At 40.4% G+C, this 144,179-nt stretch overlaps 1 protein-coding gene across 1 annotated transcript; it reads right to left on the reverse strand.

The window, feature by feature from the left end:
* Positions 1–3,240: 3,240 nt before the first annotated feature.
* On the reverse strand, positions 3,241–78,575 carry FSHR (follicle stimulating hormone receptor). Its single transcript, XM_056487031.1, is given in 12 exon segments — positions 3,241–5,414; positions 11,134–11,319; positions 15,981–16,055; positions 16,169–16,237; positions 19,807–19,884; positions 22,069–22,140; positions 29,008–29,082; positions 29,473–29,547; positions 50,347–50,418; positions 78,316–78,493; positions 78,496–78,533; positions 78,535–78,575. Coding segments are annotated over 12 exon segments (2,187 nt in total). The 3' UTR covers positions 3,241–4,186.
* Positions 78,576–144,179: the final 65,604 nt, after the last annotated feature.

Genomic DNA, 144,179 nt, shown 5'->3' on the forward strand with positions numbered 1-144,179 from the left:
GAATATTTTAAAGCAACAATGCCCAGATTTTCAAATATGTGCTTGTAGCCAAGTACTTAGACAAAAGCTCTCACTGAAGAAGAGTGTGTATGTGCAATTCCCATTTGCATACACAATGGGAGATTGCATATGCTCACATTAAAGATGCAAATCTGTGAGGAGGTTTGTATGTGCTTACTTGACCATTTGAACCAGACCTACCTTTCTTTTCTGTTCTTTCATTCAGGGAGGGGAGGGATGGTTAAATTATTCCTTGAGGATAAATAATTTCGCATTATTAACTCTTCTTAACAACAAAGCTGAATAAATTAAATGTAAGATTATCTGCTGTGTTCTCAGTGGAATGATTAGGAGGGAATCTACAGGAAAGAAATGTGGTCAAATGATTTGAAGACTTGCTAAATGGGATGCAAATTTCATCTTGAATTTTTAACAAGCTCAAACACAGACCTGCCTTCTAATGAGCAAACTCTGCTTGGCATATCTGTGCAACCCCCAGAGCAAAGTTGCAAAGAAAATGAATCATGCATGGCTCATTTTCTCTATCAAGTCAAGTTTTTGTTTTGGCACTTTTGACCTGGTGCTCCTGGTGCTCCTATTACCTTTACCTATGGTAGCAATTTTCATGATGCTGCCCTTGGTCTGCCAAGTGGAATTGGCCCCATTTCTCATTTCCCATCACAATACCTGATGAATGTTTCTTGGGGAGGTCAGGTTCGTGTTCTCCTCAAGGTACATGCCTGAAGGAATGATGCTTCCATCAAAAAGATCAAGAAGTTGCTTTTTATGTCCTCACTGCCAGTACAGTCTCTTTGTGTCACTCTGGTGATGGCACCATATGGGCAAAGAGAATAATAAATCTTTGACTCAGCATTTTTGGGGGCTTGGTGAAGACTAAAATGCAATGAATGGCCACAATGAATGGCAATTCTACCCATAATAGACCAATCCCCAGGTTTTTCTTGTGAATCAGAGCTAGACTTTGATTCAGTTTCCTTGTTACCTTTGGACTGTCTCCCCTGCTCACAAGAGTACATGTGAACACACAGACACATGCTTATTTGTCTGAGCAAAACACTAAACAAAAGAGAATTACAAGCCCTGGCTTTAAAATTGAGGGGAAAAAAATTAGAATTCATCACAGAAGAAGAGCTGTTCATATGAACTAAAGAGGAATAATCTGCCTGAATTCCATAAATGGTTAATATCTTATTCTGAAAGAAATATGGGTTAATACAAGAGATTTGTTAAAACAAAGACAGGTCAGTCTTTCTGTGTTATTTGCTGAAGAGGTTTCAAGAACACCTTTCTGTACTTTGTTAGCTCTCCAGGAGGGTTTTCTCTGCAGAGTCTCTCATCTGTAGGTCACAGTGGGGGCTGCACTGCATAAATGGAGCTCTCCAGATAAGCAGCAACATTTATTGCATTCTTTGTCAACATATCTCTGGCTGCACGCTTGTTCTCAAGGCACTCTGTTTTGATATTGGCTTTATTAAAATAGATTTCAGAAAAGGAAATGTAAAATAGTTTAGAGATTGCAGCATAAACATGTTGTTCAAGAGCTGAGGAAATCCACACCAAACACCATGTACATTACAAGCATGGACAAAATGCATCTTGAGTTTCTTTTTTCCCCTTATACTGCTTTCTTCAAATAAAACCACTTAAAAATGATACTAAAAGACCAATATCTCATACAGGGAATGGCACAGGTCCCACAGTGTCCCTCACAATTTGGAGGGACAAAATTAAAATCAAAAGAATAGCTAAAGCCAAGGAGATCTAAGGACTAAGGAGATGGAGAATTTTGTCTTGGTAACTTGCACAGTCAATCTCTCAGCTTTGGAGCTGCCACACGTCCTCCATAAGGCAAGGTGTCCAGTTTTGCAGCTGTAAGTATCAACTCATGTGTCCTCTGGAGGAAAACCCATGGCTCAGTCCCTTGGGTCCTGGTTCTGACTCGCTACGAGACACAACCCTGCAAGGTCTCTTTACAGAGATGTCAATTAGAAAAACATATTTTACTGTATCCTGTATTTTACTGTCCACTTACAAATGTCTGGGCAATGGGTTTGCATGAATTAGATGGTCTGGATCAAGTTCATGTGCCTGATGTATCTGTGACAGGATTAATAGACTGGCTTCTACTATGCCTGTGCTTTCCTGAGCTGCCAGGTCTCATTCCTGCTAAATGGACAGAGCTCAGGCAAAAAAAGTGTGACATGACACACTGCAAGAATTTTCCCTATTTATCATCAAAAGTGGGGTAGTGGGGTAGAACATCCTTCATTTTTAGCCAAATAATGGATCCAGGACCCTTTTAAAAACATAACTAGATTATTTGTCATTTTGGAACATCATCATTCAGTCAGTTCCACCGGGATGGGTTTTAATGGCTGCACACCAGCACATTGTATATGATATAAAGCATTTGTGAAAAAAAATGATTCCTCTGAGTAGTCAGATGATCTTCCCAGAGATGAAGTGTCTTTCCCACTTTTCTCTTTCATTCTTCCTTTTCCTGGATCTTGGAGGGAGTGTTACTTGTGTTGAGTAATGAAATTTCCCCCGCCAAAACACACTGTCTTTGATCTCCCCTGTCTTATGCACTAGGGAGCTGATAGTTCTTCCCTGGCAAGGACTGAATGAATAATCACCTCCTGTTGTTATTCACATAAGATTCAGATGCTGAAATGTGAAGCTGATGACAGGGGAAATTATGGATAGAAGCATCCAGATTTGCTACTGAAATTTTATGAGCTGTAGGTAGGAGACATTCAAAGCACATCACATTTAACCATGAAGACTCCAAGCTTTTATAATTTCATGGGGCAGAACTGTGAGTTGTTTGTGAGATGGGAATGAAGCCCAGACTGCTCCCCTGGTGGTTTCTTAATGCCCACATATCTGCACACAGACACATAATCAGCATGAGAAAACCCTACCCATCCATGAATCTTTGTTGCAATTTGGAATGATGAACCATGCAAAAATCAGATATTCAAATCATGCAAAAAGTCTGTACATTCATTGAGATGTTAGTGAAAACCTCTGTGAAATCTTGATTTTTTTTTTTTGTTGTTGTTTTTTCAACATATGCAGCTTATGATATATTTCAGGTCTTCCAATCTAGACCAGCCTGTAATAATGTGAGTGCTAAGGATTTTTTTTTTTTTTTTTTTTTTTTTTTTTTTTTTTGGGCAAAGGGAAAAAGAAATTCTAAAAGGATTATATAAAATTTAGGATTTCACATGGACTTTTGTGCAGGGATTTAAAAGCCACATCTAGATCCATTGTTTGTTGTGCAGCCCAGGCAGTATAATACATAAATGCTGTCAAATGGCAAACCTGCCTCCCATGTCTTGATGGAGCAGCCCATTGGCCCATGCTGGCATATCCAAGGCTCCCAGACACACAAATGAATTCAACTTTAAAAAACACCCTTTTTATTATGAAGGGTTTCTCTTGCCCTCATTCTTGCTCTTTCTTACCTTGAAAACAAGCCCTGTACAAAACCAACTCTTTGGTGCAAGCTCAGACAAAACAGGTTTCTGTGAGCCTGCCAATCTAAACTAACACAAACACCACCTTGTGCAGAGTAAGGCAGCTACACAGTGTGGAACAGCAAAGATCCAGAATAGCTGGAGATGCCTCCTGCCTCCCTGCTGGGCTCAACAGAAATGGAAACATCATGAGATATTCTCATTCTGAGCAAGCCTGTGCTGGAGGAGGGCTTAAATTGGCCTTCTGTCTTCTGTAACCCCAGGAGATAAAATAAATGAAAAGAATCTAATTATCTGTATTGTTATAACACAACTCACAGGAAAAGAAATTAATTCTACATATTTTTTGAAACTGTATTTAACAACTACTTAATTCTCGATAAGCAACTAACATGTCCCTAGAATGAAGGGAATCTCTGCCTGCGTGGTGGGAGATACCAGTTTATGATCTCATTCATTTCTTGAGACAGTTCTACACAAACAATTTGGCACTTTGTTCTTCAAGAACCAGTGAAAATGATATATCGTCTCTGATGGTTGTTCATTGAACAAAATAGGAAAGCAGAAATAATTTTTTTTTCTCATAAAGCATAAGTTTGCATATTATGCTGAAGTCATTATTCAGATTCACATACTTGCAAGTGATTAGCACACTGCCTCAGACACAAATTTATGCAAGGGTTTCAGTTCAAGTGATTCAGGGGAACCAAAGAATAAATATTGCCCTCAGTGTTTTTTGACGCAGGAGGGCAGTGGCCATTTCTTGTGTGGAAAGTATGAGCAGATGAGGAGATCTCTGTTCTGTAAATCTGGGCCTGCATTTCACAGCACCCAAACTTGCTCAAGAGAATGAAGAAATCCCTGCGGAAAGTCTTCGTGAAAATGGCGTAGAGAAAAGGGTTAGCGCAGGAGTTGATGGGGTAAAACAGAACCAGGAGGATCTTGGAGTTGGACACGGTGATGAGAGGAACCTTGAGCGAGGCTGATATGGCGAAGAAGGAGATGGGGGCCATGCAGAGGAAGTCGGTGAAGATCAGCACGGCCATGCGCTTGGCGACCTTGGCGTCGCTGTTGGAAGAGACGACGTTGGGGTTCCGCACGGTGAAGTAGATGCAGGTGTAGCAGACGCAGATGACGACAAACGCGAGCACGTTCAGCACCAAGAGAAACACGACGTAAGCCTGGGCGAACGCTGTTTCTATGTCCATGGGCAGGCAGATGCTGACCTTCATGTAGCTGCTGACCCCCAGGACGGGGAGGAGCGCAGCCGTGAAGGCGAACGCCCAGCCGAAGGCCATGACGGGCACGGCGTGGCGCAGGCGCAGCTTGCGGTGCAGCTGCATGGCGTAGGTGATGGTGTGCCAGCGCTCCAGCGTGATCACCGTCAGCGTGTACACCGACAGCTCGCTGGCGAACACCGTGAAGAACCCCGCGGCGTTGCACCCTGCGCCCGTCTGCCACTCGATGGCGTGGTTGTAGTACCGGCTTCGGGTCTGGATGTCCACGGAGGCGATGGACAGCAGGTAGATCCCTATGCAGAGGTCTGCGAAGGCAAGGTTGCACATGAGGAAGCGAGGGACGGTGAGCTTGTACTGGCTGCTTATTAAAATAATGAGGACAACGGTGTTCCCGGTAATTGCCAAAATGCTGATGAACCATATCAGGACTCTCAGAATGTTGTATCCCATGATGTCTTCACATGGGTTGAAAGCATCAGGTTTAGGAGAGCAGGCTACGTTAACTACTTCATTGCATAAACCGTAGTCAAATTCATTCTCTGCCGGGTCGAATCCTATGCCGTAGTTGGAAATATCATCTTCAGCTGCAGACCTTCTCCGTAGGATTTTGCCAGGCTTCTCCTCAAAGTCCTGCTTTACCTGAGATATGCTACATATGGGATGTAATTCTGTCCTGAAATTGTAAAAAGAGTAGAGTTGGAAGCTAAAAGACACAGTGTGAGGCAAAGAACAAACACAAATCATCCAGTTTCCAATAACAGCTCAGTTTTACTGGTTAGCTGATTATATAAATTACCCTGGAGCCTGAAATTAATAGTGTGTCTGGTCCCTATTTATAAAATATTATGAAAACAAGTAAATGACTCTCAAACATCATAAACTGCATGGTAAAGGAGAACCTAACACTCACGATGCAGTTATCCACCTGGATAACACACTCTGTAAGAAGCCTCCCTCATTTGAAACAAATTTCTCACCTAAGCTGTCACTGACAAGCTGATTTGTGCATGAAGGAAATGCATGACAATGGACACCAATGTAAGACTGAGCTTTGAGCAATGAGTCAAGTCAGCTGTGCTCATGAGGAGTCTGTATAACCACAATAATGCTACTGTCTCTTAGAGTTATCCCCAAATTCCCTTTCTCCTAAAGGTTTTGCTACCACTATCTTGTAACTCTGTCAGGGTACATAACTCCATTTTGCTGCTCATTTTTAGTACCTCATATCGTATTAGTGACTAGCCAGTAACACAAGTAAATAGCAAAAATAAATACATGCAGCATTCCAAACAATCTCTAGACAACAGATGCTAACAGGAACACAAGGCACAGCAGACCATTCTGCTTAAAAACTGTTTTTAAAAGGAAGTGAATTAAAAATCAAGTGAAGTGAAGCAAAACCAAACCAAACCAAACCAAACCAAACCAAACCAAACCAAATGGAATGTTTTAATGGAAAGAGTGATTGCTTTATTTTCTGTGAGGAAGTATTTTTTTAATTTTTAAAGAATTCTTAGTATCACAGGTAAATACTAGCATTTTTTATAATTTTGTGTTTGCCTTTCTTTTGTGGAGTATTAGCTCTGTGCCCTTCTCCATGCCTAGACCTACAGAAGAAACAAATATTTTGGCTGAGATGATAGAAAGATGACCAGGTCCAATAAATGAAGTAAAAACATTAAATATACTGTGAGTTTTTACAGCAGCTCTTTGGCTGCCTTAGAATTTGGCTGTCCCATGAACTTGCATCCACGGTTTTGGATGCAGACCTAACCTGAGTTACTGAATGAAACAACTGACATTTTATTGCAAAACCAATGCAGTTCAGCTCTGCCTACATTCAGCTACAACCCAGACTGCAGTCTAGGTGTGTAATTTCTAAGGCAGGACCTCAGCTTATCTCCCATCCTGACTCAGAAACCAGTTGAGAGAAGAGCTCTCTGGGCAAGTAAAGTTAAAATTTTGAACAACTGGTAGCAGTCAAAAGGGAGAATTCTTCTTTGTAACCTAATTCTACCCTTTGACTTTCTGCACTCACTACATCTTTGGAAAATTGAGTTTAGAGGGTCTGCAAGAAAGGAAAACTAATGAAGGTCCAGCAGCAGAAGGTGAGAAATATTTCCTATGAGATTCTGAACATCCTCTACTATTATCAATATTTTTTATCTTGCCTGTCAGCTGAGTTGGAAAACTGATTTTCTGTGAGGTCAAATATGCACTATGAAGGTCACAACAGCAATAAGAAGGCATTACATTTTGCTCTCCTGTGTTCTACTCGCATAAGGATGAGTGAAGGGTCCAGAGTATTGATCAATACATCAACAGTTCTCTGGCTGAAAGCAAATATAGGCTTCCAAGGAGCAATAACAGGAGAAAAAGTCCCTGGTGTTTCAGTGCAACAGGCACTTGGGGGCACTGAAAGCCACAGCAATTGGTGGTTCTTTGAAAATGAACTGAGGGAAGTGTTTGTAGCCAATCATTTCTCAGCATGAGGCAAAAATAAGCTTTTTCTAAAATTTGGGAGGCACTACCTGGACCTAAATAGCAAGAGGGCTATGTAAGGACAGCTAAATATTTCTGATTATTGCAATTCATTAATTCTTACCTTATTTTTACAGCCTTTTGCTGGCTCCCTGTACTAGAAGCAGGTAAGATAAAACTCCCACGGGAGGGAGCAGCCATCCTCTGATATTAACTCCTTGTCATATCTTTGCCTGGTGTTTGTCACCCTTTGGGCTGTGCAGTGCACTCAGAGCAGCAAGTTAAAACATTATTTGCAAAGGGATGTGTGGGTCCTTTCTTCTTCTTGAAATTGTGGGTGCCGTAACACAGGTAATTTATTCCCTCTCTTTGTAACTTTTCTTACTGTTTAACATTGTTTTGCTCAGGTAAATTAGAAAAATAAACTGGAGAAAGGGCAACTTAGAGAACAAAATTGAAATTGTCAGAGTGCTCTGGCAAAAATAAACAATAATTACTACCTTTGTACAAGTTGTTAAGCTATTTATGTGTCTCATCTGGCTCTGGTGGCAACAAGATCTTGTGTGCTGAGAAACATGCTCAGCAAATAAATAGTCTTGACCTGTGTTCTGAAATAAGTCCTATCTCAAACCAATGATCCTCACCAAAAAGTGCCATTGAGTGAGTTGTGAGGAACTGATAGTATGTTCTTGTGAGACGAGGCCCAAACACCATTCCTGATGCTGGCACATATTTTGAAAAAGTAGGATTTCAAGTGACAGCTCCTCCAAAGAATAATGATCAAGTGTAAGGAAAGAGTCATATCAATGCCATTCTTTCAGGCAGAAGGTGATCTTTATGTCAAAGAAAGCCAAAATCTTGCTGAAGTTCATAATGGTCTGTGTCAAGCTGAGGGTTTTAACACGTGGCTTTTGCCCTATCCACACTTCAAGGATATTATTTTCCAGCCACAGAAAAACGTGAGGGGGACTTCAACAACCTGTACTAGACTTCTCTTAAGAATGCAGCTTACCTTCTCTTAGGCCAGTACCACAATATTCAAACTACAGATCAATATTTAGCATGTAGTCCTTATTGGAATGAGAGAAAGCATCAAATCTGTCTTATGTTTTAATGTGTGTGTCAGACTGGCAGAGCTCTGCCACTTTTGTGGCGTGTGGCATCCTCCAGAACTTAGAAAGCACTGTTGCTGTAACAGGCTTAAGCTTTCCATTATCACAACAGCACCTGTTTGCTGCTGCAAAGAGTTTTTGGAGAGGTGATTGAGTATGATCCACTATGGTAACTTATTTTACCTAGGGTTTTGAGTGCTGAAAAAGTCTCAAAAAAGGAAAATCAAACATGAATGGGCAGCCAGGAAGGGGATGCACATCCCTCTCTTAATTCCTTCCCAGAGCTCCCAGAGCTGTGATCCTTAGAAATGCCCTTCTGGGGGTGATGAGGCATCCTTTTTATACTCCCTGGACTACCTGGAAGCATTCTGTGAGCCAAATGGCCACAAGGAATGACTGTCTCCTGTGAGGGTGCACTACAAGCCAGGTCACAGCAGAATTCCCACCACAACAAGCAATGCCTGCTGCTCTGAGCCAAGCACAGCTCTCACCAAAGAAATATTACACATGGTGTGATCAAGCACTATGCAAACTATTAATACTCTTAAACAGCCTGAGCAGCCTTCAGTGTACAGGCAGCCTGTGCCAGCTGTCACAAGAACTGCTTTGAAATGAAAGAGGGTGTAGCTACTGTATGTGTGACTAATCTCTGCTGAAGTGTATGGCAATGCTTTCAGTCTCCAAACCAAACACATGCATCCACTTTCCTTAATCTGGAGAGAGGATCTCAGTTTCACACCAATTTCAGTACAAGAGACATCACTGTATGAAAGAAATGACAATTTTTAATTATGTTAAAAAGAAACTGACAGGAAGGGTTCATCCAAATAATAGGTGCTCATAATTTTGCATTTATGCTTAATGTTTGGTAGAAAATATATCTGGTAACTATCAAAGATATGGATAAATATGTTCAATTTTGTTCTGTTGACCAGGGTGGTGCTGTTGTGATCAGACTTGCTCCAGAAACAGCCCCACCATGGCATGGTGTTCCAGCCCAGCCTGGAACATCCACACTGGGGCTTTGTGAGCTCTTCACAGATTTTTTTGGCATTTCTTTGCAAAATTGCACTTACCCAGGCTATGGAAAGCGCTGTGTTATGTTCTCCTTGCCTTCTTGCTAACCAGAGAAAGGCTTCCAAAAGTGGGGCTATACTAAGGGGAAATGAGTGCTGTGGACTCCAATTCTGTGTAGCAAGTGTGTGGCATGGAAGATTTTCAAAACCCAAGTGAGGGGACTAGATACTGAGAGCTTACCATAGGGTCAGGACTCTTTCCTCCAGTAGCTTTCCTTCAATAGCAACTCTAACTTTTTTTTTTTTTTTTAAGAGTCCAGCTGCCTAACTTAATAATTGAATTCTGGGATTTGGGTCCTGATTGGGCCCAAGTAGCCCAGAAGCCAAGTGATTTCAAAAATAGGAATCACAGTGATATCAGTGTTCCTTTGCAGGTCCAGAACTAAACATGCTTTCACTGGACTCATTGGAAAATAGCACTTTGCCACCAGTTCTGGAAGGACTGGACCCATTTCTGCTTAGAAGCCACCAGGCACTGTGTCTGTGTGAGACTGCACAAGTGTGTGAAAACACTGCCTGCTGATCAACTGTTCTAGTGGAAACTCAGCATTTTGGATCAAAAATGGGTGATAGGGGATGGATTCTGTCAGATACTTCTGTTATCACTACAGTCTCCACCATCACACTTGCACTCTTTACACAGTTTTGTAAACACATGTAGATGATATTTATTAGCTATCAGCAAACTCAGCTCTCTTCCCTTGTCTGGTGACAATACAATGCTAAAAGTAAAACAAATGGCTATTAAAGGTATTAAAACAGAAGCAACTAACTGTTTATGCTTTCTCTATATGGTTTTACTTTTCTTTGAAGTTTTATGCCACTTCTGAAGATGATGTCTTGAAATGTAACAATGATTCATAATTTCATAATTTTTTTTCTGCCATCACAAAGTCCAAGTCTTTCAGGACATCCAGTAAAGGGAGAATTTCAAACAATAACAAAGGTTTCTGAAGGTACCAGTTCCTCATGTTTTCCAGTGGGACTGGTTCAGGAGGTTCATTAACTACATAAATATGAACATTTTCAAGACTGCTTGACTGAAGTGAAAATACTTCATGAGGATCACTGATACCTAAAGTCTCACTGCAACTTGCTAATAGAAAATTAAAAATAGTATGAAAAATTACCTTTGGATCTAAAAAGACACCTTAGACTCCCACCCTGCTCTGTTGATTTGTGTGAAATGGATCTGCTCAGAAAACACGTCCCAAAATGCTGTGAGTATGAACTCAACAAACAGTGTATCTGTGATGCTGGCTGGACAGTGCTCCAGCACCAATAGGGCTTTCTGAAAGAAGAGTTTGGGATCACTCAGTGGTCCTGCTGCTCTCCTGGAGTGATGAACAAGTGTTGACCAGTGTCTCTGCAAACACAGCCTTCCCCCTAGTTACCTTCTGAAAAAGTTATCAGATGTTTTCTGTTTAATGTCTTCGCTGTGGCTCCAGGCTGGTCCCAGTGAAAGGTGGATTTATGACAAGTGAGGGCAGAGCTGTGTCTGGGGAAAGTGCTGATGCTATCAAAATTTAATAATTCCCTGCAATGGAGAGGCAGTGCACTGTGTAGCATGCATAAACCTGTAGGTGTTGTGTACTCATTTATTTACATCCTTTTACCTACCTGCACTGAAGAGACCTTTTCAATCCACATTTTGAGGAATTTTATTTAATTCACTATCAACTGCTGAAAAGCACCAAAAAGAAAAACAAATTTGATCACTTACTTTTGTCTTTTCCAGTTTGTAAATGCACAGCAATGGCTAGGATAGGTGAAGTTTGCCTCAATCAAAGATCTAAATTTGCTTAAGTCAGGAAGCTTTTTTAAATTGTATGTAGACCTTGCTCTTAGCTTCTTAATGTGTTCTAATCCATGACTTGGCAGGAAACTGATTTTCGTGCTGGAAATATCCCTTTAAGAAAACATATGAAAATCTTGGTAAAAAGCAAATTTACTTCTGCTCAACAATGGATTTATGTTTTAGACTGTCCTACTCATTCTCAGAGTAGTGACTGGAAACAGATCAGCTGGAAATCTACACTGAAAAGATGATCCAGTGCTAAATTGGTTGATCCTCCAGCAAAATGAGCTAATTTCCATTGCAAACAACAATCAAGTGATGTTAGTCTGTGAGAACAAAATAAAAAAATCCTGTAATGTTCTGGATAAAAACTAGCAGGCATATAAACTATTACTGCCATATGATGCTGGGTTTAATAAATACCCAGTAACTGCAGCAATCATCCCAGAATACTGTTAAAGGATGAAAAAAAGGCTGAGGAAATCACAATACAAGTTTTTTACATGAACATCACATCGTGGGAAGGCTGCTGTGGAAAAAGCAATAAAACACAAAGAGAAGCTCACATGTGGGTACAGATGTGAGGACAGGTTGGGCATATCAGATTTTGTACTCATTAGGAAGAAAAACAGATTAAAGAGAGACAGGGGTGGCATTGTTCAGACTGTTAGGAACAAAAAAAATCCCAACAAAACCTTCTCAGAGGTTTAGAAAACAAATACAGCACAGACTGAAGGAAAGAAGGGGCAGGATTGCAGGAGGTTAGGAGAGATGTGTGTGTGTGGAAGGCAATTGCTGTGAGACAGGCTGTCAGAGGCAGCCATGGAATCAGCAGCCATGAATGCACTGAAGAGAGCATTAGAGGGGCTTTTAAAAGCAAACATGTTCTACCAACACTTAATCTTGACTTGTGCTATGCAAGTGAGGAAAGTGATGAAGGACCAGGGGTGCTCCATCTCCAGGCTAAGAGATGCTTGGGAGTCCATTCCCATAGATTGTAACAGCTGGAGCAAAACATCTCCACATTTCCCCTACTGGGACACAAACCCTGTTCCTCAGACCAACAGCCTGAGATCAACTCCTTATTCTGAAAAGCAAAAGAAAAAGTGAACTGCACAAAATCACCCTTCCTTCTTTAAGCCCTGTGCTCTCACAGCCTGAGACTGATCCAGGATGCAGTGTTTGCTGAGGCTGTTCTGCTCTTTATTCTCCAAGAAAAGAAAAGATTTCTCCCTAATCCAGGAATTGGACTGGCAATATTTGCAGTTTTCTCCCATGTCCTCTTGAAGGTGCAGTTTCCAATTCATCTTTGACATGTTATTTGATCTCTATCACCCAACATGCACAGATTGTTTTTATCATCACGTTAATAAAGGAGAGTGGAGCTGTGTGAGGCAGAGACCAGGTTTTAGCAGCATGTAATAAAGTTTAGACAATTGCTATGTACCTCACACACATTTGCACCTCTGTTTTCTGGTCTGGAAAGCAAAATTAATACCAGGAAAGCCTTAGAAATTCATAGGCAAATGATAAAGCTTGTAAAATTGGTAAAGATGATCTTTGTGTCCCACAATCAAGGCTTCACATCAGGCTCTGAAGGAATGTGCTCCCTTCAACAACTGGGCAATGGGCTGTGGCAGCAGAGGAGCAAACCCAAACCCCACTCTGCAGCTCCAGCTGGGGACTGGAACTTTTACTGGGAGACATACTGGAGTATTCCAAAGTGCAGTGAACTTCTGCAAGGCAGGCTGAGAGAAGCCACACCTCTGCCAGAAGAGGTCCTGAGGTCCTGGGCCTGTTTCTACAGGAGCTGAACCCAGCAGGGGATGAGAGATTTTAGGCTATTGGTTTCTACCTTGGCCCCTTGAAGAGGCAATTAGGCTGCAATGAGGAGCCTCAATTCTCACTTGTGCTGACTACTGCCCTCAGTGCTCTGCCTAATGGAAACTGTCACCCAGAGAATATGCTCATGAGTCAAAAACTAAACAGCAGGTTTCTGCTTAAATCCACAGGCAGCATCACTCATGGCATCATTAAGAGAATGTGTAACTTCACAGCTCTGAACAGGAGCACAGAAAATGTTTTCTTCTTTGGCTTGTTAGCTAAAAAGCATTACTGTGTCCAAATTGGTTTTACACTGCGTGGAAATAAACAAATATGAATAGGAACAGCACTAAAAAATATCTAAAAGTTTACTGAATCTCATCATCTCTAAAAAGTTTCAAAGATATTAAATATTTTTCCCACAAAAATTTTTTTCTTCTTCCTTAAGAAACTTTTCTTTTTATGCAAATTATCAAACATAAAGTGCCTTGCATACCCCTGTGGGGTTTTTTTCAATGTCTGTGAGGGATAGCTATGGATACACCACTGACAAGCCCTGAAAAGCAAAGACTGAGTTATCCTCACACACACCTCAGCACAGAGGTTCTTTGGGATGCTGTTCTCTAGTGAGAGGCTTGATGAATTAAATAAACCTGATGAACAAGATTATAAAGTGGCAGTAGGAAGTCAAACCAGAAGGCATCAGCAACTGAAATACATGTTCTTGTGTTATTTTTGCTTGGCTGTGAGACATCAACCTTGGCAGCAGCCAGTGCAGGAACAGCAAAATGAATCTACCTTCTCTTCCAATCACTTCCCTTTCCCACTGGGAGTCTCTGTTGGATTAGCAAAAATACTGACCAGCTGATGAGGTCTGAAAGGCACCTACAGAAATGGCAAAAAAAAAAAAAAAAATCTCCTGGAGCAGAAATCAGAGCAGGGTAGGCGGATTGGGGAGAACTGGAGCTCTCCTGCATATGTGGGATTTCCAAGGAAGACAAATTGCAGAGGTGGGAAGGGCCACAGCCATAGCTCACCCTGCATTGAGCCAGGACACAGCCAGAGCACTAAGGACACCAGCAAGGGCTGGTGCAAGCCACTGCAGGTCTGAGAGCAGCTCCAGACAGTTAAATGAAATAATGCAGCTGAAAATTGAAGCTATGAAACTCCAAGTTGGGAACAGAGTGCATATCTGTATAGAAGTAATATGTATACTTGTGGGCTTTATTAGATATTTGAATTATTGGCCTGCTGTCAATGCTAAAAATCCTTTAACTCAAAATTTGATGTCTTTCCCAAAGAGAGATTCTAATTCAGCCAAGAGCTGTAAGTCTGACAGAGAAATTAATTTATGAAACTCTGTAGCCTGAACAAGGCCTATGATTGGTGCTGTCTATTTGTGTTTCTGTTTCTTTCACATTACTTTAATATGATGAATTATAAACTAGAAGTTGGCATTAATTGACTCTCTAACACAGGTTCAGGAAGATCAAGAGTTAAACCACCTTGGTGTTCATTCTGTTAAAACACTGCAGTCTGCAACATGGATTTGATTGCAACAACAGCAAAAATATGATTTGTCCCAGCAAAGATAAGATTATGGGTCAATCATTTCCACAAGTGAAAGCACATCCCTGGTGTACACTACAGTGATGGATGAATAAGAAGGCTCTTCTTTCATGATCTCATCCAGGATAAAAAGGTAATTTCCCATCCTCGGAATAGTGGATGTATTGGTAATGGAACAGAAAACTTTTTACACAAATAACTCAGTGTTAGATGGTGAACTATCAAATGAATCTCAACTACAGGCAAATCAATTTGATAAACCTCCAGAATATGATTGTATCAAGTATAGCTTGAAAAGAAAATGCATTTACTTTTTGCTACAGGAAACAATGATTTCCCAAAGAAACATGTTGACATTACTGATGAAAAGATGCTCTAGTGTCAGTATTTTTTTTTTTTTTAAAGATGCTTTGAAGAAACAATAGAAGTGGAGCAGAATGCAGTAAACCCAGCTCTTTGTATCACAGGTGCACTGACCATCACACAGTGGAAAATGAGACCTTCAGAAGAGTTCTGGACTCAATTTTTTCTCCCCCTTTTTCAGATTTGGAACAACACTAGCATCTGTGTGAAATCTTCCAACAGCTCCAATGACCCCTCTCACTCGTTCAGGGTGACTTTTAGACCTCTGGACAACCAGGGCAAGATGCAAAGAGAGGAAGGTTTGGATGAATCAGTGAGACAAAAAAGAATCCCACATCTCTCTTGCAGCCCTTACATGTGGTAGCTTGTGCTCAGAAACACAGGCAGGCTGTGTAAACTCATTTACTTTTGGACCTTATGGCAAACTGTGGCTTGAGGTAATGGTGGCTGAGACCCATGAGCATCCTACTGCTGAATTTTCTACTGCTGAGTTCTCAATCCCCAGCTCATCACCCACCACAGACATCCTGCAGTAGCTCTGTGGGATGCATCTCATACCTATCCCACTCCCCATCCTCGCAGGATGGAACTTTTGCTTCAGAATGAAGCTGCACAGATGCAGGGGCAGGTCTTCAGTGGCAAGTCATTCAGATTTCAGCACTAAGAACCACTCACCCGGTCTTGATTCTGCTCAAACAGAAAAAAAAAGCAGTTTTTTCTAGAGGAAAAATCAAGGCAGAATGACTTGTCTCCTGTACAGTTTAATAAACATGGAGAGGAACCTGGATCTAAATCTCTCACCCTCAGTTCTCTGAAAAACTTGAGGACAAAGTGAAAATAAAGTTCTAGACTGAAATTTCAGTTATGGCTTCCTTTTCTTTTTATTCAGAACTAGACTCTGGTCTTGAACTCCAAGGTTTGCAAGATGTTGAAATCCAGACTGGCATTAATATGTTCTTCTCTGACCTTTTATAATGAGTCAATAACGAGAAAAATGTTACCCAAAAACTACTTACAAAACAACAGGTCCATTGGCTCCCTGGAAGACCTCATTTGGTAATTTTTCTAGGTTGTGATTATCACTTAGATTTCTGAAAAACATGATATTTTATGATGAAACAATCTGAGACAAAACAAAACAAAAAAATCTTGCAGAAGTTACTATCTCCATTTTTCAGAATTGCAAAAAGCCAGAAATAGTTACAGCTCATCCAGGTATGTTCCATTAAATGCATGATTCTCAATGTCCTGAATTCCATTTTTATTGAGCCATCTGCAATAGAGAAAAGGAAAAGAGAGTGGTGTTCTTGTTTATGCTTCATGACCAAAATGCATGCAATTCAAAACAGGGAATCTCAAACAAATAAAATTATGAAATGGACAATGAAATGGTGAAATTCTGCAAATTCTAGCCTGCAAGATCTCTGTAGCTGGAGGAAGGCTTTGGAGGGGAAGGCATGAATAGGGTGGATGAGTGCTCCCATGAGAGATGGCAGCTGGAATAAGTTCCTGGAGCAAGGGCAGAGCTGGTGAAGATGCTGGCACTGCTCATGGCAGTGGGAAGGCAGCAGAGGAGCCAGGCAGACCAGGGTCTTTCTGTTGGTGCTGTCAGTGCCACTCAGTTTTACTCTTTGCAAGATGCTTCTGAGATGCTGGGCCACGGCTTCATCTTTGCAGGTATCAGGGCAAAAATGCTGCTGTGTGCCATGGCTCACATCCACAGCCAGGCAGGCAGAAGAAGGGGGCTGAAGGTCACTGAGCCAGGCAGGAGGGGGCAGAACTGCCCAGAAAGCAGGTGATTTCCCCTACACTGCTGCCCTGACAAACTACCCTCCCTGTCTGCCCTGCTGGCCAGCCCCACCTCCCCAGGCTCCTTGCCCCAGGAGGGGACCACAGGTAGTGAGCCTGGCAATTGAAGCCCCTGGGGCTCTCTGCCAAGCTTTTACTCTGGGGCATTACCTGATTAATGTTTAACGACCTTTCCTCTGTCCCTTTGCAGTCCCAAAAATTTACATCCAGGCCAGTTATATTTATCATCTTTACGGTGCCATCTCTCCCCTCGCCTTAAACGTCACTTCACAGCTCACACCCTCTCACACAGGCCATGACAGGGCTGATGGATGGCAGAAATGGCCTGATTTAATTAAACTGTCAGCAAACCTGGACTCTCTTCTAATGCAGTCTGAAAGCTGAGCATGCAAGTGACCCACTTATCTGAGGTCTGAGGTGGTGAGCTAAGGTCAGCATGGAAATCAGTCATGGGTCTGGCTGAAAGGATTGCTCTTTTGACCATGACAGGCAGATGCACATAGCTGTGTGTCTGTAGTGTCTGTCAGGCTGGATCAGGAGAACTGTCACCCTCCCCTTCACTTGCCAGCACTATTAGACATGAGTGAGCAGGCACGGAGGAGAGACAGGTCCCTGCTCACAGCATTTGAAACATTTATTATATTACATTGATCTGATAAATTTGGAGCTGCCAGGCTGATAGATATGTTTTTAATCACACTATTAGCACTTACTGCACTCTCTCACTGAACATGATGTTAATGCAATGAGATACTAAGGTTGTAAAACAGAGTCACTGTAGCCATACAGTGTGGACTGTATACTCCTGTCACCTGGCTAATAGCATCTGAGTAGTAAAAAGGGCAAAAAAATATTACCTAAAACCCAAGACCTCATTACAGTACACATATATAAATTCCAGTTGATGCAAATTCTCCCCTCACTTCAACCAGCCTCCTTATTGACTCCACTAACTCTTGCATTAGCAAGGTGACAATGGAGGTGGAGATACAGAGCTTGGACATGGGAGCTTTTCCTTATCATTTCATGGCTAAAGCAGATTTTTAAAACTCCAAAATTCATCCAGTGCAGAGGTCACTGGCCCTGAGGTGCCATTTACACCTATTCCAGATCTGGAAAGATCTGCCTTAGAGCCTAAGTTGTATACAGGCCTGGAAGCAAGGTGAATTTCTTCCATAAATTTCTAGCACTTCATTACCAAATGTCTCCTCAGTTCCCAGCCCACCTGTGCTGATCCCACGCATAGTGTAAGACCAGATGCAATCCAAATTACTGGTGGAAATATGCTTGGAGCCTGCCACAGCTAAGACTATTAAAATGGTTTCTCCCTAGAATGTGGGGGTTCAGTGGGTCCTGGATGATTTTAATAATTTTGATATGCCTGCTTTCACTAAATGATGTTGCTGTGAGTCTGTTGAATTGCTGGGACTTCAGTTTCATATGGAAAAATGGCAAATTTGTGCCTAAAATGACCTAAGTTTATCCCAGCACAAGGAAAGCCTCATAGGGATCTCAAAGGGCACGTGCAGAGCCTCTGTCCTAAATTGCTCCAGGGAGAACTAGAGCAAAGCCAGGACAGTGAGTGACCAGGGTGCTGGAGGGCAGGTCTGCTCACACAGCTCCTGCTGCTCCTGCACACACTGGTGGGTCAGGGAGCCTGTGACCATGGGGAGCTGCACGAGGAAGGGCAAAGCTGCTGGAAGTGGATGTGATCCCCCCCACCAGGACAACTTTGCCAGCAACCAGTCCCTAGAGAGGTATCCTTCAATACCCAGGCAATAACCATATCACAGAATCATGGAAAGGTTTGGGCTGGAAGGGACCTTAAAGACCACCCAGTTTCAAACCCCCTGCCATGGACAGCAACACCTTCCATTAGAGCAGCCAGCAGAAAGCTCCATCCAGCCTGGCCTTTGGCACTTCCACAGATGGGCAGCACAACTTCTCTGGGCAACCTCTTCCACTGCCTCACCCCCTCACAGTAAAGAATTTCCTCCTGATATAAGCAATGAAACATTTTGGGGACAGAGGGGGAAGTCAACTTCAAGCTGATCAAGTGGCACAAAGAGGTCAAAACACAGCAAAACTCTGGGATATTTAGCTCACCCTTTGGTGGTATCATGAAAATAAACACAGTATTTGTTGTGCAGTGCTTTGGAAATATATACTTGAGAGAAGTCTGCATGTATGTGTGTGTGTGTGTGTTTAAAACTTGAAGAAGAGAGAGGTTGTGCATAACTGATAGGGAAAAGGGAGAGATAAAGCTAAATGACTTGTTACTGGCCTCTCTTTATTATTGATGATCTGACCTTGCTCCCCCCCAGATTGACATGAGCTCATCAGTCAATTCAAACCTTGCTTTTCTCTCCCAGTGTGCCAGGTAAACCACACAAACATGGTGGGGAATTTTTTTTTCCCAGTCTGGCCACTGGCTAAGTGAAAGGAAGGCAGCTTGTTAGCAAGCAAACAGTATGTTTGATACATAGAGAGAAAGGATCAAAGAAGCCAGCTAGTTCATTAAAATACATGACTGCTCAAATCAAATGTAGTCATCTAACCATGCATCTCCAAACTGCATTGTGAACCCACCCATACCAATGCACTTACACTGGGTATAAATAAACCACATTTCCACAACATCTTCATACATTCTGCCCAAGTAATAAATGTCTTTGAGTGATGTGTCTGACTGTAAATATTTATGAGTAGTGCCATCCTTCTGAACACAATTTGTATCACAGGGAACTGTAGCTGCAGGTGTTTAACCCTGGCATTGGTAATTACTAAATTGGCTTTCTGATGTGCTTCTAAAATAAAGAGCAGGACGAGAACACAACAAACAATCCCAAAAACATTCATCAGTTTCATGGCAGGAAAACAGAATACAGAGATCTCACAGGCAAGGAGAAATGTAAAATCTCAAATTGAATTTGGAAGTGTGTGAAAAAGTGCCCAACTCCTGGTATCCTTGACCCTGTTCTGGAAAAGAAATGAGCTAACAAGGAGAATAATGAGTTTGCTATGTCTACTCACAGAATCACACTCTCAGAACTCAGGCCCATGAATGAATTTCTTTCTATTGTACGTATATTGATATTGTCTTGAATATCTCTGAAAAATAAAATACAATAGAAATGACACTTTTTTGTACTTCTGTAAGCCTTTCAATACAATATGCTGCTTCCAACACAGTATTTTTCCCTTATATTCAATCTGAGGAAGTACTACAGACACAGGGTAATAACCAAAGTTTCCAAGACATTTTTTTTCCTGCAGAGCACAAACCTTCCTGATAAAAAAAGGCTGGAGCAAAACATTTCCAACACCCCCATACTTTCCTCCCAAATAGGCTGAAGACATTAAAATGCATAAAAGCTCGGGTCTATCACCCTGAGGTGGATGAAATAGCTCCTGCAGCAAACATACTCCCCAGAAAATGCAATTGGAGGGGCTGCGAGGCTACCCCTTCTCCCAGCCTCCCAGCCAGAAGGAGGAAAGCCATTAGCCTTTTTGGCCTGGTTCAGCAGGGTCCCTGCCAGCCCATGAATCATTCCCCAGCTGATGTCAACAGGGTTGCTTATAAGCTTTGTATGTGCTTAAGAACTTAAATGCAGGACCCCTGTCAGTGCAGTTTGTAGAACGGACAAGTAGAAATTTCCGTCTTTCCTCAGTTGTGACTGATACAAAGGAAAAAAAAGAGGAAAATTCTGCTGCTGGCTCAATATAGGCCTCAAAGAAGTTAAATAGTGTTGCTCATAATTTAGACTGGGGATATGGCTGTTTCCATGCTGTTTCTGTTGGAAAGCACAGAACAAAATTAATTATCTGCTAAGCTTGAAATTAAGCGAGGTTCCAAAATTATCTCGTGCTGGCAGCCCCATACAGCCACAACTCTGCACTGAGTGACACACAGAGGCTTCATTCACAAACTGGAGGCAGCAGAGGCAGGAATAGGGAGGGAACACAGCACCCATGCAAGTGTATTCCTCTACTGAAGATCTCCCCTTTATAAATTTTAAGACCTGTCTTTGGGACTTAAATATTTGGCACAACTGAGGCCAAGGGGAATTTTGTTACTGACCTCAGAGAGACCAAGGTTTGAACTGAGGTCTAGTTTGGGATTCAATCAGTATCAAGGTCTTTTTATTGTTACAGGGAAGTGAGGATTTGCACCTAAAGAATTAAAAGCTCCTGCTGGTGCAGGACACAGTAATTCCTGTCTAGTTAAGACTGATGATAAACACAAAGGTGTTTATCTGTAGTGCCATAGCTGTTGCATTTCCTCAATGGTTTTGAGGAACAATGAACTGAAGTTCTCAGAATTACCTATGTCAAATGTATTCCTGAAATAGTTTTCTTATCTTATATGTCTGTATGCTATATTCAGGCATCCCCCTCTATGTTTTCTATGCATTTTTATTGATATTAATGGCTATTACTAAGAGAGCCATTAATAATTGCAGGATTAATGTTTCTGCAGGTTGCAATCTTCTAATCAAAGATCTGAAGATGCAGAACTTTGTGTGTGAATTAACAGTGAATCTTGTCCAAAAGAATACTTTCAGTTATGCTAGGAACTGATTGAGAAACATATGTCAAAATATTTTTCAGTGGAAAAGAAACCAAGTTTTTCTGATATGCATTTTTTTAATAGAAGAAGTGCTTTAGAAAATTAACAGCCTGCTTTCACAAAAAATTTTGCACAAATATTTTTTTCCTTGCTGGCATTGGAATTTTCCATAGCAAAAAAAATTTTCATTCTCTGGACAGTTTTACTGCTAGGGGAAAACAGAAAAAGGTAGATAATTCTCTGAGTTTGGTGGTTTTCTTGTGGAGTATTTTGGGGGTTTTTAGTTATTTTTTGTTCTTTTTCTTTACTCTTTGATGTGGCCACTTCTGATGGTACTCAGCTCTGAGATCAGTGACTCTTCCCATGCAGGTCAGAAAATTTTCACCAGGTGGCAACAAATTTCTGCTGCCACTATCCTGGTTTGGATTTCAACTTCTGAAAGAGGAGTCAAAGGCTGTTACCTGTCCCCTGGGCCACCCAGACATGTGCTCACACTGCAGTTAAAGAAGAGTGGTCTGCAAAGATCAAATGCTTTGTAGAAGGGAGACCTGGAGAGAACTGAGCCCTTCTGAGCCACATTATCATCAGTGCCTGCAAAATTATAATTAACACACCACTGTGGAGCTAATAAATGAACACATGGTGAATCATGTCTTGAGAGGCTTTGCTGGAGCAGAAGAACACCCAAAAGCAAACAAAAGTGAAAAGCAAACTTTCAAACTTACAGCAAAACTTTCTGGAAAGAGTGAATCTTGTGGACAGCAGGTAAAAACCGAAGGCCAGTGTTTGATATTAACCTAAGGGGAAGAGAAGATGAAGATTGAACTGTCTGACCCTGGAAAGAAGGCAGCAATTAATGAAGAAGAAAGAACATTAGACTTAAAATGGTAGCCACAAAAGGCAGAGTTTAGCCACAAAAGTGGGGTTTCCCAGAAGGAAACTTGGCACTGCAATTTAAAAAGGTTCTTTGCCAAAGCTGAATTCTGCCCCACAGAGGCAGAGGGAGAAACCCTACCTTGAATGATAACACAGTCCTTCCTGATGATCTCAGTAAATTGTCCATATTAATTTCCCAACAATATCCTGAGAAATCAACTACACTGACATGGGATAGTTATTTTCATAGTAGATGTTTTAAGACAAAAGTATCTACTATAACAGAGGACACACTAATTCCATTAATTGATGCAATTAGGAGAGAATTAGAATATTTTACTCCCCAGCATCTTTGATAGTGAGGAGCCAAAACCATGGGAACATTTCAGCAGTTTGTGCAGCTGGGAATGAACCCAAGCCTCTGTCCTTAAATAACTCCTTAAATATCTCCCTCCTGCCACTGCACTGGCCATCACTGGCCTCTGCACAGTGGTTCCTGTCCCTGAAACACCACCCCAGAACTGCTGACTCTGAAGGAAACCCCTGTGCTCACAGCCAGGGAGATCAAGGTGTCCACAGAGATGGACCACACCTGGTTTAGACACATTTTGTTATCCAGAGCAGTAGCAAGGACAGGAAAAATGTGATGTTGCCATGCAGCAGGAGATGACTGGTGGCTGCTGATGGATGGAAGGAGGGCTGAGTGTTGGACTGGACTGGCCTCTGAATAATTGGGAGCTTTTTCCAGACACCAAAAAGTCTCATGTTTACCCAACCAAACAAAGAGAAAATCTGAATTCTTGAAAGTTTGCTTATATCTTTGTGTTTTTAATACGTGAGATGGTACAGAAAGTAACCTTTCACTGAGAATATTGGTTTCTTGGAACATAGGTTTTTTTAATCCTGGCACTTAGAACAATATTCATTTATTATTAGATATGACTTTTTCTTCTTCTTTTTTTTTTATTTTTTTTATTTTTTTTTTTAAACAGAATCATTCCTGAACAGCTGAATTGTGATCAAAGGACTGGTTGAGATTGGAAAAAGGTAACATTGTTCACATAATGTTTTTTTATGAACCTAGATTATTTCAGGAGACTTGCAGTCTTTCAGGTTTCATAATTTGAACTGAAGCTGAATGCCTCCATGTGACAACCAAATCCTACATTTGGGAACTCAGGGTGACACGTAAGTCCATAAAAAAGTCATTCACTTGCATAAGTACTGCTCTGAGCTCCCTGAGATGGTATCTGGCTATCCTCAGATGCTGAAAAGCCAACTTTGATCTGTCTCATCTTGTAACAGAAAGAAATACTTCACATGCACGAAAAAATTAAAGTAGTATTAGTGAATATTCAAGAAGCCAATTTGGGAAAGTTGCTGAAATATCAAGACTGTTTCGTCTCAGAATTCAGTGGTCTGACATTGCATTAACTTAAAAATAACAGCTGTCACATGTGGCAAAGAAAGCTCTACAAAAATGCCTTTGAAAAACTATTACATGTAGTTAAATAGGAAGCATGATTAATGAAGCAAGTGGATTACACAAGGCCCTTGTTACTTAAAATATTTCTGCACTTACACTTTGTAAAAGAACTTTGCTGGAAAAAGTTAGAAGCAATAGGAGTAGAACCTGAAACTCCCCCTTAAATTATTTTAAAACACACTCTCTAAATTACTGGAGATATACAGGGCTTTAGTGGAAAGCTGCCTTTAATTTTAAATGATTCATATGCTAAAAATCCAGGCAATCCTCTTTTACCAGCCCCTTTTAAACTAAAATGATGGCACACATTTCCTTTAGCAGGAACATGAAGGAGGAGACTGCTGCCAAGTAGTGCATGGTGACTACAGGACACAGGAGACATAAGAAGCTTTTCTTTCTACAGTCCTTTCCCAAGAAAATCTCAGTCCTCATGGAGCAGCAATGAAAGGTGACAGGACTCTAACATCAGCTATTCAAATACTACTCCCAGCATATCAAAATTCCACATTGGTTATCAGGGCTTTCGCCACACACATGAGAAAAAAACATTCCTGATGCCTTGAGTTAGTTCTGATCTTTCCAGCAATTCCAAAGTGTTCAGGGCTCAATTTTCACTGGTGTCAACTGAGCAGCATGAGTTGAAGAGGAAAGCATCTTTGACAAATCATTACATACTGAAGTAAATCTACAGGTGGTACAAGGCACTGATTGCACACAGGCACAGAATGGTGTTTAGGAGCAGGAGAGGATGTTCTTTTAATTAAGTGCAGAAAAAGAACTGAAAAAAATATTTAGCTAGTCTGCAGCTTAGATCTTCCCTATCTTTTTATTCCACCAGCCAATCTCCAGAGGCGTTTAAGTGGATAATCTTTTTAGAATGTAGATAATCCAATTTACTGAATATCTTTCCTGCAGGACAGCTTTGTCAATATATTTACCATACAATGTATACATCCTTAGCAGTCTCACTTTAAACAAGTGTCCTCTTTAATCTGTGTTATAACTGAGTTCCCCCTTGCCATACATAAACAGCTTGGTGGGAACCTTTTCTTCAGATGGCTGATGGCTGCATTCCAAGGTATTAATTGTCTTTCTGAAAAGGCTTACTGGAGTCAGCACTTAAAAAAAGAGAGCATCACAATCAGTGGAGAGAAAAAAAGAAAAAAAATCAGAAACTAATTCCTGGAAGATTCTGGCTGCTTATCTCCAGATTTAGCAACATGCCTGCTCTTCTTCGTGCCAAATTGTAGGAGCTATTCTGACAAATCTGGGAATGCAGTTTACCTCATCAATTTACTGTGGGTATTTGCTAAATTGCAAACTCAAGGTAGGCAGAGATAAACACAGCTTCACTCAGGGAGCATTATCTTTGTGTCCCTTAATCACACTGGTTACTTGATGGTGTGTGTGAGCCTGATTCCAGCAAGACATTTCTCTGCTTCATATATCCCAGGCTTCTTAAATCTGCAGCCCCCATTCCTGGGGGAATGTGTTCCTCACTTTCCTTAACTGTGAGGCTGCCATGCCAAAGGAAGGAGTGGACCATCACTTCTTTTAACCTAAAAGCCAACTTCAAGAAAAGGGACAGTAATTCTGTGGGGCTGCTGCACCTGCAGCAAATGCAGATTTGGGTTTAGGAAGCACTAGGCAGGTACAAGCAGCTGCAAGACTTTGGATGTGGGCTCTGCTCCTCCTGCAGGCAAAACCCATGGGTTTGGGACCTGCATTTCCCTTCCCCTCCAACAATTCAGCTGTATATCCTCAAAATTACTCTGAAAGGGGTGTTACATTCAAATATTTGTATTTTAAGCTGAGATTGCTTAATGCAGGACATTGACACCCCTCAAAAATGAACCAAAGGACATAGATTACATATGAGAACTAATGTGGGAAAGAAAATGAGTTTGAAAAGCCACCACTACATTATTAAAGAGACTATGCCACAGGTCTCCCTAATGAGAGCCAGATAAATAATCTTATAATGAAAAGGTCAGTAAGTTACCATTTTAAAGCAGTCTGTCTCTCTGGCACACACCCAAGAAGACCAATTAGTAATTCTCTTCAATGCTTCTGAGAGACTGGTGAGAAAGTTAAGGTTGCCTGTTTCTAGCAGATTTAGGCTATTCAGCACTGGGTTTTTCCAGCATTTTCCTCTCTTTGTCTTTTTGCCATACAGGTAATGATGATGGAGGAGACAAAGGGAGTGGGCTGAGGAAGAAATGTATCTGTCTCCAAGCTGACAGAGATAAAAGCATACTAATATTAAACAGCTGGTGGCCATAATGAGCCCATGAAACTGAGGAGGGGACTGAAAAGGCTAGCAAGAGCTCCTTGCCTGCCCAGAAACCTAAATAAACATAAATGACCTAGTGGCTGTACAACTGTTTGTAGAAACACAGAGAAAGCCTTGCAAACAATGTGTTGCAAAGGTCATTAAACTAATGGGCTGTAGTACCTGGGCTCAATTTTGAGCATTGAGAATGAATAATTTTATTTTTTTTTCTGTGTTTTCTAAGTGAAAACCACCAGTAAATATGATTATTTTTCTGAAAGATTTTCTGCATTGTGTTTTAAGAGTTCTGCTACAGCCACAGAACTGTGTAAGGATTCAGAGCATGTGTCTTGTACTCTGCCAGACTGTGCCCATAGCTGGGAGCTTCAGAAGAGCCACAATGATCCAGGGATGGACAGGTACCCAAATCCTTGTGCTTTGAGATGCTGGTTGCAGCTTGGTCTCTCTGTATCTCTTTACACAGTCAGAACCACCTAATCTGTTATGTGACAAGATATTGACAAAACCATGTGCTATTCCTTCCTAACTTACAGAAATTAATGTGAAAATTAGGCAGTGATGTGCACGTTTACAAGTTTCCAGGTTTTACAAGTTTCCTTTCATGGCCTTAAAATTTTTATCATTTCTGCAATAGCTGTTCCACACAGATGCTTTACCCTTCTATGAATTATTTTAAACTATAGTCCCACAGTTACAACCTTTTGCTTGTGTATTGTATAAATAACTCTGAACAACCACCACAAAACCCCCCCTAACTGAACTGAAATAAAGGCACAGAGGGGATGCAGCATAAATTCATTACACCAAAGGTGGATTTTATGAACATAAATTAGAGAAAAGCTTTGGCACAAGGATGAACGTGAATAAAACTAGAGGAAATCTTCTAGTCACCAAATCATTGAGTTTCTGGAAAAGCCTCTCCTGGAAAATGGAGGAAAGCAGGGAACAGTGAAGAGCATCAAGAATGTCAATAAATTAATGGGATATATGGAGTGGATCTGGGAAGAAACAGGATACAGCAGCTGGAGTATTCTCTAGATCTCCATGCTCACAGGAGGAAAAACCTTAAAAAAATTCAAAATGCAGTTTTGTCTGATATCAACTAGCAAGTAAAAGTAGCTGAAGAGGACAGGGGAATGGTCTGGTAGACAAGCAATCCCCTGCATTTTCAATCTGTTGCTTCTATAGGGCACAGGATTGTTGCTGCAGCTGAGTTTTTACATAGATGGAATCTCTGAATGTTTGAGTCAACATCCATGGGAGTGTGGAATGACAAGTGCTCAGAAAAGGCAACATCCACTAGTGCCTAGAGAAAAACTTTCACTATTTCAGGTATTTAAAGTGTGAATTTACCTTCACCTATGATTTCTGTGTCCCATATTTAAACAATCACTGAAATTAGTGAGTTCTGTATTGTGTCCACATTTCTTTTCCTATTTTGTGTGAGATAAATGTGCTCTCATTCTTTCTACCCATATGTACATCCAACAACTGTACTCCCCATGGCAGCTTGTTCTGGGGATTTTATACAGGATAAACAAATGCTGTGGTTTTGTTCTTAGGTGGCCAAAGTCACTGCTGAATGACTCAGGCTTGAAAGTGGAGGAACAGGCACATGATTTCTCCTCATGACAAGGCAGACTTAGAACTTTTATTTCCCTACTGTTAAGAGAAAATCTGTTTCAGTTATGCAAACACAAAAGTTAAAGTCTACCAAGGTGCCTGATGAATTAGATAAAGTGGGAATCAGTCAAAATACTGGGAAGAGCAAAAATCCTACTCCAAACCTAGCCATATATTCCAGTTCAATGAGGGTTTAAACTAAAATGGCTTCTGGAGTGCTAAATACACCTTATCTCCTAAAGTCCAATCTTAATTCTCAAATCTTAAGGTACAAATTCAAAGCAATACCCCTAGGCATTTTTGAGCCCAGAAGCTGTCAGATACTAGTGATTTTCAGAGACTTTAAACACTCCTTGGCTTACTGGGAGCTATGCTTATCAGACCACTGGCCTGATTTCACGAAATCTCTAACCAGACCATTAAATGCTTACCTTTATGCAGTGAAATGTAGAAACCATGACCAGGCTTCTTGCATGAGTAAGGAAAACAGAGCCTCTGGTATGAGTAAGGTTCCTTGTGTCAGTCAGGAAAATCAGATGGGGTTTATGTGCTCAGGTGGATGGACATAACAAAAGTTAAGTTGGTAGCTCTGGGTGAATGAACTGCTCACCAAAGGGCACCATCTGAGCTGTATAAACTGTGACCATTCAAACAAACTAGTTTTTAATGGTGTTCATTTGACTTCATTGGAGTTCTAAAGCAGAGGAAAGATTATTACTCATGTTAAAACCATGCACTAAAAGCTGTGCAAATGTATCTGAGTAACCAGCTTACTTCAGGGATGCATTCAGTTACCACTGAATTTTGATGGCAGCTCCACACAAGCAGGTGTGGCAACCACAGTGGTGCAAATGACATCCTTGATGAGGGTGGCTGAGGAAATAAAGCTGTACCATACATCAATATGTTTGGTTTTTGGAGATCTAATAATCTCACCTTTATGAAGACCATGGCTATAACACTACCTTGGTTAAAGAAAAAAATTTGAATTCTTAACACCATGTATGTGACATATAACAGAAAGCAGCACCTGCTATGGTGGCAGATGAGAGATTTTTTTTTCCCTAAGCTCCCAGGAGGAACTTCAACCTACATTTGTTTCTGTGGAAGTAAGAAAGGTCCAGCTCCTCTTCTCATCACTCATTTTCAACCTGTTGCTTAGAAAGGATTGAGGAACTTGTGTGTGGGTCTCCTCTGGGAAGTTTTTATCTTCAGCTTTTCTGAGGACTGTGCAGGCATGAAAATGTGTATTGATAATGTGCAACTGGCAATGAGGGGAGGGAATCATCCTGTCTCATCACCCAAAATGCTCAGCACACCCTGGACAGATACACAGGTGTGCAATTCAAAGTGACTCTAGGACTTGTAAAGAGCAAAAGATCTTACAAATATCTGAGGCTTGGAAGGTGTTGGAAGGCATCTTTATCCATGTACACGAGGTTGTTGGCTTTCTCAATCCTTCTGCAAAGACCAAATGAAACATCAGAGAAAAATATATCAATATATTGATCTTAAAATTGTTTTTGTCCCACGATGTGGTGGAACAATATGCTGAGCTTTTCCTTTTGACAGTACAATATCTGGATGATTTCAGGGAGCAGCCTACCATAGACAGGCAGACCCCACCACCTTTTGATCCTGGCAGTGATCTGAGGATAAATTTTCTCCTGAGCAGGTAAAGAAAGGGACAGCTAGATAAGAAGATGGAAAAGACAAAGGGAGATTTCAAATGCTCCTACAATGCTACAAATTCTTCAGTGCTTACCTGAACCAAACTGCAAAACCTTTGATACTTGCCTATAATGAATCTTTATAATTGTCTCCTTTGCATTTAGATTGCTCATTACTTACATTTCATGTAGTTTGGGAAGGTTGGAAAACACATTTGCTTCTATGACCTCCAAGGCATCGTTCTGTGAGATCTCTCTGAAAAATAATTTAGAAGTCAAGATATTTCAAGTCATGGTGAAGCAGAAAATGGAGTCACAAGAAATTTCTTCTCAGATTACTGATGAATTTTAAAAACAAGGAAACACTGGTGAGTACTTCTGTGGCAAGCAATACAACAGTCAGCAGCAGAGATCTGAGGCTGGAGTTTGTATCTGCAGCATCAGCCCTGCATGTCCTGCTGTGCATTAGAAGTCAGGGTCTATCCATCATGGGCTCCTGGGCTTCTGACATTACTAATTACTGACAGAAATTTAATAAAACCTCTTAACTCAGCCAAGAAAAGAGGGGGTGAAGGTGACTGGAAACAATGACAGCTAAAAAGCTCCCAAGAAATATGATGCAAATTCAGCAACAGGACACTGCTGTCTTGCCCCAGTGGGAAGCACAGAGATCAAAATTAAGCCACCAGCAGATGTGCCCTTGTTAACTGGAGACCACAGAAGTGAAGAAGTCTTCCACACCTTGGAGCAAACCCTATTTGGCATGGTCTGTGCACAGTTAATGCCCACTTACAGCCAGAGAACTGCAGAATGTAAATGGCCAGAATGCACCTCCTGCCAATCCAGAGCACATATTTCTGTGCTTCTGTGGGATGGCAAAGACAGGGCTCAGGCTCTGGTGTAATTCAGAGCTCAGGAATTCTCCTGGTGAATCCAGTGGGCATTACTGCAGCATCCCCTGTCCCAGTCACATCACTCATCCTGGCACTGACCAGGAAGGTCGAGGTAAAGACAGCCATGCCAAAAGATTCCTCACTGCCATTTTTTTTTCTGAAACGGTGCCAAAACGTTATTTTCTGAGGCTGAGGTCAGTTTTGGGAAGTAAAATTTGTAATACAGCTGTAATTCAGTGATAGTGTCATGGTCTATTGCTTTTTAATCATAATGTAACTCTGCACATCTTTGGAATGAAACCTTGGACAAATAGGTTGCAAACTGACACTTGTTCCTGGATATCTTGTTCTTTTGAAATTATGATAGTTGAAAATAGGTTCAAATAGGCCTGAGGTAAAACAAGACATTGTAATGTAAGGTGCACAGTCAAAAAATAATCACAAAAATTAACCAGCAAAATATAATGTATTCCACTCTCTTCTAAGTAACAGCTGAACCATACCTGACAGATTAGCTGCCCATTTAAGACAAACAAAAGCCTTGTAAAAGAAGATATGCTTTTCACCTGACCTTTTCAGTTTAAAAAAAAAAGCCTTAGTGGCTTAATATTTTTTAGTTTAATAAGAAGTTTTCCCTCAAGTTTCCTCAAGTTTTTTATGGAAGAAATCCAGCTCTGCTCCAGGAGCTCTAAACTGTCTGGAGAATAAGAAAATAAAAGTACATGAGAACTGACAATAGGTGCCTGGTGCATTAAGGACTGGGTTTGTTTAGCAGTGCTGAACCACCAGCTCACATGTGAGTGTGTTCCTCTTTATTACTTAATTTTCAGCAGCAACAAAATGTTTCAGCTGAGACAGGGATTCTTTCATGCCATGTGAAATACAGCCATTGCAAAGGATGCTTCAAAGACTTTTGATAATCTTCCTGTTTTCTGTAAGAATAATTACCAGGCATAAGTAAAAATATCCAAAAGAACAGAATAGAATAGAATAGAATAGAATAGAATAGAATAGAATAGAATAGAATAGAATAGAATAGAATAGAATAGAATAGAATAGAATAGAATAGAATAGAATAGAATAGAATAGAATAGAATAGAATCAAACACTGCCTATGAAGTATTTATATGACAGTATAAAATTCACTTGCCTAACTACAGTCTCAAAGATTTAACAACATGGGTGGTGTCTCACACTTTTAAGGTTTGGTTTGGTTTGGTTTTCCTCGTGTTCTTTTTGGTGGAAAAAAAGAAAATCTTCAGAAAAAGCAACACATTTAATACCAACAAATACATTTGGGCAGAAGATAGTTCATGCCATGAAGAGGTTCAGGGAAAAAATGTTGCAGATGTGCTGGCCTTACACAGGAAAAAAAGGGTTATTAAGAAACCATAGCACAGTCCTCACCCAGCAGATAGTGTTGCTGAGGGTAATAATTTTTTATGATCCAATCTGCTATCTAACTTTGGAACAACTTGGATGACACAGCTTTTTTCACAGATTGCTTAAAAATGAATGCTTCTGCATCAGAGGAGTGTTTTGGCTTCCCAGGAGTGTGGTAGGTTGTTGGCTTTGTTTTGATTCAAGAAATGGAAGACACAGATCTGATTAAGGTAGGGCACAAGCAGGCCATGGCACTCTGGAGGGCTTGGAGAATGCACGGTGAAGGAAAGGAATGAGGAGAGGAATCTCTGAACTGTTTTTGCAAGATTAGGTTTCTAAAATAGTAAGTTTTTTAGAGATTAAGTTTTAAACAGAATTAAATAACACCTGTGTGAGGGGCCTTTCAGAGATGTGGGGAACGACCTGGCTTTCATTCTAACATTCCCATTCACTAACAAAGGTGACAGTCTTTTTTTAATTTTATTTTTAACAGGTAATGAAAATACAGACATATATAAATATGTCCATGTACAATGACTTTCTTTTGTCTCCCAGCTGAAGAAAACCCCTTTTGCAGCTGTTGAGGTTATGAGCACCTCAAGATCAGTATAAAGAACAGAAGGGAAAATTGTCAGTGGCAAAAGGCAGCAACCCTTCTGGTGCTGGGCTGCATCCTCAGTGTTCAGGGCATTGCAGTGGTGAGGGAGAAGACCCTCTGTCCCTTGCAATGAGCTATATCCTCTGCTACACTCTCTCCAGGAACTGTGTTGGTCATGACCTTACTTATCATTGCTCTTTGCAGATGAATCCCAGTTTTGGGCTGCACATAAACCTGACAGGGATGTTGTTCAGGTGAGAAGGATAAATAAAATAAAACCATTCTGTTTAGGAGATAAGTCACACGCTGTGAACAATGGGCAGCACTAATCTGGGGTTTGGTTGCATAAGTTGTGTGGACTATTTATTCATACCTAGCAAAAACTGCACACCTGCTCCTGGAAATCCCAAACAACACTGTCTTGGATACAGGTATCCATGGCATTAAAAGTGCAAACCACTGCTGCTGACATCAAACAACCAACTCAGCAGACTCAGATCCTCTGTAGAGAAGAGCAAATAATACCTGAGGCAGCAGCTACAAAGAGAAAAAAAGGGATTTCTGTCTAGTGTTTGTGCAAGTGATTTGTCTTACAGTATAAATACACACAAACAGATGATTGCTCATAATGCAGATCTGATTATATGTCATCAGGAGAGGAGATGGGGCTGTTATTATGTTATTTGTTTGGAATTGATGACACCATTAGTGCTACTGGTAGCTGTGGCAGGAAACCCAGCTGGCAATCCCAGCACCACTTCTGAAACAGACAAGCCTTGGAATAGATGGTGTGCAAAACTGTCAGGGCCAATTTCTTAAAAAAACCCCAAACATCCAAACCACCCAGTGGTTGCAAAGTGCTTAGGCATCTGCCTGAGCTTAGTTTTCACTGCATGCAGAGTTGTACTGAAATCAACAGTGATCCTTGAAAGCATAAATTGTTTACTCAAATACAAAATGAAAGATAAAAAAGCATCCAGTAAATGCATTTTCCAAAGGCACAAAGTACAACTGTTTTTATTTTTCTGCAAAAACAATGTAAGACTCTAAGATGTGACATCACATGATTAAGGGATTTCCTCTAATTTGCCACTAAAGCAGCAAGCTGGAATAGATATTATCCATTCCCCAGCAGCTGAGTGCAGGGTATCATTTCCACATGTGGCAGTCAGAGCCCATGCTAGAAGAGAGAGAGGTGGAAATTAATTTAATCTGCCTGCAAAGCTGCCCTTAGGCAAAGCCAGGGGTACAATTTCATGACATCTGTGGCAGAGCCCAGTGTGATCCACAGGAAGGATTCCTCTTCAAACCAGCTGCACTCAGAGTGCAACCAGTAAAAATCAAGATACACTGAAATGGCCTTTTAAACAACTCTGTTAGCAAGGGACTTAGAGCTCATGGCAGTTTCTTTGTAGTCTACTAAAGGAAAAGTCTCTTAGACTAACCAGAGTCTTGCAGACAAAAACAAGACTGTATTAAACTCACAGACTAATGAACTTGGGGCCAGGTGGTCTCATAGTTCAAAATAATGAAAGAATAATAGACTGGAAATTTATGTCTTTTATGATAGGAATTCCTTTCAGGATCAGAGTGGAGCACACAGGGATAGGGTAAAGGGTAATTTCTTATCCTGCTTGGAAATATGGCTGTTTTTAAAAAGTGTGTATTTATATATATGTGCCTATATACAGATACAGAAGGTTACTAGAGAGTAAGTTGTGTAAAAGAACATACACAAGGCAGAAGAGCAGCTTGGACCAGCATAGCCCCTTGCACAATATCCCAGGGATATGGGATTTTGAGCATGAAAACCTTGTAATTCCAGCAGCAGGAATGACAGAGATAAACTGCTGCCCACCTGGTGGGCTTGGCTGTCTGATGGCCACAGTAGATGTGGGATTTAGGGATTTCTGCATTTCCTCTCCCCATGGTGGACTAGCAGAGGGGCTGTCTTGTCTGTCAAGGCTTCTCTGGTCCTTGATGGGTGTGTGCACCTGCTCACAGGTGTGGCACATGTTGTGCAGAAGGGATTTACCCCTTTCCAGGCACACAGCCCTACTCTGTGGCCCTGGTGGTGACTCCTGCAGCCTTCCTTAAATTCCCTTCCAGAGCAGGTACACCCACAGGCTGCTCTGTTCACCTTGTGTTTCCTGTGATAAATTATAATTGAGTCTTTACAGGCTATTATCCTTTGCCTTTGATGCAGTTTTTTTTTGTGGCACAGCTATCCATGAATGTTTTCCTTTCACTCTATATGTACCTGCAATCAGCAGTAACACTGGAGGTTTAAGGCACTGATTCCCAGAGAAGGTGGCCTCACTGTGCTCTCTGTACTGCTACAAATCAACAGCATTGTGTTCATTTAAGGGAAAAGAGAAGGGAAAAAAGACTAGCAACACTCATTTCCCCCCACTTTCTACAAATATAAATACTCTTTAGAGCAATTTTCCAGGTCAGTTTTACTCAGTGGTTTGACTGATGCCACAATTTCTGTCAAGCTTCAGAAGTAAATGTGGTGTTGCCCAGGCAATCCTGCCCAGCATTCACTGGGTGAGCCCCCATGGGATGTGTCTGAACTGAAATATTAAACACCTGGCTACCTCTGTCTCTTCTGCCTCTCTGTCATGGATGGAGTGGCTCTTATTTCTTCAGCCTGATCAGAAGCAAGCTGGTCTAAAATCTACTTTTGAAAACTTCCCTCTGAAGTGTCAGCAAAATGCTACTACATTGATTTAAGCAGGTTACAAAAGAAAAGCCATTTTTCTTAAAAATATTAGAGACTTCTGACCTTTAAAAAATAGATAGTTGACACTTTCTCCTGTCACTTTTCCTTGTGAACATGAAAAGCTTGTCTCCCTACTATGATTTATTGAACACCAGGGAGTTACAGGGTAATATCTCTTAGCAGATATTGATGTTTCAGAAATGAAATCAAGGACTGACTCTTCTCATCATCTCTTTACTTTGCTGAAGATACACACACGTGTTATACTGGCCTTCCTAAATAAGTGGAAAGTCCATTTAACCAACTACACACTAATAGCAACTCCACATTTAGAGCCAGATAGTGAATGTATCAGTGTTTGAGGGAAATTATCAAGAGGTGCCAATGCTGTGCCTTCCTGTCTTCTCCAAAGGGCATGAAACCATGTTCTCAAACAAATCCCTGCAGGCATAGGAAAAAAATGCAAATTTCTGCATGGCAGACAGAAGCAAAGGGGATTTTATTTCTCTTGGTGCTTTAGCACCATGCCAGCAATCCAGATGAAAGTCTGTGGAGAGTTTGGTTGCATCAAATTAATTGTCCATGTAATGGTTTTAAATTGGTCTCTCTAATCTGAAAAAGCACATGATTAGTCTGCAGAATTGGGACTGATAACAAGCAGATCCAACAGACAAAGCTACATCATTACATGAATTGATTTTATAATCAGTACAGTTTGTGGGGATAGATATCTGCTTATACTCCAACACTAAAGGAATGTATTATACTCCTTTTAGTTTTATTGCCAGCAATGCTGAAAATGCGTGAAACTTTGTAGGGTCCAACAAAAAAAAGGGTGTTTTGAGGAAATGGCAGCTTCCCACAGAAATCTGGCTGCACACAGGCAGCCCAGAGAGATGGGGCACAGAACTCAGTGCCCTCCAGCCCCTGGGGCAGACATATCTGCAGCCCACAGCTTCAAGTATTACTAAATTTTGTCACTGACTGTGAAAGCTTGCAGGGAAGACAGAAAAATGTGTGTAAAATAGAAACACCCACTCAGACAATGGCACTTTTTCCCCTCAGGCATGATGGGCTCCAGAGGATGCTGAGACCATGCTGGCTGAGTTCAGGTGGGGAAGGGACCTCATCTTTCAGAGATGCTGATATTCCTAAATTGGAACTCCTTCCATGGGAATGGGAAAGCAGCATTTATTGCCACTTATCTTTTATTACTCCTCTCTTGGCTTTAGCAGCCAGCTAAATAATTTATTAAGATGACCTGGGCAGATGAAGAAATTATATTTGAGACAATCATTCAGGAGAGCAGCAAATGAGGAAGTGCAGCAAATAATTTCTGGGAAAATCAATAGGCAGACTGTCTTGGACTAGGAGAACATGTGGCTTCCAGAACCCAAAGTCTAGTGACAGCCTTTCCAAAGAGATCATGCTGAAGCAGATGCTCCCAGATTCTTCAGCAGACAGTTTTGAAATGCTTTAAGGAAGCACACATTCACTGGAGTCCTCTGGAGGACAGTTCATTAGTAATTAAAATACATAACAGAAACAGGAATATCCAGAATAACAAGTGCCTCAGATAGGCACAATTAAACATTTTAGCTGAGAGAGGAAATTCTAAAAAAACCAAAAAAAATCATTCTTACTCCTCAATTTTTGCATTAAAAATCATCTCAGAACACTGAGTATCATTCACTAGAGCAAATCACATAGTACATACACCCACTTCAGTGAAAATAAATCTCTGTGACTTTTGACCCATCATAAGAAAAATATTAGCATTGCCTAATGTTAAGCCCAATTATGAATATAGACATCATCTAACAGCTGCCAGCACCATTTACTACATCTTTCAAATGTTCTCCTGAAAGGATATAGGTTTCTCTTATTCAGTGTTAAGAGTTCTCTCAGCAAAATATTCTTCTCCAGCATAGAGATTTCCTTGTCTCTTTACTATTTGCATTCATTCTTCCCTTCCACAAAAGCTACTTACTATTCTTATGTTTTGTGTCTCACTGAAGCCTTGACCCTACAAACTCTTATCCTTGAGCTCTGGCACCAGGCTCATCTAAGACAGTACTACATAAATGTTTGCATGATTACTTATAGCCTAACCAAGGAAAATTATATGGTTTTATGCTTCCAAAATGAAATCCAAACCTCTGCCTTGCAACAGACTGCCAGAGAAAGTACATGCACCACCAAGAAGCTGCTAAATCAAAAGCTTTATAACAAGTGTGCAACAAGACTTATTTATCTAATTATGACACCATCATGAGCAGAAAAAGTTACCCTTAACCCAAAATCTGCAGGTTCTGTGTTGGAGGATGCAGAGATGACATGCAGACATGGGAATTACACACAATCCCTAACCCTTCTGCCATTGGCAGCAAAAAGAACCTGAATAAAATACCTAGAGTCTTATTTTACAAATAACAGAAGAGCTGTCCACTATGAAGCCTTGGAAAAGCATATGCTTCCACCTGAGTTACAGCCCTTATCAGCAAACACTGCAAGGCTGCATGCAGATAAGAAAGCCCTAACAGGGGGAAGATGTCATAAAACTTGGGCCAGAATTCACTATAATAATGTGTCTCTGTATTTGTGTGAGTATACACACAAAATTCCAATAAAAGCACTAAAAATAATAAACCCATGGCCACAGGATGGCTCTTACTCACTGGAGGGAGGCAGCAGCTGCCTTTCTTCACATCTCACCCCATTTACAAGGAGGCTGCTGCCAACCCCTGCTCTGTAACCCACTCTGGAGAAGCACCAAGCAAACAAAGGCTTCCTGCTCTTGAGGGGCTTCCACAAGGAAATCCTCAGCCCTCTGATGGGCAGCCCTTGGGAAGAACCATTCCATAGGAATGAGGCAAAAGCCTTGAGAGCCCAGAGGCAATTCTTGGCCACTTGGGAACGACCTGTTCCCCCTGTGTCAGAGTATTTTGATCTGCTGGGAACCCTTCTCCTCCCCACTGTCCTGGGCATAGAAGGAAGTTGGACCTGGAGATGATGCAAAAAGCCTTATTAGAATTAGCTCTTCCTTCTTCATCAAGAGAAAAGAGGAATCTTCCCCCCTAGCCACAGCACTACAGAAGGAGGCTGAAAAAGAAATGTGGCTAGAATAAAGAATAAATCATGTTTTCCTTAGAAGCTGCTGTGTCTATTCCTTTGCTGAACAGTATTACATATACTTATATTTTTTTCTGTCTCACTTCCTGTATTGATGTAAATAAAATGGAACTTTCAGTGTTTTCACAGCATGCAAGCCTGGCAAAGCCTTTTTGTATTTCCAGTAAAACCCTTTGAGAAAATGCTACTGATAAGGGGAAAAAATAATTCCTGAAGAGATCTCAAACCACAAAAATTACAATTTGGAAAAGTCATGCTTATGAAAAACATTTAAAAAATAAATAAAATTTAATCCGTCATTTCTGACAAGTATCATTGCTTTAGTTGAGACTAAAGAAGATTTCAGACTCTGCAGCAGAAGGAATGAAAAGCCATTGGTTTTAATAGTGGATCTGTATTTACATTAACATTCTATATTTTAGAGGAGTGCATATTTTCCTGCAATTTTGAATAAATGTTTTCTCTAGAAAGCACACAGCTCAATACACAGAGCACAGAAGCACACAGACTTAAAAGCAATCCTTTGACAGTAAATTAGCTCAGATTTAAAGGAATGTTTTTTGCATGTTAAATACTGAATTAAAACTAAAAGAAAAATGATATCCTGCTTCTTTTTTCACCAGATGGGGGAAAAAGCATGCATTTTGAATTATTTTAACAGCAAAATGAAGAAACAAATATAACATAATATTACAGAACGTGATCAGAATTCCCTCTGTAAGATGCTTTGTCTTGAAATTACTCAAATTAGGACCAGATCCCTGGACAGAAGGGCATTTTACTTCCATGTAGAAAGATACAGCAAACAGAAAACAACCAGCACACACCACGTTCTTCTATACAAAGGTAACATTAAACTCTTTCCATCAGTTCCAAGGTGCAGTGTGGCTCTGGCTAAGAGATTCCCCAAGTGAATCCCTTGTGCTCCAAGTGAATGCCATTTGTGAGGACAGACTATGCAGCAGATTAAGTATGTGGGGGTTTTAATTTTTGTCTTTGCCCTGGGGGCTCAATTACTGAAATAATGCAATTGGTACTTCAAAATGGCAGGGTCAGGACAGTGGCACCTATTTAACTTCAGGACTGCACAAAGCCCCACATCAAATGATCCAGATTTAGTTGATCCTCACCAATTCAAACATACTTGTGTATTTTGATTTTTTTGGTGTGTTTTTTTTTTTTGTGTGTGTGTTTGTTTGTTGTTGTTATTTGTCCTTTTTCAACTGGCAGACACTTCTAATCAATTTCATAGCTTACTTTCAGTTAAATGAATGAACATCTGTGAGCATGCAAGTCCCAAGAAGCCAGACAGAGAATATTTATCCATGAGACCTGTTTAAAGAGATTAATGCTACAAAATTACTCCACTTCTGCTCACATTTTTCTCTGTGTGGTGCTAAAGTCAATTTAAGTCACTTTCATCTACTGAGGACTGAGAGGGGAAGAGGAACTCCCCTGGAGTTCAAGTTATGACCTGAACTCAGGACACAACTCTCTCCCATCTATTCCTGTGACAAAATGTGATATATTTTGGCTCATCATTCAGAGTCTAGAAGGGTAGCACCAGGATGCATGCTCTTATATCCTCCTCCTTAAAGATGTGCAGATGGAGACCTGCTAGGAGAGCTCAGATTTGTCAGTGACATGATTGCTTAGGAAGGTGCCAAAGGAGAAGAAGGAAGGCTCCCATTAAAAAGGGAGAATGCAGCTGATTTTATCTTTATTTAGCTAAAAGTGAGGTAAAAAGACTTTATTGATGTGGATGGCAAAAAATCTTCCATTTATCCACAGAGGAGGCACAGCACAGCCAAAGCAATCAAACCTTCCCACAGTGCCCCACAAAGGAGTGTGGACACCCACTGAGACCCCATTTCAAAATCTGGCCAAAAGAGGCTGCTGCTGCTGACAACCAGCTGTGGCAGCCTTAGCTTGCAATGAATCACCATCTCCTGAGGGCACAGGCTGAGATCACCCTCTCCTGGAATGCGAGCCATCAGCCTACCCATGTGAAAATAAAACATTCATCACACACATGCAGACTGGATATGAACAAATGACCCAGAAATCTGGGGGTTCCAAGTCCTATTACCCTCTGTCTGAGCCATTCTTCTGTCACATTACACTTGTTGTGACATATTTTGTGTGGGCTGCTGGGTGGGGGGTGGAGAACAACCCAAAGCCTACTTTGTCTTTTAGTCCTAAAATTATGTATAACTCCTTCAACATACAAATAAAAGAGAAAAGCTACCACGAAAGAAGAAAATGTGGTAGCAAGGGAAAAACTTCCTTGTTGCATATTAGGTCTTCATTTGAATTCCAGCATACATCTGAATGAATTATATTTTTTAATTTGTTTAACTATGCTAATAGTCACCATGCACTAGTGGTTTTAGCAGTATTTTCTCTTTATGTGTAAGACTCAAGAATTGCCATAGCAACTCGCTTCCTAATTAGCCTTCAGTTACTAACAATCAATACCATTAGACAAGGTCAGTGCTGGAGTAAGAGCTGCAGTAAGCTCTACAGATTTTTAAAAAGGCTACTGAGAGTGAATAACAGCAAGAAGAGGAAGAGAGGGCTCCTGGATGGTCTTCCTTAAGGAATGGTGGTCTCCCCCAGGGAAGATTGCTCTGCCATTCCTCACTCTCCTGAGAACCAAAGGAGTCGTGCAACTGAGAGCTTTGCCACTTGAGTGCAGAGAGCTTTCAGCTTCCTGCCAGCAGTTTCACAAAATACAGGGAATAGAGGCATCTTCACATGTGCAGATAAAAGGGCATTTACTGTCACATTGCTGGGACTGATGTTGACTGCACAACACCAAAATCAAGAACAAATTCATCCCAGATTTTTATCAATATGAAATCAATCTCCCTGTGTGAGAAAGGTGCCCAAAACCTGGAGACTGTCCAGTTCACAGGAAGGTGCTGCCTGGGAGTTAAGCCAGTGCAGTGCTTAGCTGAGATCCCATTAGGAGACCCTCCCTCTGGAGACCTGAGTGATTGCCCACTGCTGACACAATTCCCCCTTCATTTTTACAGCCTGTTTCAGCTGTTAACATGTTATCTGTTACCCTGAAAGCACAGTGCCTGGCAGCACAGTAGGATGGAAATATAATGTGCTATTCAGAGCTACTCTAGGTCCTGGGAATACAAAACAGGATCCTTGATACTGACAGATGAAGGCTTGTGAAAAGCCACTTTACTTGTTAGTGTGTTTAGGTCTCTGCTACCAAGAAACACAGGCAAAATCAAGCTTATTTTTAAATAAACAGTTTGTGTTGTCAATTATGCCTGGGCACATGGCTGTCGCAGATGAACTGAAATCCATTTACTTTTCTCTGCAGAAGCTCATTGCCTCTTGGCTCTGTCCTCTGTTCCTCCCTGGAGGTTATTCCTCTGCTGCAAATGTGCCCCCAGCCTCAGCCCATAGCACTGGGTCCCCCAGCACAGGGTCAGGATCAGGGAATGGAGGAGCCAGGATGTGGCAGGTGGTGAAAATGCAATGACAAAAGAGTCTGGACAGTGCTGTGTGAGGGCATCTCAAGTCATGAGTTTTGAGGCAGTATGTCTTGACCTTCCTCTGCACAGGATGTCTCAAAGAAGGATGAAAGGGCTTTAAGCTCAAAAAGGGCAGCTTTTATTAGAATATCAACTAGGATAATTAACTTTAAAGCAGAAAAACCTTACAGGATATTGGAAGAGAACTGAGAAGATTTAAATGCTCCCTACATCCAGTGATCCTTGGAGGTTTGGAGTTCACAGAATCATAGAATAGTCCAGGCTGGAAGGGACTTTTCAAGGCCATCCAGTCCACCTTCAGAGACAGAAAACTAGTAGACCAGGTTGCCAGAGAGCAGAATAATCTGACCTTGAATGTTGCCAGGGATGGCTCATCCACCACTGCTCTGGGCAACACATTCCAGTGGCTCAGCACCCAAACAGTAAAAAGCTTCTTCCTTATATGTAATCTAAACCAACCCCCTTTTGGTTTAAACCCCTTGTCCTGTTGCAACAGGCCCTCTTGGAAAGTCTGTCCCCCCCTTTTGAGCAGTCCATCTCTAAACACTGAAGGGCCAAGTTCCTCAATGGCTTGTTCCTGGTGGCAGCAAGCTGTGCTCAGACCTCCTGTAAATCCTGCCCATGACTCCTGGGGCTGCTCCCTGCTCTCCAGGGCAGACCTTGGGTGACACATATCCATCTCTCACTCTCCCAGCATTTGCAGCCCCCCAAAGCTGCAAAGCCCCTTTATCCCACAAAGGAAATACCCAACACTCCATCCTCCAGGGAGCCCTTGCTGCTGCCAGCTCTCCTAAAGAGCCTCATCTAATTGGAAACAGAAATTATAAATAAGCATGTTCTTTTCACTGTGCTGTGCTCACCCCTTCTCACAGCTCAAATGGGAAAAGCATAAATCTTAAAAATCCAGCACAAGAAGCCTTAAAAATGTGGGGAAAAAAGATGAAAAACATCACTGTGAAAACCTAATTGCAAATAAAAGATAAGATTGACAAAGGGATTAGGCATGTCTAATGAGCACCTTCACTTCATAATTACACTAGAAAGAATAAACATTTCCAGATAAAGATGTAAATCTTTGTGCTCTTGAGCAGAAAAGCAAGACAGAAGTAAACAATGCTTCCAAATAACAAAAACTGATTTAATTCTGTCCCCAGATGAAATTCTGCATTATTCCTGCTTTTAGTGAAGAAACTTGTAAGCACAAGACAAAATGGAGAGATCATTCCTGGTGTTTGTGCTGAGAAACCTCCTATTTATTCTGTTCAGAGGAGGAAGCACCCTATGAGGTGGACAAAAAAATTCTCCATGTGAATGAGCTATCCCATAGCTGCTCCAGAAATGTTCTCTTGGACATCCTCCTTCAGAAAGTGACATCAGCAGCTCTCAGAGGTGAATTCTGAAATGGGAAAGTCAAAAGCCTGTCCCTGTCCCCAGCTCCCAGCCTTCTCCTGACTACTCTGGGAAAGTTACAGACACCAAGAGTTGCTTTCTGCATTTCTCTCACAACCATTTGTAATTTCCATCTGTGGTGTTGGCTCCCCCAGCATTCAGAATATTTTCTGGCTCAGTATCTGTCTACCATTCTAAATCCTAGCAATTTAAATGTTTCCCAGACTACTCTCTATGCATATACCAGCACACATTTAAGTATTTAAATACATATATTCTGTCATGTGGTGAATTGTTTAGTCACAAAAGATACACCACACTTACTTATTTTTAAAAAATGGTATACATATATGGAAGTCTTCATTCAAACCAGATTTCTGCCCTAGAAATCAAAACAAATATTCACAGTGTTTTGTGAGCAAATTGTTCTTGGCTTGGTCACAAAACAATGGGCAAAATTAATCTCTGTTTTTACACCTGGGATGAATTAGGGCCAGCAGAGCCTTTGATAGAAAAATCAAAATGCAGCTCACTAATAATGATAAAATGCTCAGTTGCCTCTCCACTGAGAAAAGAAGCCATCAAACTAATGATTAAATCCACATCAATCATTTGGCACAATAAAAATAAAGGCTATGAATATAATGTTGTCAGAGAATCAACATCTCCTGCTTAGAAAATAAATGTCTTGACTTCATCTCAACATTTGTTTTCCATAAATGCTGAGGGTTATATCAGCATTTGTACAGCAATGGGAAACACTCCTTCATTGCAACATGTCAATTCCAGAAGCATTATTCCTAAAATAAGCAGAAGAGCTGGATAAAATTAATATGGGACGGTGTTCCTGAAATCCTCCTGAAATTGAATTGTCATTTCCAAGCTGGTGCCAGACCTCTTCTTTCTACAAACAATATTTAGTTGTGGCAACAATAAATATTGAGGCAAATCCCATTTAGAGCAAACTGGGCACATTTCAAGGAGGTCACACCTTTTGCATTCACTCACTGGTACAGTTACAATACATTCATCAAGATTAATAGGAAAAAATCCTATAAAAACCTTTTTTATAGTTAGAAAATACCTACTTTTTTCTTTTTTTCTTAAAAAACCCTAATTTTGTATTTACAGTTCTGTTTTCAAGTCAGTACCTTTTAATTCTGAATTCTATTGAGACTTTTGGGAGTCAACCTGTAACTAACACACAAAGGGGAACATTTTTTGCAAATTATTTAGGGATATTAGAATGAATATACTGATTTTATCAAGAAAAATATAATTATTTAATTCAGGTCAATATCCTGGCACATCACATGAGAAAAAGCCATATATTTTGTCATGTTTGATGATGTATGAATTATATTTGATAATGAAAATGTAACTAGAACTGGCAATTCTGAGTTCTTAGTCCCATGGTATATGCAAGTAAATTTGATAAATGTACCACTCAGCCACCTTAAGAATTATGTTAATTAGTAAATATGCATTTTTATATTTACAAAGTCACTTAGATAGTAATTTATTCTACCTTGAAAGCACATGAATCTCATAACAAAATACAACTTGAAAGTTCCTTTATTTCCAAATAGAGCGAATCTTCTGGAGGAAAGAGATGAAAACTGAAGAAGTGACAGATTTTGGGGAAAAATTTTTGATTTTGCCAGCATCCATCCTTCCCTCTTGGAAGAAAAATCCCACCCAGAAGCACCTGAGATGAATGCCAAAAAGCAGAAAGCAGACATAGCAGCCTCCTCAGCATGCAGTGAACATACCCACGGGAGACAAGAAGAAAGATTATGGGATTAATTCTGCACCACAGGATGGCCATCAGTTCTGAGGCTCCTTGCTAGGTTTGCCAGTCACAATAATCAGCTTCATGCCTCCAATGCAAGGACTGCAGTGGGGCTGCCTTGCAAAACTTAATGATCCAGAGGAAGGGAATATTTCTGTGTGATGCTGGACCTCCAGCACGTCTGGCACAGCCTCTTGCTCTGGTGATGGCAGGGGAAGCCCAGCACAGTGTCTAAGAGCAGGGCAAGCCAACTGAGGAACAATCTTACTAACTGAGAAAAAAAACCCTGATAATTCAGAACACTTTCACCTTTTTTTTTTTTTTTTTTTTAAATCACCGGGCTAAGACCTTCTTTGAGAACTGTGCATTTCACCCTCAAATCTCATCTTGGATGAATGAGAGGCTACTTGAGAGCCTACATTTATAGAAGCAAAAAGGCTATCTTAATTTAGGATGCACTTAGTTTTATCTGTTTGGTTAGCATGGAGGAAGGCAGAACACTGGATAAAAGTTTCCTCCTAAAAGAGAATGGGAACTCACACAAGCATTTGCCCACATTTCATGTTTTATGAATTCAGGTAATCTGAACAGTATGTCACTGGAGACAGGTATTAAAGCATTTAGCATACATTCAGACAAGTTGGTTCCCTTTTTTTCCATCTCTCTGTCTAGACAGCTGTAAAACAGGGACCTGAAATGATGTGCAAGATGATTCTCCCATTAAATACTTCAGTCTTTAATGTGGGCTTCACACCAATGCAGTTAACAAATAAAGATTCTGCTAACAGTTCATTACCACAAAGCTCATTCTTGCTCAACAAAAGCAAGTAATGACAAAATGCATTTTCTTTCTAAATTTATTTTATCAAAGAAAGCAAGCATCAAGATACTAAACCACATAGAAAGAATTATGAGATACTTCTTTCTTGTGCTCTGATGTGTTTAAATTAAAATATGCAAATATTAGCGTGTTTTTCTGGGACTTCTTGAATAGAAAATTTAGAAAATGTTGATTAATTGATTTTACATTTCCTAACTCCTTTTTCTAAGGATTTTTACTTTATTTTTAATTTTGTTCCACCCAAGCATTAGCAAAAGACTGAGATCAGATTATCTTTCCCTGAAATGTAGAAAAACTGTAATTAAATCTCTGCTCTTTGACATCGGCCATAACTGACACGGATAATAAATTTTTCCTTCAGTTTTTGTACTTGTGCAAGGGATGACAACAGTAACTGCAAGTGGAAGATCTCTTCCACAGATAAGCTTTGTCAGGGAAAAGCAGAATACCAAGTGATGATGCAGCAAAAGGTTTATGGATTATAATAATGCCACCCTGTCTTCCTTCACTGCTTATTGTGTCTAGAACACAAGGCATAGCTTGCACAGAGCTGCAGGGATTGCACATTTCTTCTTTGGGATAACAGGTTGAATTTTGAATCCCTTTTCCTATGCTGGTTACTTTGCCTTCCCATTTTTGAACAGTAGTTCTCTGTTCCCTGAGAGAAAATGCATAGACTAATTTAAATGCATTAAGTAGCACACTTATTTTGACAGCCTGGCCTTAAGATGCAGAAAGTTACACAGAAGTTCCTATAATGTAAATTAGAATTTAATATCCATAGAGTTGCATGTTGAGAATATATCCTGGAGTATTTGCTACCAAAGGATGACTTTTACCTTATTCAGTATGTATTTTGGTACACAGAATGATCTGTGTACCACTTCCACCTTAGGGATGTAAATAAATACTTTTATAAGCACGCTGTATTTAACATATATCACAGAAGATCCTGAAAATCCACATTTTTCTACTTGCAAAAAAATAAATAGCAGGTTAATCCAAGTGATGCAATGAAAGGTGGAAAGCAACTCCTGCCTAGATATAATTTCCAAGTGTTTTGGCTACACTGAATCATAACCATTTCCTCAAAATAGCTTTAATAAACTTATTTAAGCCCAGCCTTTTGCATATCAAATGAGGCAGCACACGATACAAGAAAAACTGGAGAAGCTGTGAAATGCTGAACAGCTTTCTTGGTAGCAGAAGACACAGGCTGCTCATCCTTAGGTGATCCTGCAATTCCTGCCTCCTCCCTTCCCTCCCAAGTCTTTGGGCTCTACACTGAAAAACGTCAGAGATTCATGAGCAGGGGTTTAGAGAAGCTCATTTTAGGAGAACATGGGAGGGGTTAGCCACTTGCTAGCCCAGGCTACTGCTGAAGAGGGTTGAATTTGCCAGGTTGTTGCAACTTGCTAAAGAAAGTGAAGTCTTTGCATTGACGCCAAATTTTCTAGGTGAGACTTACAACTAAGCCAAGATTTGTGGTCCTTCCCCAGCCACAGAAAGAGACACAACCCTTGATTAAAAATTCTGTCTTCTGGTCTCCCTTGTCCACAAGTAACTCCTCTGAGTTTTTGTAAAAAGTACCCAGTGTGATCTGAATGAGCCAAAGTGTGACTCACCTTTTAGCCTACAGGGGCAAACAGGAGAGATTTTAGCACCATCCATCAGGTTGGTTGTTGTTTATGGAATAAGCTGGTGCTTGTGTAACTAGCTCACAGAGCAGCAGTGCTTGTCCTTAGGAACTATCACTGGATCCACAGTCTCAACAAAGAGAAAATCCTGAATGCACTAAGTAATTGAGTAAATACATGATTCAGGGCTATTTTTCTCTGCAAATTTGTGAGGAAGCAAGCAGAAGATAGATGCTGTCTTCCATGGACAGGGAACTTTTGTTTCCAGGAGTGTCAGCTCTGGTGGATTCCCACAACCCTAAAAACTTCAGCTTTCCATGCTCCCCAAGCTCATCAAGCTCTGTTATCCATACCATGGTTCATGCTCTTAAAATGGGACTTTGCCAGTATCTGTTAAAAAATGTCTCCCTCCAATTACTCCAAAATAAAACCAGGGCAAATAATGGTGGTTTTTTTCCCTCTGTGACATCTTTTAGTTCAAGAAGTACTTCATCCTCACAGCTGAGTTGCCTTAGGCTGCACACAGGATGGGTTTGAGAGCAAATGATGAACCAAAGCATTATGTTTTAGCTTAAACCCTTCAAAAAGAACAAATAACTGATGATGAATTTTCAAGGGGATTGTGCCTCAGGGTGCAGACATGAAGCCTCTTTTGCTTGCACAGGGTAACACAATCAGACCAAACTTCCTATAAATGTGATGCCCAAATCAGGCCTTGTTGGACCAAGATTCACAAATCCATCTTGTAATAAAAGCAGAAAACTCAGTAACAGAAAAAGAGAGACTTAGTGTTGCTTCTGACTGTCTCTACTCCAAATTAATCTCTTTCTGTGCAGGTTGAGGATGACATAGCTGCTGCAGAGCATGTCAGATGGATTTTGCCAGGTATGTGCCTGCACAGGACTGCTTTTTCATTTAGTAACTGGAGCTTTAACAACAAGTTACCATCTTTCCACTGGATTCCACAGGAAAACCAGACCTTTCCACATCATCCCTGGACCTTCAGAGGAAAACTGCACCTTCTACAGGAGCACTGCTTCAGCTGACCCACATCTGCCACTGCAGGAGGATGCAGCCACCATTTAATGGGACTGCTTCCAACACCCTGACTGACTGACAGGGTGTCAGGTTGTATTGTGACTCTGTCAGGGTTGGGATTGTTCTTTGTAATACTGTATTTCTATTTTAATTTTCCTAGTTAAGAACTGTTATTCCTAATTCCCATATCTTTGCCTGAGAGACCCTTAATTTCAAAATTATTATAATAATTTGGAGGAAGGGGGTTTACATTCTCCATTTCAAAGAGAAGCTTCTGCCTTTATTGGCAGACACGTGTCCTTCAAACCAGGACACCTGTTCTCAGAAACACACTTAGGAATGATGCATTAATGATGAAAATCACGAGTACAGCTAAGCTGGACTGCAGAAGATACTGTTTTTCTTCAGTAGCACATTCAGGAAATATTGTCTCTCTTCATTTTTAGCCTACTCAGTTCTAGGGGAGCACACACATACACTACATTGAAGTGTCTCATTTGTATACATCAGGCCATCCACATTTTACCATATGGAGGTATCACATCATTAATAGCTGTTTTCCTTAAATAGCCTACAGTTTGCTTAATCTTTCTTTCTGTGCATGATCTTGCAAGAGTAAAAAGGCTTTCATACAAAGGCTGTGTTTTTATATGCAAATCTATTATTTGCTTACCCACTTTTTTTTTATCCCTGCTTTATAATGAATTTCTGATGAATGTTTTATGGGTTAGGTTTAGGATTTGTAAGCTATCTCAAATTTTATCTGTTTGCTATATTATCTGCAAATACCACAGTTTTGTTGATGTTGATTGATCTCATTTACATATTCATCACACTTTCATTTTCAAGGATGTTTTGCTATAAACTGACTGTCCCCATTTCTCCTTCATGTAATACTATAGATGGATGTATTTTCAAATTGAGCCCATTTTCATGTATATTTTTAGGTTAACAATAAATCACCACTTAGAAACATCCCATTCAATGCCTTCATACACATCTGACATATGGTTTCTGAGTAATTAAAGATAACAGAAGCAGTTCACAATGAACTTTTCAACCCTCTTCACAATCCAAGGTGCTCAATGATTTTCCATAGGGACCAGGCTAAAAGGAGCTCTCACCACCTTCCTGCTAAATCCCTTATTCATCCAAGAATAAGAGGGAGAAGGATAGAAATGATGCAGAGAAATGTCCTTTGGTGTTTTCCCATTACACACACAGCACTGAAGAAGATACTGCATTTTAAGTACATTTCCCCACTCCTATTCAGACTGCTCTTGGGTGAGCAGCCTGTTTGTGATCCTCTCCTATCAGGGTGCAAGTGCTGTTCTGTTTCTAAGCAAAATGTGGTTTGCCCCTACATGAAATATTTCAGAAAACCCATACACGAGGCAGAATAGTTCAGGTTGGACAGTGAGGGTTATAATTTCTGGTGCAAGCAGCAGCTAAGCCATAGATTTTCTGTTGTTAAAGAGAGGTAGGGAACACATTACTAAGGGTTTTCCCTTCCAGTGGTGGAGCTGCAATACCTCCACAACAGTGTGCTAATGAATGTAAGATACATCTGTTCATCAAAGGTGCTCACAGTTGTATCTCCAGGCTGATCACTAAAATTCACAGAAATTAGCTGCTTACACTCCAAACAGTACTAAGATTTTTGGATCTATCACCCTAAGAAACTTCTCTCACACTTCCTGCCAGCTGCCTCTGAACTTGCACAAAACAATCCTATTTATTCCCAAGTGAAAAGAGAATTGGCTGACCAGGAATTAGCATAACAGGAGGTCTTTCCTCTGTTCAATTCCAAAACTCACAAAATAATCTGCTTCCTATGGCACTGTATTTATTTACTGTAATGACACTCCATGCTCAACCAGCCCTTTGACTGAAGACTGTCTGATTCCTGATATGAAAATGTATTTATGACAACATTTTTCTGGAAGGTGTCAATGAAAAAGCAGTCTATTTTTTCTTACAACAGAAAGATAAAATGATATGAAGCTCAGTGACAGGGACTTGCTCACAGTCTGTAAAAGGAGCTGCAATCAGAAAGTGCTGCTTGGAGTAAAATAGTTGTTTCCTAGTAAATATTGACAAAATACGTACATTTTCTCTAGGTCAACAAGTCCTGCAAAAGCTCCTTTGGGAATGACTCTCATCTTGGTGAGGACAAATCTCCTGAAAATAGAGAAAATGGGGTGATTATTCACTATTCCCAACACAGGACTGTGCAGTAGCCTTGCCAGCACAGGAGAAGCCTTTCTCACAGGCACAGGGATGGTCTCTGGGCTGAAGGCTTTGGCATCTAAATACAGCTGTAATATCCAAAATTACAGCACAGCACTGGGGCTCCTCAGGGGAAAAAAACATCCCTCAGTAGTTGCTGTTTCTTGTTTGCTTCAGGAAGAAATCCAGACTTGCAGCTTCTCTGTTTGCTGAGAGGGAGCAGCATCTTCCTCCTCTCAACTGCTCCTGGGAGTGATGCTCAAGCACAGGATGAGGCACCCTGTGGAGCCAGACTGGGATCAGGTGCTTACTCAAGGCTGTAAAATGGCCCATCCATGCTCATGCAGGAAAATTCCTTAACCTGCTGCAGAGATAATTTAAGGAGTCAGCTACTGTCTCCCATCATTGCAACTTTAATAACTTTATGGCTTCTCACAGTCTCTCTTCTAATTAGTTCATAATGTGCCACAAATTTGGGCTTTGGAATAGTCAATCACACATTCACCAGGACAACATTTTTACCATTTTTTAAAGGTCACAGAATATGCTTTATGAAGAAAACCCATTTGAAATACCATGTAAGCCTTTTTGTTAACCTGGAGTCATATCCTTTAATTGCAATAAACAAAAAGGACTAGAAGACTTCTAATGGCACTTAGCAAATGATATATGGGGTTTCTACTGCTCCTCAGAGAAATAAGGTGTTATCTGCATGATTGTTTTCTTTCACACATTTAATCATTGATAAGAGTCTTGCATGAACAAATGCATACATTAACATGACCTGCTCATCACAAGACATCAGATAACATTGGTTGCATTGAGAGACAGCTGTTAAAAAGTACCTTCTCTTATTTTATAAAAACCCACTTACCCAAGTTACATATACAAACATGTTACATACATACAGCACACCCTGTGATTCAGTTTCTCAGTCTATTTTTCCATGGAAATGGAGATTAATTTTTTTCTGTGTTATCATGGAAGTCTTTTTTCCAGTGAACATATCTACCAGACCACCCCTAATTTTCATAATATCAGAACTGGCCATGCATGGCTGTTTGGGATCACCTTTCAGCTCATATGCTGTCTCATTGTAAGGTCTGCAGGAGGACAGAAATGGAAACTCAGCCTGCTATTACCTGCTGTGCAGTCCTGCAAATTTTAACATAATACCTCAAAACTAGAGACTTACTTCCTTACCATTCACATAAAGTATTCATGCAATCCTCATCTATGTTTTATTTCAGATGATTAGCTGAGAATTTTCATGGGAAATTACCAGGTTTTAATCAAAATTTTAGGGGAAAAACTAATATTCTGTCAGAGTACCAATGTGACAAGTTCACATTTTAAAACTGTACATCTTTAACAGAATCTACCCCCTCATGAGTTAATATTTACTTAAGCAAGACAAAGTCAATGCACACCTCACCTGGTTCTGGAGATGTCACTGTGATTACACCAGGAGTGAACTTGGTTCCACACTTTTTTTTAAACATTGAACTTTATGGTATTCTCAGCTGTGAAAGACGATGAAGTCAACTTGGTATTTCATTATTCTCGTACTATCGTTAACGTAAATCAGAAAAAGCTTCAACACACTGTCACACAAGAATTACAGTATTGAGATCATTATGCAAATGTTAGAAGGATAAAAGAGCTTCCAGAAAAGGCCTAACCTGGATTAGGCAATTTGTAAAACCTGACTGAAAAGAGGGCTGGTGTAATGCATGCAAAGCTGTGGCTGTGCTTCAGAGTGGATGGGTACAATGGATCCTTGCAGAACACCCAGCAGGCTTAGTGCTACAAAGCTGAACCATCAGGAAACCCTTTAACTTTGATCTGCTTTGAAATCTCTCTCAAACTCTGCTTTGTAGAAATGCACGCCTAATTTCTGAGCCCTAGAAAAAAGGGCTTTGTCTGGAAAGCCACCTATCCCTTTTTTATGTCAGTGTGCTAAAATGAATCCTCTCTGTGCAGCACAGGCCATCAGGACATTTGCAATTTTTAATTAAGCACTGGCCTATGCCGTGCTTCACCACAACAAGAAATTGCAGTCTGATACAGAAAGTAATGAAAAGAGGGAAATTTCATTCATGGGTTACTGATATGAGAAAAGCCACATCTGCATAGAACTAAAAATCAGACCTTGAATTTCTTTGTTGAAGACCCTGGTATCCTGTGTTAATAAGGTGCCAGAATTCAGGATCCAAGTGTCTAATGCCCTGAAGCAGTTAAAACAGAATTGAAGTTTAATAGCTGAAATCTCATATTCCACTTAAAAAAAAAAATAAAAAAATTGTTTTTAAACATCTCTGAGTAAGCTATATAAAGTCAGACTTATAGGCATAACTAAAAGTGAAAATTAGAATCAGTTACTCATTGAATTATCAACTGTATAATGAATCTATTATAACTAGCCAAATTCTCTACTGTCTATAAATCTCACCAATTAGTCTCCAAGAATCAATCTGTACTTGACATGAGATACTGGCTGTTCAGTACCAACTCTTTCTGAGGTACATGGGGAAAATAAATGGAAAGCACTTCTAGGTTTTGTTTCTGGCACTATTTTAGGGTCAAATAAATGGATACAGCCCACCTTTGCTAAAGCATGTTTCATGTCAAGAGAAGCAAGTAAAGAAAGGCTTCCTTTAAAAATGTGTACTTAAGAGAGAGATTCAATATTTGGTCCTAAAAATTTATGTTGGCACTTGGGTACCAGCAAGGAAAGTACTGAAAGGCCTAAACATTCAGTGAACAGTGTGGAATTGAAACCCAGAGCAGGTGTCCAACACAAGGCATGAGAAAGTCCTAGAAAGGACTCCAGGGTTGGAGCCACCAAAAACTTAAGAAATGACACAGCAGGGAGCATGGAAAAAGGAAACAAGCCCCAGATGGTCACATGGTTATCCTGCATTTTGTGAAGACAATGTAGCTGGAAATAGAAAAATGGCAATATTAATTACTGTTATTCACTATGTAAAAGGACAGATTTAAGTCTGGCCCATTGCTTCAATACATGCCCTGATGTCCAGAAAAGGTTTCTAAATCCTGACTTAAATCTCTGTTGAAAGTGATTTTTGAAGAGTTTTTTGGTAGGGACTGAATCTCTCTGCTCCAGTTTTACAATCACACTCATACTTTTTGTGTTTCTCTGGACTGAACATGCAAAATTCCCACATCCTTTTTCCATTTCTCACTTTTGTTTTACATATCTCTTTCTTATATAATATTTTTGTTTGTCCCATGAATGGGTGTGAATAAACTCCTCTAAAACTTAAAGCTTGACCTGTCAGGATGAAGACAGAGATATCTCCTGTAGATTTGTTTATTTACATAGGAACATCTAAACCTGACGTTTAAAACAGTGGCATCTTGGTTAGTATGAAGCCACTGACACAGATGACTTGTACTTTATACCACTATGAAGAACAAACAATAAAAATGCATCTTGTCTCTCTATGGCTGTGTCCAGTATCACAGAAATATCAGTGACAAATTAATCTCAAAGCCTATAGGGGACATGATGCAAAGAACAGAAATTAGCAAGTACTGCTAAAATGTTCCTGAATAACCCTCTAACATTTCCAGTTATGACAAGATTTATTGATCTTTTCTTAAAATAGAGTCTTCTCTGGCTGAAGTAGTTCAGACAGGCAGAGTATAAGACATGAAGGAAAAAAAATCTTCAGAAAAATTAATGTTCTCTCATCCAGCCCCACACGATTCCAGTGATAGAAAGGAGATTGACCTCATCATGAAAGGATGGAGAACTGGATATCATTATTCAAATATCTGATGCTCAAGGTAAGGGTGATTAAAAAGACTTGTAAAATTAGAAGACAAAAAAAGTGGACCTATACAGGTCATTTCTGCTAACTGTCTCTGAAAAAAGTGCAAATAAAACCTGTGAAGTAAAGCCACTGTAACCTCACTGTGTTGGTGAGGTTAGCCATTTGTGTTCAGAATGATGTATTTTACACATTCATCTAATGAATTCTCAGACCTTGGTCCCACAGGATTTTCTTGAACAATTAATAAGGTGCTCTTTGGCATAAATTTTCCACCAGAACTTGCTCCCACACTGCTTTGGTGCCCCCTCCTCCCAGCCCCCTTCCTTGGCAAAGGCATCCCCCTGCCACTGGCAATAACCTTGCACAACAAAGAACTGCACTGATTATCAGAAATTAGACTGGCTGAAAAAAAAAAATAAAAGATTCTGCATCATAAAGCCTGGCTGAATGTAGGTCTTTCAAAACACTCGTTAAAACCCATTTCTTAGAGCTACTTAAGTCACACACAGTTAATCAGAAAAGTCTGTGCATTGTAGAATTATCTTCCCTGCCTCATGTAAATTACAGATTCTTGATGTTAAAATGAACTATAGCAAGCAGATACCATAAACTTTATAACTTAAAGACCAAAAGGAAATAAAATAAAAAGCCAAAAAGACTCAGTGACCATAATGCTAAATCACCAACTTTGGTTCCAAAGGAATAAATGTGATAGGATTTTGAAGAACATTTTCACTTTAATCTCCTAGCTAATGGACTGATGCTATCACCTTCTAATCCTCTGCAGCAATGTGCATTTTGTCAAACAAAGATCTACAGTGAAAATTAATTTACTCTCTGTAAATCTTTTTGGTTGTTTCTTTGTTGTTTCTTTCTTTTTGCTTCTTGCTTTGGAGATGTGCCGGAGGTTCCAGCACAAGCAACAGATGAATTTTTGCTTTATATCAGGGGAAGATTCTATGGTTCTATGACCTATTTAATGTGCTCTTGATTAAATGCACAAACCAACAAGATCCTGCATCCTGGTGAGGTTCTTTTTTCCCATTTTTGCTTGATTAGTCCATACAACACTGAAGGACTATTTTGCTTTTCATGCTGTGAGATAAAAAAATACTGCAGACCTCATCTCAGATGGTGTAAACCAATTGATCTGTGTCACTTTGGCCCTAAACTTCTGTCCTAATTCTCACTAGAATGAATCATGAGATTCCTTAAAGCTAAATGTGATTTAATTTAAATTTATGAAGAACATTTGTAGGCCTCCAGCTCACTGAAATGGGTCATAGGGCTTCACTGTGACTAGGGTCTGGTTCTAGTGAACATCTCACTGGGAAGGGGCATATGCAGATGTATGTGAACATTAAAGTATTTCTCCTGCTCAGTTGCCTAGGTGGAAAATCTCTGGAATCTATTCAGTAGGTTGTAGGTGCTTTCAGAAGAAGCAATGCTTTCCCTTTCCCAACAGCAGGAGTACAAAAGTCATAAACTGGATGCTAAAACATCAGGCTTCAAAAACCACCAAGCTAAATGCAAAAAGCTTGGGTTTATTTGCTTTTGGGTTTTAAAGTCTTTAGAGAGCATGCACATCTTGCTGCTAAGCTATTTTCAACACTCACAAGGCTTTAATTTAAGAATGGGGATAGATTTGTATTAGTCACCTCAGTTCCATGGGATCTTGAAGGAGGGACTTTGTAAGGCTGAGTAAAGCAGGATCATGAGGAACAGCACAAGCAGTGCCAAAAAACCATCTCCCACCATCCTGTTGTCTCATCTTTTCAGAGAGATATGGTATTATTTTGAGAGGAAACCAAAGCCAAGCTGAATATTTTTCTGATAATGACAGATTCCTTTCAAAGAGTGGACCCTAAAAGCGCAGGCTATCCCACTCGAATAAGGGAGGATGAGCTTTACAATTCATTTGTTCAACTGAGACATGATCCATGGATCTGTGTGTCTGAGAGCTCCTACTTCACACACATGTAAATGGATTTATGAGAGAAAGACCTTAATTCCTTGCTAACATGCACAATCTGGATTGAAGCATCTGATCACTGCATCCACCTAATGTGCTTTAGTCAGCTGCTCGTCCCTTTCAAATGCTTGAGGAAGAAGTTATCTAGACAGTGCAGCTGGTTTAATTCCTCTTGTGGGATAATAAAAGCTGGTAAAGGTGAGCATTCCAAGGAAAATCTAGGCAATGCTCATTTCATGAAGAAGACAAAAAATGTAAGGTTAATCTGGGAGGGAAGGCTGCTTGGGAATCTTCAGGTGGTGAGTTATGTAAAGACAATCTGTGAGAAAGAAATTATGTTGGTTTGTGAGCTATTAAATAAAGCATTGTACAGTCAAAGTAAATACAATTAGAACTGTGATGATGAAGTTATTAGTGATGTCCATCTGCTTTGCAGGTCTGAATCTAAAAGGCAATAAGTGCAGCAGCTGATGAAAAATCACTCCTTACTCTTTATCAGTGGCCTCCCATAAAAATCAATTTCCTTTTCTTTTTGGAATTAGATTAAAAGGATAATTAATGGTACTGATTGCATCCCTATTCTAAATTTAGTTAACACTTACCCAGTTTAATAATGCCCCCCAGCCACAGAAAGCTGCAGGGAAGCATTTTGAGATCACACCCCCAGTGCCATGTAAGTTTTTCACTTGCAGAGTGGCCACAACACCATGGCAGGGATAACAACATGCCTGTTTCCCCGGCAGAGCTGTGATGCTGCTCCCACAGGCACACAGCAAATTTGCTGTGGGATTTGTTTTTCCCCGAGGACCTTGCTTGGGTCAGCTAATTAATTACACACAGTGCCCGTAGGCAGCTAACAGCTGATAAGGAGAGATAAGGAAACAGAAAACTATTGAGAAAAGAACAAAAAACAACAAAACAACCAAGCATCTCAAAGACTGTAAAAGTGGTCAAACAATGGGCTTGTAAAGCTTACTCTCCCTCCTCCCTGAGGTAGTTTTCCAAAGCCATGGCATGTTTAGTCTCAGCCCTGATAGCCTTTTCATTTCTGGACAAAGCACACTCTGTGCTCAGCAGCACTGCTGCATCCCCCAGCAGATAGCTTCCTTCTGAGGTCACACGTGCAGCCAGCTAAAAATAAAGCTCCAAGGTGCTTTTAAATAGCTCTGCTCGAATAGGGTGGGAGGAAACTGGATGATAAAAAAAAAGACAGGATGGCAAAACTCCCAATTAGAAAAAGGAATGCAACACCAAGACTTTTAGTCATTCTGAGATATTTAATGGTCTACACTTACTGTGGTTATTTCAGTGTGTTTAGGTTGGGTTGATTTACACTGAGGCACAAGAGTTGTGATTATTCAGACCAGCTCCCTGTGTGTGTTAAATGATTTTGTAAAGTCCCTGACAATCAAGTTTGTTGAAGATTTAGATGTAAGTAGCAGTAGTGCACAAGATATGTCCCAGGCAAAGCAATGCAGTCTTGGCAGAGAGGATCTTTTCCCTGCTTTAAGCTCACCCAGAGCTGTAGTAAAGCAAAGCTGAAGCTCTGATTCCTCTCAGCACATACACACACAGAGAACAAGGGTTTGCTGCCCAGCACAAATTGCAACAAACAAGTCCTCTTCAGGCCTCTGAGCAGCTATGTTCACATCTGGGAAGGGTTTAACTGCTTGGGATGAGTTACCACAAAAAAGACCAGCAGTAAGCTTGGCAGCACAGCTAAAATTGCTTCTATTAATGTCAAAGGCATGCTGTGAAAAGTGCTCTGTGCAAGATGAGTAACACAAGTGAATGAAGTTAGCCCATCTTGGTTACAGAGAGCCAGGATGATTGCTTTATTTTTACAAATAGCTATACTTTTATTAGTATTGATTATCCTGCAAGACACTATGCTACTTTTAGACAAGCACTTCCTTCTCATCACAGCTTACTCACAGGGGCCTTTGAGAAATGTCCAGCATGTGATGAATGTACAGCTTCCTTAAACCCTGACCTTGATACCTGCAACCATCCCTATGGTGAGGAGAAGCCATTGAAAATTCATTCACTCCAAGCACATTCTTGGTGCTACATCTATTTATATTAATATCTCTGCATAATTTCCTAACAAAAGCAGCACTGTACAAGCACTGGCTAGTTTGTTCTTCCAAAAGCAATGTTTTACTTTGTGTTCTTTCCCATGGGCAACTTGTCAAGGCAAATACAGTTATGGAAAATGTCCACAGTCCAATCAGATGGGAAGCTTTTAGGTATTGTCTTCACAACTTTCTTCTATTCTTTTGATTCAGTGCAGGAATAACCATCCTGCTCACATACAGCCAGTCACTTAGACTCTTCCTATCCCAAGAATGTGTCAAAAAAGATCTTACTGGATAGCAAAACACCAGATAACTTAGCTGTGTCACTTTATCTTGATAACTTCATTAGAAACAGCTGGAGTGCTTTTTATCTCCTTTCTCATCCATATCTTCATAGGCACTTTACCTGTGCTGCTTAATGGGACACAGATGAAGTATCCCAGAATATTAATGAAAGAAAAAGAAAGACACTCACTGTTACATTCCCTACTTAGCACACAGTCTAATAAGTAACAGGGTCCCCACTAAATATTTGGATTAATTTGGATACATGAAAAGGCTTGTTTGAAGTTGTAATGAGATATCAGATACTCCCAATGCCAGAGCAGTCAGAAACCATTTAAGAAACAGCACTTGGAGGCTCGACTGTACTCCTCTTTCCTATCTGAATACAAGCTTTGCAAAAGTAAATATTCTCTCTGCTATCTACTACGTGCTGCATTTTCCAAGGAGCAGTGTGAGTGTCAAACACAACTGACTCAACTGGAATTCTTGGGAAAACAGCCTCTCTGGAAAGAAAGCTCCCAGAGGCAAACAGCACCTACTCTGCTCTGCCAGACTTGTGCTAACAGAGTTATCCTGAAATACAGAAATGAGCTGGGTCTGTGCCACATGCCCCTGCTTCTCCAGCACCACGGCAAGTGGAGAATTTACATCTTTTTAACTAGTGGAAGCACACATTTAAATTTTAAATGCTTAAGTTTTGAAATAACATTAAAAGTGACAAAGTGGAAAAAATCCCCAACTTTGGTCACTCCAGCACCATGCAAAAAAAAAAGGAAATCTCCTCTGGGCATGCCTTTCTCTAATCTGAATGTCTCTGCTGACTCCTGAACTGCTGCTGCATGTGAAAGTGGGTGAACCACAAACACACACTGAGAATGGGAGCACCCATGAGATTAAAGTGAGCAACAGGTCCCTGTAATTGTAAAAGAGCTCACAGTCCTCACACTTTAAATGCAATTTATACATTTTATTCAAATCCTGTAAACGTTCCTGTTCACTGCCATTGCTCACCACACACTCCCATATCACTGGTCCTTTTTCCATGGGAGCCACAGAGCTCCCATGCCAAGAACTTTTCTCAGTTCATCTCTTGGAGGTTGCTGGGGGAAATCAGCTACAGGTGCCTAGAGTCTTCCAATATTGTCCTGCACTCTACCAAGAGCATCTCTTCTCCCTCATGGTCTTTTTCTGTTATTGAGGTGTCTTCCCCATAGACATTACCAATTTGATAAAGAATCAAAAAGCAAGGAATTCACCTTCTCCTTGTACAAAACCAAATAAATAATCACATTTCCTACTATTTTAGCAGGAATTACCATGCCATTCCAAGAAGCTGAATTTATCTATCTACCTTCCATTAGGCATGGATTTATTTTCACACATTAAAATGATGCTCCTGACTAAATGCAGCATGGCAGCTAGTGTGCCACTATCCTTAAAAATACTAACTGTACTATTCCTTTAAGACTGACAGGTCTCTTCTCAGTGATACACAGGACAAAGCCTGCACTGTTGTCAAGCATGGACCTTTATTGGATTTGAAAGTGAGCAGTATTGTTTCAGAAAGAGGCCACCTTGACCACACTGGCAGCTGAAATGCTAGGTTGTGTTTGGAATGAAGATGTGCTTCGTGCTTTCACCTTCAGAGTGCTTCTCAAACATGAACCCTCCATGGAGCACTTAAAAATAATAAACATACATGGTCCTCCTAAAAAGGGTGATAGAAGAGTGAAATAGAGATGGGAGAAACTTGACCTGTTCATGGCACAGCTGCAGATTACGGAAGACCTCTAAGAGAGAGTTTAGCAGTTATGCCAAGGAAAATATATTCTTTTCAACATCTAACCTCAGTGGATGAGCCTTCTGCCCCCTTCCTACACACCCTTCCATCATATTTCTTGATTTGACTGCGACATCAGCTCTCTAAATGACTGTGATAGGCATCTCCTTGCACAAAACTGGGTAAAAAAAGGCATGTGGATGTGGCACTTGCTGATACTATTTAATGCTTTCAGCACCTCTTTCAGCCTCCCATTTCATTGCACAGAATTGGCTCCACAAGACACTACCAAAAATAAATGTGACAAGAACGCTTCAGCATTCCTTAATAATGAAAATATTAAAAGAATGTTTCTGCTTGCCACAAATTCTTTTCCCAGGTCATTTTGATAATCTTTGTAAAATCAGGCAAGTTGAACTGCCAGTGCAAAATCTCAAGTTGTCCCTTACTCTTCTCCCAGGCCCTCTTTGGGAGGTGGACTAGAAGGCAAGTTGAGGCTCATAATCCTCTAAATGCTTAAGGGTTTTGTGTCACTCGTTTTGTCACTCCTTTTCTAAAACCTTCCTCTCCCTTTTCTACTGTAAAAACAGAGGTTGCAGTTCTGATCCCTTCCATCTCAAAAAGGGTATTTGAGATTGGGAAGGGTAAAGAGGGAGGGCACTAATGCTGATCAAAGACATGATATGACTTTTGTAAGAGGAATAACCAATTTGACTCTGATTTTTTGGCATGGAAAGCTTAAAGGGATGCTAGAGGTCCACAGAAGTCCTGGAGAAGGTGGGCAAGGACTGATTCTTCAACACAAATTTCAGGTAACCCCATGGGCTGGAATTATTTGGAGGCTGGAGGAGTATTGTGTTAATGTATCTTGAATGCTTGTCTGATTCTCAAGCTAACCTTAACAGATCTAAGACTCCCTGTGGTGCACAGGATACTTGATTCACTTACAGCCATAGCTGATCTTGCAGGGAGAGAGCAGGCAAAGGATGGGGTCCCTTCCTACAGAAGGGAAAACTCACCATGATCTGCCTTTGCTGGGCTGTAACCCTGCCTGGAGACCTGGGGAAGAGCATGGCCTGAGCTGGAGCTGATGGGTCAAATTTGAGTTGCTGACCCCTTGCAGAGGATGCTCTCTGGGCTCTATGACATCACTGTGAAGGCTTGGGGCAAGATCATGTTGTAAACAAGCTGCAGGGATTTTCTTTCTTACTGTATCTGAACAACTGTGGTTTTGTCTAAATGTTGGTTGTAGCAAGTATCCCATCAATAATCTACCTGTGGCTCTCAAGTCAAAACAAAGATACCTTCTTAATACACTACAGAAGGCATTTCTAACCTGGAAAGAAATATCCAGCACCACTGACTTCATTTTGCTGTGCCCATATTGATTCTGAAGTAAAGCACAGTGTTTTCAAGCTGGACCAAGGCTTCAGAGGATATTACTCTATATTACCTTGTGCCTGTTTCCTTCATGACAATATCAAGGCTTATGTTTTGCCTGATTGATCCCAGCTGATAGTCCTGACATACTGCAAAAGAAATTGCAGGCTTTAGATTGTGAGAATGACCAAGCAGACCTCAGCATAAATTAGGAACTGGCTATGAGGTTTTTTTTTTTTTTTCCTGTGGAAAGAATACATTGCAGCAGCAAACACTGAAAGATGCAGTAGGCACAATATGCAATCCCTGCACAAGCAGGACACTCAGAGAGCTTTGAACCAGCCAAATAACTGGGAGGTTAAGGATTTAAATAATTGTGTTTAACTGGGGGAAAGAAGGCCTAATAGCATCACTTACAAAATGCACTGACAGTAAACAAAATATCACTAGGTCACTAAATGCTGATCTTTGCCCAGAAACTCAAAGCCAGCTTGGTGCTGAAAAGTGTCTTTCTCCTTCAGGTTCCTCTTTTAATCTGGATAATAAGATTCATCTTCATCTGATATATCTAAGTCTGAATAAAGGTAATTATCCCCTGGAAGTCCAGGAAAAGATTTCCTCTGCTGGCCCTAAATTTAGGAACATGGTGACTCCCATGAATGGCAAGACTGAGTGCATTTAAGTACATACTTTTTTTTTCTAGCATAAAAGTAGTGCTTTGATTTAAGACAACAGAGAACAATATAGAGTGGGCCACCTTCTGAACAAAACCCGCATAAAAAAGAATCAGGTAAACTTTTCTGAGTTCACTTCATATATCAGAAAAAGGAATCTAAACTGCCCTGCTTGCACTGGAGGTGTGAAACAATATGCCTTTTTTCTCAGAGAGAAACAGAGGACCAAAAAAAAATGAAACACAGAACAGAACTCTGCTTGAAAACAAAGTGAAAATAAATCAGCAGTGAATGGATTAGCTTCAGATCAGACTGCCTGGAGCAGCCTGATCTGGAACAGCAGAGCACTCAGGGCTTGTGTTTTTTAAATTAGTTTTAATAAATAGAATCAATAGCTCAAATCATGAAGAAGAACAAAAGCACAGATCAAATCGATCAAGGCTGTAGCTTATCATTATAAGCCAAGGGGTGTCTTCTCTTGTCTGGATGTGATAAGGTGGCAAAAGAATCCACTTGCAGCCTTTCAGTATCTCTCCCAGAACAGCTGTACAGCTGTACACAGAGCTGGATACTGAAAATACTCCAGGTTATCCAAACATAAACACAGACTCCCTTTCCTTTTCCCTGGAAGGAAAAAAACAAACCCAAAAGAATAAATAAAACCCCAGAAATAATATTTTTTTTCTTTTTTTTTTTTTTTTTTTTTTCTTTTTTTCCCTGAAGAAAAATGCAGAATTTTACAGTGAGGACAGAACTAAATAGATTAGCATGCAAGCACCAAGTATGCTGCATTATATACAGGATTTAATTCTCAGGTGAAGAGATGCTAGGTCAGATCACTGGAAAAGTGTCTTTCCACAGAGCAGGTCAGGTAAGGGTGTTGGAGAACACTCAGAAGGTCTCTCTAACCCCATGCTCAGCCAAGGGTTATCCACTGGAGGGGAGCAAGGGAGGTGTTATTAACTTCAATCAGGCTTTGGGAAATGGGAGGGGATAGGTGCACACAGGCACCTCCTTTTCCCCTTCATGCTTTTTGTTTGTTTAGTTGGATTCTTTTTTCCAAAGGGACTTTGTTCTGAGAAGCTGCAGTGTCTTACTAATGGGAGGACCTGGTCACTGAGGAGCTCCCCTTTCATCACAGGGATTTTACCCTGAACACTCCAGCATCAGCTCTGAAGAGTAAGTGCCAGACAGAAAATTAAAGCACTTAAAACCCCCCAGCCCCTCCTTTTCCCCTCTCCAGTAAAACTTTTTGTTAAATTCAAGCCAAGTACAAACTACCAGTCCTGAATTTATTTTATTAAATACAGTAAAACTGATGAGGATTTTGACACACTCTGGGAGAACACCCTAGATGTGTCAGAGCAATGCAAGGTACTGATAACCTCTGCTAATTCCCATTCATCCTCAGTTTGAAAAGCTGGCATCAGTTATGTGGGCTTTGTGCTCATATAGAGCACATAAGAGTCTTTGTCATTGTTGTAGTTGAATTATAGATAAACAGCAGAAGAGGAATAGTAATCTTGTAATAATAGAATATATGACAGGTGTACCACTGAAAGTCATTCACATGCTCCAGTAGTGAGCATGGTTCAAAGTCTATCTGGAATAGACTTCCATCTTGCTAATAAATATTCAGAGACTTTCTAGTCTTCAAGGACGTAATATTGAACATCTGACAGAAAATTCAGTGTAGATCCATAAACATTTTTGATTATATTTCGATCTGAAGTAGATTCCTTAATGTTTATAGCAAGCAGTGCCTTTGCCAGAAGACACAGAACTTTCCTGGGCAAAGTACCCAGTGGTTAACTTCAAGTCCAACAAAATAAACAAAATACCAATTATGATTCAAGTGTAGTGTAGTTTATTTTGTGTTCAGTGAGGAAGAGTTGATTTTTCCCAGCAGTGTCACTTACACTGCAATGATTATTGCACATAAGACAACTTAAGAAAATGATGGAAAAACAAATTAGATGGGCTGCAGATCGTTGGCTTATCTCAACTGCTCACCTTGAAGAGAGAATTAGGGAAACGTAAGATACAGTACTGGATGTCAGGGTGCTAGAAACCTCTGCTCTCCTTCCACCTCCTTGATGTCTCATATTAAAATTAAAAAAAAAAAAGCAAACCAACATTTCCAGCAGGGATGAAACAGCACATCTCACCAGTGTGAGGGTGTCTGCTAAATTAAAAACAATGATAACTTGCTGTGACAGAAGGTAATTAAGGGATATAAGTCGTATAAGAACTTGGCTATTTCTAATGCTCTCATTTTATTCTAAACATCCATTCATGAGATACATGAGAAAAACATTGCCAGGACTCCTTGGCTTCTGTTAGCTGGCCCTTCAGTGCTGATGGCCAAGTGCTAAAGCAATGCAGTTAAAGACTGCATTATGACACAATCTAATGGAAATCAATAGGAATTCTTCCACTGATTTTTCAATACCTACTGGACAGACAATTTACTGCATGCAGAAACCTGAATAATGGGAACAGAGGTTAACCCATCAGTGGTGCAGTGATAATCTCTTCATGCTGAGATGGAGTTGTCCCAGTCAGAGTTTCTAACAAAGAAATGAGTTGGCCTCACATTCTTCTCCGGCGACATCCACAATCAGCCACCGTTCCGTACATTAAGTGCTGCACATCTTATCTAGCTGATAGAATTTGCTGCAAGATGCTTGGTTAACCATGTTTGGTTTAGCTTAAGGGCAAGCAAAAATGACAGTCAGCATCAAGCACTAAACCTGAAATGTCCCTGCAAAGTTTCACACTTACCCTTCCAGAATCATTATGTGTTCCCTCAGATTTATTTCAAATGTCTGCATCATTATTCTACTCCAATTGCAGCTTCCCTGCAGAACCTTCTTTTTCCATGTTTTACATGGCAAAAAATCTTTTAAGTTTCAAAGACAAGTTGGCCTTGCAAAGAAATGTGAGAATGCATGGATTTTGTAGCTGATTACTTTGTCAAGAAAATCTGCTGCTAATTTATACCCCTTGACCTGTCGGGTGAGATTCAGTGCTTGTTATTTCAGCCCTTTTGATTATTTCACCTCAATCGCCAACCACTTTTTTTTTTTTTTTTTTTTTTTTTTCATATGACATTCATATCTGTTCTTGCAAATAGATAGAGTTCAGAGTAGGTATGATCACAGTCATTCTCTCTCACTTTCTCAGATTAAGGAATGCTTCTGGCAATGAGAAAATGAATATTTGTTTTGAGTTTGACAGTTGTAAAGGATGTTTATTTCCAAGGGCTTTGTTTATAAGGCTGCAGTGTTTAAAAGAATATTCTCTGTTGCTTTTGGACTCCTTCTCCAGTCCCTTCCCCAGCTCCACTGCCCTTCTCTGCAGTCTCTCCACCCCCTCAATGTTTTCCTGTAGTGAGGGCCCAGAACTGGACACAGCACTCCTGGTGTGGCCTCAACAATGCTAAGTACAGGGGGACAATCATTGCCCTGTTCTTGACACCACATTATCCTTGACACAGGCCAGGATGCTATTGGCTTTCTTGGCCCCCTGGGCACACAATGGCTCATGTTCAGGGCTGCCAACCAGCACCCCCAGTTCCTTTTCTGCTGGGCAGTTTCCCAGCCACTCTGCCCCCAGTCTGCAGCTCTGCACGGGATTGTTGTGGTCTAAGAGCAGGAAGAGCACTTGGTCTTGCTGAACCTCACAGCTCTGGTCTCAGCCCATCTGTCCTGCCTGTACAGATCCCTCTGCAGAGCTTCCTGCCTCCAGCAGATCAACCCTCCCACCCAGCTTGGTGTCATCTGTGCTCAAGGATGCTCTCCATACCCTCATCATCAGGAAAGATATCCAACAGGACTGGCCCCAATATTGAGCCCTGGGAGGACACCTCCAGGCACCTACTGGATGCATCACTGTTCATCACCACTGCCTAGGTCTGGCCATCCAGCCAGTTCTTACTGATTCCTCACTTATCCTGTACGTGCTCACATGTGAGTGCTTGTGATCACACTCAAGATGATCTGTTCCATAACCTTCCCTGGCACTGAGAACAGCTGACAGGCCTGTAGTTTCCTGGGAGCTCCTTCCAGCCCTTCTTGTGGATGGATGTGATATGCTGTGCAACCTCCAGTTGTCTGGGACTTCCCTGGTTTAAGCAGGACTGATGGCAAATGAGGGAAAGTGGCTTGGTGAGCCCTTCCACCAGCTCCCTTGGTGCTTTTGGGTGAATCAAACCTGGTGCCATAGGCTTGTGAGTTTCTAGGTGGCCCAGCACATAACTAATTACATACTCCTGGATTAGAGGGGCTCTATTTTCTCCCCACCCCTGTTTATGAGGTCACAGGGCTGGTTACCCTGAGGAAAACTGGTCTTACTGTAAAAGAGGCAAAAAAGAAATTAAGCATCACAGCCTCTTCTTCATCCTATATAGCAAGCATTGAAAATATAGAAAGCCACAACCAAAATATTTTCTGCCTTTGTATGCTTTTTGATTTTCCTATCTCCTTCACTCAAGGGTAATCTTCCAAGGCACACAGATGTTTTGGCTGATTTTCCTTTATCTGGCAGCAGTAGCCTCTCAGTGAGTACTGCTATTTCAGCATGGAGATAGCAGGGAATGATTAGTGATTGGTTTGACACTGTTTTCTTTCTGGACAGTATTTTACATCACCACTTCTCAATAAGATCAGCAAGGGCAAAGACCATTCAGATGACCATGCAAGCTAAGCATACCTTGGAAAGCATGCTCCTAGGCACGCTGGCAGGGGAAACATGGGCAGTAGCTTCTGCTAAGCAGCTGCTGAAATACAGATACTGAGGCTGGAAAAGACCTTCCTCTAAAAGGAACTCAAAGCCACAGAAACTCCAACACTGGTGCTATAGTTGATGTTGAAGGTGAAATTTAGACCTCCACATAGCCTGGGTGAACTTTTTCCTTCTTTGGGCCATTTTAAGAAAACAGTTAGCATCTCACTGAAGCCAAGGCTTCTGGGACTTTTGGGCTTCTAGGATGGAGAGCCATCCTGAACCACTTGAGTTCAGACTAACAAAACTATGTTGCTATGCAACATAGGCTGAAGCCCAAAGCTGTTCATAAAAGTAGGATACCAGCATGTGGTGTTTTATGGAAATCTATAAACTCCTTTATACAATGGACATTGTAAAGATGTACTCTAGCTGGCAAGTTAGGCTGATAAAAATAGCAGTCTGCCACCCCACCAGATCAGAGGTTAAGAAGCTCTCTGTGGAATGCAGAAAATCTTCAAGGAGACGCAAGCAGGGACTTGTGAGGCACCCCTTGCCTCATTGCCTATTTTAGCTGATAACCACCGTGTGCACTCAGCCTGGAGGACACTAAAGAGATGAATCCACACCTAGAACCAAGGCTGGCTCCTGGCAGCCTGACACAGAGGGAGAAAAAAAAGCAAAGTCTTCCAAAGCCTTGAACAAAGTCTCCCTGATTTCCAGTGCCGCCAGAACGTCTCTTCCAGACAGTGCCCACGCCTCTGACAGACAAACAAAATGGAAAGCCTGAGCTGAGGCTGGTCTGCAGCCCTGAGGCTACCAGCTACCAGACCAGGGCACCAGCACATCCAAGGGCAAGCACTCCTCAGTGGGAACTGCATGGAGACTGCTGGCTCCATGTCCAGTGCTCTGTTGAGCTCTGGATGGACATGCTCCAATTTCTAGGGTAAGGTGTTCAAAACCCAACGTGATTTCTGGCAGTGTGCTCATCCACACAGACGTAACACAGCAAAAACCTGTAGAGAAATGGATACTGTAAATGTATATTTAAAAAAATTCCTGTAGACGCAATGTTCATGCATTTGTGAAGCTCTTTAGCTAAGGAGAAACACAGAGAGCAATTAAACTCATAAAAGGGTGAAAACCTTCCAATTAGTGCTCCATAGGCAGCCCTACTGACCATAACAGAGCCAACAGTAAGCCATAATTGAAATTCTCACAAAAATCTCCACCTCAGCTGTCTTTAAATTACTGACTGTAACACCACTGTGAAATGCTTCTCTTCTAATACAGTGACAGAAACTGATACAATAAAAGTGCAGAGATGAAGAAAGTGGAAAAGGTGATGATGCAGATGTACCAAGTCAATAAAAATGCATTTGAGGGAAAAAACCCTGAAACTTTACGCCTCACTTGACATTAAAAAATAGTAGAGTTATAACTTTCTCTGCAGAGAAGTAGTTATTAGAAAGAAATACCAATAAGCAAGAGGTAATTTTTTTTTTTTGTTTGCTATTTGAAAAAGGGAAACATTTTGCCATAGGAGAACAGTCTGGTGAATAAGGTAGGTTAAACCCTCTACTCTTGGGAAATTGCTCATCTCTTGCAACCCATGGCTTTGCTATTACTGTAATGGATAAAAATACATTTTCATACTTACCAGGAATGTTGTGAAATCTGTTAATATTTATAGAAAGCCTTGTGAGCCCTAAGACAGTCTTATCAATTCCACATGACCCATGAAAACAATTAAAATCTCCTTTAATCATTTAAAATAAATGTAATTTTTTTTTAGCCTATTTCATTTGTGCTTTCAAAAATGCCCACTTTATTTTTCCCCACAGTGGTTTCCTGTCTACTTGCAATAGCACAAAGTCCTGAATCTGCAAATATGTGCAGACAGGTACTTTTGCACCTGTGATTTGTCCCACTGGGAAGCAGTGGAGCTGCCTGGGCAAGCAATTAGGATGTGTATGAATGCCTGTGGAATCAGACCTTGGATTTTCCCTCACAGGGGCCACTAATGCTGATTTCAAAGGACTGGAGAATGAGGTCTGGGCTTCATCTGCCATGGCAACAATTTACTGCAGATAGGAAATTACAGCTCGTGGGATTCGGATACAGCGAGTATTTCCCAAACCAGCAATTCCACCTAGACAGAATTATTCTGCCAAGGCATTTCTTGGTCTGCTGTCGTTTTCTAGCACAGTCTGTGCTTCTTTTATGACTCTTCACTTACCAAAAAATGAAAAGTAAAAATTTCCATAGCAGTGCTGTTGGCCAAAGAAAACTTTGGGGACAAGAGAAGATTTTTAGCATCCACCCACTGTCTTTCCATGGGTTTATAGCCCCTCTACTTATACCTTGCTTGTTCAGAGATCTATGTGTGTCTATAAAAATTCCTGCTGGGAGGCTGGACTCCAAGGAAAGACTCTTCAGAATTGATTGCTTCCCAGTAGTTATCAAGAAGAAAAAAAAATGGATTTGGCTGATCTGTGCTCCTTTTTTTTAAAAAATAAAAGCTGTAGAGAGACTGGAGACGCCAGAGAAAGCAGCACAGGTGGTGTTTCCACTGCTGGAGACAGATGTGCTCTCTTACCTCAGTGATTGTCTGTGGCTTTCACAGGCATGAATGTTTCCCTTCCAGGGAAAATACCTATTGGGCTACCAAAGGCAATAGCCTAATGAGTTTATACCATGTGATGGTACAAGTGAAAAAAAGAAATCAGAGCTTAGCCTGAAGGTAAGCACTGAAATCCAAACCTCTCAAAGCCAAGTGTAGGCAGGACTGTTACACCAGAGATTATTTCTAAGCACAAGACACAGCACAGAACATGAAACCATCAAGAGGCTTTCAAAGGTGTCTTCAAAAGAAAACCATTATAATTCTTAATCTGGCTATGTGACAATCCTTTTCAGTGAAGAAAACCAACCTCAGATAATCACATATCACTTCTTCCCATCCCATGCTCCTGGTTTTGGGAAAAAAAGACAGGCAGAGGGTCCCTCCTTCCATTACTACTCTCTCACCTTAGCCTGGGCCCTTTCAGGAGTTACAGCTACAGATCCATGTTACTGTTTTCCAATCTCATCCTCTTTGCCCAGAGCCAAACTGGTGGAGGAAGAAGTTAAACACAGACACCCTGTGCACATACACAGGTGTGTGGACACACTTCTTGGGTAGGATCTAGTTCTGGGGTAAGAGGAAGGGAAGATGTCTTTGTAAGTATCCCATGCTATCCCAAAGTTCTATGTTTAGAGCATAAATACAGGACACCAGAAACTCTCCAGAAAACAAGCACTACCTTCTTTTCCAAGCTTCACACAGTCCATCAAGTTTGTCATTGCGTGCTACTATTTCAAATTAAAAAAAAAACAACTTCTGATCTTCATTTGAAAGTATATTCCTCCTTTCTCCACACTCAAACAAAAGATGAATCAAACACTGAAAACTTGGAAATTTTCCCCACTGCATATTTAGGCACATGGTGTTTTTGGAAAATCACTGAAGATTCACAGATTCCCGACTAATAAATATTTACAAATCAATTCCAATTAACTGGCTGTATTTGGGCAAGGATTCATATCAGAGAGTACATCCTCATGTATGTGGATATGGGGAAGCATTATGCCAATAGGATCATTCTCAGAATCATTGACAAAACAGAATTTCCAGGCAAATATGTTAAAATGCTGACTAGTAATAGCACTCTTGAATAGATAAGAGAGTGAGCAGAGCTGAAAGCTTCAGCCTGCAGCTCACCTAGTGGGTAGATGCTTAAAATTGAGGCTGTCTTGTCTACAGGAAGATCTGAGTATGCTATGTTTAAGGATACAGCATTATTTAGTTAGTCCAGGCAAAGAGGGAGGCTCAATATATTTATGAAAAGCAAGGATTTATACAGCTGGGTTGGGTTGGAGGCTGTTTTTGTTTCACTCAGACACATATCTCCCTCTGCATATAATAACAGTCTGTAAATTCTCTTTTAGCTACCCAGGAGCAAATGATTGTAGGTGGCTTGATAAGGTAATGGGAGATAAAAAGCATCCCTACCTTCCAGGCTGAGCTTCTACAAGACTTAAAGATAGTTGGAGGAAAACATTGAGCAAAAGTAAACAAACCCCAAGCTTTTCTGACCCTAGACCCTCAAGATCAAAGAAATTACACCCAAGTAAAAGGCAGAAATTGGACTCCTTATTATAGTGTATGTGAGACAATTAGAAGAAATAATTTTCTATACTCTTACATGAAATCCATGCTTGGTCTGACCTATAATTTGAAATAAGCTTCATTTTAATGACTTAAATTTCACTGCTAATAAGAGCAGCCCAATCAAACTACAGGCAGAGTGTGTGAAATAATTTACAGATTTTTGTCTGAAAAGGTCAAGGTCTTAAACAAAGAAAAGTGGCTTTTCCTACCAGAGTGCTTGCCCCTCACTGTGTAAAAGTAATAAACTACTATGAAAAATAATACCTGTCTTTTGTGCCCAAACTATCTTGTTTACTGAACACAAACACACACACAATACTCACACACACTCACTCATTCCCAATCAGCTGCTGCCAAAATGAACAACACGTGGCTGAGAGAGGTCCCCATTGCCAGATGGTGAAAATGAAAGGAGTTCTTCCCACTGAAGTTAATGAAGCTATGACAATTTAAATTAACTGTGAGCCTACCCCAAATATCTGTTAACTAGCCTGCACAAGGACTCAGGAAAGTTAAGCAGAATGAACTAAATTGCCAACAAGAGAGGAGAGAGTGAGGCATGTTGAACTCTGCAAGGGTTTATTTGGCTCCTCAGTTGGGTGTCTCATTGCTTATTTTTCCTTGGCAGATGACTCTGCTTGGCTCTGCAGGCAGTTAGAGCAGCTCTCCCTTTGGGATGTATATTCTTACTTAGCACCTCTCCTCTGGGCCACTCTTTTTCTGTTTTTGTGGCATTCCTCATCCACTCTCTTCCACTGTCACCCTTGTTAAACTCTCACACAAGCAGTGTTTCCAGTGACATGTCAGCCTGATGAGACCCTCCAGCATCTGCAAAGAAAACCCTGGAGCTGCACATTAGACTTGCTCCTGCTGGCTTATCAGGTGACACATTTTATGTGTGACAGTCTTCCAGAGGAATGTGATTTGCAGCTTTTAAAGACACATCTCACTGAGGATCTATTCTGCAGAAATAATCTCAGAAATGTATTGGGGATTATCAAGTATTTGAGAAGCTTTTTTAAAATTTTATTTTTTATTTAAGTTGCATGGCCTGGGATATTGAGGGAGATAATAAGCTTTACTCTTCAAGACTGCAATGCTGATATGAATCTGCTAAGTGTCTGATTTAGAAAATTATGAACTCAAATTCCCAACATGCCATTTATAAACCTGACTGAGGAGCTGAAAGCACAGCTGCATGAACAAATACAGGGATAACAGATGAACTGGCCTGGCTTGGTGGCTCTTACAGCACAGCAACCTGTACCCTGCTGGTCAGAGCATGAGTGGCACTGGCACATATATCCCTTTCTGCATCCCTTCTTCATAAACACCCTGAGCTCCCTGTGTAAGGGATGGGAAGGCAGCTCATTGAAGCTGAGGCTGAACCACATAAGCACTTTAATGTCACTCAAACTCTTGAAAGCGTTTCTCTAGAGCTCTGACTATGCTCTGCTCTCCCAGCCAGCAGTAGTCATCTTTGAGTGATACTCAGAAGGATTCCCTGTGCCAAAGTGTCCCTTCATGGGATGAGAGATGGAGTTAATATATTTTAATATTAGACACGAGAAGGCAACAAAATCTGAAACAGTGTTTTACTTCTGCAGAGTGAAAAGTGATGAGTTGTAAGAAACTGGGAGTAAATGAAGCTAGGAAATCATCCATACTGTTGAAGTGTTTAGCCTAACATACCACTCAGAGCAAAGGAAATTAACTGCTGCATGACACCAGTGAATTCATGACTCCTCAAATCTGCTCAGTGATTCATGTTCTTGTTGGAGAAGTAAAAGATAGACCTCCATCCTACTTTGCAATGTTCCCTAGGCTTACCAGTTTCTCAAGTTTTACCACACTTTAGCTTAAAACTACTAATTTCAGATCTTAGTAGGGATTTCCTTTCCTGCTGTGCCTCAACACTAACTTTGGTATTTACCAGATCCCATCTCTTGAATAACATTACTGTCAAACTCTCCTGGGTTTTTAACTATATTCATTACTTGAATGGGGAGACACACAAGATGAAGACACCATATTTGAGACAAGAAAATGCAACTCCTACAAATTACTACTTTGATCTTCCAAACATTTTCGAGAAACATTTATTATTATCTCGTTCAGTAGGCACGTTTTGATTGTTTGCAGGAACTGAACCAAAACATATCCAAAATGTCTAACAGAGAGGCTTCATTTCAGGACATGGAGCCCATCAGCCCAGGAGCCCATTTTACCTCATTTCAGATGTGACACAGGCTGGTTTGTGTGTGTGTGTGTGTGTGTAACAGACTATGGAAAAAACCAGAATTTATACATTTATACATTGAGATAATGTCTCTGTGGCTGACCCCAGTGAAGGGCACCAGCTTGGTACCTCCCTCCCCCCAACCCAATGATGCATGCAAACAAAATCAAGTGTTGGCTTTCACTGGTTCCCTGCAAAAAGCTCAGTGATTTATCAATTCATTAAATTTTAAGCGAATGAACTTTCATTTAAAAGATATATTTTACACATACATATACATACACACACACACACACACAACTATACATCTTCAGACTTGGCCAGACCTCCCTCATACATGCATCAAGCTGCAGACCCTGTAAGTAAGGTAAAGCCATGTTCAAGTATTTATTTATAACATCAGGAGTAAGCAGAGTGCTGAACTGCAAAGCAGCTTCCATTGTGTGATAACTCCTTGTGCTCAAAAGCTCCTGAAGGTTTAGAAATGGAATGTTTCTGTAAAGATATATATTTGGTCATTTATACCAGCCAAGGATCTGTCCTGCTGGGTTTATTATCCCATTCTGTAATTTTCTTCTGTTTCTTTCTCTTCCTCTCTTATGATCTGCCTATTTCTTTTTATCCTCCAAATTAAAATGTCAAATACAGAATCCAGCTTAAGCATTGGACCACTGCACAGATACACAGACATCAATCTTACAGCAACTGTGTTGCTTTCTCTGTCAAGTAGGAACTGAATGTAAATTCAGGAAGAGAATAATGTAACCCTAACAGACGCAAAGTTGGTTTAAATTAAAAACTAAAATAATTTAAAAGGCTTTAGTCAGCATGTAATATGTTCTCCATATGCTCTGCTGTGAAAACATCCTCTTCTCATTCCTGAAAAATGTAGGTTTATTGATTAGCTATATGATTAACCACCATAACACAGAGAGTTCAAAGCTTCATGGGTCTTCATTTCATTAGTTTGCTTTCTCCTCTCACACCTTGCCTTTAAGGTAAAGTCAGTCCATCAGTATAAACACCCAAGCAAGAAGTGTGGCTGTTTGCAGGTTTCAGTGTAATTTCAACTCTAAGTGTGAAAGAATAATAATAATAAAAAAATCCTAATTGCAGTTGTCAATAACAGTGTTGCAGCTACAATTCACATAATTTGCAGCTTCAGTCCCCTGGGAAGCACATCTGACTCAGTACATAACACAGGACTTGCTATTTCTAGGCAGCTGCTGTTTTAGTCCTCAGACATCTACTCAGCCTTGACTTGATAGTCTAAAGTAAATATCCTTGAGCAGTTGTACAAAAACACCTATGCAGCAAGCAAGTAAAAATCCCTGCTGTTTATAGTTTGCAGATGCTTGGGAGAAAGCACTCTATGTAACACACCTCTGAACTGCTCTGACAATGGCTAAACTGCCTCCCAGAATCATGGAATCACTGTGGCTGGAAACAACTCCTGGATAATTGAGTCTAGCCAGGAAGCCAGCACCACCTTGGTCACCACTAAACCATGTCCCCAAGTGCCACATCCACAACACTTATGGGGATGGGGATTCCAATGCCTGATGACCCTTCCAGGGAAGAAATTTTTCCTAATATTGAACCTAAACTCCTCCTGGCACAACTGGAGGCCATTGCCTGTTATCCTGTTACTTGGTGCTATTCAAATGCTTCTGCTTAAAGCAGTTTGTTAAATCTTAAGAAGGATCCCTTCTGAGAATGTTATTTTTGTCTGCATTACTATATCAAAGCAAGACCTCGAGTAAATGAAATCCTGCTGAATACTGATGATGGATTACAAAACTCAACACTGGATTTTTAAGGCTAGAATAGATCTTCAAGGAGCAAACTGTGCTGTTGCTACTGAGTCACTCCCTCCCCTTTTCCCCCAAGGCAATTAATTGGTAATACTTGACACAGGTGAGCCTCTAGTTTCTAGTGGATTGACTCCAAAGTTGTAAATCAGAGCCATCTCTCAGGCATTTTGGTATCTATTAAAAAATACCAAAAATTCTTCTATCCAGGCAAAGATTATAAAGCAGAACAGCTAATAACTACAGCCTCTCCTGTAAACACTCAGAACATGCCAGCTGCAGACTGCTTGGAAATCTGCAGAAAGCAATGTACAAACCAAGCTGTAATTATCCTCTCATGAGGTTTTGGCCTGTAAGTGAAAAAGTAGATGTGGCAGAGATTGGAGAGATGGAAGCCTGTGGATTCTGACCCCTGCTCTGTTTCCACAAGGTTAAGTCCAAAATGTAGGAAGCTAGCAGCCTTCCCTTTGCAGCACTCTTGCTAAAGCAGATGCCAGCCCAGCCAGGATCAAGCCCCTGTCTCATGCACCACACTGCAGAGCTCACATTTCCTTTGAGCCTAAGCTCTCTCTGTTGGGAAGCCAACCACAAAGAAATCCCTCATGGCAGCACGAGTTCAGGACCAACCCTCAAACACTAAAAAATAACTATTAAAAAATTCTGCTGTGGCAAAGAGATAATTACTAGTGAGGGCCCAATTTTTACATTTCTCATAGGTTTTCCTGACAAGTGTCAGAGCTGGCTGCCACATACCAGTGTCCCAACTTCAGACACAGCTGTAGCCAAACAGAAAAATGCAGCAAAGCGAGAAGTGCTTGAGGCTGAGCAGGCTCCTGCTCTCACACTAAAGCATTCACCAGCAGGCTATTCAACATTTTAAAGGCACTAGGGAAAGACTCTAGAATAACTTAGGTAAGCTATCAAAATCACATAAGGGAAGGTGAAGAGGTGTAAGTGTACTGAAGAAACCCTCTCCTTTATATTAAATAAAAGCAAAGAGCATCCAGACTCCCAGAATGAGCCCTTAAGTGAAAGAAGTACCTTGCAGGAGCTGTATGTAACAAGAAGTCTCTGCTTGTGTCCTGTACAGGGTTCTTAGACACCATGGCCTTCTGTGCTTAAGTTGATGCACTGATTTAATAACCCTTTTCACTTTTTGAGAAAACATAAAACAAGATCTTTCTGCCACCAGCAGTGCACCTGCAGTGTCATCTGGAGCAGTAAAATCTATTTTAGTCACCTGAATCACCCCACTGGGCACTCAGTGGAGAGATGCAGAGGAAAGCACTTTTCTAGAGCTCCTCTTTGATCCTGAATGAAAAATCTAAGATTTATTTGTCACTTGATAGCACTTCAGCTAATGTATCTAGCTTTGGTAATGCTAAGGTTTGGTATATTCAAAGCTGCTCTAGGCAGTTTCCAAATTTTTAAGGCATGCTTGAAGTCATTCCCAGGGCTATACTGATGGAATGGGGCCTGAATTACCTTCTGAGAAACCAAAATCTGGTTTATTTTGAGGAAGTGAGAGGAGAGTGAAGTTGAGCTCCAGTATTTGCACAACACTGGCAGAAGAAAGGATTTGTTTATTGTTTTCAGTCACATTAATGTTATATACTGCCTGTTTTACAGAACAACACTTGTGCTGAAAACCCACAAATTAGGATCCTCAGCAAACTCTTGAGAAGTTAACAAGGAGAGAACAAATCCCATTTTACTAACAGGTGCTTTTCAGTGATTTGCAGAAATAATTTAAAAATGCTTTTGTTTAATCCCTAGAAGGCAGACCTTAACTGTGTAATCTAAAGAAACAATCAAATCAAAATTAAACAAAATTAGCTGTATATGCCTGGAGCACAGTTCACTCAGTATTTAGATGACCTAAATCACAGATGGATTAGTTTTTCCTTTAGTTGTGAGAATGATTTAAACTTTTACTGACCTTTTGTGGTTAATTCAGACATTTCTCTCAAGTTTTCACTGCAGTCTGCTTAGTCAGTGAGTCAACTCCTCCTTCTGAACAAAACAAAACTTCTGCCCTAGGAAAACTGTGGCATAATAACCATGGATATACTGTGGTGTATAAAAATGGGATGGGGGTATATTTTTCTAACTAGTAACTCGTCATTCTTCATTGAATTCTCCCTTCAAAGTTGCCACTTGTTAATCAAAGGCTTTTTCCAGGACTACTCCTTTTGGTTTTGCTTTATGTTGTAACAATGCCAGATGTCTGTGGGGGTGTTGGCAAAGGATGATAAAACTTGTCTTAAAACTATTAAAATGAAAACAATCACTTGCAGTTAGATACTTGCCATTGCACAAACTCCTTTGTTTGCCTGTGCTACTGACCCAGAAAACAGCTGCCACAAACTGTTGCTCACATTAGTTTTATGAAAAATAATGAAAAAGCTTTAAGACAGACAAAACCCCTCCTCTGTCTTCACATTGCTCACTCCCTGTGGAGGAAGATCCCTCTCTGAATGTTTATCAGGGTCCTTTCTGCAATGCCTTTAAGATCTCAAAGGAAAAACATTAAGTTGCTTCTTTGCAAACAAGAGCAAACCACTGGAAAGCTCCTGCAGTACAAACTAACACTCATCATCAAGTTGTTTGGGGCAGACAAGTTGCTCTGCACGTTCCAACAACGCTAAAGCAAAGCTGTAAAGAAAACTTAGAGTTTAATGCTTCAAATGACTATCAGAGCACCAAGGATGCTTGCTTCAAATTCAGCCTGCACTTTGCATTATAGAGTGCAAAGTCCTTGCAATGAGCACGGTCAGAGAAATGGAGACGAGTTTCAAGGTGTAATTGAGCATCAGAGGAAGGGCTGTGGCCTGGAGTCTCCCAAGGGACTCCCTGCCAGCCTTGGCTGGCCAAGCAGCCGCTGGTACTTACAGCTCGGTGGTGTTGGCAGGGATGTCCCGGGGCACCTGGAGCACCTGGCTCTCCTGGCAGATGAAGACCCTGCCCAGGCAGTGGCAGGTGTGCTGCTGGCATCCCCGGCAGCCTGCCAGGAGCAGCAGCAGGCAGGCGAGGGCTGCAGGCATCTCTGCCCTCGCATCCGCGCCCGGCCCTTTATCGGGAAGGCGAGAGCGCTCCGGCCTCCCAGGCCAGCCTCTGGAGCAGGATCCGCCCAGAAAGCCGGGACAAACCATGTGGTTGTCAGGGGATGGCTCCTCAGCAGAGTCACTGAGCCTCAGTGACCCCAAATTCCTCCTGGCCTTGCAGTGGGACCGAGACGAGCAGCGCGGGTTTTTAATGGCACGAGTATTTTGTGTTTCAAGTGGTGTTGACATCAGGGGGCCCAGCTGTACTAACCAGGGCTCTTCAAATATGCTGGGAAAAGGTTTTTCCTTCTCAGCTACGCTGTTTTTCATGTTTTGCTTGGTGAGACCGAGGGACAGCAAAGCATTTTTACTTTCTACAGCCCAGACCCTTTTTGTCCCTGAAGGAGAAACACTCTGTTTATGGAACTATTTATGCACCCATTCATGGATCCAAGGGCTCCTGCTTCTGTATTGCTCCTAGGCAAAATAACATGTTATTATTTTATATAGTCTACTTCATGAGGTAAAAGCTCTTTAGACCTGAAGCCAAGGCTAAATAATGCCTTTTTTTTTTTTTTTTTTTTTTTTTTTTACAAACTATGGTTATTTTTCATGCAGTTGCTGATTCATCTCCTTTTTTTCTTTGGCACCTTTGTTGGAATCCAAACAGAAGAAGGCTCCACAATCCAAATTGCCCCTGTGGACTGTTAAACTAATTTCATCACCTGGAAGAGAAATCCCAGAAATATTGCCAAATGACTATTTGTGACACAACAGGAGGAAAACAGCTTCAAGAATATAATCAGAAGACATAGATGTTGAACCTTGTCTTTGAGTCCCTATTTGTTTTGTTTACTTTTTTGATGGAATTAAAATATCTCACTACAAATGTTAATCCTTGAGGAGGGGGCCCTGTGAACTCTTTGCTGTCACTGAGTCATGTTGCACTTCTCTACAAGACACCTGAAATCAGCATTTTTACATGAAAGTGGTTTCGGGTTTTGTGTGTGTGTGTGTGTTTTTGGTTTTTTTTGGGTTTTTTTGAGTGTTTTGTTAATTTGTTTTTCTTTTAAACTGTAAATAGCTGTTTCACACCTACAGAGTTTATAAATCATGTGCATTTTAAATAGGTGAGGGAGCCATGGGTGATTCTGCTGAACCTGACTCACATTTAATCCTTCCCATTGCTTGGAAGGATTTCTTATTCTTGTTAAAAGCTGCTGTTAGCTTGTTTGTAATGGACTTTTTAATCGTTGTTTTTTTTTTTCTTTTTATTTCTTTCATAATCAAGAAGCATTAACAAATCACAGAATAACTAGGTTGGAAGAGACCTCCAAGATCATAAAGTCCATGCCCTAACACCTCAACTAGACCATGGCAACAAGTGCCACATCCAGTCCTTTATTAAATATATCCACCACCTTCCCAGGCAAAGCATTCCAATACAATATTATTTCTGTGAAAAACTTCTTCCTAATATCCAACCTGTATCTCCCTTGGCACAACTTGAGGCTGTGTCCTCTGGTTCTGACAGTTGCTGTGTGGAGAAGGAGACCAACCCCACCTCCAGCCACCTTCCAGGGAGTTGTAGAGAGTCTTAAGGTCGCTCCTGAGTCTCCTTTTCTCCAGGCTGAACCACCCCAGCTCCCTCAGCGTTCCTCACAGGGTTTGTGTTCCAAGCCCCCTCACCAGCCTTGTTGCCTCCTCTGGATGTGCTCAAGTGTCTCAAGGTCCTTCCTAAACTGAGGGGACAGAACTGGACACAGCACTCGAGGTCTGACTTCACTAGTGCCAAGGGGAAGAATGACCTCCCTGCTCCTGCTGGCCACAATGTTCCTGATCCAGGCCAGTGCCATTGGCCTTCTTGGCCACCAGGGCACACTGCTGGCTCATGTTCAGTCAGCTGTACCAGCACCCCCAGGTCCCCTTCTGCCTGGACACTGTCCAGCCACACCATCCCCAGCCTGTAACACTGCAGGGGGTTATTGTGGCCAAAATGCAGGACTTGACACTTGGACTTATTAAACCCCATCCTATTGAACTCTGCCCATCTATCCAGCCTGTCCTGGTCTCTCTGCAGAGTCCTTCTACCTTCCAACAGATCAACACACGCTCCCAGCTTAATGTATGCATATTTACTAATGAAAGACTCAATACCCCCATCCATGTCATCAATAAAAATATTGAACAGGACTGGCCCAGCACAGACCCCTGAGGGACACCACTGGTGCTGATCCCCAGCTGGATGCAGCACTGTTCACCTCCACTCTCTGGGCCTGGCCATCCAGCCAGTTCTTAACCCAGCAAAGAGTGCTCCTGTCCAAGCTGTGTGCTGTGGGAGACAGTGTCAAAGGCCTTGCTGAAGTCCAAACAGACAACATCCACAGCCCTTCCCACATCCACCTGGTCATAAAAGGAGATCAGGTTGGTCAAACCTGACCTACCCCTCCTAAACCCATGCTGGCTGGGTCTGATACCCTGGCCATCCTGTATGTGCTGTGTCATGGCACTCAGTTCCATAACCTTACCAGGTACTGAGGTCAAGCTAACTGGTTTATAATTTCTAGGATCCTCCTTCCCACCCGTTTTAGAAATGGGTATCACAATGGCCAGCTTCCAGTCATCTGGAAATTCACCAGTGAGCCAGGACTGTTGGTCCTGGAGAGCAACTGTGCAAACTCATGTGCCAGCTCCCTCATCATCCTGGGATGGGTCTCATCTAGTGCCATAGGTTTATGAATATCCACGCATCTCAGCAGTTCTCTGACTGCCTCCTCTTCCATAACAAGGGGGCCATTCTGCTTCCTGACACCATCTGCCAATCCAGGAGGACAATTATCCTGAGGATAAGCCACCTTCCTACTAAAGACTGAGGCAAAGAAGGCGTTAAGCACCTCCACCTTCTCCTCATCTGCAGTTACCAAGTTCCCTCCCTCACCCAATAGAGAACGAAGGTTGGTCTTATCCTTCCTTTTACCAGTAATATACTTGTTGAGACATTTTTTTATTATCCTTTACAGAAATTGCCATTTTAAGTTCATACTGAGCTTTGGCCTCCCTAATATTTTCCTACATGCCCCAGCAGCCCTCTTAAATACTTTCTGAGACACTTGACCCTCCTTCCAAAGATGATACATCCTCTTTTTATTCCTAAATTCCTTCAAAACCTCTTTGCCCAACCAGGCTGGACGTTTGCTTTGTCAACTCATCTTTTGGCACACAGGGAGAGGGACAGTTTCCATCATTCTCACTTTTAAACAAGCCTCATATTGTAGATGTTTCTTAAGGGAACTAATTAATATTTTAAAAATAATTACAATAACTCTTAACTTAAGAGTTGTCCCAGTTGCACCATATATTTGTTATTTTCCTCCCAGTCATTTAAGCCTACTCAAGATGAGACTTTATATTCACTTAGAAAAAAAAGTAAGGAAAAATCATGACAATATTTTTCTAATAATGGTAGGCTTATAATTAGTTGTAAGAGTATTCTTTTAGTTTTATGTGTTAAACAGAGTCCATTTTTATAAGTTTCATGAGAATGACAGTGACTGCCAGAAAAAAAGAATTCCTACAACCTTACTGACTTTTTCCTTATCTCTCTCTCATCCCTTCCCTTTGAAAGATCTTAAACCTACAAGGTCTTCTGAAATGAGTAAAACCTTCAGTCACCTTCATTCTCAATGGGATGAAAACTGCAGATTTGTACCCTATGATCAAACAAATTCCTATTTAGTTGAACTTTTGTTGTAGCCCACTGAATGTTGGAATAATGACACACTTCAGGATTTAAATAAATGCCAGGAAGACAAATAATTTTTGGAGCTTTGTCTTTTCAATACAAAGTCTTTAACTCCTGTAGTCATAGACTAAAAGCAGGCTGAAAAAAATCCCCAAAATGTCAAGTTTGAGGAATATAAAGGACACAGAAATATTTGGATACAGAGGAATTTATGCTGTATCTCTTCATACTGAAATACATTAGTATAAATGGTCATGTTATACTAATGAAATGGATACTAATGTCTATGACATAGTTAAAAAAGTGGTAACATTCTCTGAATGTCAAAACAATTTTCACTGATATGAAGACATCACAGTTTGATTAACTTTGGATTTCATATATCAAACCACAAAAGCCATTTCAGATTATAGCGATGATTCTTCTATATGCAAAAGTCAGGAGATCAATAATATCACAAGAATTACAAGGCATTTTTCTAATTATTAGTGGAAACCAGAACTATAATAAGTGTATTTTATTTTAATGCAACTAGTAAGACAGATATTTTAAAGCATCAGGTCAGGCTCAGTAGTAAATCATGAACATAATGAACAAAAATTGGAGGGAGGTTGTCTCTTATCCATTTTTGTCTGGTGAGGCCTTTTATCAGTACAGTACACACTGCTCCACTTTCACTTACATCAGTTAAGAATGAGATGACAATTATTAAATAATAATATAAACCCTTTATCCAGACTTCAAGTTTCTCTTGTAATACCATGGAGATAAGACTTTGATGGAAATGTGCAAGTATCATTACATTCAATAAAACCAGGCTAGTGTGCTAAACAGAACTGACATTTCATACATATTGGAACAACTCTAAATCAGACCACACTGAGGATACATGAAGATTCAGAAGGATGTCTGAGTTTTAAACATAGGATCCAAGCTCTTAAAGAATAGATTCTGGTGTCTGTTAATATTTTGACCTGGGAAACTCTGTCCAATTTCTGCACATGACTGTCAAATGGTACACAGCCACATCAGGATTAATTGGCTGGTGACCTCTTACTCCCAGTTCAGGAGCACAGTTATCTCCTCTTGGGAAGAAAATTCTTGCAAAAGAGGGGCAAAAAAAAAACTTCCTGGTATCTTTCTGTGGAATTTGCACTCCCAAGTCATTCCTGAGTGCCAGATTTGAGCTGTGACCCTGCCTGAAAATCCCCAAGACCTGTTGCAGGGGACCACCATCAGAGAATCATGTGCTATGAGCAAGGATGCTCTGCCATTGAGATTCATGCTGTTGAATGTGTAAATGCAGAGATGATGGTGCTTTCAGATATTTATGAGAGCCTTATCTTTGCATCCATTTGCAGAAGAACTATGCTCCAGCTGGCAAATTGGTCTTGAGAGTGTAAACTGTTTTCCTGAGTAAGAAAACAGAAATTTTCCCAAATTGAAGCACTGTAGCAACAGAGATGCAATTAAGTGAATTATGACAGATATTCAATGATGATGCTACAGATTATGAAATTAGATGGTGTCTGGGACAAACAGTTAATTCAAGATTATATTGTCAACAGGGGATCTTTTTTAAGATGGTAGTAAGGGAGTCTGCTTGATAGGACTGGCCTCTAAAGTCAGCACTGGCCTCTAAAATTAGCTCTGGTTGGATTTTGCAAGCACTGAGCCAGAGGAACCGATGGGATTTGCAGACTCCATCCTCTGACCAAGCAGCATGTCCTGGGCCATGCTGTCACCTGGATTGATGGTGTTACAGTAGGAAATAAAATGAGCCATCCCAACTCTCTCTCTCTCTCTCTCTTGCCTTCAATAAACTTGCTTCAAAGGCACTGCTGAGCCCTTTCACCACAGTGTAGATGTGGCCAGGTCAGCACCTAGATCCAGCTGTTGAATGTGTGGGAGCAGCTCTTTCCCTTAAGGCAGGAAGGTCACCAGGTGCTGGAGTGCATCAGGCTACAGGCAAGCAAGTTCACAGCAGCATCTGCTGTGCTTCTCTCCTCTGAAACACAGCATGACAGCTAATTAAGTAAATACTGTTCCTACTGATGTTTCCCAGCCTCAGAACAGTGTTTAATTACTGAATGCCTCTTTATCAGTGGCTTTGCTTAACAATAAGCATTGTCTAAAAATGTGTAGGCAAATCAATCACCTGCATGAACAGATGACATAAAAAACACATTCAAAAGAGGTTTATCCTTTCAGAATGGATATTTCTTTCTCTTTTTGATGATTTCCAGCACGTAGTTTCTCCCTGTGGCTTTACAAGCAGCAATAGCTTCTATTGTCCTGACTGCCATGCTATGAGAAGGAAAAGGTGTTTTCTATCCAGAAAAGCTGGCAATATGAGCTGGAGCAGATCCTAAAAGGAAATCAGAGGAAATTACTAAAAAGGACTTTGACACATTACCTTTTGTGAATGACCAACATAGGTCTTAAAATGGAAGATCAGTGACCTGATAAAAATATAATGTTTTAGGTGCTTTCCAGAAATAGTCACTCTGAGCAGAATATTTTTAGCTTCACCTTTTTCTGTGAATGGGGATTATTTTAAAATACATTCGAATGTACAGACTTTATCTGTGCCCTCGGTGTCAAGAACATAAAATTATAAAGTAGCCTAATAAAAGCAGTGTTATTGCTCTCTCAGTTCCTTTAGCCATCTGCTCGTGTGAAACCTCAACTCCAAAAGGAAGCTGAGACAGTAAATCAGCCACCAGAGGGAGTGCACTGACTCGGGAATAGAACACACACGAGCAAAGGGAAAGGATTAGAAATTGCATGAAATTATGCTCATGACGATTTCCTGTGACTGACTGACTGACCCTTGGCTTCACAGCCTGGCTGTGATGAGTTCCTCTCCTATTAAACTCAACCCCTGCAGAAACCAGAGCTGCACATCACATGGAGCACATCCAGTGCAGCAGTGAGCAGCTCTGGCTCTTCCCTCCTCCTTGAAGACAAATTAGGATCTCGTGTGAACAGTCCTACCTATCTATGTAGCTCAGGAAAAACATTGCCCAGCATGGAAGGGTCTCAGACCCTTCTAATATTTCTGGTGACACTTCTCAGCAGTGAGCTTGTGCCTGTGCTGTGGACTGGGGGAACAGGGGAGTTTTGACTTTCTTTATTTCACTCTGCCCCAATCCTTGCATGGCTTTGGTGGCTAACAAGCTCCCACTCAGCTCTTTATCTGTGTGATTTTTCTGAGGCTATCTGAGGATATAAGCACCTCATGTATTTTCAGACCACAGGAGACATATGCAAGAGACAAGAGTGAAGTTAGAGAATAATCTTTGTCACTCCATCTAGTGCTGCTCCTCGGGTTCAGGTCTGTTCATCCCCAGTTGATAATAAAAGACACAGCCCATCTGTTGGGTTTCTGTCACATGTCTGTAGAAGCACAGTTATAGAACTACTTTTTCTTTGCACTGCCCATGAGTGGGTTTGACTAGACCAAAATAATGCACAGGAGACACCAAAGCCTGCCTAGAATCACACTTTGCATCAGCTATTCTCCTCTGACGCCTTTCCCAGCCAGCAAAAGGCACCTGAAGGTTGGAGATGAGAGGCAAGAGAAGCCTTGCCTGGCTGTGGAGTCAAGGAGCCCTGCCCACAGACATCAATAACCACACACTGCTCATGTCAGCACCAGGGGAAACCCATGGAGTCCAACAGGGACAAACACAAAGCTCCAAACCTGAGGAGGACAAACTCCCTGCAGAGATGCAGGCTGGGCACTGCCTGCTCAGGGAGCAGATCTGCTGGTGGATTGAATTGTTTCCCTTTACTCAGGACTTTTGGACAGCACTGCATCCATTCTGGGATGCTCAGTAGAAGGCAGACATCATTGTAGCTGAGGGAGGGCAGGGAAGAACCAAGATGGGCAGGGCAGGAGCACTTGCTCTGTGAGCTGAGGCTGTGAGAACAGGGTTTGTTCAGCCTGGGGAAGGAATGGCCTGTGAACACATAAAAGCAGTCCCCAGAGCCCACAGGATGGTGATCAACAAGTGGATGTAGGCTCATTGCAGAGGTGAAGGGTGGGAGTGTGAAAAGGAACAGACTTGGGTTGAAATAAGTGGCTTTCAGAGTGGCTGCAAGGAGATAATTTTTCACCTTGAGGACAGTGAAACAGCAGCCCAGGCTGCTAGAGAGGTTGTACTCTCTCCTTCCATAGAAGCTTAAAAGACCAGACTGAATAAATCCCTGAGCAGCCCAGTTTGACCTCACATTGAGCAGCACCTGGGACCTCCCTAGGTCCTTCTTTCACCTGAATTCTTTTGTGATTCTACTTATGGTTCAGGGAGAAAAAAAATCTTGCTAGGGTGTTTAAAATAGAAACTGACTATTTGTGCTTTTCCTCAAATCTACACTGCCACTTGCTTTTGAGCATGGTTGCAATATACCACTCAGCTTTTAGTCATTAATCCCTAAAGAAAGGAGAAATGTTTGTCAGCATGAACAAAATAGGCTGGCAATGCTTTCTGTCCACCATTTCAAAGTTCACAAACCTGCCATTCTGGACAGTTCAGTGACAAACCTGAAGTTCTTACTCATTAGAATTCAAGAGGTTATTAATTCTTTCAAGTACAATTTATTATGACATAAAAAGAATTAAAGAAACTTTAATGATGCCTCCACCACATGCCATAATTAGCATCTCCTATTAAAGAAAGAGAGCTGCCTGGCAGAGCATACATGAGAAATTTCAAAGATTGATGTATGGAGATATTTGGAAAGAGTGAATTTGCTTAATTCCTCTCATACTTAAAACTGGCCCATAGGCAGTGCCAACAACCTGTTGTTTGGCCATTTGGAAACCAAATTTCCTTAAATTCACTCAGGTTGGGTAGCATTTCCAGCATTAAAATACATTAAAGAGGTCTGAAATGGACATATCTTTACAATATAGCTATCTTCTATTTTTTTGACCTCATACAGCTTAAGAGAAACCGTCTATGCATGAGGAAAGGAAGAACTCAGCTGTGATTGATACATGAAAGACACTAAATATCCTTCTGGGAAATTCATTTCATTCTGACACTTAAAAAAAAAAAAAAAAAAAAAAAAAAAAACGAAAAGAAAAAAAAAAGCAAGAGTGAAAAATTAGCATTTTTTCGTTTGTTAAGGCCTCTAAAGAAGATGCAGAAGATGACTAACTAATCCCTATAGCAGATTGAAGAAGAAGGAGGAAAGAAAAAAAGAAGCATTGTGCAATTAGAGTAGGTTATTAATATTGATAGGAGGAGGTTAAAAAAGTGGCTCAATTGCTTTGCAGCAGTTACAGTGTTTTGTATATTTTTACCTTCATGAGGGTAGGCTAAATAAGCTGCCTGAGGGGAGAGTTAGGAGCCAAAGTGTCACTGAGTCTTCTTTTAGCACTATACAGTGGGAATGAATATTGCACATTTGTTTTAAAGCATCTTTGATGGTCATCCAAAGATTTTCCTACTTTTTCTGGAGATTTTACATTAAAAGAAAAAAAAAGTTTTTTTACTTCATTCAGTGGTTGATGTGGGATGACATTAAAACCTAAATATTGTTCTGATCTGTTCATTTTCTTCTTCCACTCCTCCCTGAGTTTCCTGCTGGGACTCTTCAGCTGCTGTTTTCCACAAAAAGATCCACTGGAGTTAACAGGATTATTTATGGAACAAGGTTCTGCCAAACATGGCTAAAAATTTCAGGATCTGCCCCTTAGCCTATAAAATAATGCAAAATGACACATGCACTCAAAAACAAGCAAATGAGCATTGAAAGGAAAGCTGGGCTTGTCTAAGTTTTTACACAGCTGTAGCCCTGGAATAAAATGAAAGAGAACAGCTCCAAGTTGCTTCAGAAAGCTCAAATTAGTGCAGTAAGATTGTCCAGTGATATATTCATCCTTGGAATAGCTGTCCTTTGACACTTTTTCCATCAGGAAGCAGGTTATTGCCTGGAAGGTGACAAAGAGGAGCCTCCCATCCTTGATCTGCCTGCAATTGCTCTCAATGCAGAGGCAGCAGGTCAGGCACAGCTCTCTGCAAGAGGAGAAGAAAAAGGTCCTGACATTGCTCTTAAGGCACAGAATGGAATGGCAGGTAGGCTAATGAGATTCTGCTGATGGTGAGAAAGAAGCTTGTCCATCTCTCTGAGGTGCTTTGTAGTCCTCATTACCATGTTATCAGAGGGCTCTGCAGCTCTAACACCCATTCTTGTCCCCACTTCTGTAACAAAGAAACCATTTTACAGATGATGTCAGGGAAACTAATGGCACATCTACTGCCTGATGGTGGGTGGATGCCCTGGGGTGCAGCCAGAGACCCCAGAGAGGGGCAGATTTGTGCACAAGAATATCCCCCCAGAGATGTGCCCGAGCTGCAAACACACACACGGGACTTCTGATCTCCCCCTGGCCCACCTGCAGCCACTTCTGGCATCTGTACAGTGCTTCTCTGCACATCCTGGCAATGCAGGAGCATCCCTGCTGCACCCACCATGGGAAGCTGGGGAGGGACAGAGATGCTCTGTGGTTCCTCCTCACATCCCAGCCAAGGTCTCAAATTTCCCTTTTCTCTGAAACCCCATCTTACCTGACATTTCCATAAAGTTTACTTGCTCTTCAAAGGATTCAAACAAACTTTACAAGCCACAGTTGAAGTCCTAGCAGATGTATAGCTACCCAAATTGAAATCTGGCCAGTGTTCCCAAGACTCTGACCTGTGTAGGAACAGCAAGTGCTAACAGATTTGTGTTAGCCTGCCCACCCTGACAGATTGCATGTCTTTCACTCAGAAGGGCTCCTGTGGCTGCTAACCACCCTTGTGACAATGCTGGGATATAGTTCACTCATGGGTTAGAGAAGAAAAGTTTTAGATACTGAAAAGACATTTAAATCTGTTGAATGCTGTAAGCTGAAAGCAGAAAGGATATACTCCACCACATATTTCAATTTTCTTACCTTAATATATTTATTTTCTCTTATCTCTACTACAATTTCCCTTACCCTTTAACTCATATGACATGGTTTAGCATGATATAATTTATCAACAATTGACACATCCTGTTGTGTGAGATGAAAAAACAAATATTTTGGGACTAAGCTGACCACAGTCCAGGCAGACCAACCCAAATCAAACTGCAAGACTGTTTTACCTGTCATGGCCACCTTCCTTTGGTGTATTTAAGATGGACCACAAAGGTGAAACACAACCTTTTAAACACTGTCAAATGAAGTAATGAGGACCAGACCTTGACTAATTTCTGCTTGCCCAGATAAAGTTCAAAGTGCTTGGAGACCCCAGAGGTCTCAGGTGAAGTTTTTATACTGTGATATGATTATACTTTACAAGGCTGTTCTGCATGTGCTCCAAGCTGAACAGAAATCTCATTAGGGCTCATTAGCTCATGCCCAGTGCCAAGCAATGTTTCTCCTGGTATAACTCCTGACTGGCCTGGCCTGGGGGTAAAGTGATTTTTGCTCCCAGAGTAATGTTGGTGTGCCCTTGGAGGCTGAATTGTCACCCTTGGGGATATCAGTGTTGTTTGCCCAAATGCAAAGCAATTTTTTGTACACCCTCCCAAACCACAGCAGCTCTGGGAAAGGGAAAGAAGGTATCTGGGCCACATATACATGCCCTCTTTGGAATGTAGGAAGGCTGAAAATTCCCTTGCAGATTCCCAGCTGAATTATCTGTTAAGCCTGGGCTTGCTGTGCTGCCCATCCCTGGGAGCCAGTTGTGCTTGCTGGCTGCAATGCAGGAGCAAAGGAGTGTGTATGCCCTCAGGATGTGGGGCTACTCTTGGGACAGTTTAACTATCCATCCTTTCCATAAACATAAATGCCAGGGAAGATTAATTGCCATTATCTATTGACATCCACCTAACTTTTAAGGTTTTCTATGTTTGTGCTATCTCCCACAGGCACCAGAACCATTTCAGCATCATCATGTAAAAACCATGAAGAAAGCCTGATTCCAACAGTGGATCCATTGAGTAAATGTTGCCATGGTATTTATAGCCACTGAAAAGGAGTGTGACAATAAAAGAAATGAAAAAGTGCCAAGAGGATACAGCTCACATTACAGAATTTGAAGGGATGTCAGTGAGAAGGAGCCAGGCCATGCTGTCCTTGACTTCAGTGCAGCAGAGCACCACTGCTGAAGGTCTGGACTGCAGCAGCCTGGATAAACAGCTTGCCTCTGTATCAGAGCAGCAGCAGAGAGACATCCAAAGGCCATAAATCTCAGAGAATGGTGGTAGGGATGTGCTTCTGGGCCCAAATATAATCAGCTTTTATGGAGAGCTTTCCATCGCTTGCTCTTAAGGACTAATTGCAAGACATTATCTGGCCAAACAGAGGATGAAGTAGCAGGTAATAATGATTGCCTGAGGAGCCTCAGGTAGTGCAGCACACAAGATGAGGAGCTATTCTCACCTTGCTTATTACCCAGGAGCTGATCCAAGGAGTAGTTACAGTTGTGCCATTGAGCCACTGGTCACCCTCATACATCTCAATCCAAATTCATTATAGGAGTGATTTTACCAAATGCTGGTAGTGACACTGGACTGTCAGAAGAGGATTGAATTTTGAATGAGGAATAAAATTATTTACAAAGACTCTCTTTGGAGAAAAAAAAAAAAAAAGAAAATAAAATATTTAGCAGCTGCGTGTTGTTAAGCAACCTTGCCATTAACACTATGCACACTTGGTGCATAAAGAAAGAAAGAATGAGTGACAGTCAAGGTACACAAATCAAAGTACACAAGACCAGCCACTACAATGGTCTATAAAGCTTTTGGGGAAGCAGAAACCCAGACCAAATATGCTCTTCAGATAGGATATTTATCCAACTCTAAAAGCTACTTTGGTGACAGAACACCAGAAAGACATCCAGCTTCTGGGCAGAAAGCTTGCCAGCAGAAGGAAAAGGTTCCCAAGGCTGATCATGGCCAATATTCACACTTTCACATCTTACCACAAACTCTGGCTTTCGTCACTGGCAGACCACAGCTGCTGTAGGGAGCATTCTCCAATGTGTGTAGGAGAAGGTGACATTTCTGCCATGTATGAAGGTGACAGCACCAAAGCTAAGCAGCTGTAAATAGCTCCTATTTCATCTCTTTTCTTTGTTTTCCACTGATCTGTCAGTGTCATGTGGCACATTTCTGACAGCAGGTCAAGGCAGAAGAGTAAATACTGTTTGATCCTACTTTGAGTCCCAACTGTACTTGATTTCTCAGCTCAGCCCTAATGCTGAAACCAGATGCCACTTACAAAAAGAACTGACTCTCCCACATCATGGGGCAGGAGCAGACTTGAAGCAGAGAAAGTTCTGGTATTCAGCTTTCCTTCCTTTTTTTTTTTTTTTTTTTTTTTTTAAGTGCATCTTCCCAGGAAGAGGATGGGGAGAGGATTGCAGAGGAGGATTAGCTCCAGACACATCATTAGAACAGGAAGAGGGGCACATGGCCACACTGAACCACATCCAGGTAATGGCAAGCTGCCCCTTAGGAAGCTGCTGGCAGTGACTGCTCTGTGCTGAGAGGAATCAGAGAGCCAGTGAGGGCAGATAATACAATTACACTGGTTAACTTCAGCTCCACATGACCAGTAACCTTTGCAAAAATCAATGGCAGTCACCCAGGGGGTGTAAGAGAACACAGATCAAGTAGTTGAGTTATTAATGGCAATTTGCAAGCAGACCAACCACTTAAAATATCCTCCAGTCTAGAGAATGGATGCAATATCAACCCTTAAGATAAGGTAGCAGGGAGATCTGAGGAATCACAGATTAGCAAATTAGCAGAAACTATTATAAAGGATGCATCTACAGAGCATGGAAACCTGCCAGAGCTGTGAGAAACTGCTAAGGGAAATCCTGGCTGGCAGATCCTTGCAGAAAAGAGAGATCTATTTGTATTTCCAAAAGGTTTTTGACAAAATTCTTCACCAAAGTCAAATAGCTAAGGGAGAAAAGGAAGAGTTCTGACCATGCTTAAAAAAGAAAAAAATTAGTTAGGGTCAAAATGAAGCTGAAAAAAAGAGCTGATCTGAAAGAATTAGGTACAAGTCTGCACAATAAGGGCTGGTATGGAATTAAAGGATTGGAATCAACTTTTTTACTATCTTTTTCATTCCAAGAGCTATGGGTTATCAAATGAAGCCAGGAGAGCTGTTTTTGAGCACAGTGGATAGCAGATCTGTGCAATTCCTTGTTATTGAGGGTTCAAGAGAGGACACTGATTCAAGGAAAAATTGTATGATTACCTGAAAAAAGAGATGATTTAGGGTTCCAAATGAACAAGCCACAGGGCACCTAGGAAATCACCAGAGAGGTATGAAGTGGAAGGCAGAGAGAATATTAGGGGAAGGTATTACATAAGTTTGCCTGCTTTAGATGTCCTTTTATGAGCCTTTCTGGAGACAGAATAACAAATTCTTGGTTTGAATGTTGTCACCAGCATTAAGACTCCACAACAGCCAGTCCTTGCTTGAAGAGAATTAGCTTTCTACAGTAGCTGAAGACCTTCTACTATAATAATAGAAATACTTAATTTATGTTAACCTCAAAAATTTTCTCTTTAACCTTCTCACTGTTTTGTATAGAATTATAACAGTGAAATACATTGGAACTGACAATTCTGGAAATGGGAGGCACTTTCTAGGAGTGAGCTCTTGAGTCATGTCTCTACTGCCTCCAGATTCATGTAAGGACAGTGGTACTTTACTAAAAGCTGAAATCATTGCTTACCAAGCAGATGTCTAATTTTATGAATTTGAATTCACAACTCATGGTTAAACTTGGAGAATATTCTTGGGTTAGGGACTCCCACTGGCAAGGAATGGCTTGCCCTGTTCTGAAGAGATGCAGCAAAGCATTCATTTTTCACTTCTCTGTTAAACTAATCTAATTCTGGGCACCTATAGCCAACAGACCTCTGGTCTTTTGTTGCATTGAATAAACAAAGGAGAAAAGATTTTTCTCTGATCGTTGATTTTAAGTTAGCTTGCAGATGAAGGAAGCAAGAGCACCTGAGCTGAGGTAGAACAACTGCAGCCCTGCCTTAAGCATCATTACTAGCAAATTATCTATCACAGGTACAGAAATCAGAGCAAAATTCAGCTGTGAAGCACTTAATTATATGGGTTCCCCACCCTAGGTTCTCTCACAGAAACACAGGACATGGCATGATCTTTTGATGGTTTCTGTTTTCAAAGTGGTAGAGAAATCATTTTGCAAATTGTCTTTGCTTTGGAGGCGTTAAAAATTTCAATGTTCAGTGAAATATTGAGATAAAACACAAAGAAAAGGGTTTTTCTTTTCGTGGTCCTAAAATCTGTATGTGATAATGAAAAAGAAAGAGTTGTTTTTAGAAATTGCAGAGCTCTCTGAAAGAAAAAGCCTTGGCAAGTAAAATATTCAGTGGCAAAAGACTTGATTTAGAACTTCTGATGTATTTTTACTTAACATTCTTTATCTTTTGATAATGATTCCATGAATTTTAGTGGATTTCCAGAATAATGCATTCATAGCAGCCTGTATAGAAAGAGTTTGTGAGCAAGTACATTCCCTACAGACCTCAGCACTTGCCCAAGTCCTGCTATGTACCCAATGATCATGACATTTGCTGTGCTTAATAGTCAAGCACCATGCTAAACTATGAACTTTTTGTACATTAATATTTACCTTGGGTTTTGGATTTGGTTTGGTTTAGCCCAATTTTTACTTAATCCTTTGAGTCTATGAGACATTTTGTCAATAAAGGATGATGGCATTTTGCACATGTGGTACTCCTTGCCCTTGTCTGTCTAACAAACTGCATTAGCAGAACATTATCTGTCCACAGCCTCTGGGAAACTCTGTGAAAACAAGTTTGAAGATAAAATATTTCCCTTCCCAAGGATGCTTCAACTTCTAGAAGACTCTCTTGAGCTTGAAACATCAAGCTCTTAGGAACAAGGTTGATGTGTTCCCTGAAACCAAGGTACTCAATACTTTCCTGTCTATTCTATTTATTTTGATGTTTCTCTATTAGAAAAAAAACAACCAAAAAACAAAACACCAAACCAAGCACCAAAAACCCATCAAACCCCAAACCATAATTGAATCTCTAATAAAATCTGTTATTTCACTTTTTTTTTTCTGATTTCTCACTACCATGGATGCTGACAGCCCTGACCAGCTGCAATTCTCCTCTCCCAGAGGCTGCAGGATCCATCTCAGGAGGTACCACACTGATGCCTGCACAGCCTCTGGATTTTTCCCCTCTCCACCTTCTGCTTATGGGAAGTGTGGAGCTAAGCAGCACACAAAGGGTCAGAGCTCCATGTTGCCAGCTCCATTTTCAGGCACTTTTCTCCCTAGCTCTGCATACTCAACATCTTTATCCTTACGTGGTGCCCCTCCCAAACTGCCTTAGAATTCTGTCAGCCTATGCAGCTGGTCTGAATATGAATTGAAACAGTGTCACAGAATCACATAACAAGAGAATGTGATAAAAAAAAAGATCACATTTGACAGAAAGACAGAAAGAAAAGGAAGGATGGTGACAAAGAGTTAATGCTTAGACTCCTCAAAAAATTGCATCATCGGGGTTAGCAGTTTCTAGTGATTTTGGTGATTCTATTTAGCACTGAAAATGCTGTTTGCTGCTTGGCATTTCAGTGCTTACATAATTTATAGTCTATTATTTGATAATGTATTGAAGCAGGTTGTTGTCTTTGGCACCATCAAAGGTGTCTGCTAATTCTCTGCTTGACCTTCTCTGCATGGATGTAAAATGGAAAAGAAGTGGTGCAGGGCACACTGCGGCAGTTCCAAAAACAGCTCCGTGTTCAGACAGCTTGATTTGGCTGAACCTTACCCTCAAACCACAGTTTGATTTGTCTATGCTTGCAAAAAGCAGCAAAGAGGTGGAAAAGGAGTGTTTTAAAAGATTGGTGCATTCTGTTCTGCCTGGCTTCTCCAGACAAGCATCATTTTGTACCAATGGTGAAAATGTGCTGACATTAGGGTGTGACTGGGCACATTGTGCTTCTACCAAACCCCATGTCTGTGTAGCCAAAGGTGTCCTCTCCTGAGTGCCCAAAGGTGTTCATCCCTTCTGGTAAGAAGGATTCTGCTTGTATATAGGAACATTTATGGAAGTATTTCTGCTTTTGAATGCTGAACACAAGCAGTTTGCATCCAGTTTCCCAAGAGGTTTAAATGCTAGATAAAACAGATCTGCAGAAGTCCTCAAAGTACTGGGAAAACCAGATGGAAATATCAGTCCTGGAGAAAGCTTTGCTTCATGCATTCCCTGCAATGGGAAGTACAGAACATGTTGCTGGAATGTCATAAATGGAAGAAAGCTGCAAGGCTGTCCTCTGACAGGGGCTCCCCTGCAGTGCCCACCTGCCCAGCAGACCCTGCAGTGACCAACTGGGATAATTTCCTTGTGCCACAAAGTCCCAGTTCTTCAAATAATAAGAAATTATTTTTTTAGGCATCAGCAAATGCCCGTTGACTTCAGTTTGGACTGCAAAGCCAGAGACTTGATGTAGAGATATTAAAAATATATATTAAAAAATTAATACCTATATTACTCTGCTGGTGCAGGCTCACAGAAGAGAACAGAAGTTCACACAAAGTGGCAGAGCTGTCCCTAACAGCCCACACTACACCAGCTGCTCTCCAGCTGGCCCAAATCAAAAGAACATTCCAGTATTTCTTTTCAGTTTTTGTTCTGTATCTAATCTTGTAGAAAAACAAGTAGAGCAATGTACTGGGAGAGGCAAGGAAAATTTAAATAACTTGTTAGTGCCAAAGTCATTGAAAGGGTTGATTAATCAGAGATGCCTGGTAGGGGCATAAGATGGAGAAGGCTTCATTGTGGCTGGGTTTTCTTGATGCTCTTTTCCCCAGGCATGACTTTTCCCCTATGAGCCACTTCTATGTTGTGGAGAAACAGTTGTGAGCCACAAATACATGTTAACTGCAATTGATCAAGGACAAAGTGAATAATTTACTTTCTGAAGAAGAGATCATCTATATTGCTACAGACTTTTTAGGAAAGAACTTTTTCCCTGATGTTACAGCCATCCTGTTTCAGCAGCATTTACATGTGGCAGGAGTGCTGCTTTGTTTCTAAACTGGCACATCCCAGCAGAATTGCCCACCTTTTTTTTGTGTTTCAGTGCTTCTGATCTTAAAGCACATGAATTATTCACAAAGAATTCCATACATCTTCAAAACATCTCTGTTAAATAAAACTGCATACTTAATTCCCCCCACCCTTGATTATCCACAGTGAGGAATAATGATTTGGATTGTTGAAGATGATGAAATCCAGGCAGCTCTCTGGCTACACCCACCCCCCTGTCTTTGTCAGACCTGTTCCCAGGTCTGACAGTTTGTTCTCCTTTGACACAAAAAATTATAATTTTATTGATTGCTATATTACATCCATTTCTGTGATAGCAGTATCAAAAGTTTTTTAATAGTCAAAACAAAATAGAAAAACAACCTAGCATAAAAGGTTGAATAAAAGGTTGATTTCTCCAGGAAATCAAAGAAAAGATGCAAATAGCTAAACACAAACAACTTCACTGAACACAAAGGATATATAAGAATCGTTAGAAGGTCAACAACTGTACCATTTTTCTTGATCCTCTTTTAAACTTCCCATTTTAAGATATACTCTACAACTACAATTAAAAAAATGCACATGCAATGTAACTAAATTCACCATTTACTTAAAGAAACCAAAAAAACCAAACAGATTTTAAAATCCTTTCCCTGTTTAAAAGGTTGAGCTTTTCTAGTGGGCAGAAAAAAGGGGGGAATTTTTTCCCAGGACAGGAAAATGATACACACATGGCCCCAGATGACTGCCTGTCTGGCACAGACTGTTGTCTGCATGCACAGTGAGCTGCCTTTTCTACAAAGAGTAAGCATGCTGCTTGCAAAAGTACTGAACACTAATGGAAATCAGAGCTTAAATAACTGTCTGTGCCCCGCAGATATCCTCCCTATCCAGACCTGAAGTGCAAAAAAGGAGAAAGACTCTGAGGGAAGAACCATGACATCCCCCAATTTCTCCTGTGCTGCAGCTCTGAAGTAAGCTGCTAAATAAAGAGCCACTAAGAATTGTGAGCAGGAACCCCTTTTGTTTCATGAGCCAACCTGTGGTGTGTGAAATGTGGTGAAGGCAGGCCAGGGAGATGCACAGGAAGGCAGGGAAGGTGATTATTAGAGTGACTCAGATCATTGGCCATGCTGAATTTCTAACAAAGAGAATCTGGCACAAACAGAAGTGCAGGGAAAGCAAAGTCTGTATACAGATCTAGTGATAGATGCTGAAAGATAAAGAGCTGAAAGCCAGAAGGGAGATTCACCATCACATTGGGAAGAAAAAAGAAAAGTAAGATAAAAAACATTGCTAAGAACAATAACAGACACACCAGACATCTGACAGAAATGCTGCATAAGCATTAAAAAAAAAAAATCCCCCCAAAAAATAAGCCAGGAGAGACCTATCATGTACTTACACAAAAATATATAGCAAAAATTTTAAACTTTCTTATTTACCTGTGACTTATTTTCTTATTTTCAAGCTAGGATCCCAGTCACAGGAGAGTTTGCTGAGAGAGCAGTTCCTCCATACATACATTACATTACCACCCCACTTGGACCACTCAAGTGATTAGAAAAAAACAGCAAAATGGCTGTTTGGGGAGGGGGGGAAAAAAATCCCAAAAACACAGACTGAAAAAACATCCACCAAAAACCTTCACACACACAAAGAAAGAGATTTAAGTTCAAGAAAGCTGTGAGAAAGGGAGAGGTGCAAGGAGAATGTGAAATAGAGCCATCTGTAATCCCCAGTGCTGCAGCTATTCCAGGAAGAAAAGAGTGAGCAGTGCAGGCACAGCCCAAGGATGCAGAGGGCTTTAGTTCAGAGGATGATGACTGCAGTGCAATTCCAGGAAAAGCAAGGAGTGTGTGCACAGCCAAAGCCAGGACCAGTCACTCAGCTGCCATATTTGCAGCTGTACTATTCAATGGATGTTTGGATTCCAGCTGGGCTGTGGTGCCAGATGCAATATTGTTAAAACAACAGTGATAAGCAGCAATCTTAGGCTGGGCAAGTATGACCGACTGCAGGTGATGGAAAATAAGTTTTCTGAGGCCAGCTGGCAGCAGCAGTCTGTGGTTAAAAGCTGCACAAAATGAAATCTGATCTTGTTTAGGGTTTACACTTGTCTTTAGAACTATTGTATAAAGCAAGCAGCTTTCTGCAGAGGTGTCAATGGCTGGGGACACTGGGCAGAGCTTGGATCTGGTCCAAACAGCTGCTCAAAACAAAGGCAAAAGGAAAACTACAAAGGGAATGGTCTATGTGAAGCAGGTGGGGACTTTGGGCAGCAGTGGAGGCTTTAGAAACCTAGTGCTCCTTAGCCAGAAGTTTGAGTGAATCCACCAGTGGCAAGAAAACATGGGAGAGCTTAATCTTGGGTAGAGGAACTAGTATGAAACAATGTGAATGATGCAGAGGACCAAAAAATGCTGCCAGAGGACAGGGCAGTGCTCCTACCCCTGTGCTGTGCAGAAGTACTGCTGCCATCACAGGATGTAATCACACTGGGATGAGAGGATGTGCTGAAAAAGGCTGTGTCCACAGAGCAGGAACTAGTAATCTTCACATCAGCAATTGAGATAAGGCAGGCTAAAACTGGCCCCAAATTTACAGAGATTATCGTGGTGAAAAGAAGATGTAGCACATTGGGAAGGTGATACAGCTGCTCACTGCAGAAGTTTCCTGGAGGTGCCAGGAGAGGCATCAGAGCCATTCCCAGACTTACTGCAGTTGTGGCACCTTTACAAACAGATTTCTTCCCAAACAGCCAGTTCAGTTTTACATGCCTAGGGACCATGTCACACCTAAATAGTGCAGGAGTGCTCGCTGCTGACACTGCCTATCCATCTTGCATGAAGGCAGCATCCTTTTGCACTCTATCTTTCTCCTTCTATGATGGAAAGACTTGTAATCTCAGTAGGATTCCAGAAATGTAAAAAGTTTTATTGTTATATTTATTGACAATAAATAATAAAGTTTCTTCCAGCATTCATTGGCTTTTTGACTGCCTCCCTTATAACAGCAGGATTTTTTTTCTATTTTCAATTTTTTTTTCAGATTTGTCTTTTTGTTGATTAAGAACCACAGGAACTGCATACTTAAGAAACAAACAAAGCAGAAGACTTTCACAGAATGATTAACTAAGGGAACCATTCATTGAATTTCAAATGCATGAGAGACCTAGGCATAGAAGGAGGATGGTGAAAGTATTTCAGTGATAGGTTAAAGAGACTACAAAACTTAAAAGCAATGATGAAGACAGGATGTGTAACCATAATCTCATAAGATCCAGAATAAATAATGCTTCCAGTTTGATGCAGCATTTTTGAAACTTCTGAAATACGATTTGTAGAATTCAGCCTGTTCTGGTCTCACTGTTGGAACAGTTCATAAACTCTCAGGTGTCTTTCAAGACAGCTGGATAAGTACCTTCCATGAATATTCATGAGCTTGCTTTGAGGGTATGTGTTTGAGTTAAAAACAATTTTACTTTGGCTTTACATCACATTTTATGTTTGCATGCTACAGATGGGTTTCAACCAGTTCACCAGATTTCAGACTCCTGCTTTAAACCACAACATCAGCACAATGAAGCAGTGCTGCCTTCCTTCTGTTGGCAGGAGGGACATCAGGGGACAATGTGAAGGCAGCAGGCTTGCAGAAACCTTCTTCACTCTACACTGACTTTGAACACCTCCTCGTGGTGTGATCTGCCAGTCTCATTACCACACAGGTCCTGGTAGCTGCAGCACAAACACCTTTAAAATTTGATTCCCAAGAGCCCTCCACCCTTGCTCAGCACAGCAACCTTCTGTAACTGAGCTTTGGGACAATGAGGAATTCAAATCTCTGTGTCACAACAAAATGAAACAAATACTTATGAAAAAGAATTGAATTCCAGTGCCTGTGGAGGTGTTCTGCATGGAGACCTGTGGACTTCTGGTTCATGAGAACTAAGGATGCCTCTGACAAAGCCTTTTAACACCATGCTGTTCCTTGAAGCTCAATGTGTCTTGTTAACCATCAAAGTAAAGGATGTAATGAATAATCCACTTTATCCATTAAAAAAAAAAACAAACAAACAAAGAAAATCAGACTCCTTGACTTTCCTCAACCACTATCTTTCTTTTGTGCCATGAACGAATTAATTGCTTATCTGAAATTTCAATTATTATAAAAACAGGTCAGGTGGAGTGAAGGGATTACAATTAACTTCTCTTTGTGCTAATGCAGTTAATAATAATCATTAAAGAAAAACAAGGAAAGAAACAAAAAACCTAAATGTTTTATCCTCAAACACACCTGCTGGATGCCTGGGACACATCTGTATTGTATTTGCCAACCCTCAATCAAGGCATGCCAGAGTATGGACACAAATAGTTTTCGTAATCAAGCCTGACTGTCCTTGAGTATGTTTTCAAGTATTTTTCAGGTAACCTGAAAGAAAATATATTATTAAAGGACCCATGCTTTATCTGTGAGCAGTTTGCTTTGACTGTTGGCTGCTCCCTGCTGTGGGAGTGGAGTGATAGAATGGCCACCAGGGAAAGGAAAACATAACCTTTGTGAACTGAGACAGATAGTGTGGCTCCCTGTATAAATAAACATCTGGCTTGAGAGCCCCTGTGTTTTATAATATTTGCAAATCTTTCTACTGGACAAGGCTGTGCAGGGAATGATGTAATGACACAGATACTGTGACTTGTGCTGATTATTTAGGCACCACTGGAAAATCAGACAGCAGGAAAAAATCCTTAAAAAGAAAAAAAAAATAATTTTGTTTTCTGGATAATGTAAAAATAGAGAATTTACTGTTGGACTTCTTTATATTGATTAAACCTTCTACCAATCACCACCTTTTTCAGGGCAGCCAGATCCCTTCCTGGAGCCAACAAAATAGTTGTCAGTCTGTTCATTTCATCAATTTGTTTAATGCCAACAAAAAGTTCTCTGTACCCAGAGGTTGTAAGGGGAGCCTCGTGGTGCAGCCACACTGGTAACAGCTGTTCACAGATCCCACATTCCTGAGGACTGAGCCAGAACAAAGGCAAGCTCCAGGCTCTGCTAAAAAGATGCCACACCAGTGCCCCTCCTGCCAAAATGACCAGCCAGAACCAAGGATGGCTCAGTGGGACACGTGTCAGTGCCACAGCAACACCAACTTACTGATGAGTTTAAATTCCCAGCATTAACAAAGTCAAGAGGCTCAAGAAATGAAAGTGAGATTTCCAAGTCACGTTGCCCAAGCACTCTGTGTACCCGGAATCAGGCAGGAGCATCTTACCCAGGAACAGCTGGATCTGCTGGAGGATGTTTGTCAGAGAGCTCACTCACCATTTCCTCTGAAATCTCCTCCTTCCCCCTCCTGCCTTTAAAGTAAATGATGTCTCACTGCCAGGAGCAGTGCAAATAACGAGAACATAATTTACTTCACAGGGACTATGGGTCACCAATTGGCTGCAGCTGTGAGAAAGGTAAATGTGCTCTTAAACTCCATTACCAGAGATATTCCAATACAGATCTAATAGAAAAGCTACTCTGCAAGACATTCTGCAAGGTAGGTTGTACATAAACAGATATTTGCTTAGCCCTGTATTTCCAGCTGATCATTAAATTGCTCTGAATCTTGCCAATATTTTGAGAAATATTTGCAATTTACCAATTGAGAATTCAAATACAAATATAGCCTCATTGTATACCAGATTTCCACTCCTGAATACATTCTTCTTATGGGAGAAATAAATAAATTGACATTATTGGCAAATGGGGGAGCCTTACAGGGTAATAAAATGAACAGCTTTTACATTTTAGTCAAAACAGCAAACTTAATGATGAAATGTAAGTTACACTTCTTTTTCCCAGCAAGTCATGGGAAGAATGCCTTTAGAAGTTGTTTACATCCTTCTACCCCAGCCCCTACCAGAATTAACAAACAAAAAAATCAGGTTTTGAACATCCTATGCTGACCTGACAAAGTAGAAAAGAGAAAGGTGGGGGCTTTTTTTTTTTTTTTTTTTTTTTTTTTTTTTTTTTTTTTTTTTTTTTTTTTTTTTTTTTTTTGTTTTGTTTGTTTGGTTGGTTTTTTGTCTTTTTTTGTTTTCTTAAAATATAAAAAATACAAAAATTATGGGACTATAGTATGGCACTCTGGAGGCTTCAATGAAAAGGTACTAAAAAAACCTGGACAATTTAAAGAACCTCTCCCCAGAAAATCATCTTTACCATGCAGTTACTTGCTGTAAGTTATTCGACAAGAGTGAAATAAAATTTGCATTATTATCAGAATGTAATCATTACTTTGGTCTTGTGGCAAGATGTGAATCAGCAGTGTGCTGTGTGCACTCCAGGGTAGGTGTCAAAGACAAAGGAAAAGCACTGGGAGGGTTGTGAAAATCGGATGTACTTGCTCTCCTCCTCTCCCCTCTCTGCCCTTATCCTGGTGCTTGTCCCAGTCCCTGGAGATGCTCATTCTCTGAGGATGCATCAGTGGCCAGGGTCCCTGCTGGCCTGAGCCCCAGGGCACTGCAGGTTCCAGCTGTGCCACAAGTCACTCCACACACTGCTGCTCTGATGGTGGCAGTGGCCCAGGGAGAGATAAAATGTGACCAAAAAGCTAATATCAGCTACATTCAGATGCTGCTCACTGCCTTTTTTTTAAATCCCCTGTCCATCTGCTGATGGTGGTTGCATTATTTACCTTTCTCCCCCCATTTTAGGACAAGCTTTTAAATTGTACTTGCCATAATGAGCCAAATCTGCCCAGTGCCTTCTGTGCCACATGCAGCAATACTGAATGATGCACTGCAGGCATCACCAGGGTTTATTTGGACTTTCAAGCTGAATAACAGGATCTGTGTGTTCTCAGTCTTTAATTTTTCATTTCTTGCAGCCACGAGAAAGACCTGAAGGACTTTGGGAAGGAAACTTCAGGGTCAGCTTTCAATATTTGATGCTATTAACAAGCTAGGACACCTTCAGAAATTCTACATCAGCTTTGAAAGGAAACAGATACAAATGTTAAAGTTGCTATACAAATGTTTATAGAGATGGCAAAGATATGCTGCAGAGCCAGTTTCACCAAGAAATATTGATTGTGTTGGGGCTTATGTGCTTAACTATTTCATTGCATGGATTTTATAGGTGACATTTGAAAAAGGTTAATGCATTCATCTTATTTTGAGCTAAGGGGGACCACACACTATCATATAATAGGCTGTCATCATATATATACTGAATAAAAGTAGTTTTATAGAAAACTTTAAAACTATATCAAATGTTAATACCTAAGTAAAAAATACATATTTTAAATCAATATTTTTTGTTATAGTCTAGTTAAGCTCACAGTGGTGATAAAAGGAATATTGAAGTGTGATCTCTCAAAAGTTTAAAATGAATGTAGGAAAGCAAATTTCATAACAACTTGTCTCTTTGCCTCATTGAAACAGCACTTTGGGGTATATGTTCTCATACAGAGCCAGTACACTGTGCTGTTTTCCAAAGGTACAGTAACCATTGTACAAGAATCTCATAATTTAGATATAGATGGTACAAAACATGATGACTTCACTTTAAAAAAAAACATTGCACAACTCCTCAGACAGAGCTAGGACCCTATAAAGAATCATCAGCTGAATGTTATTTTCAAAGTTCATCTCCTGCACATCACACATTTTCTCGTTGTCCTTTGCAGTTTTAACAAGGTACAGAGCAGCACATCCTGGAAATCGCTCAGGAGATCCTCTTGTTCCCATGGGCAGACTGTCCAATAAATAGCCTGTGGCTACACCAGCAGAAATACCACCTGGCCTAGTCAAACTTAAAGAGCTGGCCAGGCTGACCCGGTAAAAGTGACATTCCATCTTAGCTTTCCTCCAGAGCTGAGGAAACTGGAGCTGCCAGTCTCTGGTGAGGACTCTAAAGCACTGTGCTCATCTCAATGTTTGTGGGGTCATTTGATTTCAGCCCTGACTTGAATGTGAACTACCTTGCCAGAAGCCACTGTCATCTTGTTTCAGGTAAAGCTGGGAGGAGGGAACACCTGAGCCTGCTGTCCTGCAGGTTTTGGTCCAAGCTTCAGTCAAGAGAAGAGAAGCTTTCCTCTCCTTTCAAGAGCAGGAGTGACAGCATCCTGACACAGGGAGGGAGCACTGACTGATCCACGATGCCCAAGTGGTCCTCTGACAGCAGGGAAGGAATCTCATCTCCAGGCCATGCTCCCAGCCCTGTTCTCACTATTCTGAGGCTGAGCTGATAAACTAAGATGAAGTATGAAAGTATGAACCAGCCAAAACAGGCCCCAAAAGTTGAAAGTACACCTAGTGATTAAAGGCCCTGAATTTGCTTTTCAAGGCAAGGCAGCAGTGTCAAGAAGTTCCTGGAAAAGGCCATGAGGTTGAACATAGAGATATATGTAGAGTTTGGAGAGTGGGATATCATCAGCTAAATGAATCACTATTACAGGAAAAAATGCATTTCTCACCCATGGTAGCCCAGAAAATCTCTTGCATTTAATAGAAGCTTTGAAAATACTTGACTTTTCCACAAATCCTCTGTGCATCCCTCCTTTTACAAACTTTAACTGCTTGTACAGACCTCACAGGCAGATGATTCGATACAGGACAGCAGTCTGTTTTACTGCCTCTCTTCTGAGGTTTTGCAGAGCCAAATTGATGATTGTTATCTCAAATGACCTCTTAATAACTCTTACACATCACATAGCCCACAAAGTTCTGAAAGTCACAATTTCAGAAGTATTTGCTGCACATATTACTTTTGGAATAAGGATCAACTTATGTCTCCTGCAAAGTCACTGCAAGTCTCCATTATAGTTCACTTTCATCAAAAATGGAGCATTTCTTGACACATTCTCATGTCTGCTACATAACTCATGTTGACTACTTGCATTTTTTATATTGTAATCTAAATATGACATAAGAAATAATTTACAGTCAAACATTTCATTTTTACCATCCTGTAGTGACATTCAGCTTTCCTAGTTCTAACTGCCCATATGTCCACCGAGACCAATCATTCTCTACTGACAGATCCATTTTTAGAAAGAAATGAGAAAAATCTTTCATATGCCTTGCAACTTAGCCACATGGAAAAGTTTCATCTCGATGCTCTTTCTGTCTGCAGCAGGCAAGTGCTCAAGGGAATGGATCCCATGTGAAGTCAGTACCAGAAAGCAAAACTGAATCTTGTCTTTGCACAAATGTGGAAAATACCTGGTCTTGATGAACAGCAAACTTCTTACAGTGCAAGTATGACACAAACAAGCTCAGTCTGAGCACATGAATGTTAGATGGCTCAGAAAAGACAATCTACAAAATCCAGAGACATCTTGTTTCCATCTCTGCCTTCTTATTACCCTCCTGGCTAATAGATAACCTGAATTATGTTTAAAAATTATATCCTGTGAACTCCTCGGGGTATTTTTAGAGTCTGGGGGAGTGTGTGCACATGGGTGAGGAAGAGGAAGGAACCCAGAGAAAAATTTATTTTTAATTTCACAAAATCACTATGTTGGAAGAGACCTTCAAGATCATCATGTGCAACCCACACCCTAACACCTCAACTAAACCATGGCACCTAGGGCCACATCCAGTCTTTTTTTTGAACACATCCAGGGATGGTGACTCCACCACCTCCCCATAAAGACCATTCCATTTTCTTTAGCCAAAATGAATAAATAAAGATTTTGAGGTTTGAGGTCATCAATCTTCAGATAAGCATGTAAGCTTACCTAATAAAAATATATTATAATATTTATATATATTTATATAATATATAAATTTGCTAACACATCCCATCACAGACATAACTCTGACAAGAGAAAGAAATGGGTAGATAAAGATGTATACCTCTAGGATAAAATCCAGTGGTCCCAAAGCTGTTTGTCTGTGTGCCAGGACTGGTGTCATCCATGCTTATTCATGAGCAGCACAGTAGCCTCAGCCCAGATCTGGATGATCAAATTATTAAGTTCACTTTTTGCTTAACCTGTGAAGCCAAATTATAGACTTTATTAGCCTAGAGGTGATACCAGAAAGGTGAAAAAAGCAAGAATGTGATCATTATCCTTGACGTCTTGCAAAAAATGCAGTGCTTACAGAAACCAATTTAGAAGAAGAAACTTCTTCAGACAAAGTGAAAAGGAATATAAAAATTCTGCCTTTATACCTGAGAATCTGGCTCTGTAAGACAAGTGATGTATCACAGCAGCAGATGCAGCAGAAAACAAAACCAAGGGTAAAACATGATTGGACAAAACAAGATCTCAACAACTGTATGTATTAGTTACTGGTGGATGCTGAATCCTGCCACATCACTGAATGTTTAAGAATAAGTCTGTATACACACTCTGTAATTGAATGTCAAGAAAAATGAAAATATATTGTTTTATTGCTACTGTTCATTGATTTATCGAAGTGATTTATTGTCATTGGACATGAGGACCAACAAATCATTCTGCTGACACCATCAGCTGCCTTAACTAGGTTGTCAGTTCACGACATTAAAGGTAATGGATGGTGATTATTTTACTGTAATGGGTTTAATCAGTGCTTTGAATGACTTAGCAGTCGTGTCATAGTATAGCCAAGTCATCATTCATCAAGGCAGCATTTTGTTTACCAACATCATCTATAATTCATCTGATTGTTGACAATCATCAACAAATACCTCTCAGGCTAAGTTTTATCAGAAATGAAGATCTGCACGGCTGCAGCATACTAACTAACCCTGGTTTACAACCAGAGGAGAAACACAGGAAGGGGCTTGCTCCTCTCTAAGAGGAGGAGCTGTCAGCCTGAAAAGGCACTGCCAGCTGAGGCTGCCTTCCCCTGGGCTGTGTTTCAGCCCAGCACTAGATTTACAGCTTTCTGAAGCACACAGGGCTTGTTCTGTTGTATGTGAATGCTCTGAACTGAATTCTGCATTACATAGAAATTTGGGCTTATTTTAGCAAAAGAGAGGTGCAACCAACCTGTTCTGTATTCCCAAGAGAGAAAAAAGTGCAAGCACAACCTGTCTGTTTTTCTCTCCCAGAATGGGATTGAACCATATGCTTATTTATACTATGATTGAGTTACTTGTGGAGAGCTCCAGATTGATAAAAATTCCTGTTAACTTTGTGGGAAAGGGTGCAGTAGTCAAAACATTATCATCTTAAGACAGGCCTGTAGATCATTACTTGTGTTATGTCTTTTATGGTAATGGTCAACATGCAAATTGCCAAAAAGTTTCATATTGACAGCTTAATTACCCAGAAAGGTTATTAACACAAATTCCTGGAAAATTCATAGAGCTCCAGTAGCTTCCCTACCAGCTTTTAGTGCAAACTTTTCTCTGACATTTGCATCACAGATCTCAACATTTATATTCTACTTATCTACTGGTGCATGGACAGGAAGCCACTTTAGATGTAGCAAAAGAAGGGTATCAAAGTTCTGCCTTTCAGACGTGAGAAAGACCCTAGCTGAGTAAAAGACAAGTGGCAGCTGTTCCAGATACCTTAATGGAAAAGGAAATAATTTCAAAGTTACGTGAAAATATTTTACATTTCAAAAACTTATTTGAGTATTGTATATAAATATGTAAGAGACAGCAGAAATGGAGCTTAAAGAAAAGATATTTTAAAAGAATGTTTAAAGTAAAAATAATCCTATTTTTCTTATTCCATACCCAAGGTTTGTCCTATGAATCTTAAAACTATGGGAAATGAATGCATTTTCTGAATAGGTGGAGGAGATTTTGAGGGTGCAAGTAGGATAAGGAATAAGTTACCTTCAATGCCAACAGCAAACACAAACCAGTGTTCCAGTCCAAAGACTAGACTAGAGCTGTCTGATATGCCAAAACAAAACAAATAACCAAACAACCCAACAAACAAACAAACAAAACCCCAAAAAACCAACTAGATGCATAAACCACTATGGAAATTATTAAAATACACCCTGCATGTTCATGAGAAAATGTGTGACCAGATGTAAAAGCACCCATAACCACTTCATCATTAAAATTGTGAAAAGATACAGTGAAATACAGAGAGCAACACATAACATTAGGAATAAGTTATGTAAATTAGCAAAATTCTGACAGTATCCTACACTGGTATATCCATGGATTAGAGATGGTCTAGAGCAGTGTGGAAGTTACTTTTATTAGAGTTAAAAAGGAGATTAAATAATCTATTGGAGATTTCTCCCAACCCTAATAGTCTTTCACATACAGAAGTGAAGCTGAAGAACTGATTAAAAAAATGACATGTAGCCAACAAATGTCATTACCATAAAATGGAAAGATACCAATGCTGGTGCAAGCCCAAGACTACAGAAACCATACTCAGTTAATAAGGATTATTTAATAATTTTAAAAGCAACTGATATTAGTATAAGCAAGTACAATACAAAATCTTAAACATCTTTGGAAAACTCCAAATCTGCAGCCCTAAATATTGAGTATTTTCACAGAATGCGATCTTGAAAATTGAAATACTGCACTCATCAGCATCCAGGCAGTTATATTTGATTTCTTTAGCAGAAACTCCTAATTCAGTCAGACATTGCATACTTAAAATTTTGCAGTGTTATTGCCTTCTACAGCACTGCAAGATTCTTGAGCTAGATGTCTTCCTGGAAAGGCTTTTTCACAGAGTTCAGTTTGCATGAATAACATGCTGGATGTTTCTTCATGAATTTAGCAACTCCTGTGTCTTCTTAATCTGAGGCAAATTTAGTCCCTGCATTTGGATATGAAACTGAAGCTTAAATGCTCTAAGGTCTGGGTTTGCTGACTTGGCAGGCAGCAGGATACCTCATCACAAAGGTGTTATGACATTGAGCAGAATATTCTATCTAAAAAGCAGTTGCTAGATCTTTCAGGAGATGAGGCAAACCTTAAATATATGCAAAGAGTATCTCAGTCAGAGAAACTTGGTATTTGGACTATCCTTAAATATTTTCTTGATGAAGCCTGGTTTGGGAAGGAGTTTTTTTGGGTTTCTCTTTGGTTTGGTGTTTTTTTTTTCATGAACTGGCTGAAGGTGAAAACTCAAATCTGGTTGCTGCCAGGAAAACCTTCTTCTATAGAAACATTCCTTTAATTCCAGCACCTGTCATTGCCCTTGCATGCTCTGACCAAGATATTAATAAAGTCTCCCCTTCTCAGAACTGAGGAACAAAAGATCTGTACAGTCAGACAGTGTGTACCTACAGCTTTCCCCCTTGGTATTTCTGAGGTGGTGAGCCAGCACGCAGAGCCCCCTTTCAAAGAGGCATTTTCTTTGCAAAGTGTTTTAGTGATGCCAGTAGCAGCACTGGGCATATTAATTGCAAAAGAAACGAGACACATTAACAGCTAGGGCCTTCCTGGAGCTGCTTCCTTGACATTGATCTCAGAACATGCTCAGATAATTGGTAGAAACCACATGCACAGAGCGAACTTTTGAATACAGCGTCAGGGTTTGGAGTCAGTGTCCCTGTAAGGTGACATGTCTCTGACAGCTGGGATGGCAAGAAGCACTGCTGTAGGAAATACTGCAGGCAGGAAGGGAGGCAGCAGAGCTGCTGAGCTTTAATCTACACATCTCCAGCAGTGGCAGCACCGAAGATACAGCAGCACTGACTTCAGCCAGCAACGCGCTAGCAACAGACCCAGCCCACGCGGCTGTGTCTTCATTTATCCTCATGTTTCATCAAGTCTCCAGAGAATGGTGGGGGATGCGAAATCCCTCAGCACAGGATTGATTTGAGTGTCTTGCAGAGATAATTCACATGTCAATACTGTTAACCATTTCATTTTTTCTTAGGAAGGAAGGGAAGAACGATAACAAATCACATTGGAATCTGGTTCTTCCAACAAATAAGAACTGGAAGCTATACTCAGCTGAAGAAAATGATAAAGGGCATGTTAGGGAGTCAAATCTGAAAAATCATAGTATGGACAAGCAAAAGAGATGTCAAGGATCAATTTACAAAAATCAAAGATTTTCTTCCAAAACAATGTATCAATAGAAGCGTGCCTGCCGAAGAGTTTCTAGAAGCGACAATTAGTCAAAAGGCTTGTGCTTTATTAGAGGAGTGAAATCAATGTTGTCAGTGGCTGCTGGGAAATAATTGAGAGATGACATATAGCTTCTCTGCAGGAGAAAAGCCAGAGCAACTGCCTCAACCAAAATGTAAACAAAAAGGTTTTAGATCAGAAGAGTAAGTTAGTAGTATTTCAATAAGAGCACAGAAAGAAATCACACATGGAAGTATTCCTAGCTTAAACAGGTTTCATACATACAGAATCCTGAGTATTCCTTTAACAGATCAGAGGAAAACTAGGCCAGCAAATCTCACTTTTCATACCAAGTGAACTAATAAAAATTGTAATAAAGAAATAAGCAGCACACAGACAAATAAATACAACATAGGAAAGCCAGGACACAAAGCCAGGTCCCACAAGGGTATTCAGGCTCTCTGAAAGAGATGATAAATGGGGATGAGGCCATTTCGATTGATCTATACTTGGATTTACAATGAGGTTTTGACAAGTTTTTCATTGAAAGGATTTTTAAAAAAATTAAACTGTATGGAACTACAAGGAAGGCTCCTTCCAGGATAAATGACTTATTAAAAGGCAGAATGTAAAGAATGAAAATAAATAGCAATTTTCATAATGTAGGGAAGGTAAAGTGTGAGCCCATATGAATCGTCCCCAATGCATTTAAAGCTCAGGAAAGGAATAAATAATGAGGTGACAGAGTTTCTTTATGATTCAGAATTATTCAGGGCACTAAAAATGAAAACTGATTACGAGAAGCAGCAGAATGATCTCACAATGCTGAATGATGGGACAATCAATCAATGTCAGGTGAAATTTAAAGCTTAGCATTTGAGGGAAAAATAGTCTAAATATATATATTAATGTGCTCTAAATTACCTCCAGCCTCCAGGAAAGATCTTGAAGTCATTATTGATAGTTCTTTGAAAATGTTAGTTCATGGATCAGGAGCAGTGAGGAAGGAAAACAGAACAGCAAGAATCATTAATGAAGGATGAAAAACAAGAGCAAAAACATCGTTATGCCAGTTTATAAACCCATGGTGTTCCCACAGCTTGAATTCTGCATGTATTTCTAGGCACCCCACCTCTAAAAGACAGGGCAGCAGAAGAAAACAGATAAAGACAATCAAACAACCCCAGAAAAAAATACAGTATCCATACAAAGAAGGATCACACAGACTAAGGTATTTTAAACCTGGAAAGGAATGGTCAAGGAAAGGTAGGAAGAATTTATGTAAAAATAAGGAATATCATTGCAAAGGATTTTAGAGAATAAGTTATTCATTATGCCCCAATTTGATTTCATGTTTCTTAACTTAAACATTATCAGAGTTTTTACAGCAGATTAAATCTAGGAGAAGAGGGCAGATTTTTCTTTTTTTGACCACAATATATAACTAAAATGTCAAAATTTATTGCCAAAGACACTGTGGGAACCAGGATCTAAATAGGTCTAGAAAAAAAAAAAAACCCAAACAACCCACATAAATAATAGATAAATTAATGAAAGAAATTACCTGTGAGAGCCTGAAAGGTGTGACTAAAAGAGCAGGCTTGATCTGTAGCCTGTCCTGGCATCATAAACTCATTTGCTTCTTCTGTAATAAGCTCAGATCTCTTTGCTCTCATCGAGATCTTCCCTTTCCCAGTTGACAAATTTTGACGATTCTATTTAAAATATGATTTCAAAATACAGGAAGCATAGGGGTTGAAATGCTAGATGGAGCCCTTAAATGTATGTATGTCCCCTGAAATAATGATTCAGGTTTGATGAGAAGATGTCAAAGTGGTGCTCACCCAGAAGATTCTCTCCATGTTGTTGTATTTACCTGAATCTACATATATACATATAAAGAAACAGGATAAATATATTTTTGCACCATTTTATGGTTCCCACATGCAATAAGAACCTTAACCCTGTTGAGGAAATATGCCTGAAAACTGAACCATAAATTTGACTCTGCTCCTCTGATCAATGTAGATCATCTTGCACTCTTTACTTGACTGCATTAGTCTGAAGAATACAGGAAAACCTCAAAAATGTCCATTAGAGTGTAACATATCCTGATGCACATAGAGGGGTAGAAACTCTCTGGTCTTCCCAGTCCCTTTGGAAACTGCACTGGATTTCTGAATATTGGTTCAGTGGCCAGCTTGAGAGAAGAGAATGGTCTTATTTTTACTTCCCAGTGAATTTCATGCTTTCAAGCCCACTCATATAGAATTAGGGCAAATTGAGCTGAAAAAAACCCAGCAAATCAGCTGAAGGAAGTTGCAGCTCCATCCTCCATAGAAATTGCTCTTTTTCCTCATTTTCCTGAATTTGGTGGCAGTGACTGCACCAAGTTTGTAAGCAGCTCTGCCTGGCTTAATAATAATACACTGGCAAAAAGAAACACATTCTTCCCCTGGTTTTTATTGCCTGCAAAATGCCATGAGAGTTTCAAATTCAAGCAATCAATGTGAAGGAGAATAGACCATAAAAGCAAAGATTATTGCCTCAGAAATAGCTCTACTTTCCCTATCTCTCAATAACGAGGCAAGAACTTTATGGAAGATTTGACAGTGTCTGGTGCATGGTATAAAGGAAAAAGGAACACATACATGATTTAATACCAGGAAAAAAAAAAATATAGGATTTTAGACAGCTTGCAAGAGACAGCTGGAAAGAGCAGCCTCTTGTCTTTGCAAATAATGCTCTTAAGTTAAAATCTGATCTTAACACTTCTATCCTGCACCGAGAAAATGAAATGCAACCACCAGAGAAAAGTGCAGAAAGTCAAATGTATTCCTGCAGAAAGGCAGTGTGCAAATTGCATGCAAATGAGTTGTCATTTTCTAAGAGCACATCTCCCATTAGAAAAGGAAAACTTAACTGAAAAGCATGCTGTTCACATGCTGTTTGCAAGCTATTAAGGTAGACTGAAAGTGATGCTCTGCAAATTCTATTTTCATCTGTTTCTTGCTGATGAAATACACTCGAAGACCTACTTTTAAAACATACACAAAGTTAATTTATTCTTCAGTATGAAGCAGAGAGAGATTCTGGGGTGTCTTTGATCATGAAGACATACCTTGTTAAGAAATATATGCCAGATGCTTGGATTCAGAGGGACTGGGTTTTTTGGTCAAACTCTGTCACTAGAATATGTTTTCTTTACCTTGAACATTTTAAAACATCTGTTATCAAATTCCTTCAGAAATTATTTCAAATGTATTGGTGCTGGTTCAGACTTTTTTTTTTACTTTCCCATTATTATGCATATGTCAAAATTGCATCAAACTCAGCTAGACTACTAATATGAATTTCTTACCTACTCTAGAAATGCTTAAATAGTAGGTATTTAAAATCTCAAACATACAGCACAAATAGAGACAGCTTAACATAAAAACCCTCTATCTTCATTTCCCCAGACCAAACTGCTAAAGCTACAGTGTCCTTAAGGATATTAAAACAAAACTTGAAAGATAATTGTTATTTTCACCCTGTTCATGGTGTCCATGCTCAGAGTGGTATGCCATGAAATAGTGCAGGAAATATCCATATTTTAGGACTTCTACTTTATTTTTTCAAAACTGACTTTTTATTTGGGGGAGGGGGGTAATGAACCTCAAGAGAAATTTTATAATTTTATGGGGTTTTTTTGGTGTTTTTTTTTTTTTTTTTTTTTTTTTTAACAGAATGAAAACACCTATTGACATATCAACATTCACCAGAAAGAGAAACACACACAGAAAACAGCTCTGCCTTGCAATGAGAGACCCTTCAGAGACTCCTCAGGCTCTAAACCAATTTTTTGAGAGATTCAGTGTTTGAACCCGTTCAGATCCTGCAGCACTGATGGGTGTGAGGCTCCAATGGCTGGAAAACCTGGGACATAAAGCATATGGACCACTGCTCACCATCTGTGTTACTGGAGTGACAGGAGGGGAATATTCTGAAAAGCAATGTATCTGTGTGAGCAAACTTGGGCAGCATGGCAGAAAAGTCATTTGACAGCCAACCTCACCAGAGAATAATTACAGTCCAAATTAGAAACAAATACGGTAAATGTGCAACTTTAATGGCTCAAAATTTCTCTTCTTTTCAAATATGTTTTTCATGTTATATTTTGGGACACAAATATAATATCAGTCTCAAAATATCCTCATTCCCTTTTTAATATAACATTTATTCTGTTATGTTGATTTTTGTTCATCTCTGAGCTGGAATTTAACAGTAGATTAGACCACTTTAGAGCTTTTGTTACTATGGTAACACTGCATTGCTGTTATATTTCTTCACCTCCAATCTTGATTTTGAGGTGAGTGGCTATATTTATTCCTGTCCTTTATAGGATCTCAGTGTGATGGAAAAGCATTTGGTAGAAGAAAAATGTTAGCATAAGCTCCCACAGTAAGGTGGGGGGTCCACAGTGGCTAATTTGTGCTGAAGGTCAAGTGTGCAGTGGGTTAAATGCATTCACTTAACTTTTACAGTCTTTCAGTTCTAAATTAAATTAAATTAAATTGCAGGTGAGTAAAGTTTGTGCTGGTCACCCTCGAGTTGCCTCTCTGAATAGCTTAGGAGCAGTATGGCATTAGAAAGGTTTTCTGAGAAGAGACCATCTCCAGCTCTTCTGATAGATGAGACATCTGTCATCCAACACAAAGATGGAGAAAGCCAAGCCAGCAGCATCAAACAGATGCTTTATGCTCTACAAAACCTTCTCCTCCATTAAAGCTGCAGTCCACACAGCAGAAATTTCCTCCAGATTAGGACCACAAGATGTGGAGGTTGTTCACAGCCTCAGAGAGCCCAGTTGTCCCCCAGTTCTCCCCCATGCAGCTCAAACTGCCCATGTGCTGCTGCTCTGTGGAAAATTAATTTCCCACCTGTCTGCACTGCACCTGGCCTTACTGGCCTATAATAGTGGATACCTCACATGAACACCAAATATTCACAAAAATACAGATAGCCAGGTTCATGAAAAACATCACCTGACACTTCCCACTGGAGAATTTTCTTTCATGGTGCTTAAAATTTCGTTAAACTGATCTGAAGCTGAAAGATATGATGTTTATTCACTGAATGTTTAGATGTGCATCATAGGATGGTTTGGAAGGAACCTTAAAGATCATCTAGTTTCATCCCCCTGCCATGGGCAGGCACACCTTTCACTATCCCAGGCTGCTCAGAGACTCATCCAGTCTGGCCAGGAGCACTCCCAGGATGGGAGCATAATCTCCTCAGCCTTCCTTGGCAGAAGGAGAAAGACTTCTTAGGTAAAGTAGCTTACAACACAGAGCCTCCTGAATAAAATTGCTTTTGGGAGGCAGGGCTTTCTCTCAGAAAATTAAGGAAGTGTAAGGCTACTTTCTTATTAATGTGTGACTAATGTTGTGAATAGTCCTTCTGGGCATTTATGGCATGCTTATATTTTCAGGGGAAATTTTGAGAAAAATGTTTGGGCAATTTTTAATGTAGAATTACAGAAAAAAACCACAGTTTTCCCATATGGCTTTGGTCTGGGACATGTTTTTCATCATCCTGTGAAAATCAAGCCAAATTCTGTCAGCTCAGGAACCTGTAAAATATATAGCTCACTCACAGAGGTGAGACTCTTCCACCTTCAAAATAAATCCTCTATCCCTGCCGTGTTAGAACCTCCCCTCTCAACCTCCATTCCCAAGGGAGCAGACAGCATTGTTCCATCACCTCCAAGCTCCCAAAAAGCTCAGTAGACAGCAGGCATGATTAATCGCTTTTAAATCAGGCAGTGGGTTCCACCTGCCTAAATCTCCCAGCAACCACAGGGTGGCGATGGTGATCTGTGCTACCAAATTAATGGTTTTTGGCTCGCAAGGTCACTCTGCACAAATAAACATCATGCACATCCTCTCGGAGGATCCTCCTGATTCCTTGTCTTAATGCTGAAAAATTGCGGGATTCATCATACCCCACCTGCGCCTGTTTTTTTTTTTGCCATTAATCTAAATCTCCACTCTTAGCTTATTTCATCAGTTGGTCTCACTTCATTTTTCTCCTCATCTGGCAACGAGTCCAATGAAAATGATCGCATGATGTCATGCAGGAATTCATTTTCACCCAGCAATATTTTTAGGGGTTGCAGGCTACCTCTCCTAAAGATATCTGATTGAATGGTAACTGGTAAACACTAAACTGCATCTCAAGTAGCATAACTCCCTCCAGCTTCATTGGGTTTGTCCTTGAGGCAATGAAAGTAACTACTTAATGTTTCACCATCCCTTTGATAATTTTTATAACATTTAGTTAACAAAGAACAGTAGCTGAAATGTAGCATCTGCTTTCAAAAAAAAAAAAAAAAGAAGAAGAAAAGAAATCACACTTTTATTTCATTTTTTTAACCTTCTCTTTCTAATGAGATTGATTGAGACATAAGGCTGACATGTATTTGCATAGAAGCCAAGAGCAATTCCACAGGAGCAAGTGAATCTGCATTAGTAATAGAAAGAAAATAATGAAAATACAGAAAACATTCAGAGCACAATAACAGCCATGGTTGCATTTACCAATTACACGAGAGTGAATTGATCATATCTGGGGACAAAAGCAACATTCTTTGGGGAATTAAAGCACACTGGCAATTTCTTGCTAAAGACAATAGCTTGTTTTGCCTGTGATTTGTGTAATTGTTTCCCTGTGTAAATTCTCTCAGAGAAGATCAGACTGGCAAAACTCAACACTACTATGCACAGGACCAAGGAAGTGTGCATAGGAGAAGGGGACAATCAGATTCTGCAATATTCCCTCCTCCTGGATGTTCACAGATTTTCCAATTGGGTTTTAAAATAAAAATATATTAGCATCTAGCTAGGCAAACTTAAGTTTACACATAAAGTAGGCCAGGTTGATCTTGATGGAGTGAGAGTACCTGTCTAGAATAAAGATGATTATGCTCTACAGAAAAAATAAGAATGGGCAGGTTATTTGGGATGCGAATATTTTGACATTTATTCAGTGCTTTACTTGGCATCAGCAGCAGAAACAGCTCATATCCCTTCCTGTGTCACTCAACAGAGACCTCAAGAGAAAAAGCCAAAAATACTGAAAACAGCAATGGCTCAGTGTAGTATTATTGGGCAGAAATCTTTGGCCCTAGAATCAGAGTACCTTGACTTTCACAGCCCTGAATCAACACTTGGGCTGGTTAAAGACATGTACCATTCTCCAGAGAAGTGTCATATATGCTGGGAGAGAAAAATTCAGTTCCCTTGGTAGATATATATATTCCCTTGGTATATATATATATATATATATATATATATATATATATATACACACAATTTTGCCACAAAACTGGGGAAAAAAAAGATCCATCCTTTCCCAGTCTTTGGTTCAAAGCATCAGATTTGCATTTGGGATCAGCACTAGCTGGCTCTTGGGGAAGAACTTTTGTGGACAACATGTGGCTGGCTTCTATCCCCATGTGAGTTAAACATTGCAACACTGGCAGGAATTGTCTCCCAAATTCCCAGGAGCACAAAAATCATAGCTCATGTACTGACAAAAGCACATTCATGATACAAACCCATCCCTGCATGCTGGGTGTCACCAGCACTGGCATTCAGCAAACAGAGAGACAGAAAGTTCCTGGCCAAGAGAAGACAAAACCTGCCACTTTGCTAATCTCCAGGACAACTCTGGCTCACTGGAGGCTCCAGCAAGTGGAAGCAGCTACCAGTAGGAAGCTTGTTGGGTTTGGTGGCTGAATCAGCCGTGCACAGTCAGGGCTGAAAGATCTTTCCATACATGCCAGCACTGGAATGAGCTGAAAAGTTGGAGTGGGACACTGTAAGTCAAGAAACACAAAAATTGTGGTAGCCCTTCAAGGAAGGTCAGTGAAGAAGCTGAGAAACAGAAGAAAAAGAACCAACTCACATCTGTGGCAATTCTTTTCTCTACTCCTGGTGAAATTCAGCCTGTTCTCAGAGAGGTTCAGATGCCCTTGAAGGGAAAGAACACCTTGAGGCTGAGGTCTTTAACCATTTAAATTACTCTGTCCTGCTCCTATGGGTAGACAAACTTACTTGGCAGTCTGCAAAGTTCCAGCCAAGCTGTCAGACATACCTTTCCTGGGTGTCTGTCCCTGTGAGTTTCAATTTGCTGTCAGTAGGCAGAGACAGACACAGAAATCCTCCTGAAATGGGGAATTTGTCACCTGGGGGGTAGCACTGGGAGAGGGAGCCCAGACATGCAAAGGGAGGTCAGATGCTCACAGCTCTCCTTCCTCAGGGTCTCCAAGCCCCCTCATGTGAAGAGACTTGCAGTACTCACTGTGTTGGGGTCACTACCCCAGAATAAGCCATATACACATTTGGCACTTTGACTTTGTCCCCTGGTTTAGCAGAAGCAGAGCAGCAGTGTGAGTGCTCTCTTCCTCCTCCCCTCTGGGAGCAGAGCAATAGGTTTGTGCTGCCCTGTCATGGTATTTCAAGGAGACAGCCTCACTTTGCTGGGAGTGCAGGAGCAGCCATCTGCTCTTGGATGTGAGAGACCAGAAGGGTAAAACTCAGCTGTGTGCAGCTCTCCCTCAGCAGAGAGATGCTTTCAGCCCCACTGCAAAAAGGCAGCTTGCCCTTCCCAACACATCTTAGCCACCTCCATAAAACCCTAATGGCAACAGAGTGCCTTGTGGAATTACCTGGAGCCAGAGAGATCAAGTAAAGAGTACTTGTGGCTCTCCTCATCCCGCTGTGTCCTTGTTAAAAATGAGAGCTCTCTCTAGGACTTGGCAGGGAGTTGTGTGAGACTTGTGGGCTGTGACACCCCTTGCCCCATGACAGACACACACACTCCATCCAGCACAGGTCACCTGAACAGAGAGCTGTTAGCTGGGCTGCCTGCTCAAAAGTTTTCCCTCCACCAAGGAAAATGTATGAATTTAGCAGAGTTGAAGATGTCTATGCCCTCCTTTAAAGGATTGACATCAACCAGTTCAATGCACTAAAAGGCACATGATTTTTCTTGATTAGGTTTTCAGAAGGGGCTAATTAGACCAGACAAGCTGGCAAGAGCCTTGTACTGAAAACTCAAATTAGACCAAGCATTTTATAAGAGATTATCAGCCAGAGCCCATTACCAGGAGAGTGAGAATCAGAGACCAGTTCTGTTCAAATGGAAACTCTGAGGCCCACTAAGAGGACAGCCATGATATTCTATCTGAAGAGAAATGATCAAATGATAGCATTAAGCCTGAAGTCCTGAAAATATTAATTTTTTACTCTTCCTAGTGTTTCAGGTACTTAAATGCAGTACTTTACCATGTGTGAGGACAAAATCTGCAATTTTCCTTATTACTTTTGATTTCAGAATAGGCAATTATTTTCCACTGTAATATTTTTCTAAGTTCAAACACACAACAACAAATAAAGCATCAGCCATATTTCTGATCACAGATGAGGCTGTGTCCTTTTGCTGACACATTTTGTCTAGGAAAATTTGGCTGCCTTCACACATTTTTTTTTATTAGTTTTATTGCATTTTACTGTTAAAAGAAATGAATTCCTTTGAGGAATTAATAGACTTATACATGTCAGAACCTCATCTGCTGGAAAGCAGTGGAAGTTAGAAAGTCTCTAAATTGGCCAAGTAAAACCCAAGATACTTGACAGGAGAAATGATGTAGAAACAATCTAACATACCTTTCATTTAAATGCATGCTTTTTAGTAGATAAATAAAATTTTTCTCGATTTGCATACAGACCAAAAAGATTCTATATTTATATATGTATATATATTTATGTATATTTTTGCATTTTTAAGGTGAAGAAAATAATTTGCCTTCCAATATTTATTCTTTTCTTTGTTCTGTTTTAGTTTTGTACGGCGTGTTCCCTAGTTGAGGACATTAAATTTCTATTCATGTTTTGTTCTTCAGGTTTTTGTGTCCTTGCAGCTAATTCAAAACAAGGATGCTGAAGAAAGAATAAGAGGATTTTTATAGTAGTCCTCAGCTGATAAAAATTGCAGCTGATCACATGATTAAAAAAAAAATCTTGACGTTAAAGAGAGTCTGAATGTGAGAATTTGGATTTTAGTTAAATTAATTGTGAATGTTGTCTGCTGATTTGATAGTGTTTGTTCTGATACAGACCAAGCTTTCAGTGAAGAATCACCCTCAATGAATCAGACACTCAAATGCAAAACATTCAGCTTAGAGGCCTTTTTATATGAGAATTACTCTTACCAAGCTAATGAGAGCTGTTCCAGTCCATTCATCCCTCCAGTTTCAGAACAGAAGAGTTTAAGGGAATTTCATGCTTCTTTGTTTCTGCCAGCACAAGTCCAGGGGCTGTGAAGCCCATCTGCAGCAAGGGGCTCTGCCACAGGCCATGTGGTCTTTGCACTTGTTTTACACAGCTGAAGATGTTCCACGAGGGTGATAATAAGATGAGCTGTGAGATGCTGAGTGCTTGACCCCACACTTGTGTTGCTGTGTTTTATACACCAGAGAAGTGCTAATTATAAGCAGAGAACCAGTAGCCTCTAAGGGCTGAAGTATCAGGTGATGTTCCCCCTTCCTGAGACCTCTTCAACAAACATGTGCTGTTGTGCCATGGAAAAGAATGAGACATAAATTCCCATAAATTACCATGCTTTGAGCCAAACTAATTATTATTCTTTCATATTTCCTTTCATAATCTTTGATTTCAGACTAAAACTGCAGCATGGCTTTATAGGAAAACCCAAGAGCCATAATTTAAGGTTAAAATTTTTACCTGCCTCCTATTAGTGTCTCCATGTATCAAGCCACCCTTCTCCTGCCAGGATCACCTCTTTCCCCCAGGACTGTGGTTTTGCCTTCCTAGTCCACAGTGAATCATTGGGATTGCCCCCACAGAGCTGACCTTGGCACAAATACTTTCCTTTGTGCCCCTTTTAAGTGGTGAGAAACTGGACCCCCATTAACTTTCAGAAAGCTCTGTGTCACTCTGTGTATTACAGACAAAGAGTTAAAAGAAAAAGTATGTCATAAACCCCCCAAAAATCCCCCTATATGCTGCACTTATCAGCTGTCATCATCCATCATCCATTAGGGACCCTGACATACCCAGGCACAAATTCAGCTCACTGTCCCCATTCCAGTCTGCCTCTCCCTGTTAGCCACACACCATCACATTCACTCTTTGTACCCTTTTCTTCATTGTTTGTCTGGTGTCTTGAACTGACCAAGCCAACAGAAGGAGTCTTCACCCAGAGGAAAACTTTCACCAGACAGCTTGACCCAGAGAGTGATTTAACTACTCATTTGTCTTATCAGCCAAGAGCAAACAGACGAAAAAGAAATGCACAGAGCACTAATAGAAGCCTTTTCTAAATTATTTTTTCCAATTATCATTACATTTTCTTCCTTAAGCTATGCAATTTGAGATGAACACCTTTTAAAAACCGTGTCTAGGGAGTTAAATCCTGTCCTGGTGAGCCGGGTTTGTTAGGATGTTTTCACCACTCTTCTGCATTTACACTGAGAGGTTCAAAGTACAGCTGAAAGAAAACTGGCTCTATTTCTAAAAGATCCAGGCTTTTGTTGTCATAGCCTGTTCAAACAAACATAGTTTGTTTGACATGGGTGAGTTTTTATCTGTCTGAAGTGTGCACAACTGAAAAAAGCCTCAAATCAAAACTGCACCTACAGTTAGTTTTCAGTGAGAAACCTACAGAGTTGGTGAATTTTCATGATGGTTGACAAGCTTTGCATAAAATTGATGCTGCTAATGAAACCTAGAGGTCTGCATATAAACTTCAGCAGCATTCCTTCTTTTCAATCCTCTCTTCTAGGTCAGTTTCTTTATTACTGAAACTGCAAGAATGTCATTCAAAAGACATTTACATTGCTGCTTTTATATCATGCAATACAGCTGTCTCCTGAATTATCCACTTCAGAGAATATTTACAGAATAGAGGGTAAGTACTAGCTTACCAAAAGTCTGAATTCCTTTTGGCAATGATGTTATGGTGAAATGAGATCTCAGTGACTCCAGAAATTCGAGGTTCAGTAAATTAAGTGAGTTTTGGTTAGCTATGTGCTACAGAAAATGGAGGAGCTGACTGGTCCAGGAATTTACTTTTTCTCCTATCTTTTGAGATATCAACCAATGTAGACCTTCCAATACACACCCTCCAGAAAGCAGGTAGGTGTGATGAGCAGAAGGACTACATCTGACCCCAGGCACCAGCTGCTAATCTTGGGAAGGCTCAATTTTGCCATGAAGGTGTGATCCATGATGTTGCTTCCCATCTGATCAATCCCTTCTCTGATCAACTCCCCTCTCCTTTCCCCTTAGTTTTTTTTCTTTTCTTCTTCCATCCCCCCACCCAGCTTTCCTATTAATGCATTCTCTTTTAATGCTGGTCTAGAAGAAGGAGAGCTGAGCCCAGCTGCATCCCAGCAGGTGCTGTGCTGTTTACAAAAAGTTGCAGAATTAGTTCAGACACTGACCATGCCTTTACTCCTCCCTCAGATGTCCTGTGTGCTGGTGGGAGCTCACAGGAACTTCTCTGCTCCTGGGTTCTTATTGAAGCATAATTCCTACTGGACTGGAGGGATTTTTATTCAAATAATGAAAATACCATGGCAGGTTCATGGTATTATATTTCACACATTTGTGCTGGTTTTGCACATTTGATATCTGGTGAGGAAGGAGGGAGACACCCACAGAAATAATTTTTTTAAAAAAAGAAGTCAGGTCTCAGATAAGGGAATAAGGAGAGTCATGGACTGAAATTCTTTTTTTAAGCTCTGGAGAAGATTATGATTGATAAATCAAATTTTAACTCTTGTTTCTCTATAACTTAAGAAATGCTTATGGGGTGGATGAAATATTCTGACTATAGACATGGCCAGAGGCACTTGTGCTAAAGTAAGCAGATGTTGAAGTAGCTATGATCTCATGAGAAGTTTGAAAAGAGAAAAAGAGAGAGAGAGAGAAGGGTGATGAAGTCTCTTGCCCCCAGGGAAGAAGAAGAAGAAAGACCTCTGTTTTCAAAAGATGGAGAGAGCCCTTGCTTGAACTGCTAATCCTTAAATTTATGTGCCTCATAAGTTGGCCTGGTCCTCGATAACAGCTGTGGGAAAACTTTAGTCAAGGAAGGGACTTACACAGTGATCAGATTTCCATTTTCCTGGGTGGCTGATCACTGTGACATCGAAGTCTCAAGAGAACTGTTTCTTGTGGAGAAGTCTCCATAGACTGAAGAGATACTCCTCTCCCTAAGTCAATTCAAGGAAGATCATTTCAGAGATGGTAAACTGAGTAATTTGTTTCTCTACATTGTCAATGTGGAAGAAAAGAGGTTTAGGGGGAGGAGAAGTGTTCTGAAAGTTTTATTTTGATTCTTATTATTTTTTTTCTTCTAGTTTCTGTTAATAAAGTTCATCTTTATACCCTTCAAAATCTGAGCCTTTTTTGCCATCCTCCTAATCCTATTTCACACTAGGAAATGAGGAAAAAATTGCAGTGAGTGCACAGGCGATTTGGTCAGCACTAAACCACAATAATTGGTGCATTGGCCAGGAAAATCTCAAACTGGTGAATCAAAACCACTACACCTTTCAGAGGTCAGAATATTTCAGCTCCTGTAACATATACATTACTGGATAGAAGAGCTTGGTCTCTGGGTAATGAGAGATTGACACCCAAAAAAAGAAAAAATACAGCGTGTCTGGGATAAAGAAATGTTGGTTCATAGAGAGCAGACTTTTTAAAATGCTGTGTTAATTCTAAACATCCACACTGGGGGCTACCACAATGGTGTAGTTGTACAAATGGTTCATACAGAGATAGGCATTTGTTTCACTGCAGATTCCTCGTCAGAGCTGCACTCAGCTCCACAAAGATTCTCTTTTATCCTGAGTGCCCATGAGTGAGCCAGTGTTACACACACAGGCAGGGGCCAGCCACCAGCCCAGGGAGTTACATGGCACACAGAGCCTTCACACAGATTTTAGTCACAAGTATTGTCCTTACAGAAAGGTGCAAGCTCCTGTGCTTTTGCAATTGAAGAGCCTGCTGTGGGTCAGTGCAGCTGTTCAATGGCTGAGCCACAGGAACCCAGTCCTGACCCAGCTGACACCTGTCTGGTAAGAGCTGGAGTGTACCTGGTATCTGTCCTCACAGTGGAACAAAGCAAGGAGCCTGGTCATACAGCTACACAATATATTCTGTATTTAATACAGCAATTAGAGCCTGCAACTGATAACAAATGACACACAGCCTACGCAGAACAGGATATTTACCACTGTTTTCCTTTGCCAGTTTCAGGAACACTAACACTGTCATCTGTTTGGCATGTTTGGGCCTTAAAGAAAAAGGCAGTGAGTTCTGATGTAGTTCAGCACAAAGCCAAATTGTGCTTCCTATCAAAGCTATGCAGGGGCAGCCATCCACTACTAACCATCCATTCATACTCTAAAGGTGCAGCAGCTGGAGATGGCTCACCACTGAGAAACTTCGTGGCTCTTTCTTCTGTCAGGATGCCTAGGTCTAGTGAGTGTCTGAAGAAAAGAAAGAACTCAATAAACTGTCACTTGCTAATGCTAAAAGAAGAAGAAGAGAAAGGTAAGGGGGGAAAAAAGGTGAAATTGAGTGTAATGACTTCAATGCAAATGAAAATTGTCAATACCTCAGCTGAACTGCCAGAACTTTTAGGAGCCATACATCAACAATCCATTACTGACAGCAGATTTTGAAAAATTATTAAATCCCATGTTATGAGAAGTGACTTTCATCCGTTGTCTCAGTGGGCTAATCCCTCTTGTCATTTTTAATCCTCATTCCTGCTCCCTGTAAGCTTGATCATGTTTTCTATGCAGTTGGGTATCCTGTCAAATAAAGATATTCAAAAAGTTTTGGAAGCCTTGTGAGAGCCCTTACCTTTACTCAGAGTTTCTTAAGTAACACTTAATTTCTCAAAGGAGTGACTGCAACACATCTCAGACAATGCTGCATTTTGGCAGCTGCCTGCTGGGCTGTGGCTAGGAGTGAGGTATTGCCATTCCATGGAACTAGAGGGCACTGAAAAGGAAAGCACCATCATATTTTAGAAAAAAAGAGCTATTCAGAGTTATTAGATGAATTATATGCCTTGCTTGGGTTTCACAGTTCTTTCAGAATTTCTGTTCTAACCTCATTTAATGTTGCTCACAATTTTCTGATACTATCAAGCCTCTTCTACCCTCCCCCTACCCCAAAAGGATTTAAGCTTTTTATGCATTTTGGGATTAACAGACAAAACTCTTACTTACTCCTAGAGAAATTTAATGCTTTATCCCATCCCAAGGAAGCAGTTTGGTGAGAAGGGGAATATACAAACCTTGACTTCCTCACAATTATTATCCTTTTGGATTACGGGGCATTTCTTAATTTCTTGATAACAAAATATACTTGGCCTGCATTAGTTATTAGACATGTTATAGTTTTAAAAACAGGAAGTAGGGTTTAAATTCTTATTTTTTCTATAAAGTTGCTGGAGCAATGGAGAGGACTTGTGAGCTCTTTTCTGCCACCAGCTCTGGATGGGACAGATAATGCTCCTGTAGAGTGAGTGTGCAACCTGCAAGTGATGAAAATGTACCCTTTTTAATTCCCATCCCCTTTTCCAATTGAATAAAGGAACAAAGCATATCAAGGTGGAATGCTCAGACCAGCTACCATAAGAAAAAACCTCTGTTATTTGTAACAATTACACTAGGTATATATGTAGCACAAAAAAGTATTTCACTGGGTAGAAAATGTATTGCACTAGTCTGCACTAAGGTGCAAAAAATTGACTTGAGAGTGGATATTTTCTTTATGTTTGTCATTAGAGATACTTAACAATGCCAAAGAGATGTGTGGAGATAACTTTGTCCTCTGAAGTTACTGCTGAATTTGCAAAGAATTGCAAATATGTCAATGAATTTTCATTGTTTGCTTCTAATAATTTGCTGATTTGTTTTCTCAATGTCAGAGCAAGTTCCTCTTGAAAGGGGAAATTTACTCTACACCAGTTTGTCTCTAATATCCTGTGATAAGAATCACTTTTGCCCTGTTTTTGACACCTTGTGGAAAGCTAAACCTATTAATCTCATATTATTACTCACTTGAAAATACACCACTACTAACTCCATTTTCCATGCTAACTCCATTTTCATTTGTCCACACTTTGCATTCCTATTTATACATCTCCACTGTCAGATTCAGTAATTAGTGTATGGCTTAATAAACATTAACTTAGCAACAGCTGAGAGTCTAAAGTTACTGCACTAAATACAAAGACAAGATCCCATCCCATTAAAAAGTTGTTTACACAGGCATCTTAAAGTTTTATTTTTCATTTTCTCTCTCCCACAGTCCCCTGAAAGGCAAAAAGAGATTAATATTTTAATGTTTTTACATCAGGAGAATTTCTCTAGTGATGGCTAATATTTAGTTGTAGAGAAAGGAGGATTATCATTGACTTAAGCACTGTTACTCTCTTTTTTCACAGAATAGGCATCATTTTTACAGAGAAGCACAAGTTTCAAAGCCATGGAGAAGAAATGCCTTGAGGAATGAATATCCATGTGCACTGCCAGATGAACAGCCATGGGATACCCCACCTTGTCAGCACAAAGCAGCAGCACTGGAAGGTTCTGCACTGTCCTGTCTCAGATGTCCACTTCTGTGTGATAGTGACACTGTGGTTACAATCCCTGATCAGAAGAATATGAGCAAAAATAGAATTTGGACCACACACATCTCAGTATGGGCAAAATTGATGCAAATAGCTGCTGAATTTCTTTGTTTTACTGTTACTTGCATATCTATAGACAAAATTGCAATATCATCCATCTCATCAAAACAAATCTCACCTTTAAGCACTTATCAGTCCTTAGCTAGAAAATGCAGAAGGGCTGTTGCAGGCAAGATTACATATATCTCCTCATCTGCTTGCTGCCCTGCAAACTACCCCTGTTAAGTTTAATTCATAGTCTAGAGGGTGTGTTTTATACTCATCTTTAACTGCTGAAAGGCTGTTGTGCCAACTCTGGAGCTGCAGTTTTCAGAACTGTTTGTGAAGACAACAAACACTTCTTGGAAACAGTTATTTTTACCACCACTATATTAATTACTCAAATGATGAGACAATTTAATTATAACCAACCATGCAAGCCTGTAAAGCATTTGAAAGGTAGTCTGAGATTCAAATACATATTCCTCCTTTGTTTCCAATGCAAAGCACAGCAGTGCAATCCTGAAGTGTACCTGGTACAGCTGTGAAGGCTTTTCCTCTGGATGAAAGCTGGTGAGCAGAACCAGTTAACCAACAGAAGGCCATCCCCTAAAGCCCAAAAACAGGTTCATAGTGGACATGCAGGAAAAGAGTTACTGGTTCAAGTGCCTTTTTCAGGTGTTAACCACCTCCAGTCTGAATTTATCAGCCCATGAGAATACAAGTTACAGGTGCCTTCTTGGCCAGAATGAGCAATTTGTGCTGTAGTAGCCACTTTGACTGTGGTATTCCCTTTTGTTAACATGAGCTAACATTTAAATTATAAAGTTATTTCAGCATTCAAAGCTTGGTGCCTAGAGCTACTTTCTGTGCTATAGAAAGCTACACTGTGATTTTCATGAAGAATAATACCTGTATTGTTTACAAAGGAGGGCTGGAGACAGCTCTGCTCACTACCACCTGCAGGCACTGAAAATTAGAACAAGTACATGCTTAATCATTTACCAGGAAAATGAATCAGTTACAACAGTTAGAATAACAAAAAACAAAACAAAACAAAACAAAAACAACCAAACCAAACCAAACCAAAACAACCAATCAAAACCCCAAAACCAAACAGAACAGAAAAAAAACAAACCCCAATATGCTACAAGAGTGTCAAACATCAGCACTTTCTGACCTAGCTCTCAATGAATAATTTCTCAAGCAACACCATTCTTTTGGTAGGAGAGACATTTTTGCTTGCTGGCTACTCAGAGGCAGCTGAGACAATTTTGTGAGAGTTAATCTGACAGCAAGTAAAAGCTCTGCTTCCAGAAGATGAGTAGAACTGCATTTTGATGAGAGCAGAGTGCTGAATTGTAGCATCATTTGTATATGGCAGTCCAGGGAGGAAAGGGACTGCTAATTCTTTGGCTTGGATTTAGTACAAGGAGTTGGTTTGGTGAAGCAGTGATGCCCCTGAGAGGCCACCAGGTGTATGTGGTTGTCACTGGCTGCCTCACACACAAAACTCTCCAGAGGGGCTCCTTTCCCTTGCTGATTGGAAACCCTTACAGCAAAGGAGCATTTTAATCTATTTATGACAGAGGCTTCTTCTCCATAGACTTAAACAATAATGCTCAAGGTCAGACCTTGGCTAAAGTTTTCTTCTGGTGGGTTTTTGGTGAAGGTAGGTGAGTCTCATGGCAGCACCAAAAGGAACCTGAGTGTGTCTGAGTAAATGAGGTAGAATAAATGCATAAATATTACTAATTGTTTAGCTTGTTTGCATCTTTATTAGTTTAGCTGTTAATGGAAAGCAAAATAAATATAATGTGAATTAGATTCAATAGAGAGTATAAATTTATTCGGTTTATATGTACCACATCCTGATATAAAATACATCCAATGTACCTGCTGCCTCTTAAAAATACAAATAAACAGCCACAATTATCTTATTAACTATGTTACAAGAATTTAGGGATTCATGTCTTTCACTTTAGCCCTTATGTTTAAAGGCAAGATTTCCCTTAGCAGATTAGCATCCTCCAGGATGTACAATTCTTGCACAATAACTGTTTCCTAGAACACCAGAAGCACCTGTAATGCCTCATGTCCAAGAACTTGATGTTACAAATTCAAGACACTATGGGGTTGGACACCACTTTATCTTTGAAAACTGTTCCTCGTGTGTTCCAGAGTTTGAACACACTATGGCTGCCAAGCAGCAATGAATATCCACCAATAGCCACCTCCCTGAGCATTCCAGACTAGGATAACCACCAATTCCATGGTTTCAAAGCATGTTGGATGAATTTTACCCAGTGCAAGAAAGGATTTCTGATACTGCACTGTCCCAAAAATGTCTCTCCAAAGGAAACCAATTTGGGGCTGCTACTGGAGTCAGGCAGAGAAGAAGGGAGTGAGCTGACCCTATGAATTTATGTCACCCATTTTTACAAATTTATCCAGGAAAACTCTTCTTGATTCCCAAGAAAGGAATAAGTTCAGAGTCTGTAATCAAAGGCCAGATGCTCATGCAAATCCTTGGATAATGCAGTTCATGGCAGCATCCTCTGGCAGAGGTGTTTCCCAAGGGTACAGCTGCACCACCAGCACCACCAGCACCACCAGCATGCTCCCAACAGCAAGCCCAGCCCACAACAGGGACCTTGCAAGTCCTGCAGTGGGTTATCCTGGCATTGCTGAGCAGGTGAGCTAAGCAGTGCACTTGTTTCCACACCTCCTTTGTGCTGAAGCAGCAAAGCTGGGACAGTTCTCCAGCTCCATCCTTGTCTATCTGAACTATTTGTGGCCAGATGAGTTTTAATCCTCCCCAAAGGGGCAGGTAGTGGGTGTTTCAGCCTTTCTATCACCTGCAAAGATCAGTGCTAAGCCCCTTTCTTGCCCTGCTGTCTTTAGATTCTTATGTCTGTGTGGCAGCAGGACTCCCACCATCATACCCACAGTGACAGGTAACAGCAAATACCAGGTTACTGCAGCAGACACAGGCCATCATCTTTGTGCAGGCCTTCACAAATGCTACACTCTTCTGTTTTCCTAGCCAAAAGAATAGGAAAGAAAGGAAAACCCAGTAGGAATTATGTGTGTCGTGACAAAAGCCTATGGGGAGACACAATGAGCACTTTTCTTCCTGTTAAAACACTCTGTACTTTGTCTCAAGTGGGAGTCCAAATACTGGCTAGCCCAAAATCTTGTATATTGTGTGTGAAATATTTTTTCTTCAGCATTCTCTGAGTTACTCACATTTTGGCATTGGGAAGCAGCAGCAGTTTGTGATAAAACATCCCCCAAAGTAATTCAGGGGATAAATGCTGCAATTGTTATGGAGAGGGGAGAAAAAAGTGCTCAGAAGAGACCTGATTCTCTTTTTTCTTGGTCACATGGTTTACTGGAGAAAAAAAAAGGTTTTGTTCACCTGGTTTCATGCTGTAATAATGCCAAAATCCCTGTATTACTGATCGATGTATCAGAACAAAGAAAAGGCTTTTGAGACCTACATGAGTCTGGGGTAATAAATGGGTCAGTCTGGGTTCAAAGTCAGGATCTGTGCCCAGCCACTACAGCTTCAGCATGCTTGGGGAACAACAAAAAAAGAAGTATAATACATCCAAATAAAGGCTGCTAAGAGCCCTCCTTATTTCCTGTGAGAAAGTAAGAGCCTACAGGGGTAGAAATAAATTAGGTAAAAAGTAATGGCTTTTTTAATTCTAACTAGTAAGCATATCACCCAGGGCAAGCTGTTCAAAAGAAAAAGAATCCAAACCAAACTGAAACCCTATGATTTTTGTTTTCCAGTAGCTGGGAATACTAATGTAAGAGCTCAAGGCAAATACATTAATCCCCCCCTAGCTATGCAGAAACAAATTATGTTCAGCACCACTTTCTTCAACACCATTTTTAAAAGGTTTTTTTTCCCCCATCAGATTCCTCTCAACAATAAAATTTAATTTCATTTAAATAACAAAATAATGCCCCAAACAAACACCAGGAAAGATGGACATTAATTAGAGAGCATTCAGTTCCTGGCTTTGAGATAGATTGTTTCTTTTTTACAGTTTGAAATACAGTTTTTTAGCTTTTTTTAAACTTGTGTTCAAAGTTGCCAGTGAGTTGTTTCCTTGGGTGGCACTGATACAGGAAGACCCTTGCACAACAGTGCAGGCTTTTCCCTCAGCAGTGCAGGTGCACAGGCACAGAAAGCAAAGGTCTACACCAGTAAAACCTAAGTTTTTAAGCCAAGCAAATATGTGCAGTAATGCCATGAGTGCAGAAGAATCTATTTAATTGCCCCTCTGATAAACCTGATTTCAGTGAGAGATGATAGAAGACCTTGAGAAATGAGGCAGCAGGGTTAAGGAGTAAAGGTGTTTGAGTCCCTTTATGTTTAGAACCACCTGAAATGTTGACATTGTCCTTCCCAGCATTGTTGGAGGATGCTAATATTTCCTGCATGGATAATATATTAATTTTAAATGCAAAGGCAAGTTATCTTAGCACAATTTGTCACAAGCATTTCTCACTTACTAGAATCAAGGATAACCTAGCAAGCAGGTCTAATCAGCTATCACTTTTCTGTTATCTGAGTTTGGCTTGGACGAAATTTCTCGTGTAGATGAGAAGATAAAACACATTGCAGCAATCCATACCAACAGTTTTGTAAATGTAGGACAAAGCTAAGAAAAACAAACCAAGAAATAACCATCAAAAATGCTTCCCATGCTTTCTTTCAGCAAAATAAGTTTTCACAAAATGCATCAATTCTTCCTTTATTTCTGTGTTATTCGACTTGGGAAATTTCCACAAGACATAAATCAGATTAATTTTTTTTTCAGAGACTTAAAATGAAGATCAATGTTCTTGATCTTTTTAAACCCTGTAACATCTTCAAAGCTATCCAGACATATAAACTGGCACAGAAAACCTTGCCCGTGTTGCAGGTCATTCCTTCCCTGTTTCACTACGATTACAGAGGAAGTCTAATTTACCATAAAAAAAAAAAACAAACCAAAAACTAGAAACACCAATGAACATCACATTAGTGGGGCTTTTAAGAACATTCATGCTTTCAAAAGTGCAGAGAAAACCATGCTCAGATCAGACCTCTTGAAGAAGGGTCCACTTCAAAACCTCGATTTAGTACAACATTTCCCTCAGATCAGAAATTGTGGGTGAAATATCTGACATCAAACAAGCAGAAGATGGGGAAAGCTACAGCAGCTGAATGTAGTTTCAGACCTAAAGGAGTGGCACATTTGATAGGAATGTTTTTCTTTCCTGCTTTCTAAAAAAATCCTGTGAACAGCAGCAAGTCTCTACTGATGTCGAGCATTCCCTGGACTAGGACCAGGAGTGCAGCAGTGAGCAAACCACCCTGGTGAGATTGCCTGGAGATCTTCTGAGGATCTAGTGTGCTCCAGGCTCCTCCTGGTTGCAGAGCAACGTCTCTGTGTGATGGCAGATGGGCACCAGCTCTGCAGGTGTCTGCTGATCTAACAGCACCACTAGAGCACTTTAAAAAAAAATTGTTGAAACATTTTTCCCATCATCACTGCAGCTAAGCTTGAAAAAGTGAAGTGGAAAGGGCTGAAACCTTCAGAAACTTGATAAAAAGATTTATACTTTAAAAGATTTATACAAACTTATATCAAATACTTTACTGACAGAACTATACAGGAACCATGTCTGTTATGGGAGAGGAGGAAAAAAAAAATTATGCAGGATAATCACATGTGCACATGTCTGCTCTCCCCAGCCATGATCCTGTGTACTGCTTTCCCCTCTCCCCAAGCACAGCTCAGCACTGACCATTCCCTCAGTGGAAACTGAGTGCTCTTGGCTATTGCTCACTCTTTCCCTAATTCTCTGCTCTCAAAGCTTCTTCAATATTATTCTCCTCAAAGGCTGAGATTGGTATGCCCATGCATCACACACCAATGATCTGGAAGCAATACTTATTTTTGCACAATCATGGCTGGTATTTGTTATATCTTCAAATGATAGCAAGGATTTTGCATTTCAGGAGGAAGAGATTAATTTAGCTGGTAAGGCCAGCGTGGTTGTCACAACACTGTGGATCAAATATAGCCCTGGGGTGAAAATATGCAAGCACATTTACTCTGAATTATGTTTTCCTCTACGGGAGAATTCTTGTTATTTATACAATACAATTAAGGCACATGTCCAAAAATGCCTGTAACATAAATATTTTAAGATGAAGGAAGAAAGACAAAAACAAAAACTCACCGTCACTCAGTAAAATGCCTCAGAAATAATAATAATAAACTTAAAATTAAAATGGCGTAATTTCCCAGATGAAAAGCACACCATGAAAAGAAACCTGATAGGAAACAAAAGCAAAGAGGCAGGGAAACACCTCACTCAGATTTTTCTTATGAAACATTGAGATCTAGTAAAGGCTTAGAAAATTCCAAAACCTGGAAATAACAAATACTTTTGATTTAGTGCATTCCACTCCAAGTGCTCTGGGTGTCAGAAGGGCATGGCTTGAGAGAGGAATGTGTAAGTGTGAAGAGACCTTAGGTTTTGCAGCTCTGGGCAATCCCAACTGTTAGAATACAAACTGGTGTGATAGGTGCCAGGGCTGCAGAAACCAAGGACTAATTGGTCTAGGCTGTGCCCTCAGCCTGGCAGGTATATTTGGTGCATGACAAATTTAGCTGAATTCCTCTTATTTTGCATCACAGGTCATGTTTAAGTCAGCTCTCTACCTGTGGGCTATAATTCAGAACACAAACAAGTATTTATGATTGATGGAAAACCTGATAGGCAGGTGGCGAACCCAGCATTCCTTGCCTTCATTTTTTATTTATGTTGAATTAGTACCCAAAAATTCCACCTTAAATTATGGTCTGACTGCTGTTTTTTCAAGGGAAGAGCTGCAGTGAGGAATCCTTTCTTGCTTTGAAAAATTTTAATAGAAAAAGTAATAGCGGTGAAAAAATAGAGTCTAAATGGAACAGGCTCCTTTCATAACAGCCTGTTGTTTGCTTAGAGATTTTTTTCTTTTTATTATTGGGGTTTTTATTGTTTTCAGAATACACTTTATGTTACAAAAGCCAGGATCCCTTAAACTAGGAAGACCTTGAGATGAAACATATAACAATATTTGTTCATTTTCCCAGTGAAAATGGATGGATAATGATGACTTGAACTCTTCCCTCATCAAGATTTATATTCCTAGTTTCAGTCCCAAAAGAAAGGTTCACACCACAGTCTCAATGTTGACATCACTTGGCACAATACAGTGCTGCAGTAATTTAATTGCTACAGTGAAAGGACCATAAAAGCTTAGCCCTTTTGGGTTTTGCTTTGTTTGTTCTGTCTTCCAGTTGAACTACTGGTGAAGAATGTACAGCAGGCCGGGAGAGAGGAGGAAAAAAAGTAAAGTTTAAAAGAAAAATCAAGCTTTTTTGCTAGGAAGGCTTGGTCATTATGTCATTAGCCATAATATTTTCAGGGCAAAACCAGTCCAATTTGTCCCTGACCCCAGAGCGTTCAGCCTGGCAAAAGCCACCAGATCCAAAAGATATTGAGCCTTCCAAGATTCAAATGTGCTGCAATTTTCCTATCCCTACTCTTGGTATTATTTAAAAGATACTGTCCTGGTTTCTGCTGGAACAGAGTTAATTTTTCTCCCTAGTAGCTGCATAGTTCTGTGGTTTGGATTTTGGATGACAACAACATGTTCATGACGTGTTTTAATTATTGCTGAGCAGTGCTGAAACTAAGTAAAGGACTTTTCATCTTGTCATGCTGCCCCATCAGTGAGCAAGCTGGGGATTCACAAGATTATGGGAGGCAACAGCACTGGCACAGATGACCCCAAATGGCCAAAGGATATTCCACACTATGTGATATCCTACTCAGCCTGTAAACTTGATGCTTGGGCATCAGTCAGCTGGTGAAATCCTTTCATTTGCATCACTTGTTTTTCTTGAGTTTTATTTCACTCTCTTTTTGCAGCTTTGCTTTTCTTTAAAATTCATAATTTTAATTTTATTTCAGTTATTGCACTGTTTTTATATCAACCTGCCCATTTGCTTACTTTTACTCTTCTAATTCCCTCCCCTATTCCTCCAGGGGGAACTGAGTGCATGGGGCTGAGTTTAACCATGATAAATAATCCATGGCCAGATTTCAGATGCTGTGAGAAGGAAGGGAGGAGCTGGGGAGGGACATCTTTTGCACATCTCTAATGAGGCAGTCTAAGCACTTCCCCTTGCTCCACCTGTGCATGAGTTGAAGCTGTAAAGCAGTGACCAAGCCTTTGCATGGCAATGGGAGTGGAATGAGCACAAGATCAAAGCCAACCCTGTCCTGAAAAAAAATAAAACCCATGAGCAAGTATCAACAGGTCCTCCTGAAATGCTGTGTGGGCCTGGGCTCTGGGTGTTCTACCACAGACCTGGCTTTCTGACCTGGAAAAACCCCTCTGTCTGAGCTTGTGAGCCAGCATACAGCAAAAGCCCTGCAGGGAATCCTTGACTGCAATATTCACTCTCTTACAGCAGCTAGCCTTCAGTCTCCCCAGTTTTCTTCCTCCTCTGTTTCCAAACCAGAAGGCAGTCTTGCAAGCAGCATATTCCCTCTGTGCTCCCAGCATCAAGGGAAAGCTGCTTTTTGCTGGCTCCCTCTCCTCTAGTACCCAACCACCCTGGCAAAGAGCTTGCTGTCACAAGGTTAGGGAAGAGCTGCAGTGACAGCCAGCATGACATTCACTTTTTGTGCTTCTCTGCTGCAAGGGACAGTATGGTAAAGGAACTAGCTCACCCAGGGACATGTGGAGCTCAGAGGGGCAACCCTACTTCCCAAGGTGGCCCTCAGCACTGCAGCTCTGCCTGGGCAGACAGCAGGACTGTGCCAGAAAAAGGTTTGTTTGAAAGCCACTACATGCTGTGGCACAGGCAGGGTGGTCCTTGCACAAAAGCTTTTCCCTCTGTAGAAGTAAATCTGCCTAGTGGACTCATTCTGTAGCAAGAAAAATCACTCCACCTCAATTACTCCCGCTTATTCCAGAGGAAACAAAGTGGCAGAGGAGGAGGAAAAGGCTGAGGTTGCTGCTGTAAGAAGTGGTCTGTATAGCTCCAACTGATGTGGTTTTAGAGACTGTTGCTAAAGCTAAGCTATCCCTGAAGAAGAGAGAGCTTTGAGAGTGACTTGGGAAGTGAAAGCTGCCATCAACCTGAATTTAGTGCCAGCAGGTGAATTCTGCACCTGTCCATCCAGAACTATTTTAACTCAATATTAGATCTCCTGTTTCCAAAGCTACTGAAAATACCTTACTCTGAAGCTATGGAAATATTGTCAGAGTCTGCTGCAAATTTGTGTGAAAACCTGAGCTGAGCTATTTGCTGGACAGGGAAGGGACACAAGGGGTAGAAACACAAGCTGCCTACTGATGGCTGCATAACTGATTTCTCATCCAATCTCTTAATATAGCTTTGTTTGTCATATCTGAGTTATTTGTTTCAGCAGATACCTTTAGTGTTATGGAAACATTAGTTAGAGGAGAGGCCAGGGATCTGAATGAGCAACATGGTGCCTTATGTCACCCATACAGCAGTGCAGAACACCATAAAGATATCCTATCCATAAACAAAAACTTTCAGTATTTGATATAAGACAGGAGCACTTCTGTCTGTGGGAAACACAGACTAAGAATGATGTGCCAGTTCTTGAGGTTTTTATATTCCTTAGTCACAATGTAACATCAAATGAATTGATATCAACTAATTTGTTTGATTTGAAACTGGATTATTTTTACATGCACACACTAAGGAAAGTAGCTTTTAGGGATCAGCTTCTTAATGAGATTTCATTAGAGCTCTTGAGTTTTATTTGCTGCTCAAGATTGTATCATCAGAGTCACCATTGCTATATGAAGATCTTGAAGGAAAGAACAAAATTCTTACTGTAAAAGGAAGCATAAGGGTTATTTTTTGACATTGATAAGTTTAGGTGTGCATAAAAAATTGCTTTTCCATGTGTTTTCTTATCTTAGACATAAAAATTGGAACCTGCAGATTTCAAGTTGTTGAAGGTAAAGGCACAGTGATAAACAAGTGAAAACAACAGAGATGCAAATTTTAAATGTGAATTCATTCCATGATTTAATGCCATGAGACTCAAACCATAAGCACTTACAATGAGAATGGGTCAGCAAGACAACTCAGAGACAATCTATTCCCATGAGCTACACAGAAGTTTTTTTGTTTGCACATTCACTTGCTTGTTTGTTTGTTTGAGAACATCATTACAGGGAAACATAAGTTACAGCTTCCTTACTGATTATTAGTGGAGAGCAAGAAAGGGCATATCTGTTCTCTGTTCAATGATCCATGCAACCAGAGCAATATCCACAGCAAGAAAACTAAGACTGTAAGAAGCTGAAACAGCCAGTACAGCAAATATTTTTAAAATTAATATAGTTAGGGCTGAATCAAGGTCACCTCTGAAGCCTGCTCCAAAATACATTCTCTTAGGAAACAGAAACTTAAGCCTCTAACCCTAACAGAAATGCTAACCCTGATCTTGATCCTAATGTTACACTAACCCTAACCCCTAATCCTAACCATAAACCTAACACTAACCCCTTCTCTAATCCTAGCAGGCAGTCCCAGTGTTTCAAGTGCAGATGAGAGGCTGCCCAGGGGATGTAATAACCACCAAGACCTTTCTATTCTGCTACATTTTTTCTGTGAGAAAATGAAAAAAAAAAAAAAAAAAGGCATTGAATTTTGGAAGTGAAACCCAAATCTTGACAATGGGCTCCTGGAAGAGAATGAGGGTTCTTTTCCATAGGCAAGAAAGCATAGAGCTCCAGTCTTTCAGGGGATAAATGTTTTCATGGGTGTTAAAGCTAGAATTTTGTATGGTAAACAGGAATTGTAGGGCTATACTGAGTTTGTATAGACTATAAAACACGAAACCAGTGCTCAATGCTCTCCATGAAGAAACCAGAAAGAATGCTTAATTTTTTGTTTTCTTTTTGTCCTACGTGCAACACCTCAAAATAAACCACTTTCCCCAATTTTTACTGAAATATGTGTGCCATTTCTAGAAACAAGAAGTAACTGATCATGGATCAAATGTCTCTGGCACTAGGAAGGGGAAAGTGTTCTCATTGCTGAAGTCTTTTTGCAGTAAATTTTCAGCTTGGCTGGAGGCTGCTCACCTGTTTTACATATGCAGAGGAAATGATACCCTGCAGCAGTCATTCTCCACTCTCTGAGCACTGGCAAGGTACAATATGAAGATTTGAGATTCATTAGGTGATGGATGCAAATAGGGGCTCATGTAGAAAGATATCCAGGAGTAGTGGTGGCGTGTAAAACTTGAGAGGAAGATCACAGGCATTGCTGCTCCTCAAGCAGAGAGGAACTGTCTTTGCAAAGGGTACATCTCATTTGTGCAGGAGACAGACTTCCTTGAGGGGCTTTACAAGGCTGTGAAGTACAACCCTGCAGCATCAACACTTTTGACTCTATCACAAGCTTCAACATTTTCTGCAGACTTCCAAGAGAAAACCATATTTCAACCTGTCTTAATGAATTGGACATATGTATACCACACAGAAATCTAATAAAACCCAGCCAAGCAGTGAAGAGAGGAGAGGAAGAAACACATGTAACAGGCATCAGTGACATCTCTCAATACTGCTGAAAGGCTCAGGCACTGCAGTGGTGGCCACAGAGTCAAAAATCAAAGACAAGAGGGGACCCCAGAATTTCACTTCTGTGGAGGAGATGAAAAACCAAGCACCACTCACCCAAATGTTTTCAGCCAGGCTTGGAGGAAAATGGAGATATCAGCATGGAAATAGTTCTGAAACAATTATCTTCTATGATTTTCAACCTTTCCAGCTTCCATGCAGGTATAAAGGGAAAAAAACCAACACTAGCCTATTAAAAAAGAACACTGTAACCTCTTTTTTTTTTTTTTTTCACTTTTGGAATTCCATGTGGTTTTGTTCAGCTGAATTTCTGACTTCTTTATGATCCATACTTGTTTACTTCCATTGGCATATGTGGCCCCTGAGCACTTATGAGCAAGTGTCCCTAAACTGAATTAATCAGGGATGAATTGGTATAATCTAGGAATTTTCCACTGGATGATGGACAATAATTTGTAGGATAGATTTATAGACACATAGATGTTAAGGGGTCCCTGGATCTCAGCCTCTGGTTACCAGATGAGAAGAATTCAAACACAGTATTTGAGAGGGACCAGTTGCAACCTAGAATTATAACAGTTTAGGACACTCTTGATTTAGGAGCATGAAATTCATAAACATAAGTATTTTTTATATACCTTTCATAACATTGTGTGATTCTAGCCAGAAAAAAACCCAACAAAACAAACAACAAAACCAGCCTAAAACCAAACAATCAAAAAACTCCACAGAATAATCTCTCAGATATTCTGCAAGTGTTTTTCCTGTACAAAAATTTCTCCTCTGCTTTGTGGGATAACCCACCACATTTTGCTCAGCAAATGCCCAAAACCTCACTTTATGCTTAGGTTGGCAACAGTTTTCTTGAAAAGAACAGCCTTTGCAACAGGTAAAAAACCTTTCTGGAAACAACAATTCAGTTGCAACATTGAAAAATCAAGAGACAACAAAGAACAAAGGACTTGGAGTCTGAAAGAAGTCCCAAATGCAGAAAACTGAATTGAATGATAAATCTCAAGCTCATCCAAAATAAGAATGGAGAAAAAAAAACCCCAAAACGTTGTGAACTGGAAAAACTATACAGATACTGTAAACCAGTCATGATCCCCCTAATTTTCCAATCATCCTGATTATTATAATCTGTACTTCCACAGTGTTTTTCCACTAATGCATTATCAAGTACAGCAGCTTTTTCTTGTTTATTTTGGAACACAGCTGTTGTGCTAATTTATCCTAACAAATAATGTGATCACTGGTACTTCTTAGACACAACCTACAGAACACCATGAAGAAATTAAAGCAGGTGAAAGCAGGTATGCTATAATTTTTTTTTTTTTTATCCCAACAAAATGATTGCTATAAGCTGAAAAAACCCCAAAAAACAGAAAACAAAAAAAACCCCAAAAACCACATCCTCACCAAAAAAAAAAAAAAAAAAAAACCAATAAAACCCTAACAAAAAAAAAAAAAAAAAAAAAAAAAACAACCCAAACAACCAAAAAAACCCAAAACCAAGCAACCAAGACATCACACACTTCAGGATTACATACTTCAGGACTGCCAAGGAAAATGGATGAGAAGAGGGACAGAAAATCAAAAAGTTCAAATCTAAGTAGTTCTCATCCAACTGTGTAGGGTTTTGTCACCTTCTGCCTCCTGCAGCAAGCCTGTAATTAAAGGATTCTTCAGTCAAGATACAAACCCCAATCCACAGTGATTTCCCTGTAGGCTTTGATGTGAGCAGGACTAAATGTTTGGAATCCATCTTATTTTGATGCCTTTCTCCAAACAATGAGTGATGCAAATTTACTCTTTGTGCACTATCAGTGTTTTCTTGGGCCAAGGACAGGGCATGTCAGGTGTTATCACTACTGATTTAACATTTGTAATTACAGGTAATCATCATCATCATCATCATCATCATCATCATCATCATCACTGTAATGGTTTTGGTTTGCCAGTTTGAGATTTCCTGGCCAATGTACCAATTTATGTAGTGGGTTTAGTGCTGGCCAAACAGCCAGTGCACCCACTAGAATTATTTACTCATTTCCTGCTGTGAAATAGGATTAGGAGGAAGGCAAAGCAGGCTCAAACTTTAAAGGGTAAAAATAAAAACTTTATTAACAGAAGAATCAGAATAAAACCTTCAGAACACTTCTCTTCTCTCCACTGACAATGTACAGAAACAATTCAGTCAGTTTATCACCTCTGGAATAGTCTTTCTTCAGTTCACTTAGAGAGACTCTTGTCATGCTATGGAGACTTCTCCACAGGAAAGCAGTTCTCTCATGGCTTTTAATTTCCACGAATAGCAGCCACCTGGAAATCTGCAATCATGAAGCTTCTCTTGCAGCCTTCCCACCCAATCATGGGTCATGTCAACTTGTGGGGTACTATTTGAAGGATGAGCTGTTCAAAAGCAAAGATTTTCCTTATCTGTCTCTGAGATAATTTTCATTTCTGGGAACAGAGGTCTTCTTCTTGTGCAGTGAAAGAGTTCATATCTCATACCTGAGGCCTGCAGAAGGTCCTGTGATCCCTGCTGGGTGTGACCAGAGCTGTTTATGGTGGAGAATATTTCAAGTTCAAGTTCTGGAGAATGCTGTTAATAAACATCTTAACCCTCAACAGTTGTCATGCAGAAAAAATGATTATTCTGCTGAAACTGCACAGATGAACACATACAGCAGTAAAGAATAGTTTATGGTTATTGCACATGCTTGGATTAAGAAATATGTCTTCAACAGATATGAATGCCTCAATCTAGACCCTGGCTTTGGAGGTTTGCAGTATCATTCACTGCTAGTCAACAAACAGAAAACAATAGTTGTAGGGTTAAAATGAGACTGAACATAACATAGGACATATTTAAAATCTGAAAATAGCTTTTCACTTAGATAGCTTCCATGAATAACAAAGGCATGTTTTTATGACTGACATATTTGTGACCTCTAAAAGTTTTCAAGTAGCTCTTAAGACCAAGGGAGTATTCTTCTCTGTAGAGTATCATAGAAATAGCTTTATTTTGTTAACTAGCTCTCCAGTCATGAAAATGAAAAGAAAAAACAGATAGACAAGGGGAGAAAAATCAATCATTTATTGGCCTAAAATCTGTCACTGGCTGCCTTGTATACTTGTATGCTTTGTATTTGCATGTGGTTTTTTGCAATGGGAAAAACAGATCAAGAACAAAGAAAAGATTACAGAAGATGATATTTGTTACCAGAATGCCACAGATTCTGTATGGAGCTTTGAATTTTGATACTTTTGTTTGCCTTTGCAGAGGAGTCAATTAAAATTAAGGTGTTTAACAGGATAATGAGAAAGAGTGGTAGCAAGGGAGAAGAGAGCATATGTTCATTTATTTAAAATAATATTGTGAAGTGTTCAACATATTTAAATCAGTGAGGCATGTATTCACCATATAATTTAATTAGTACTTCCAGTAGATACCATAAATGTTTCTAATGCACATTTTCTCTTCCATACACTTATAAATAATGTGGTTATTTATAGCAGCAAACTGACCAGAAGGTGGCCCCATAGTGAATATAATGTAACTTAAAATTCACAAGGGAATAGGCTGATGTCAAAAAGTGCAAGCTCTATTTATCAATCCTGAAAAGTACATTAGGCTAGGTCTCTGTGAAGGGGTAAAGAATTTATCATTGTAACACTCCAAATTATTTTAGAATTCATTATGAAATAGATTGAGCAGACAAAGATAACCCCCAATTTACTTTATTACCTTAAACTTTAAAACCAGAATAAATAATACAAGCAAAAAGCTGACAGAGCCATGTTGTGCTGTTCAAGAACTGGTTTTCCCCAGGAAAAGAAAATTTGGTTTTATGGGCTATCCCAATGACCACTGATGAAACCCATTAAAACAAACTACTGGTAAATTTACTAAAATTTTGCTTCATGGTTTCCTTTGGGGTGTCCTCAGAGCAGCAGAGTCACAAACCTGTTCCTTCATTTCCAATGCAGTTCACTGGAAAGAATCAGAAATCATTTCACAGCATTTACAAAGCTGCTTCTTCCTTTACAGCTACTGTCCTGGGATGCAGACTGAGCAGACTCTACATTTGTTTTCATCAGTGAAATTAGACACTCATTCCAAGCTGGAATGACATATGGCACTTCTCTCCAAGCTTTGTTCATGTGCAGGACATTTTTCTTAGCACAATAGTGCTATGTTAATGTGGTGCTATCAGAAATAGGAGATATAATAATCTATGACATGCAGTAGCTTGATACTTCTGGTAGATGAAACTGCTAAGAACAACAGCAGGTTGTTTTGTTGTTGCTGTTGTTTTTTTTTTTTTATTTTTTTTTTTTTCCCAAAGGCAGAGGATTTTAAAAAAGAAAAAAAAAAAAAAAAAAAGAAAAAAAGAAAAATTTGAACAAAACAGTTTAATATGACTGGAATAAATGATGGCACTCTTTACACCACAACTCTGTAAAGTCCTTTCTTGAAATTAAATTGTCATGCAAGGAGGTAGTGTAACTTATCCTGAATATTAATAACATTTATCACTGTACCACTTTATAGATCCAGGCAGAGCTGGAAGTTAGAAGTATCAAAGAGATGTCTCCTTGCAACTGATGAAAGCCAATGGAAAAATAAACTTGCCCCCATGATATCATTTCTGTTTCACAGGTGAGTGTTGCACAGACTGAATGGTACAAGTGTTCATAAGCCACGACAAGTTGGGACAGATGTGCTGGCACCAGGGTCACAGGAATGTTGGCAGTGGAGGGAACAGGTGCTGATTGACAGAAATACAATTTGGAATGGGTCAAGTCAGGGGAAAGGGAGACACCTGTTTGTATAGGAGGGTAATTTCCTACTGGATGCTAACAGCCAATATAAGATTTCCTTTAAATTAACATGTTAATCCTACAGATAGTTGAGGATGCTTTTTTAGAAAGTTACTCTGACACAATAATTATGATTTGTCTTTCTCACACACAGATCTTGACCAAGCACATGAGATATGAACAGTCCATTTCCTCAACACTGGGAAAAGGCTGGGCAAAATTTTAGCTAACTCTAGGGAAAAACACCCCATTAAAATCTCCACAAGCTCTTTGTTCCCCAGTTCTACACACTCCACAGGGTGTACCACCATCAAAGCCACTGGCCATTTGACAACTGGAAACAAATATTTTCTTGAAGGCTTTTATTTTGACTCCATCCCCAGCCTTCAAGTATTGAAGCAGAGGTAATTAAGATTAATAGAACAAAGGGTTTCTACAATTAAGATATATGCTAGGCAGGCAATAGCATAATGTTTACTCAAACAAGAAAGAATACTGCATCAATAATTATAACTTGAACCATTCATTTTAATCCAAAATTGGTAATATTAAAGTTGCAGTACTCTCT

The sequence above is a fragment of the Oenanthe melanoleuca genome, chromosome 3, assembly GCF_029582105.1.
Source record: "Oenanthe melanoleuca isolate GR-GAL-2019-014 chromosome 3, OMel1.0, whole genome shotgun sequence".
In the NCBI taxonomy this organism is placed as follows: domain Eukaryota; kingdom Metazoa; phylum Chordata; class Aves; order Passeriformes; family Muscicapidae; genus Oenanthe; species Oenanthe melanoleuca.